This window comes from Pelmatolapia mariae, linkage group LG15, assembly GCF_036321145.2.
Source record: "Pelmatolapia mariae isolate MD_Pm_ZW linkage group LG15, Pm_UMD_F_2, whole genome shotgun sequence".
NCBI lineage: Eukaryota > Metazoa > Chordata > Actinopteri > Cichliformes > Cichlidae > Pelmatolapia > Pelmatolapia mariae.
The window spans coordinates 23,084,118-23,228,296 of NC_086240.1; the positions used below are offsets into that span (position 1 = coordinate 23,084,118).

General features: G+C 39.3%; 4 protein-coding genes across 6 annotated transcripts; 1 reads left to right on the forward strand and 3 right to left on the reverse strand.

The window, feature by feature from the left end:
- Nucleotides 1–347: 347 nt before the first annotated feature.
- mpv17 (mitochondrial inner membrane protein MPV17) lies at nucleotides 348–15,269 on the reverse strand. 2 transcript variants are annotated; one of them, XM_063496036.1, is made up of 8 exons: nucleotides 15,150–15,269; nucleotides 14,318–14,398; nucleotides 11,540–11,655; nucleotides 8,873–8,965; nucleotides 6,451–6,546; nucleotides 2,735–2,767; nucleotides 2,602–2,654; nucleotides 348–2,222 (listed from the first exon to the last, which is right to left on the reverse strand). In XM_063496036.1, the coding sequence occupies exons 2-8, from the start codon at nucleotides 14,388–14,390 to the stop codon at nucleotides 2,153–2,155; spliced, it is 534 nt and encodes a 177-aa protein (XP_063352106.1). In that variant the 5' UTR covers nucleotides 14,391–14,398; nucleotides 15,150–15,269; the 3' UTR covers nucleotides 348–2,152. The 2 variants fall into 2 exon arrangements, with proteins under 2 accessions (XP_063352106.1, XP_063352107.1); XM_063496037.1 differs by lacking the exon at nucleotides 2,735–2,767.
- A 697-nt stretch (nucleotides 15,270–15,966) lies between these two features.
- si:ch211-243j20.2 (uridine-cytidine kinase-like 1) lies at nucleotides 15,967–44,322 on the reverse strand. Of its 2 annotated transcripts, none has more exons than XM_063495161.1 (15): nucleotides 44,209–44,322; nucleotides 41,509–41,717; nucleotides 37,705–37,811; nucleotides 37,171–37,341; nucleotides 33,358–33,429; nucleotides 28,495–28,684; nucleotides 28,342–28,403; nucleotides 24,437–24,456; nucleotides 22,616–22,714; nucleotides 21,819–21,912; nucleotides 21,368–21,430; nucleotides 21,053–21,175; nucleotides 20,170–20,277; nucleotides 19,546–19,702; nucleotides 15,967–18,637 (listed from the first exon to the last, which is right to left on the reverse strand). In XM_063495161.1, exons 1-15 carry the CDS (start codon nucleotides 44,295–44,297, stop codon nucleotides 18,561–18,563), a joined length of 1,641 nt encoding a protein of 546 aa, XP_063351231.1. In that variant the 5' UTR covers nucleotides 44,298–44,322; the 3' UTR covers nucleotides 15,967–18,560. The 2 variants fall into 2 exon arrangements, with proteins under 2 accessions (XP_063351231.1, XP_063351232.1); XM_063495162.1 differs by lacking the exon at nucleotides 24,437–24,456 and adding an exon at nucleotides 26,449–26,465.
- A 3,275-nt stretch (nucleotides 44,323–47,597) lies between these two features.
- Nucleotides 47,598–68,942, forward strand: slc30a2 (solute carrier family 30 member 2). The gene is made up of 8 exons (XM_063495954.1): nucleotides 47,598–48,000; nucleotides 56,559–56,770; nucleotides 57,612–57,758; nucleotides 59,310–59,463; nucleotides 59,867–60,086; nucleotides 60,390–60,495; nucleotides 63,338–63,472; nucleotides 63,937–68,942. Exons 1-8 carry the CDS (start codon nucleotides 47,918–47,920, stop codon nucleotides 64,080–64,082), a joined length of 1,203 nt encoding a protein of 400 aa, XP_063352024.1. The 5' UTR covers nucleotides 47,598–47,917; the 3' UTR covers nucleotides 64,083–68,942.
- A 98-nt stretch (nucleotides 68,943–69,040) lies between these two features.
- On the reverse strand, nucleotides 69,041–95,005 carry gtf3c2 (general transcription factor IIIC, polypeptide 2, beta). Its single transcript, XM_063496234.1, has 20 exons — nucleotides 94,740–95,005; nucleotides 94,016–94,125; nucleotides 93,061–93,628; nucleotides 92,505–92,611; nucleotides 91,894–92,090; nucleotides 91,410–91,495; nucleotides 90,992–91,069; nucleotides 89,606–89,707; nucleotides 89,090–89,317; nucleotides 88,748–88,859; nucleotides 88,533–88,650; nucleotides 79,897–79,928; nucleotides 79,686–79,815; nucleotides 79,363–79,507; nucleotides 75,148–75,309; nucleotides 73,613–73,691; nucleotides 72,518–72,646; nucleotides 72,037–72,294; nucleotides 71,738–71,845; nucleotides 69,041–70,908 (listed from the first exon to the last, which is right to left on the reverse strand). Exons 2-20 carry the CDS (start codon nucleotides 94,038–94,040, stop codon nucleotides 70,708–70,710), a joined length of 2,865 nt encoding a protein of 954 aa, XP_063352304.1. The 5' UTR covers nucleotides 94,041–94,125; nucleotides 94,740–95,005; the 3' UTR covers nucleotides 69,041–70,707.
- Nucleotides 95,006–144,179: the final 49,174 nt, after the last annotated feature.

Genomic DNA, 144,179 nt, shown 5'->3' on the forward strand with positions numbered 1-144,179 from the left:
ATTTAATTACCGGGCCTTAATTCTCAAACACAGCGAGCCTGGGAGATGAATTAAAAAAATGAAATCCAGCTTTCTGGGGAGAGGCTCATTTCCCTCAGGCAGGCGGTGGGGATATTTGGCAGATTTTCAATCGATTCGTCAGACGTTTTCCGCTTGTTTTTCCCTGATATGGACCATGAGTGTGTGTGTTTGTGTGTGTAGGGGGGGAAACAAAAAAAAAAAGAAAATGTGTGCAGTTAATTTGGTTGGCAGCCCGGCTCAGCAGCCTCCACATCTCCCTCCAAACAAACAAACCCCACCCCATCCAAAGCAAAGTTAGCGAGGTCAAACACGCCAGACTCATAGACTCAACTCGTGTAAAACTTTATTAGCTCTTACACCAGACGTGACCTTTAATTATCAAAAATGTGCACATTATGGATATAAAGATTCTTCATGTCCTGAAAAAGGGGAACGCAGCACTAGCATGATCCTGGGTTATGTTGTGGATTAGTGGTGACTCTTCAGCAGCTACAGTTTGACAGAAAAAATGTGACACTGACTGTTAAAGGAACAGTTTGACATCTGAGTAAATATGACTGTCCTTGCAGAGAGAAGACTGATCTCACTCGTGTTTTTATGACACGTTATGTTAGTGTTGCATTAATGTATTTGCACTTGCATAGCTGTTTTCTGTCCTTACTGAACACTCAAAATGCTTTAGACTAGAGGAAACAAACTCCCGTTTATACAATGGTTTATTCTATGCATTTTACTTTAAATTCAGACCTAAATCCAATTTACAATCATTACTTCTCTGTATTATTGTAGGGTCTATTATACTTTTCAATATAAAGCACTTTGAGGCAACTGTTGTTGTAATTTGGTACAATATAAATAAAACTGAATTGTATTATCCTGGCATGCCCGTCTCTGCAGAAAAGCTACAGGGGCAGAAATGCTTTCTTGGGGTGAGGCAGCAGCAGTGTGAACCACTGGACCACAGTGATAACCAACCCAATAAAAGACTGGAAACAGGAGTAAACAGCTGCCTTGCTAACAACCACAATTTTAAAGCAAGTATGTAAATCTGAGCATAAATGTGTGACCACAACTGTCCAGTTGACCCTTTTTCTCTGTTTCCAGCCTTTAAAATAGGATAAACTTGGTGGCTGCAGACACCAGAGACGTATTGAGCTTGTATCATTCAACTCTCTGCAAACTATTCCTTTAACATTATGTTAAATAAGATAAGGAACAAGGCTCTTTCTTTACATTGCCATGATGTTAGATTAGATACTTTAACCACAGGAACCTTGACCAACAAAATAAAGTCAAAGCAGATAAGAGTTGGTGTAATCTGAGTAAAGACAAACTGTGGCATCTTGTCCATTTATATCAGCTTTTTCCTGAGATCTGTCAAATATAAAAGAAGAGTAGAGATAGTTGACACAACCTCACCTACTTGCAAGCTTCACAGAGGAAAGAAGACAGTCTGAAGATGTCAAATCTGCTGCAACAATTCTCGAATGTAGAAAAACGTCATTACTCAGATTTTTTTTAAAAAGTAAGAAAAAAGTCCCCAAGCCAAATCAATTTAATCCAGTAATGCAGCTTTGTAAATGCTGCAGGAGTTTTGACCTCTTCATCTGTCAAATTCAGGAAAATAAAGTAAAAGACGAGGCAGACAAAGTAAAAAAAAAAAAGACAACTATGTAAACTAAAATCACATTATTAGAAACTCTGGAATGCACTTCAAATATCTGACTAGAAGTCCATTATTGGGAAAAAGAAACTACACATAGTACAAAAACAATGATGTCAATACACTAAAGAGATTAGAAAAGTTTCCTTTGTGAGCAATAGGTGTTAATGTATGAGTGTGTATGTGTGGATACACTGCAGCACCACCACCAAATCCCATTTCCATAAATAACAAACTTTCACACACATTTCTGCAAATGCAAGTTTGACTTTCAAGTGTGAATTTGTCACTCGGAGTAGACGAGCCGTTTCTCCCGACCTTTACGCGTGACTCAGTCACAGCTTTACACATTGGAAATACCAGCAGACTAAGTAGCCTAAAGTAAGTTACGCCCATGTCACACACACTACGAATGAGTGCAAAGTAATCATCAGCGAGAACGACACAGGCTGGACTTGTGAGCGTCCTTCACATCTTATTGGCCTTCCAGGTCAGGTAGGAGTTCCAAGCAACAGCAACGACCTGGACGACAGCCAGCCTGCAAGGAGGAAATCTGATGTGTCTGGTTTGGATGCAGTTTAAGTCTGAGAGTTTCATAAAGACGGAAATAAAGGCTTTCTAAGACAATTAAAGTTGGTTATGTGACATTTTCACAAGTGAAACAAATGATGTCTCATTTAGATGCAGAACTAGTAAAACTACAACTTCAAAACATGCTTTCAGATTTAAAATAATCCAGTAAGATCAGACAGAGTATGTATCCTAAAAGTGCAGAAATGACTGTGTTAAAGCAGTCGAAATCTAAAAATAAAAACCTTAAGATTTGACTCTCTATACAAGCTTCTTCTGCTCTCACTAACCTTCAAATATGATCAGAGCTCACTGCCTGCATGCTAATGAAGCCATCAAACTCTCACCTGTGGTGCAGAGGAATGAAGTAGAAATTGGCAATCTGGACTGGAGGCCAAAGCTGAAACAAACAGGAAACATTCAACTGATCAGTGAAACATATTCTGAAGAGATAAAAAAGAGATTACACTGAACACTTACATAGTAATTAGAGATCAGGGCATCTGTGTAGTCCTGTGAACACAGAAAGAAATATTATCATGTCGGTACCAACTGAAATTACTTTAATGAAAAACATGCAAAAGTTTTAGGATAAACTCAATTTATTACGAAAACAATAGAAAGGAAATGGTTATTTTGCTGCTTTCTTTTTCAGGTTCTCGTATCGTCTTCTGTTATAATCAGAGCATCACGCTCCTCTCCACTCCTCTAAAACCCCAAATAAACAAACATGGTCTTGACAAAAGTTCAACATGAGGTTTCAAATGTGAAGTTATTGTGTTAAATTAAGCAACTCTAAAACATAATTTACTATCCAAGAAAGAAGAACTATTTCTTTATTAGCTAGCTCTTTATGTGGAAGCCAGAGGACGTCTAGAAGAAATGTGACACTGTCCTGTGAGCCTGTAAGAGAAACTCTGGTACAGATTCTAAACATACTTTCTTTTAATAAAAAGTAAACTGACTCAACATCAAAACAATCCCATTAAAGATATGATTTGGTTGTACACATCCCCCCCACTGGAAAACCACAGTTAGCAGCACAGATTGTTTTACATAATTGAGCAAAGATCTGTGTTTGTTTCTTTGTTCCTTCATCAAGCTCCTGTTCATGGATGAATATTTTATTTAACATTCACTGCCACAGATCCAAGCTTCTGGCCCCTGAGATCATCAGTTAGATCATGGATGAATGAGTGTCAGAAGACTTCCTGTCCACCGACCACTGCAGACACTGAGAGTACATTAATTCATGAAAGCTGCACTCCTCTCCCTCAGCCTACTAAAAAAAAAATACAAAAATCTTGAGAGGAAACTTTTAGTTGTATTTAAAAGACAGAAATAAAGTGTTTCTCCACTCAAACATGACGGACAAACTCGTGACCTCCTGCTCAGGTACGAAGTTCAGCCCTGCAGCATTTTCCATCAGAACAGTTGAAGCTGCCAGTGGGGGAGGAAGTGAGGAATGCTGATGTGTTCAAACTACAGCTGGTGAGTAGCTTCTGTCCAAACGGAAGGTAAACTGTATGCATGAACACCTTCATCAGCCACACATAAATACACTTTATTTCACTCATTTTGTTAAAACAAGAAAAACGTATTTACTTGTTACTGTAACAGAAGACGTTACAATAAGTAAATAAATATCACGTGTTAATATGTTGCTATATTGAAACTTCAGAGTGAAGGTTATATACCATAGTTTCTTTCTGCAGTGAAACAAAGAGCTTCACTTATTTATTTGACACAACATTTATCCACCTGTGTCTGCAAGTCGATTCCAGGCTGTGCTGTCAGCACGCTGTCTGATCTATGAAATAAAACATGCTGCCCTCCTCCACCATCGCCAGTCATTGAAGTTAATCTGAAATTTATACAAGTTAAAGTTGGATTCTTAAAAGCTGCGTGCAAGCGTTCATGTAGCCACTGCAGCATATTTACAGTTAGGCCCACATATTTTTGGACACTGACACAATTGGCTGTAACTCCTCTATATTTAATCAAATGTCTGCTTTTAAAGCCCTCATTCATCAGATAACTCTAAATTCAATATACTCTAAAACCCTGAAACAATACTTTTACAGACCTAACTGGATATTACAGATGATTTGTGTCTAAAGTCTGTGTGTATTGTCTTAAAGCCCTTTGAATCATTGCTCTGATGTTAATGTGACAAAAATGATGCTGACAATATACCTAAACTTGCACATACTGTTTAAAGAAAAAAGAAAAGGCTTCTTTTATTTGTTCCCTTATTATATGTGGTAGAGCTCAGCAAAAAGATTATGAATTATACTTAAAGAAATGTTTTGGCGTGAGTGCGTCGTGTAGTTTAATCATGTTGTTATGCTGGCGATGCAACCTGAAGGTAGAAATCAGGTGTGTGTTCTTAATAAACAACTTTCTCTCTCAAACACACAATATTACAAAACACACACACTGAGAAAAAAACCAACCTGTCTACTTAAAGGTCACCCTGACATCTCTTGGCATATAAAACCAACAAGCCAATGTTCCAGCTATAATATTTTTCTGCCTTTTTTCCAGGGTGAAAACAGTGTTTTAATTATGGTCAAACAAGCTAGTTTGCCACCTGGGGTGAAATTACGTCAATGTCTTTACCCACACAAGACGGGACCTTTCTTACCTCTTCTAGGAGCTTTTTAGGATGCAATAAATATGAAGTTTTGTTGTAAAACTTTAGTGAAATACTAAACCCCAAATTCAGCTAAATTATTCATTAAAAAAGAATCTAATAAGATTGTCTAAACTTTCAAGTTTTGGGATCCAGGTCTTCCCAGGGCAGCACCTGGAAGCTATATTTGTGTTTGCACTTTACACACTGTACTGTACATGCAACATCTAACACAGGTCACACTTTTCTGCTCTTCCTGTCTTTCTGTCTCACACTTCTCCAGCGTACTGTGTTTTATTTTTGAGTAATGACCGAGACTCTGACCAAACAGTTGCAGGTAAAAAGCAGAACAGGTAAACAAGAGAGACAAAGTTGCGACTGGAACTCTGTCCGGATTTATCAATCACAGCGGCTGTTTGGTCAGAGGCTCCATTCATTTTCATCTCACATTTCCTCAGTGCCAGACCCCGTTGTAACGAGCGCATTTGTCATTTATTTTCTGTCCTTTGTGACATTTACCGGGTTGGCCTTTCAGGTCTGCGCCTCTCCTTTTGTAAATAATTGATGGTGATCAGCAGCATGTTGGGAAAGCAAGGCGGCGACGGGCGTTTGAGCAGCTGGCACAAGATGACAGTTAGCTCTGACCTGGCATACAAACACACACTCGCACACGTATATATGAAGGTATGAGTCACACTGGTTATTTCCACACTCCCTCCCTCTCTCTCTCTCGTCTCTTCCTCCATCACAGGAAATAGTTTCCAATAATAATGAGAGGTGAGTGTTGGAGGTCAGATACTGTAGCTACGATGAAAACCAAACTTCCTCTCTGTGTACTGTCGTTTACCTGAGCTGTGTGCGTGCAGGAAGCTTACTGCTCTCTGACCAGTTTGTTCGTCTCAGGTTTAGTTTTAGTGCTTAAAAAGGTCAAATTCATGCCACACAATGACAACTGTAAAACTCTACACACGAAGAACAAAGAAAGGAGGGTTCGACGAAGACTTTGCATCTGAAATCTGAATCATAGATTCTTTTTTCTATGGATTTAAATGCAATTTTACGGTAACACAAAGTAATTTATCTGTGCAATTCAAACTGACACCTTTCAGGCTTTAGATAAACCTGTTTTTACGTGACGATGTAACATTTATAAATAAAAAATGAGCTGAAGACACATCAGGTCAAACTCTAACCTTTTACCTCAAGTGGAGTTTTTCAAATTGATCAACGTCACCTGGAAGATTTTCCACATCACTACAATACTGATGGACTCATTCAACACAGGGTTAAAGGTAACCATTAAAAATGGTCAGAAAAATGTCAAGCGACTGTACCAACACCCCAGTTTATTGCCCTATCTGCTACCAAGCTTCTTTTTGAGGCTCATTAACACCTTTTTTCAGACTTACACTTCACAAGGGTCAAAGGGTGAGAGATACATGACACAGAGTTATTTCTAGTGTTTTGCATGTTATTTCTCATTTTACACTGGATTGTTTTTCCGCTGGGTAATGATGTTGGGAATGAATCACGACAGGGTACTGAAATAAAACTCACTCACCCTCCTGAGCTTGGTGACGTTCTCCTCGACTGTCAGTCCATTCAGCGCACCAGAGATACAGAGGAAGGCTCCCAGAAAGCACGGCGCAAAACACAGCTGTAAGGAAACAAACCAAAAAAACAAGAAAAAGAAGAAGAATGAAATTAAAGTTCAATTTTCAGGCTTCCCCAGTCTGTATGTCAAAGAGTCCTTGGGTATATGAATTCTATCATGAATTTAATACAACTTATCAAGAGACAAACAGAGAAAAATCTCCACTAGTTTGGGTTTAAATCTCTGGATAAACATTTATTTTATTTAAGCATTGAGTTTTAAATGGTTGTGTGTTATATACTGTAAATGAAAATGTTTTATGATCTCTGAATGAATTCATTTTGGTTTGTGGGTTTGAAAACGTCACAAGAAAGCTGTTAATCAGCTTGTTAAAAATCACGGTATTATTTCATTAAACACTGTCTGTGCTTCACCTGTTAACCTGAAATCGTTCATGATTTTTCATCATAAGTATAACTGCTGTGGCCTAAATCAGCAGATTTCAGGTCAGTTTTATTTAAAAAGCTCCCCTCTGGCAGTGTGACATCAACCTAAACTGAGCAGTAAACGTGCAACCTAAAAACAGAACATGACTTTTGATTATGAGAAACTGGGTGATAAAAATCTAATTAATCTACTTGTGACAAAACATTTTCCTGCAGCACATCCGGAAAAGGAAGTCTTTAAAGAAACATCATGGAGGATGAAATCTTTCCTTCGCTGTCATTCCTCTTTTTGTCTTATTTTCTTGATGTTTCATTCATTTCGTTCGATTGTATTTGTTTTTCCGAGGATCTTGGGATGCTTAGCTGCTACTCCATAGAAGCTGATGGAGTCCAGAAACAAAGTAACAAACTGAGTCTATAAGTAATTAAGTAATAAAATACATACCAGTGATAATCTAAGAAATCTGAAAGACTGAGATTAAACTGTTCCTAGTATGAATCTTACATGAACAGTCACTCGACTTCTTCCGGCTGATCAGGTCTGACGCAGGAAGACGCTACAGCTGCATCACCTTAAATCTTTCAAGTGCTGCTGTTTGTTATGCACACTGAGGTGAAGCGAGCAGCACAGACAGTGCGACTGGATCACTGTTCAAGCGTGCAAGTGGACCCTTTGCTCCAGTAAATATTTTATTCAGTAAGAAGGCAGATACTGCTTTTTATTTTTTTTATTTTGCTCTGCTGCAGTTTCACTGAAACACAGCAGGGGGCAGCATGAAGCTACCAAAAAATGACTAGTTTTTAGACATTTACAGAAAAGTTGCATTCCAAGTTTATGCTATATATTTTATTGATATATTTGTGTACCTTAATCTAAAGTTAATGATTCATTCAGGAAGCATGAGGCACAGATTATAGTTAAGTGCAACTAGTCGACTAAACATTTAAACATTGCAGCTTTTGCTACTCAATGCCAAAAATGCTCGTCAGTTATATTCAGCAATATTCTTATTTTATTAAATTACAACACGAATTCCTGGTTCAAAGTTGTTCTACCACCATCGGCCACTGCCTGGGGCTGAACCCTGTTTCCTCTCTTTCTATGAATGAAGCAGTAAATAAACAGAGGCTTAAACTAAACAGTTGACAGCTGTTCTGCACCCAGCTCTGTTCTGCAGCACTTTGATCTAAAATTAACAAATAAATCAATCAATGCAAACTAACTGTATATCAAGCTTTGTCAGAATAAACTGGAATATAACTAAGCAACCGAAGTCAGGTGTAATCAAACTGCACCTGCAACTCTTAACTAATCTGACATCACATGTGTTTGAAACATTATATAAAAGTATGTTCTGCTTTAGATAGTTTCTTAGGTTTTTCTATCAATTAGGCTATTATATCTTTTTTCTTTTTTTGGCTGTCTCATTTAAACAACTAAATGAGCAACTACAAAATACCAGTGCTACCACTCAGCACTCTAGTAGATACACCTAAGGTATTAATTTGAAAATCCTCTGTGACTTCCTTCTTGAGTTATTGTGGCATTCACAAACGTGGGTGTCCGCACTGCCGCTCGCCCTGTAGGTTGACAACGATACCCCACCAACCTACAGCTGAGGGGCAAAAACTGGAGCTCTGTTGCATAACTCAGCCTCTCGGCTCAAAAGCTTCACAAAAAGGGAAAACAGTCTGCTAACAAGAGTTTCCTCCTATCAGGACAACAAAGACTCATCTGTCAGCCTGAGACAGCAAAACGATCTCAGCAGTCAGGATTCATCCACTCTGTTAGCCACAACTAACAAGCTCAGTGCGAGTGGCGAATTCACACTTACACACAGGGAGCTGTTTTTATCGCTGAGCTGGTGTTCGGTTTGCTTTGCTGAGAAGAAGAAGAAGAAGAAGAAGAGGACCATTAAGGGTCCTTAAGATGCTCGTCTCACCTGGTCGACCAGCATTTTCTTCATGGCAGCACTTTTAGTTCCTCCAACAACCAGTCGGTCCAAAACCTTGTACCAGCTGCCAATGACAGGGCCCTTTATTGCAACAGAAATAAAATTACCATCATTATATTACTCTTGAAATTCCCCATTTAATTCTCTTCTAATATCTTTAACTGCATGATAGGAGAATCATGCAGTGATACATGATGGAGAAGCAGAAAACTGATGATGGATTTCACGAAAAACAATATCAAATCTTTGCTTTTAGGTTTGTGCATTAAATATGCAGCCATTTATTCGCAATGAACTCACAATGTGAACCAAAGTTAACAACTTCCTATGTAGACTATACAAACCTTTATGTATAATTGCAATTTTCTGTAAATGTGTGTCCTTCACAAATCAACACAGGTCCACAAGAGGGAAACTGACACTGACATAGAGTTTGTTCAAAATCAGTCAAAATTTACAAGGTGCAATCACAAAGTTCTAAATTGCTGCTGATAAAATTAAAAAACAAGACCTGACTTAGATTTGGGTTCTCTCCTCGGACTGCTGACAGCTCAGCTGCTGTTTTCAGATCACACCTCCTCAAAGTCACATTAGTTGTGTCCATAAAACTACAGAGAACTTCTCAGAAATCAAATTCTCCAGCTTTTATAACGAGGACCATCATTTGTGAGCTCAGATGAACAGTCATTATTGTGAACAGTTGTACACCACTGTGGGCTGTGATCCTCTTTGGCCAGATCAAGAAAAATCTTCATTAACAAACCCATCATACTTGCTAGTTTTGGCCCACTCTAACTCCTTCCTGTTCCCAAAATAAAAGTTACAATGATAGACTGACACTTTGGCACAGTGGTGGGGAACCAAGGAAAGTACAAGACTTCAGCTGAACACCCAACACAAAACATCCACAGTGGCAGACGTCCAGAGGTGCAAAAAGAGATGATGTTGAAGATGAGATTGGATAAAAATCAAGTATGTTTTTGTTTAGTTTTTTTATGTGCAGAGTCCTGTAACTCTGTGATTGCATCTTATAGAAGATGCACAAGTAACAACAGAACAGGGAATTCTTCTCCACTACCAAAAAATACAAAACTTAGGCCATAAAGGTACAAAAACAGTGTTTTATCAAAACCTCTTAAAACTTTTACATTAAATGTTTTACATTTAAAATTTATGTTCAATGTTAAAAACATTTTCCAAAAGAACTTAGCAGCTTTCTGTCAAAGCTTCCCTCCTTAAACGGAAACACGAGCAGGCTGGCTGAAGATAAACCGAATTCAACCAACAAATGGATGCATTATTTATGTGAAGGAGAATGATACATGATGCATGAATATAGCTGCTAATAAACATGTCGCCTCAAGTCCTGTGTGTGCTGAATAGCCACCTTCCAGACAAGACTAAATATCTATACATCTTGCGTGTATATTTTTATACGATGGAGGAGCTTAAGATGATTACGGAAACATAAATAAACTTTGCTTTCGTCACAGCGACGTCAGAAAGAAATGTGCTACTTGGAGGGCGAATTGTGCAGCTGTCACAGTTAGTGAAATACTGATGAATTAAACATACAAAGACATGAATGAGTGGTATATAACAAGTAACACAGATCAGACAAGTACATCATGAACACACACACTTAAAGTCATTGCTTACAGATGCACAAACAAACAAGAATCAGGTTTTTTTTCCATGAACACAAAAATTTTGCTTTATATTAAGTTCCTCAATTTCAACAATTAACCAGACAGTAAAGAAAAAGAAGGAATTTTAATTAAAAACCTGTATTCTTTCTAAGTAATGGGCAACATTTTTTCTTCCAGGGAGCCACACTGACATAGATCGAATCAACTGAAACACATCACGCAGTCTGAATTTACACAGCACAGTGTTGCACAGTGTGTTATCTGCATGGTAGAAGGCCTGCCTCTGTATGCTTAAAACTTTGTTTTAAAATGTTGACTTTGTTTTACAAAGGTGCTCATTTGGTGTCCTCTGAGGTGGCTAAAGAAATCTTACAGAAAACCTTCCACATTGTAAATCAACTACTGCATTATATCATATGTAAATAGTTAGCACTATGTAGCGTAACACACAATTTCAGGACACAGCATTTGGGAATGACTGCTGTGAGTAACTGTGGTTGTCTATAATAAAGAAGCATGATTCAGTGGTTGAGTTTGGGAACGTTTCTGTATGAAATGAAGTGTCAGCATAGCAACAATAACAAATGTCTGAATTTTCCAAATACTTTGTTTCCCTTATCACCCCCTTTAGCAGAGGATACACTGAAGCATCATTTATAAAAGAAAAGGAGATAATGCCTCCCATGATTCATAACAAATTTTAAACACATTTGATTCTATGATGCAGTTTTTATGTCTTGGTAACCGCTAATTACTGTTTTAAATGCTGTGTCAACATAACGACCTGGGTATGCACCGACAGGCATCACAAAAATGGCTGCTGAGATGCTAGACTTGCTTTGATACGAACTAAAATATTATTCTATTTCTTTATGATTCACACAGTTTCTCTAGATCTAAAAAAATAAATAAAATCAAGCATGTAACACCTTTATAACGATATAAAATCAAAAGCATCCTGAAAATTTTAAAAAGTAAATGAACTGAGAGTGAGAAAGATACTTACCACAAAGATGAAACCAATACTCATCATCTTAGCCGTCCTCTGCACGTTGTGGTTAGCCAATCCTCTCCTCTCGATCAGCTGCTGGGAGATGACATCACCGACACCCACTAAAGACCCTGGAGGTCAAACAGAGTTGATACTGCATCTCAGTCCCCTGAGCACAATCTTCTACAGATATGATCCGTGCAGACATGTTACTGTTCCTGCAGTGAGAATCTGATTAAGCAGCACTCATGTAATTACTGCATAATAACTGCAAATATGCCAAAAATGTATTCAAAGAATCAACTTTACTGTTAATATTGAAAACTAATGTGTTAAAATAGTTTATAAGCCTTCCAAAATTAACAAAAGCTCCCAACCAACTGTGAACTACTAAAATATCTGCATTGTCTTAAAGAGATATCAGCCGAAGTCAAACTCGACCTGGAAAAAAGGAAAAGTTTCTTGAGATCAAATTTTAACACAACTACGGATAAAATGCTGCCACCCAGTGGTGAAAGTTTAAGTGACATTTTGCAGGAGGCGTTTACAAAAAGTATCTTTAAAATGCAACAAAACAGTCCAAAAGTACAAACTCCCATCCAAGTTCAATTTGGCGATGGTCACGCAATGAGTCCCTCAAACAGACTCAGTTGTTTTTCTTCTCCGTAATTTATCTTACTAATATAAATTATTTATACGAACAAATGAGATTTCATAAGGATTTCATCACGGAGCTCTTGTCTTCATTTGTTTCACACTGTTTATTAACAGGCATTAAAGGGTTGTCACCAACAAGCCACCATTAACTCATCATCATTGTGTTTCTACTTTGAACTTGGCATCATCCATGAATTTCCTGAGTCACTGCTAATGTTTTATTTATAAACCCATTTTAGACAAACAATCCTGCTTAACACTGCAGAGATTTCACAGAGGTCCTCTTCAAGTCTTCTGTTTGTTTCTAACATAAATCCTTTTTTTGAAAAAAAAAAATAAAAAATTGGTCCAGCAACTCATTTAAAGGCCTTAATATCTCCAGCTTGAGTCAGGACTTCAGTAAGCTCTGTGGTAAATTACTCCACTTATTAGCTTTTCACTTTATTATAGTGTAAATTACTTTTCCTTGGTTGTCTATACATTTTGATTGATTGTTTGCACTGTTGTACTTCTCCAAAGCTTGAAATCCTGGCACAGCTAGGCCTGCTTTAAAGCGCACAGAGAACAGGATAAAGTCCAAGGATGTTTTTGATCAGGAATTTTGTAATTTGTACACTCAACACCTATCGACACTTTAAATATCTGCTAACACGTCAAACAACTGGTGGATAATTTACCCACAATAAGTCTGTGTAGGTTCTCAATTATCCAGGTCATGGTAGGGCTTGAAAAGAAAAAAACCCAAGAAGGCAGTAAAACTTCTTCAGTTTGGTACAGACGTGTCACCTCTCATCCATGAGGCTTCTTCAGTTCTAAAGAAAAATGGTGGAGAATCCTAAACATTTAAGTCCTAGTGAAAGTTGTGCCCCTTGGAGGCGGCCCCGATGGTCGTTGACCAACTACTGATTTATGCTTCAGTAGGAAATCTACACCACAGTTATGTAATCACAGTAAACCCCTCTGAACCCCTATGCTGTAACCTGACCTGGAGATGTAACTACATGTTAGGTTGATGCTGGCTGTTCAGCTCCATTGATTAGGAATAATAATCATAGTATCAGTATAAATACTCACAATTGTCAGCTGATTGGACGTCAGCTGGACATGATGGAATAATAATAAGATAAACTAAATTCATGTTTCATAACATGTAGTTATAACAAAAACAATTTAAAAACAGACCAACTGCTCAGAAATTCATAATGTGTCAACACTAACCTCAAATCTTTCAGCAAATTTGGGGGTTTTTCTTTCTTTTTTTTTGTAGGAAACTGAATACAAACTGAAATTAAAAACTTTGAAAATGCATGAAGACTGTCAATAGGGAAACTGATTTTTTTTTATTCCTCAGAGAGGCTCCTTTTAGCTGCTCTAGCTGCTAAGTCAAACCTCTGCCTCCATCTAGTGGTGACTAAATAGTACTGCAAACAGTACTTTAAAACTACAGCCTTCTGAAAAAAGTAAAGGGTTAATACAACACTAACTGCTTAGGTTAGATCATTTACATCTAAAACTTGCTCCAATGTGTGAATCCACCAGAGTTCTAAAAGCCCTTGTCAATGCTATGAAACCCAAAAGTGCTACATTACAGATACAGAAATATTTTTGGTCTAATAACTGCATCATATTAAATTCATCAGCATGCTTTAGCTCTCTGCATCACGTTTTAGACATTTTGGGCAAACAGAGTTCAATTTAAATGTTTTGTGTGTGTGTGTGTGTGTGTGTGTGTGTGTGTGTTAAATCAATATATTTATGGTTTCGTCTGGATGTTCTGATCACTTATCCTGTAAAAAATATATGCAAACTTGATGTTCTCATGAGTATGTACGACTCTACAACCTTCTTAAATAGATGTACATTGATTTTTTTCCATTTGCTTTTATGCCTGATCACAGTACAATGACCTTTAGCCTGTTTCTATTTGTAAACTAAACTGGAGCAAAGGTTTGTAAAGTCAACCAGAAGCTGAAATGAGACCCTTCATTTTATTTTAATGAACAAAGGTCAGTGTATGGCGTACCCGAGATCGTTTCTGCACCTTCTCATGTGACATCTGTCTGCAGCTTTTCGACATTTACGTTTGCGTTTTCAGCGTGTAACTTATTTTTAAGTGCAGTGACAAGGTTGTCCTACCCGCTGTCACTATCTGGACTGTCCAGGGGTATTTAGTCATCAAGGCCTGGTAGCCTCTCCAAAGACCTGCCATTCCTCGTCCTAGGAAGAAAGAAAAATAAAAGGTTGCTGCAAATGCAGACTTTTCTGCTCAATCACCCCGCCCGCCGGTTTGTAACGTGATTCAAATCAAGCGATACCACTAACAAGTTCCGTTAAACTGTTCATTAGTGATTGTCAATTAGTGTAAACTTCGGGCTTCTTTTAGATTATTTCAAGGTTTTAAAACACTTAAATGTATCCAAGACTTATATCGAAGAGGTTAGCTCACTCTTTCAAATTCAGTCAAACGGCTAGCTAATCCTCGAGAAGTGTGATGTAACTGAATGGAGATCTCCATTCAGTTACATCACACTTATGGTGAACTGCTGACTCAAAGTTAGCATTTTATTAAAGTATTTGTGTTTCGGTAAATTTTGTCAATGCCGAATTCTAACACTGGGTCTAACATTTTCTCTCAAGCTACCGAAGGTGTTAATAGATGCCTAGTTTTACGACAGCTTACATTAACTGTAAAATCTATTTATTTATGACGTTTGGCTTGAGGCTCGGTCTCGTGCTGGCTGGCGAAGCTAACGCTCCACGAAACCTACGACTTGCACAGTGCGTCATTAGCGTCTCTAAAACGCAGCACTAACATTCAATCATTCGTTTAGCTCACGAAACCAAACTAAACTCCACTCCTAACACACTGTAGCAACTCACAGTTTAAATCAAGAATAGCGAACTGCTGAGTCTTTCATCGTTTCTATAACTTTCCCTTTAACATTATTGCAGCTGCTGTTTAACTCACCTTTACAGCTCACCGTAGTTAACTTAAACGTCCGTAAACTGGCAGCAAGCTACGGTTAATGTAAATAAAACTGTACACATGTACACACTGTACACATGCCCGGCTTCCCCGAGGGAACAGGCGGAGATGCCTTCATGGCACGGCATGAGCTCCGACTTTGCAGTACTCCAACTGTACAGCACAGAAAAATATCAATACAAATTTATGTGGTACACTGTTGTTTCTTTTTTTAAATACACTTATTTCGTTAGGCTTAGCTCATATCAGTTACATTTTTACAGTTTAAAAAAAAGTTGTCAATCAAGCTGGGTCTTATTAGTCTCTTTTGTATTTATTATATTGGTAATTCTTCCAGCGCAACAATTTTTAACCTGGTACACAGTTAAAGGTCTTCTAAAAGTTCCAATACAATAAAAAAGGGGTTCCAGGTAACTCAGACATGTAGGCTTCCCAGTCTCAAAGATATTCCTGAATTATTTTAGTTAGTATTTTAAGTACACAATGTTTTTTTATTAGCTTTTATTAACTGTGTATTGTCATTTCAGTTTAAGTGAATTTTACAGATTACTTTAGAGTTTACTTAACTTTGACTAACACAATATTCATTACATCTGCGTAAATTGCTTAGTAATCAACAATTTATTTAGCTTTGTTGCAAATGATAAGGGCAGAAGAAACCGTGATCTACTACGACCAGTGAAGAAGCATAGGAGCTGTAGTCTGCGTCAGTTCCGCTGTACACAACAACATAGGCACACCCCTGCCCTCTAGAGGACAACTCCAGAATAACAACATGACAGGAAGCAAATTGCAATGATTTTTATTCTGTTCAAGTGAAGTGGCACTTACGATAAATGGAAAAAAAAGAAAAGAAAGAAAAGTTATTACAGTGGGACTTCTGGTTTACAAACAGGTGTAACTGGCATAAATATGACAATGGAATGGCTTACCAGGAAACCAAAACACAACTTATTGTTAGTTAAGGTTCTCCAGCTTCCATGTATACTGTAAATCACTCAAGGAGAGGTCAATACCGTCCCCAGAACACATTTTTCAAGTAACATGTTGTAATTTGCTCTAACGTGACCTTTTTTATTGACTCAGTTTGCATAAAGTCAGAAGAAATAGAGTTATTTGAGAGCACAGGGTGCCAAACATGCAGCCAGGGGGGACCAGAACTAGGTCCATTTTGGCTCATTTGATGACTTCACAAAGTGTAAAAACTGGGAGCGATCTCAGCTTCACTAGCAAGGAGTGACGACATCTGAAAAGTTAATAGTTTTAAATCTAGACAAATTAACACTTTGATCATTGGTAACTGAAATGACAACAGACTATGTGAATGTGGAAAAGCTGAGGCATACTGTTGAGATTACACTTTTGTAGGATGCAGATAATGTAGTTTTTAAACGGATGACCCATTAAACAAGAAAATATAAATTAACAACAAGTAATGAGGGAGTGGGGTAACTGGTGTGGTGTCCTAGGGACAGGGTGAGATAGGGGCAGATGTGGTGACCCTGAATTGAAGCAGCTGGAAGAAGAAGAAAAAGATGACACATACATAATCTTACGGGCATGGCTCACTTGAGATTATTTGTGGCCATTTGTGGTCTGTGAACTGATGTTTGACATCCCGGCTTTAGAGTTTTGCTCACAGTGGACATTTGGCACATGTGTAACAATATCCACACAGCTGCTGTTCCTGCTCCCCAAAGCCTCTTCATCAACTTTACTCGCTTTTTGGTACCAGCTTCTTACTTCACCTCAACGTCGAGAAGAGCAGCCATCACAGCAAGGTGCAACATTACATGAAGCAAAACACATGAAGAGCAACGATGGCACGTATGTGGCTTTGGAAATGCTTTGGAAAGCAGGTACACAGGTGAGGCTTTTAAGCATTGAAGCACCTGAAAGAGCTAAATTTAAACTGCTTTTAAATCTGTGTTTCTCAAATCAAACTGTCCATTAAACAAAATGATACGGCACTGGACAAGAGTACAGAACGGAAAACATATAACATGCAAACAACATTTTCATGATGCAGTTTGAATAAACATCTGTGATGTGTTGAATGTGTGAAGAACCCCTCATACAATACAATAAATAAATAAGAAAACATTTTTTAAAAATGTCTGCAAACAGAAGCAGTATGTGGCATTTACATGTGAAATGCTACTAAGACTTAAAGCCAATCAAAATCTGGGAAATCTGAATTCAGCTCTGTTTTAAATCAAAACGTTATAGCAGCAAAGACCCCTGCTGTCATTTGGTTTAAGATGTTTTCTGTTGATGAGAATCAATAAAATCTCACAGTAACAGGGGTTTTAGGTCAAGAGCTGACAAGAAATACAGTACAAAGCATTCCCTAGTTGTGTGTTGATTCAATTAGCAGCTGAAGCTTGGCAGAAATGTTTAAAATCTCAAAATTTAAATTGCTTCAATAAAAAAAATAACTAACTGGGATATCCTGGCTCTCTTATTGCTGTACAAGAACCTGGTGGCATAAAGTCAAAGACACTGAGAAAAAAAAACAATTTAACAGGAGAGTAACCGAATAAAAAGAAACCTAAACCCTTTCACCTTTTCACTCGGTCAGTCTTCTTCAAGTATGAGTCGTTGCTGTCCCTTTCAGTGGAAGTCGCCTGAGATAAAAGTGTTTTACAGTACAGACAGCTGCAGCTTCAGCAGCAGAGCAAAGCTGGAATACACTGATTCTTACAGAGAGCTCTAAGCTAGGACAGAAAAACACCAAGCTACACCGCTAACTAGGCCAGACGCATCACCTAAAACTGTCCACGCTCGTCTTTATGTATATGTGCAAAGCAAATGATAACATTATTATTGACTGACCCAGCACCAGGAAGTGACCATTTTCATAAACTGCTTATACATCTAATGATTATAACTGAGCGTCACTCTAGCTGGATCTTCCAGTTAACTTAGCTGGGTTTTAAAATCTGTCAATTAGTCATTTTATTTACATTATGCAGGTTATGAAGGTCAGCTTTTCCAGTAAACTGATGCAAATCTAAACATCACCCCTGAAGGCTCATGGGTTGCAACTTCAGCAACAAAAACACATCACTGGCAAAATTATTAACACCAGAATTAGTTCTCTTTTTCAATAGGTAGCTTTAGGTTTCCCCTTTTTAAATTATAACTTAATGATATATCATCTTTTTAGAAGCATCCCACATCCTGCAGGACAGCTAACACTTTCAACTTTGGCTCCTGACTTCTTTAATAACCAAACTGACCTTAAAGTATATCGTTGTGAATGCGAAGCAGTTTGTACGGCAACAGCTGACTGTTCAGGAGGACATCAATGGCACCAATCGGCTGTCTTCTTCTTTCAGTGACTAAGTGCTTTTGTAACAACCCTGCACCTCCGTGATTGGCCCTCTCTCCTCAGAACTCCATCCCCTCGTCACTTTCACACCAGTCCGAAGGAGCATCGGTGCCGAAGTAACGATCTCCGAAATTCCCTGAGAGGAGCAGGTGAAAGGAGACGGGACAGAAAAAGTTGGACTTTTCTTTAATGCGTTCTCTGTAGTGGGTGACATCCGTTGCCAATATGGAAGATTTTAAAGAACATAACTGCCTTTTTTTTTTTTACCTTTTTCCTAACTTTATAAGATTATAAGCTACACTGTGTACCGAGAGGCTCATTTATAGCCACAGTGGGAAATTTCTAAGATCATTTTTGCACCTTTGCTGCCACTGATTTGGATGTGAGATTACAGTGTGTATAAAGAACAGAGCTCTTTCGAGCAAATGTTTACATTGTAAACCTTCCCAATAGCTCCCTTTACCTTGCTATTAAAATATTTATAATATTGGCTAATAATCTACTTTAAATAAACCTAAAACACACCACTGACTTTTCTGTGGCTTTCCCAAACTCTCAAACACCCTGTAGCCGCTCTGTTGGTGCTAGATTTTGTCTGCAAACAGTAGAGCTTTCATCCATGCAGCAGTGGTTTTGTACTTTGTGTAATTCACAGATGATTTACCTTTTAATGCCTCTTATTGATTTATAGGTGACCTTTTCTTCTAGCCTCCCACTGTTTGTCAATAAAGGTTAAAAATACATTTCAAGGCCAGAGGGCAAAAAACAAACTTGGTTGTTGATCTCTTCCAGCTCTGCAAAGTCAATTAATTTCTTCTATTAAGGCCTCTGACACAGTCCTTGCTTCTTATCAGGACACTTTACCCTAGATATGCTGTCAGTAAAGTTTCTTAACACACTGTTTTTTTTTTGACTAAACCATAAGATTTATGGGGCTAATTATGCTTAAAACTCTATAAATCATATAAATAGTCTATTAAAAGTACAATGTTTTTCAAACAGATGATGAATGAACTTTGATAAAGCCAGAGTGCATGTACTCACCGATGCCTGGTATGATGTGGAACTGGTCGTTGACCTCCTTGTCTACGGCGGTGGTGATGATCCGAACTTTAGGGAAGGCGTAGGCCACCGAATGGACCCCCATCTCAGCCATCAGCAGGGACAACAGGAAGATCTTATCCTCAGCTACATCGTGGTCCTTCATGTGGAGAAACACAGAACTTATTTCTAGATGATGTCGGTGAAAGAACACATCCAACCAGAATGAATAATTTCATATACTTACATAATAACTTCAGTTTCTTTAGCAGCATCACAGGGTAATAAATGCTAATGACTTGAGCCTGCGCAATGTTTTATAATGGATAAAATAAATCACCTGTAGCACTTTATTAAAAACAAGCATTTCATTGTTTGCCTACCCAGCTCCAACCCTTCAGCCCTGAAGGGTTAGGCCAAACAGCCTAATCCCTACAGTAATCACACTAAGGTAGCTTAGAGAGAACACACTTTTAGGACACCAGTTTTCACCTTTATTTAACCAGGAAGTGAAAGTCTGTTAGCATAACAATGTCTTTTTGCTCTTGGGTCAAGACAGGCAATACTAACCTAGCACGTATTTTGAGGTACGAATAACTGAGCCGTGAAGACGTTGGGCCAACCTACCAGCAGAACTCTGACCGCCATGAGCGCAGCAGCTCCAGTGGACACGGTGCTGTCCATGAGGATGACGTAGTCTTCACTGATGTCTTTGGGCAGACGAAGGTAATGAAGCTGGAGGATGGAGAGAAAAAAAAAAAACAGTGAGAAAGCTTATTAAATCTATACAACATAAAAATCTAACTTGTACAATAATTAGCACTGTGGGAAACAAAAAAATCACAAAAAATAAAACACACACACACACACACACATGTGTGTATTTATATACTTGTGGGGACATTTCATTGACACAATGCTTTCCCTAGCCCCTTACCCTAACCCTAACCATCAAAAATGAATGCCTAACCCTGACCCTTACCCTAAACCTAACCATAACCTAATTGTAACCCTGACACTAAAACCACATTTTGAGGCTCAAAAATGCCTTCAAACTCGTGGGGACCGGGATTTTGGTTCCCACAAGTATAGTAAACTACCAATTTTTGGTCCCCATGAAGATGTTAATACCCGTCCACACACACACACACACACACACACACACACACATGTCTGGTTTGCTATCCTCGTGGGGACATCCCATTGACACAATGCTTTCCCTAGCCCCTTACCCTAACCCTAACCATTAAAAATGAATGCCTAACCCTAACCCTTACCCTAAACCTAACCATAACCTAATTGTAACCCTGACAGTAAAACCGCATTTTGAGTGTGAAAATTGCTTTCAACCCCAAGGGGACCTGGATTTTGGTCCCCACGGTGCAGAAAGTCCCCACCAGGATAGTAAAAGTCAGATTTTGGTCCCCACCAGGATAGTACGAACCCGTACACACACACACACACACACACACACACACACACACACACACACACACACACACACACACACCTCTGGTTCTCCTGTGTCATGATTGGTCTGAATGAGGATCTTTCCAAGTCTGATGTCTTTACACACAGCCATCAGAGCCTGCTCCATGGTCTCTCCCGCCCTCAGGATAGAAACACCCGTTATCTGGAAAAACAGACATTTTTGTGAGGTTTACTAGAGCGATACAGCTTATCTGGACCAGAAAACACTAAAAGGTTTAAAATTTATGTGCACTTAAACCTTCGGCTCCTCCAGATCTTTACATATGTGCAAAATTATCTTAAGTTAAATGTCCTCTCATTATAGTAACTGTTAATGTCATCTTAAAGGACTTACTCTGTTACCGCACAGCCTCTTCCCCTCATAGATGCTACCCTGTGGCGTTTCCACAGACACTGACTGCAGAGGAGGAGAAAGAGCCAAGAGGAACAAAAGGAAATTAAAGGCTGAAGTAAAACAATCTTAGCAAAGTCCCAAAATGTTGAATCCGTTCATCTGGACGTAGCATTTTCAGTGGGAGAAACATTTTGTCACTCAGCCTGAAAACGCGACGTCCAGATGAATGGATTCAGCCTTTTAGGATTTACTTACCTGGATGACTGAGCATGCATCAAGACAAATCTTGGCAAGAGTTGATGCTGCTACTACTATTAAAAATGTTATTAGTAGACTTCCTGTTAAGAACAGAAACGCCAACCTGTTATGGAGCATAAGCAACAGTAGAAAAAATGTGCTCTACAGGAGTAAGAGCAGGCGTTCAATTAAAAATCTTCATGCAAAAACTCACCTTGAGAGGCAGGAAGGAGAGGGCATGTTCTATCAGGAGCCTCATTAATCTCTTGGAGTAGAAGATAAACTCATCTCGGTTAGTTTCCCTGTTCCTACACAAACACAGACGGCAGATGCAAACAGGATGACCCTCTGCTTTTTTATATTTTTAAAAAAGAAAAGTTTGAACCTTTTATGTTCACAGGTGAAAACTTCTTGGTGTAAATGAGTGATTTTTTATGGCTAAATAAAAAGTCAGCACAAAAACACTAGCAAGCTCTTGTTTGATTATAATTTTTAAAGAAATAACTTTTAAAATATTTTCTTCTCGTCATCCACATCCCAACTGCAGCGGTTCTATAGCTCACCTGTGCTGACTGCACCAGACAAGCACTGGTTTAAATGATCTGCTGCACACTGTTAAGTTTACTAAAAGATTATTGAAACCTGATACTATTGTGTTTATCGTCGTGTTTAACCTGCAAGTTTTAAGTTTGGTAATACTGGGCAAAGAATTGACAGGAAGTGATTTATTTTGAAGTGCAAGGAAATGTCCTCTCCACTTTGTTGCCATCTTCAGTGAATTTATGAAGGCAGCGGGCAGCTTTAGAAAACTATCACTATAGAAAGGTCCTGTCTCTTATTTTATTTTGAAGTGGTGCCCACAGTAGGCCTGTAAAAATGTGTAAAGCGCGAGAGGGGGTTTGGTTGCAAATCTGCAGCTTCACAGCTAGGTGTCTCTAAATCTTACTCACTGGCCAATTTTAACAAGACTTTGCTTGTGAAATGAGCGTATGAAAGAGTGTGTGTTCTGACCTGATTATGGTGTGCATGCCACGGACTTGTGGCGTGCTCTCCATCACGCTGAGGGTTTTGGGTAATGGCTGACCCTGGTGAGCCGAGGCCAGAGCCGATCTGCAGCAAACAAAACACATTCATGCATCCAAAGTAAGAGATGTGTCTACCTTCATTCAACTAAATACTTTTTCTGGATTTGCAGGTTAACTAATCAGAACCAATCAGTTCATTTTTCATCTCTTTTTTTTTATTATTCTGAAAGAAAATATTGAAAACACAAATTAGTATTTTAGGTTCTGTAACAATAAATATTTCAAAAGGCTGGGTATTGTACAGCTGCTCACATACTTATTAATACAAATATAACCTAAAATCATTTCATTAATTCAGAAATTGATTTAATTAGGACTTTTTTGTTTTTTATATTTAAGTGACATCTAATAATCATCTAGCATAGTGATGTAATCAGTCAGCTGACCGATGAGCCAGAACTACCCTGATGTAAACAGAAAGGCTTCAATATATGCATATCAGTTCTCATATCTGCTGTTTAAAAAAGGTTCAAGTGTCATTTTCATTAACTGCCTTGAAATATCAAATCTGTAATCAATGAGCAACTTTTTACAACCAGAATCACAAAATCACACGACACAGAACAATACTCAAAGAGGTTATATTAAGAAGCTGCAAGCATCTTAAGTCCTACCACAAGCCACTACAGAGAGTGCACTGCTTACAAACACCAACAATCAAACGCTCTGCAAAGCAGACATTTTAAGGTTAACTGATGAGGGGCCGGTTTCACAAAGATAAGCAGAGTTTCCTTTGAATAAAAATTGGCCAAGACGTCCATCTATCTCACCGGTCTGTGTAGATATTAACTGCTACAATCAAGACTAATGTCAGTGGCACTGATTCCTACACTAACGATAAACATGTAGAGTGGTCAGTTCTACAGGATTACAGCGTTTGGCCACCCCAGCATAAGCATAAGGCATCTTTGTGTAACTCGCCCCACATTACACGGTTTAACAAGCCTTTTTGATTATAAAGCAAAAGTAGAGAAAGAAGCTGATTTTGGTGTGACAGCTGCCAGACTTTTAGAAATACAGCATTAAAAGCCTTGCTTTATTTAACATAGTTTTCAATCAGTGCTCTCCCTCAGACACTTCAGGAATCGACAGTATCACTCTAAGGGGCAAATTCAGAGTGCAAAACTCTGTAAATGTTAAAAAATGAAGGACTTGATCATGCCCTGGCTTTTCACCTGATGCAGAGTCTTTAGATTTAGAAACTGTGGACTCTTCAACTCTATTGCTCCATTGTTCGTGGCACTGGAAGCTTTCTAGTCGTGCAAGATGAGCCAAAGGTCTCCCAAGTTTAAATCTAGCAAGGCTTTTGTTCTCAGAACCTTTTGATCATAATGCCAGATAAAAGTTTGCACTTAAATATATCAATGCGTGCCATGACCTTGAGGCCAAAAACAGAAAAACAATAAAAGCAATCATGAAAAAATTAAAAATTTGGCATATGTGGCACATACCGTTTCAAACACATGCTACTTAGAATACTAAAGAGCAATGAAACTATTCTGCTTCATGCACACTCTGCTGCTGAAATATACAGCATGCTTTGTTTTAATTGTGTACAGCTTAGATTAATGGAACTGTTACATTTGTGGAATCAAACCCAGCAAACGTGTCGGTTTAACTACAGTCAGAATATGTAGTGCATATTTTAACAAGTTAAAAAGGCTTGAGTGCATTAAATCTATAAGACTACAAATCTGTATCTTTAAAGACTACAACGGTGAAAAAAGGTGCACGAGGTGAGGCTCACATATCCCAGCGCATCTTCCTCTGAAGAAGGTGACAGATATTTGTTTGGTGAGATTAAGTGTTTAAAGGTGAAGACAGGAGGAAACACAGGGAGGAAAAACAAACAAACAAAAAAAAAACACACACACAAAGGGACAAGAGGTGGAAAAAAACAAAACGGAGAAAGGAAGAGAGAGAAGAGTATTAGCAGTGAAACAGCTTCACCACATTGCTGCTGTACAACACCGAACAAACACATTCCAGCTCTGCACTGAGGAGCACGCTCAGTTCAATTTATCTCATGAGTGGGGTTCGTTTAAGCTGACTCAACTTCAGAAACTGAGATCAGTTTCAGTAAAAGCTGTGAGGGCAGCCTGAATTTCTCGACATTCAACAAATCCATCTAAGAGCTGACTTTAGATTCACATTGCTGAACCAAACCATTTAACCCACTGAAACTTCAGCTGAATTAGGCTTGCAAATTCATCTTCATTCAAGGGTGAACTGAAGCTAAGAACGTCTACTTCTCAGCAGGTTTCATCTCACACATACAGGAGCACATGACCACCTGTGATCACACATAATTTAGGTCTCTAATCCGGCTTTTCTGCAAGTTTACAGCATCCTGTGGACACCAAAAACTGATCTTTCTCCTCTATCCTGCACCATAAAGTCTATTCTGTGCCTCTGGACCAAAACATGTCCCATTTCTTTTTTTTAATGATGTGAATTGGCACAGGTTTCGCTGAGCTGGCTGCATGTTGTTGTGGTTAGGTGTGAACATGACCTGAGGAACTTCAGGAAACTAGCCAATCTATGTCTGAGAAAACCAAATCAGAATTTTGCCTAAGTTCATAACCATGAAAAACAGGTTGTTGGTCCAGAATGGAAGACAGGACATAACGACTTGTCTTCTTTTGACCAATCACATTTGTGCAGGATGTGGTTGCATACAATTCATGTGGAGAGTAGAGACACATTTGTCAGTGATTTCGCTTTTCTCCTTTCTTTCTATTTTAAAATCTAAATATTTAAGCAGCTTAAATAAACAGTGCACAGAACAGGAAGTCTGGCTCAGATAGCTCCTGCTTCAATATTGTTGAGGTTCAGGCTCTGGTGAGGCCAGTCCATGACCGACAGTGATCTATTTTCTGTTTTTCTATCCAGGTATGCTTTTACTGCACTGGCAGTTTGTTTGGGATCATTGTCATTCTTAAAAATAAAGCCAATTTTCCAGACAGTATTACATAGTGGATAATTTTTTCCTCCTCTCTCTTTATCATTGTTGTTTTTAAATCTAAATATTTAAACAACTGAAATAAACAGTTCACAGAGCAGGAAGTCTTGGCTCAGATAGCACCTGGCTCTACCAAAACACTGAAATATTGCCTGTTGTCCTGCATTAGCAGACTAGATGATAGTTTTCCAGATTGCTTCTGATCCTATTCACTACCAGGACAAAATGAAGGGAATTTCATTTTCTTTTTCAATTCTGCGATCTCTATGAGACTTTTACCTAAATAAATAAAAGATAACAAGTGTGATAAACTCATTCATTAACTTGCTATCACAATTTCTAAACTCAAACTATGATCAATGGTTTCCAATGACTTACAGGAAACAATTAAACTGGTCATATACTGTAGTTATATGACAGTACAAATAATATTACACACAAAACGTGCCACTGGTCACGACGCTTTAAATGAAAAGTACAGGCTGATTAGGTGTTTTCACAATGAATACATTCAAATAGTTCTGCTGAACAAAACAAATAAAAGATTAAACAGAGACAGAGATGATAAAATCATTATAACCCTCTGACCATTATGAAATGAAATCTGGATAAAACATAGAATTAAGTGAAAAGGCAGGTGAAGCACTGACATGTGTATGAGTTTGTAGTAAAAACAAAACAGTTTAGTCTTTGCAAATAAAATAGTGAGGCATTCTTGAAAATGTGGTGACATAAAAGAGCAGAAAAAAGATGACTCAGAGGATGTGGTAATAAAAAAAAAGCACCAACAGTCGTACCTCACAGTGATCTCACGCTGGAATGGTTACACAGCATTCAGCCAGGAGAGGAGGGGTCGTGCACGTACAAGGAGACACACACACACACAGACACGTGTGTGCAAACAGCGAGAAACATAAGAAAAACAAAACGTGAGACAAGCGGCTTGTCAGAAAAAAAGGATCATTCACAACATAAACCTTTTCCCAAAAGAGAAACAAAAAATTCACAATACACAATAAATGTTTGCCTGTGGAGAGTCGTACATTTGAAAAGACAAACATTTCAAGTGTGAACTTTAATTTCATGTTTGGCTGGACAAGAGTTTAACTGTGTCATATATCAGCTTTTTATGACCACTTCATTTTACTGTAGAAACAACAAGTGAAAACAAGCGAATTATTTCATGAGCTGTCAATTTTATACGACCAAGTGCGAAATAATGTAGTCTAAAGCCAAAGTCGTGTCAGAAGTACTATATGTAATGCCTACATTTTGTACTTTCCATATAACTATAACCATGAATGTGTTTTTTAATTTAAAAAAGGCATATTTTAGTAATTTTAGTAAAGGCAAAGAGAAAAATATGTGAGTGTAAAACAGGACAGTGTCATGCTGACCTGTGTGTGCACTTCTATTTCTCATTATTACATACTGCACACATGCCTGTGAATGTGACAGATGCTGTGGGTGTTCTGGCAGCGACCATGACTGAATGTGCTGAAGGTGGAGCAGATCATTGTTAGCTGTAGATCAAAAAGTGAGTGGATGACAGAACAATGAGGTGAGCTAAGATGAAGGACACGATCTTTCCTTAAAGGGTCATTAATTTAAGGTACCTACTTAAGACCTCTAACCACGAGGTGTAAAAGGAAAAAAAGCATAAAAAGACCTCACAAATCTTCCTGCATCACTTCAAATGGCTTGAGGGAAAAGGGTCCAGAAATTTTACTTTCCTGATTTTTAGTACCCTTAATTATTTTTAGTACTATTTTATCATAAAGGCCACTGTCGCTTAACTTCATCCAAACTACTAAAGCAGAGGAGAAAAATATGACATCAGCTAATGTGCTCTACCATCAGACGGGAAAAATAGCAAGACAGAGGCTGAAGGAGCAGCATGTGACATCGTGTTATTGTCCACAGCCCATCCTGTTCACCAGGTTTAAATTCCTGCAACTTCTTCCACTTTTTCAAAAGAAAGTTCAAGTCAAAAGTCAAAGGTCTGCTGTGTTCGCACAACAGAGGCAATCCAGCACAGGACAAATGCACACCTGCAAGTGGTCAAGTGGTGTGTGTCACTACCATGAAGGTGCCAGCATTCAAATTAAAGTGAAGTGTGTTTTTGATTTTCTTTTTTTATAATAGGTGCAGTCTCTGACTTAAAAAAACTAAATAAAAAAAATCAAACTTCACCTTATTGTTTGTCCCAATTATGGACCTAACATGTCTGATGAATCTTAGATGTTGGGATGTTTTGGTAAATTTGCCTCCGTCTTTTATTTCTGTATCATTTCCCCCAAAATAAAAATAAATAAAGAAGAATTTTTTTGCCGTCAACGCCCCATAGGCCATGTTCACACTATTCCACACCAGCCAGCACCACACTTACTTTGAAAGGTTAAAAAAACAGAAAAAGATTGTGCTGAAGTAATCGTAAAGGCATTCCCAACTAGAGTTTTTAGAAGAGTATGTGCCACCCTACAGTGAAAGCCGGTCAGCAAAATATAAGAAGCTCTATCTAAACATGTAGGAATAGTTAATGCTAGCTTTAATACATTCCACCTGTCTGCAGAAACTATAGATCATAGTATCCTTTATAAGCCCATGCAATTAAAGCTGCAATTTTCCAAAGAAATCCCTCACAACCTCAAATGACAAAATGATAAAAACATAAACTGAGAATTCCTTACCTTCTCCAGCTGACTGTGTACGTGCTGAACAATCAAATCCAAAGCTACAAAGTTCTCTCCACCTGCACATAAAAAACAAGCAACGTGTAAAGTGCTGATAGAGAAGAGCGCTCCTGTACTTTTGTATGGTAAACTAAAAATACTGCCACTGACCTCTGGGAACCACGATGTCAGCAACCTGCACAGTGGGCTCAATGTACTGCTCGAAGGCTGGCTTTACAAATTTATTGTACTGTTTGATGATGCCGCTGATGTCCCGTCCACGTTGTGATATGTCCCTCTTCAGCCTCCGTATGAGGCGGATGTCTGAATCTGTATCTACGAACACCTTCATGTCCAGAAGCTGGCAGACAAAAGCCAAAAGGAGGAATCACTCATCAACCTGTAACATTTTATATGCGTACAGTTTTTTGCTTTTGCTGCATTTATTTGATCATTTTATAGTGATTTCATGTTTCTGTATATGTATAAATATTTTACACATAATGACTATCATTATTGATATTAGGATATTTTTGTAACTCTTTATGGGGTCAATACCTTTAAGGTACTGGCCCCATAAAGGCACTACCAGTTCAGGTTTTATATCAATACCAGTAGAAGGATTTTCCTGCAGAGTTAAGTTTTTGGGTATCCTTCAAGTTTAAGCATTTGTGCCCCATTTACTAAAGTATATTATACCTTTTTTAATCAAATGAACAGAAATAATAGAAAATACAGAGATTTAGGTTGAAATAAAAATGTCAAAGTCTAAATGCCATTAAAGTATGAAGCATTAGGTAGTAACTGAACTGAGACCCTATAATTAATCACGCTGTTGTAAAAACAATCACATAAACATCCAGTACTGTCAAAAAAAGCTGCAGTTCTCCTTGATTTGCAAAAGTATCCATAACAGCATCACACACCCACATACATTAACAAGACGGTCCATCAATGGTCCAGTACTTTTTTAAATTGTTGGCAGCGGACATATTTATATCCTCTAATAGCATATGTTAGCATATGTCCGCCCCTAGGATTCTGTTATTGTGGCCATTTCAGTGTAAATAATGGTTAGTTGGGCTGAGTACATAAAACTTTGGAGTTTGTGTGAACAGACTGAATCCCATTCAAAGGTCTCTTTTTGCGCTACACATACTTTACTTATGCAGAGTACTGCTGGATCCACTGAGGTCACTTCTCTAAGGTGAAATATCTTGTAACTTGACTGTATATCTGTATATCTTGACTGTATGTCAAGAAACTTTGACATATAGACTGGAGGAGCTAAGAATCATACCACAAACCTTCCTCATCACCAATGACCTCCTGATCCACAGTTGCCCCTGAAATGTAGCTCTGGTGTGTGTATGTGCTTTTAATTAGAAACTGTGGTGATAAACTAGTGGCTGTAGTGCAGGACACTGCAGTCATTTATGTTTGAAGAGTTCTCTGTAGGCCAAAACAAAGTTTCAGTTCATAGAATTTCTGAAGACAGTGAATGAATGATGTTTTATTCATTATTTTACTGATAGCCTTAGATTACTGTCTGAGGGTAAGCATGAGTAAAAATGACAGAAACAACTCCTGAGAGCTGCATATTTATTTTTTTAAAAAGCCTGAACGCTTCTAACAAATGTCACTACCCATCAGTTCTATCCGTTAGGGAGTGTTTTATATTCCCAGCTCTCTGCAGTAAACACTTGATCTTGATATAGTCAGAATTTAAAGTGGGACATTAAATGTCCCATTTCCATTTTTTATCCTTATATGCCACTAAAATAACATAACATGATTCTCAGTGCAAAATATTATTAATAGTATTTTTTATCTTGCACAAGAAGGATAAATGTATTAAAGAAGAAGAGGAAGTAAAGAGCACAAATTGCACAGACTTCATTTTTCAGTGTCAATAAAGTCAGTGTCCGTGAAAAGGCACTTTGAGCTGCTTCAATGATTTGACATTTTTACATCGGAAGCTTGACGCTGGGGTCGGGACATGCTGAAGAATCTGAGGAAACACCAGCTTCAAAGAGAAAGTCAGCCCCGATCCACCAACTAAGCTCCACTACACTGAACCTCAATTCAGCAAAGCCAGAAGACAAAAATCAATGGGGCAGCATCACAACAAAGGTGGGACAACAAGGAGGCAACACAAAGAACTATTGATGACTTTTGAAATTAAAAGAAGTCTGTGTGTGATTTACAGGAGGACGGCAGCGGGAGCGCAGTTATAACTCAGTTGCACAAAAAGCCACTGGCTGGCAGTTCAGGCTGTTATAAATCTGACAGACTGACCAACCAAAAGGTGGCAGGTTGCTGGATAAGCACTGCTGTCAGCTTGAAGGAGGTGAATGAAGAGTGGCCTGGTCCCAAAGGTTAAACAGCAAGGCTGTGGCTCTAGATCATTTCCTAACCTAGGAAAGCTCCCAGTTTTCTTTTGCCAAAGTGATGAGGCAGGAAAATTGGAAAGTTTCCCTTTGATGCAGCTACAAGCCTTGAATGTGCAATGAGCAATGAACACCTGGGAAATTTGTGGATTTATCCAGCATGTGTTGATGACATTTATGATATAGTAAAGAAAAGGTGGAAATTTGTTGAGTTTTTTGGTTTAAGTACAAGTGCAGGATTACACAACATATCATACATCAAACATTATTGCTGGTGGGTTAAGGACTGGGCATGAATACAACTGAAAAATGAAAAGCTATATCTGTATCAGGAACAATACACAAAATATTTTACTCTACACTTATTACTCTTCAATCCAAACAAAAAATAATTTCAAACGTTTTTGGGTTGTTTTTTTTTTTTTAATTAAAACTGCACATTTTTCTACTGGAAGTATGCCTAAAAATGAAAAACCAACAAAGAAAAAACACCACTGGCAAAAATCAGGACTTGATGGTGTCCAACGTTGTCTATGCAGATGGTTTGTGCCAGCACTGCTTTGACTTCAGGAACTACTTCTTTTGTTTTTAGCACGGACTGGTCAGATGTCATTTTAAAGACCATTTAATGTCCATTCTCTCATAAGATGGTCTTAATGGTACCACATGCACCTACTTTGTGTATTATGTATTGTAAGATGAAAACTTGAGCCAAAAATCAAAACAAGAACAGCTACAGAGCAGAATTTGGCACAACTGAAGTTTTATTTTGATTGGCTTGTTTTAGTAATCGTTTGAAAATAAAATTCTTTAAGATTTATTTTGTCTTATGTGACAAATGCATTACTGCAGCTACTGTTTGTGTTTGGCAGTATAGAAAGATAAGGACTCCAAGTTAATTCAACTTGATTTTAAATAAAACAATATGGAAGGCATGTGTGTATTATCCAAGAAAATCATTTGAATGAACCCTTCACTGATGTAGTGAATCAAATAATAATTTTCTGTGCTAGTAGTTTTTTATTAAGCCTAAATAAATGAACAGGGGGAGGCGAGATGGAAAAGATCTATTATAAAACGTATGCAAATTTAATCTGCAAAAACAGCTACTGACATTTAGAAAATACATATATCAATCATGATTAAAATTCAGATCAACAACATACAGACAAAAACATGACATCTTTAGAAAATCCAATGAATAAATTATCTGAAAAACAAGGTGCTTCATCACAATAACTGAAAATTCCTCCTACTATGAAGCAGTCTTCCATAATGATCCGCAACACTGGCCACAATGGTTTGATAGCGTGAGAGAAGCACCAAATCCTATTATTAACCATGTCCCTTTGCAACATCTTGGTTTCTTAAAGCAAACCTCTTTATTAGCATATCGGATCTGCAGCTGTAATTGAATTCAATTACAAGAATGGACAAAAAACACCATTGATCACAAGAGACGCTGACTGTTATTAACTTAATCAGATAGTAATGGGCTACACAGCCGGGTCTCAGGAGAGGCTGCCTGTCTTATCATCACAGTCCAGCTCCCCTGCTCTCTCACACTCACTCATACACAATAGAAGAGGCTGGAGAGAGTGACTGCAGGACTGATTAGCAATGAAGAATACCTCTTTTTATAAGTGTTTATTCCCTCTGACCCTCAAGAACACTGCAATGATGACAGGGGATTGCAGTGTCTCCTCAGCCTCCTAGCACCAGTCTTCTCTACACACCCATAAAAAATGGATGTAAATATCAGCTTTAGGAGCCTAAAATGCAAACTTTTAAAATAAAGCTTAATTTGAGTCAATTTCTGCATCACATCTTAATCACAGATTCTTCTTATTTTTATAGTCCAAATAAATATACACATACCCCTCCTACCATCACATCACCCCTGTTCTTCAGGAACTTCACTGGCTCCCTGTGAAATTCCGGATAATATAAAAACTTCTTCTGCTCACCTTCAAGGCCATTCATAACCTCGCACCTCCTTACCTTTCTGACTTGTTAAGCACTACCTTTTCTGCCCGCTCACTTCAATATTCTTCTATCCAGCTTGCTGTGCCTTCCTTCTGCCTCAGCAGCATGGGAAGCAGAGCTTTTAGCTGCTCTGCTCCCAGGCTGTGGAACTCTCGACCCCCAGATATAAGAAACACTGGTTCTTTCCCATAGTTTAAATCTCAACTCAATACCCATCTGTTCAAATCTGCATATTCACTGTGAACCCACTGTTTGTTAATTTTATCTTGTGCTTTTGTTTTATTGTTCTTCATTTTGTCATTTTTCCATTATGTGTTTTATCCTATTGTAAAGTGTCCTTGGGTGTCTTGCAAGGTGCTTTATAAATAAAATGTATTACTATTATTATTATTATTATTATTATTATTATTATTATTATTATTATTATTATTACATAAATATAAATATACACTCAACCAGCCAATCACATCTCAACAACTCAATGCATTTTAGCATCAACGACCAGCTGAAGTTCAATCCAAGCATCACAGGGGCCACAGGTGATTTAAGTGATGTGGTATGGCTGTTGGTGCCTCAGACACGCACATTCGAAATATTCTAAGGAAGAAAAATGTAAAAGAAAAGTAAAACAGAGTGGAGGGGATATTGATATTCTTACCTTGAGCAGCTCCTTGTTGGCGAAGGCTAGGATTCCCTCAAAGATGACAACATTAGCACCATACACAGTTTTCTGTAAGAGAGGACAAATTTAAGGACAGGTTCCCATTTTTTTCCCCACTTGAAGCTGCACTTGCAGTGTGTTCATGTTCATTGTACTGGTGAACACAATGTTTCTTAGGTTATTAGTTACAAAGGGATAGGGGTCAAAATCCTCCAACCCCGCACTGTGTGGACACCTTGAACTAAGTGGCTCATTAACTAAAAATAATTTCAGTGTCATAAGTGAGGATATGAAAATTATTTACAATTAATGAGCTACAACGAGTGTGAAATTAAACATTTATGATATGATACGGATGCGTTTTAATTAAGAAAAAATACACTTGAAGGTCAGAAAAAAGTTGTTTTGTTTTTTTTACCCAAATATATTTTTAAAGTATTCATTCTTCATGCTGGTCATTTAATGTCCTTTTACTTTGAAACACAAAAATAAATCAAATATTGTGTTTATTCAATTAAATTTAAGCTGTTAACTATGGATCTAAGAGAATTAGAGATGTCTGTAAAATAGTCTTCTTCCACACAAATTTAAATAATTTATCTTTACTTTTTGTTTTGGTTATCCAATTCAGAGTGAGAGGGTGAGAGTCAGGGTACAAACAATAAAATAAAAAGAAATATATGAAGAATCTATGCGATATTTTACATTTCAAGGCACATGAGTTCTGGTTTAATCCAAGTTCAAAAACAAAAACAGCCCCACTGTAAGTTGCAAAATTGTCCTCCAAACTATTTGTGATATCACAAAAACCCAAACATCTGGCCACATCTTAGACTGGGACTTAAACAGAGTATAGAAAAGCTTTTCTTCTTCTGGATATGAACATTAAAAAAAAAAGCCTGCATCTACTTGATTCTGTCAAATTTTCCTGGTCACATACAGAACTGGGAACAATAAGTTTAAACTTGTGTGTTGTCTGATCTTTGTGAAACTATGACTTGGAATATTTTCTGCCCATCAGCTTGCCAGATGCACAAGCCTGGACAGCACACTGCTGAAATCTGTGAGATATGCAAATCTGGTCTCCTGCTCTCAGACATGAAACCCTTTGCTTTCAGATAAACATGATTCCTGCATTAACTCAACTTAAACCAAAGGAAACTATGAGACTTAAGCACACAGTTATTTTTTCTTTTTAAATTAAAGGAAACGCAATATCCTTGGTAAGGTACAATAAATGAGATAAAAGACACTGCCCAGGGTAACATAAATCTACTGTATATTATATAAGATGTCAGTTAAACACTGTCACTTGCATGTGTGTGCATGACACACAGCCACTGACGCACAACCTCAACCCATGTTTGCTTTACTAACTTATCTGATGAAACTCACCCAGAACCAGTTTTACTACCAGGATAACAAGCGTGCGTTTGAGAAAGAGGTTAATAACCGATTCAATCACAGACAAAATGGTGCAGAGTATGTCACAATCCTATTACCTTTCCACGACCAGCTTCATGCTAAAGTCAATAGGCTGAACACTTTGCTATTGATTTTGAGAAAGAGCGGAGAGAGAGGCAGAGGCAGTGTGCACAGTTTGAGAGAAAGTGAACTTTAAACAAACAGATGAGTGTTTATTGATTTATTCATTTCCTCCTCCTTTACTAAGAGATGATTTAGTGGCTCTTTAAAATACTTAAGTGCCAGTGCTTGAAAGAAAGAAAGAGAGTGAGAGAGGGAAGGTGACCTAAAGTTTTACCAAAGAAGAAAAACTAAGTTGCTCGCTCTTGTCCATCTGTATAACTGCTTTATAAACACAGCCTGCAGCTCGTTGGCCCTCGGCACCCTCGAGGCCCTAGTCTTAATTACATCCACCCCGTTACAAAAGGCCCATAAAATGATCTCAGATCTGAGGCGATTTCCCGTGTGGTGTTGTGGCTTTCAGCCATGAAATTACATCGCAGAGAAATAGACAGTGAGCTACGCCGCCTGATTGATTCTTCACAATGCTTCTGGGAGGAGATGCTGGGCTTAATGTACTGTACCCTAAAATCCTTAATAATTAGCAAATTAGCAAGCATCTGAATTTTCACCAGCTTAAATAACTGAAGCATCCCTGGAGGTGTAAGGTGATTTGTAACTGTAATGTTCATTTTTCTCCTCTCAAGTGTTCGGTGCTTTTATTTCAATGAAGACAGACTACACTAAACTAACCGAACTCAAGTGGGTGGAAAACTGCTTCTCTTTTCACTACTTTGACACATTTGGGAATATTCTAATAATACACATTTTTATCAAGTCAATCAGCTTCAGTAGCTGAAATAGCTCACAAGTTAGTTTAAAGCAACAAAGCCACTGAAAACTACTCCTCTATGTGGAGTAAGGCAGGGACTAGTAGGTGGTTTATGGGAGCAGACCAAGTGTTTCTATGTCTTCCCACTGTAGAAACCTCGCTGGTAGCTCATGCTTAGGCATAACTGATGGCTCTGTTCTGGTCAGAGTTTGCACCAATCACATGAAAGTCACAAATGAAGTTTTTTTTCTTCCTGTCAACATCATGTTTTCACATTAAAGGAAGCATAGGAGGGTTTTTTTAATGGAAAAACAACAGAAAGGTTCAGAATTCAATAGAAGTTCACTTGCATCTGAGACCTCTGGAAAAATAGTCACTGTAGAATATATTTAGGAGCACATTTGCAAATATCAAATATAACATATTCAGCCTAAACTGTTTTTTAAAAGGCTGAGTGAGGATGTCTATGACACACACACACAGGCTGTAAAGACATGATGCCCCCACCCAGACAGTAAACCCACACTGGGAGGAAGAGAAGCTGAAAACAGCAGCGCCTTTTATAGTGATTGCCATGAAAACCTTTGCACCTAAAAAGCCAATAAGAGACAGTTGGGGGGGGGGGGGGGGGGGGGGGACATTAAACTGGACATTGCCTGCTGGCAGTGGGCACTCTAAAAACTGAGAGAGAACAACAACATTAAGAACCACTTTAAAAAAGTCAGTAACACAGCAGAAACAAGACCAAGAACAGCAGCGCAAAAATGAAAAGAGCTCAAAACTAAGTGAGAAATTGATCTATATGGTGGGCGGGTTTTTGAACTAAGTTCAAGGAGATCTCATGTCAAAGACTGAGTGAAGAGAGGAAGTGGTGCTGAGAACAAAGCAGTGAATGTGAATACTCACTGTCTGTCTCACAGGTAGCTGAGATATCAGGTTCAACATTTATACAGTCCTGCATGTCAAAACAGCTGATCCTTCATCAGTAGAACAGCATCCCTAATCTTTGTGTAAGCAAACAAACAGCAGCCTGAAGGACCTTTTAGTTCCTGGGAAAAATGTTCCTGAGACAAGCAGTCCTGGGGGCTTTGGATAGAAGACGTCTGCAGATGACTAGCCAAGACCAACCAAGCAAAGTTATGGGAAAAACATCTTCTGTTATGCTTTACGAGTGTAATCATCAATTACACTTAATCTGTTTCATGAGGACTTTGTGGGTGGGATTTGATCACGTGACTGACTGAAATTTGCAAAGTGTTCACAACAAAAAGCAGATTATTCTCATCTGAACCCTCCCCACTTTAAACCAGAGTACAGAGCACAATGTGACGAATTAAAACACAGAGGTAAACCAACCAAAGCTGTAAAAACTCTGGCAGAAAGTTTGTGTTAAAAATGCAAATGACAGTAAAAATGGTGCTCCGATGGGGGGAAAGTTTCAGTTTCAATCACAAAACTGAAATTTTCAATCACGACTCGAACACAGTGTTGAAGTGTTAATCAGAGGGTCTCACCCATTCTTTGCGTCTGGAGTGAGTGGTGAAGTCATAAACTGGCACTTTGATGCTTTTTCCCTTCTTCAGCTTTCTCAGGATGTTGACCAGCAGCTCAAAGTCGAAGGCATCGGGGTGATCGAAGTTGTACTCATTTTTAGCTGCCAACTCCTGCTCTTCTTTATTCAACACCTGAATAACAAAGAGATATAAAGAAGAAAGAAAATTCACACACTGCAAACCAACTGATCCCTTTGGTTTCAGGTATTTCAGGTGCCTGAGATGGATTTTACCGGCCAGTTTGCATTATGTGTTTTCTTGGAAAAAGAAATCTGAGAGATGACAGATATCCAGTCACAGAAGGCTAAGCAGTAAAATTTATATTTTCGATCAGCGAGACTCTTTTCAAATCAAAAAGCTCATTACTTATTGTGGCTTAAATACAGTAGGTGAAATAATAGTGTCTTGACTGCAGCACTAAAGCTGCTAATGAGCTAAAATGCTATTAATCACAGTTCTTATTTACACTTCAGTGCTTTCAGCTGCTTTTTGTACCTTGTAGAAAGAGTCCATTGAAAGCAGAACCACCCAGGGGACATCCAGCGCCTCAATTATCTTATTGGCTACTGTAGTTTTCCCAGAGGCACTTCCTCCACACAGACCTGAAAACGATGGAGAGAGAGAATCACAGCACTATTACTAATGGATAACAACAATCTGCTCAACTAGTACAGAAACGTTAGTCTGTTATATTGGAAGCAGACAGCAAAGCTTTCACTAGATACTTTTCTTTAAGTCAAAAGTCCAGCATGATTATTTTAATAATAATTTTATTTTTCATAATTTCTTCCAACACTTCTCTGAGGTGCATGAAAAGGAATGAATGAAATACATGATTAACAATGACTGCAGTATGAAAGGCACCCAGGAAAACTCATGCAGAAACATTTTATTCAACATCTTGATATCAAGGACAGCAAGGGTAAGAACGCAGGACATCCTTCTAATAAATTAGCACCTCAGTCTATTATATGAATGTCAGTCACAGTTATGCAGTTTTATCTAAAAGGGAAAAAAAAAGCCATGTCATTCATAATTAGGGAGACTTATCTCAGACACTACTGGGTCAGTTTGACTAATGGAAAGATGTGTTTTAAAATATCCTTCAATCCTTGAAGGCCACTGACAGTAACGCTGCGCTGAATAATTAGAAAGTCAGAATTTCACCGTTAAAATTACTTGTTTGATTTCCCACTTAGAAAGCCTCAGCAACCCCGTGTGTCCCACAATCCAAGTTGACGGCACTGAACGCAAACAGTAATAATACTGTAACACTTTTAATCTGTACTGCCACTGTTGTGTATTTGTGACTCACTAAATAAGCCATATTCTCCTGAAAACCGAGGAAAAAACGTCTTTCAGTTAAACTTTCTTGGTCCACTACAGACATAATGATTGGCTGGGACTCAGAGCGCTGACGAGCTCTATCCATGAATGTGCTGTGGTGGTGTTTTTAAGAACAAAACGAGGATAAAAACCATTGATTGTATATTGTTAGTGATACCTGAATGGATCTACCTTGCTAAAAACCAACACAAATCCCGTTTTCTGTGCTTTTTCTGGACAACGCTAACACTGGAGTGACATCACTCCTGTGTTCCAACGTCCAAGTTCGGAGATAAATGGTACGATGTCAGCTAAAGATAATCCTAATCCAGTACTTTTTTTGTAATTGTTATGGGACAACAGACTGCAGTGCACCTGACCTTACCTACACAGTTTTCACTGCTGCTAAAAATTCTGCTTCTGTTTCCGATTCATTTTCTGTTTTCCTGGCACATAAACAGAGCGTTCTCTTTACAACTTTGGACAGACTGTGCAGATTATGTCCCAAGTGATCATGTCTGACAATCATCCCAATCATCTTTTTATCACTGCTTTCAAGTTAAAAATCGCCAGACCGATTGATTTTTGTTGCATTTAAAAAAGCAGAAAATACAATTTTGTTCATCAAACAGCCGAAAACCACAGGAAAATGCACAGATTTCTATTAAGCGACTATGTGAAGACTAATCATTCTTATATGTAGTCACCACATCCAAGACAGCATTCTGACCCAGAAAAAAAAACCATGAGACAACAAATTTTTATGCAATAAGTTTAACTGTACGGTTGGTATTCTCAAGCTCTTTTCAAACCTCACATATGTTGAATGAACTAATGAGTTTGTTTGACACAGATGTCCACATGCTCCATTATTAAAACTGTTACACTTCTGTTATGCATGTTATCTTCTCTCTGACTGCTCTGATTGCTATCAGCAATTGTAGCAGAATGAAAATGTCCCCTGATCACATTATACAGTCGTATTCAAATTATCTGTGAAACAACCCCAAAACATAAATGCAAAATCAAAATGTATTCAGTATCAAGAATTAACCTGACTAGAGCAGCGTTAATAACTGCTGTCACTATTTATTTAATAGCTGATTGCTTTTTTCATTAATCACCGACACATTCAGCTGTCAGATGCAGACAGATGGTGAGATAAAAGCATAAAATCAATTATCAAAATTGTTGAGTCATTTTTTGTTAACTTGTCCTTTCTGCTTCACATTTAGCCATCATCTGGATGTGAGGTTAAAAAATACTGAACGTGATGGCGATGAACAAAAATCATGCAACACGCTTTATGCTTAAGAGTGCAGGAAAATCTGTGAGCGCAAACATATTTTGAGCTGAGAGACAAAAACACACGGGGGAAAAAAAAAAAAAGAAAACATGAAACCAATGGGACAGATGTCTAAAATAAAAGTCAATCCCTGCCTCACCTCCCTCGACCTGCTGGGTTAAAGACCACAACAGCAATCTTTCAGGAAAACAATCCTGGGAATGGGGCCAGAACACCCTGCTGGCTGGCAGGAGGGGGTGAAAAGCAGGATGAATTTGCTGTTGTGTTTTTGTTGATGCATGTGTGCGTGTGTGCACGCAGGAACAGAAATAGCCTACAGAGCTGCTTCAACGACATAAACAACTCTTGGTGAAGTGTTGGAATGGGGTTTTTTTGCCCTGATAAGACTCATCAGGGTCGAAACTGCTGACTGGGAAACCGGTCAAAGAACACTGTGGGGCTGCTTATTTCCCGATTACAGCTCTGAAGATGTTATAGAAATACTAGTATCACAAGCTCCTGCATAGACAACAAATTCTCAGCACGTCACCCAGCAGCAAAGCCTAGCCACTGGAAAATCCTGTTAAAACAGATAAAACTGCTTTTTCTATAAGCAATAAACCCAAACTGTAGAGACAGCAGCCACCTTTGATACCTATGAGGCTTTACAATGTTTTTCTGCCATTCACTTTTGCTCCCATCCCAAAATCCATCTGTTCCTGCAACCCCAGCACTTTATATTCTCCATTGTTTCTTGGGACCGGATCAGCACAGTCCCCCTTATGTTACACAGACTGCTCCTTTAAATTGGGGGCCACGGTACAGTCGAGTGTGAAATTGTAACCAGTCATTGCGCGCCATTGACGGTAACAGATTGCCAACTAAAGATAATGTCCACCTCTCCCTCCACCTATCACCAGTCATGCCAGTCTGATGCGTTTAACCACGGTACGCTGGCTCTGCGGCTGTTAAACGTGCACAGGCACACACAGGTTTAGTGTCTCTCTGTCACGCTCATTTTACTGCTGCTGGGACTTGTCCTGATGCAGATATTTTACTGAGCTGATCAGCAAGATGGCAGCCGGCTGTAAATGCACCCACAATGCACCCTGAGCCTCATGAAAATGTTAGATTTCTGTCTGAGAAAATGCAAATCTGCTGCCCAAGATAACTGAAATGTCAGTTCATTTTGGTAAATAATTATTTGTTTTATCAAGTAACAAGACTAAGAATCAGCAGCCATGCAAACAGCTCACTAGGGATGTATTTTGGCACAGCACTGTTTAGACTTAAATGCCAACAAGATCTCACATATGCCTCGTTTCCACAGGCATTGAGTGCTGAGCCGACTTTCCCTCAGTGGCTGTACAAAAAGAAAAGACGCCACATTATCGTGGGTTTGATAACCAAATACTTACAGAGCATTACCTAGCACGACTTAGGGGATTTTTCTGGGAATAAAACAAAGACTGACCAGAATCTGTTCATTTAAATGCACTGTCTTCTTAATGCCGGCACCAAAGCTGTAGCTTTAGGAAGCGGACGAAAGTACCTGAGTTTTTTAATCTAGAAAAACTCAGATAGCTATATTATTGATAGACTCTGTCATTCACTTCCTCCTCATCAGAATGCCAGGAGAATACTTGGCATTTTTTAAACAATTTAAATGAAATAAGATGTTCTCTCACCTATAACGAAGGCTTCTTTGAAGGTTGTCCCAGTGACATTATACCAAGGTGGTCTGCCTGCAGTGTAGATCGTCCTTTTACTAGTCCTCAGCAGAGGAGGCTCTGTCTTAGACTGGCTTGTAGTCCGTTTTCGTGGCGATAGCGAAGGGGTCAAAGGACAGCGGGGGACATGGTTTGAGAGGCCATCCAAGGAATCGTCACCACTTCCACTGGGGTAAAAGAAAGGAAGGTAAGCGAGCAACATTTAGCCCTTTTAACAGGTTTTTAATTAACAATTGACAATAATGGGAAACTAGGATTCACATTTAAATAAGTATATATCACGCAATGTGTCCCTTGGAGGCTACACTGAACCAGTCCCCAGTCTGTCATGGGGCAGGACTTAAACAGAGAGATGACAACCATTCATATTCACACCTACATCCAATTTAGAGTCACCAATGAATCTAAATATGATCTGATATGGGTGAGATTTGCCCCACGGAAAAAACTGAACAGGGGTGGGTCTGTCACATCTTATCACAGCGGCAATGCAGTTATGCAGCTGCAAATAACACCAACAGAAGAGACATGTTTGGGCACCACAGGGCATTGTATTTTGATCACTCCTCTACATTTCAGGTGTGCTGCTTGACTTTCACCAAAAAACGGATTGTTTGCGTATTTTTAGGCAAGCAGAGAAACACTTGTGGGATGTTTCCAAAGTGCCGTGAGATCATTTAAAGTAATTGTTAGACTCATACTAAGGCTAAGTCCTCATGTTTGCCTGCTTTTTGAACAGTTTGTGTTTGCTGTATGCCATCAGAGATGCCTTGTTCGCTCATAGTGGACCCCCGCTGCTGCTCCAATACAGGCATTTTAATTTTTACAACATATCTGCAGGTTTATGACCACCATTGTGTTAAAAGTAGCCTTTTTCTAACCAAAAGTAGCTCAAAGATGTGAAGCTATAAATGGGTATAAAAAGGGAAAACATTTAGCTAAATATATTCAAAATATTTTATTTAACTCTTGGGAACCTGCAGATACACTGTTGTCCTGTAGAGAGAGAAGGGGGTCTCTGCTCACTCTGGAGACCCTCTATGAACTCTCCTCTTCACAGGGAAGCATCTGCTGTCGGTGTGGTTGAGGGGGAGGAAGGGGGAACTTGCCGGCCCTCCCCAGGAAATCACACCGCTGCCCTGGACACAGCATGACACTGGGTGGGGAGCCACCATTCACATGAGTAAGGCTGTCATCATTTGGCTGGAATTCCTTACTCTGACTTGCCTTTAGCAGGACATGATCATTTGTCCTTCAAAGTAAAAACTTATGTAGGGAAATAATTCAGATTCTAAAATTACTACATGAAGGATGTACTGGCTGGCTGAGCCAAAGACTTATCAAGACTTTATGGTTTACAAGTCCCTACAGTTTGAACATGCAGTCAGTTTCTCAGTTCATATTTAGAACACTAAGAGAGCAAGTGTGAAAGCTTCACCACAAGGTTTCACTTCACTAACCAGTGGGTGACCACCTAATGGCTATGTCCGTGTTTTATTTATAGTCTATGGCTGTAGCTCAATGGCAGAGAAGGTAGGCCATTAAATATTAACTTGTAAGCGTGCAGAAATAGGCGATAGGTTACTTTTTGCAGAAGCAAAATATTATGCAAATGTAACACTTTTTAGGCTGATTTATGTATTTTTTTTAATTTCCTTTTGTTTGTTTGTTTTCGCTTCTGTGCGTCATGCACATCTTAGTCCCTGTAAAGATACAGACACCTAACGTAGATAACTCGTTGACCTAATTTAAATACAAACTAAATGCAGCTTTGCATTTTATTTACAATCAGTGGAGCCAAGTTACAGGAACACCTTCACAGTAACCATCAATTTTTTAAGTGGTTGATATGCATCAAAGTATGCAAGGATCCAAGGTTTTCCAGTGGAGCACTGACATTTCAATGATTCAAAAACTCATGCATTTTTGCATAGATTTAACACCCAGCTGCACTACAGCTACACAGCCAGGTCACCAAGCTGCCAGACAGACACCTGATCCCCAGCACATCCTCAGTGCTACGTGTTATGAATAAGGCAGCGTTAGCAACAAAGCAGCACTAGCTTCCGTTGTGATACATATGGCATCAGTGAACATCTCGAAACTGCTGGTAGTTAACAAAAACCGACCCTGGTTAACAGTAGCCATTCCTGAAAATAAACATTTAAAATACACAATTTGAAAGTGAATATTTTTTGAGATGTGATGGTTAATAGGGCCGAATTTAATAGGCCGCACTGAAAGGCTGCCAGATACTTTTAAATGACGAATAAACGCTTTGTAAATTGAAAACGTTCATAAAATCGTCATTTGTCGCATTAGTCTTGCATACAGAATGAGAGGATCTGTACAGATGCTTATGGAAAGAGACGAGGGCAGAAAGTGTTGATGTAACCACAGAAAAAACCTCTGTAGAATATTTTACGACCGGCCCAGGTCTCTCTGTCCTCACTTAGATGTTTTTTGCTAATTCTCCCATGTTGTTTTTTTTTTTATTAAGCTTTTGTTCTCTGTACCCACGACAAAACACAATGCGTGGGTTACACCGAGTGTGGCAGCTAGCTGGACTAGCTAGCTGCCACGAGCCGTTTCCACCGCGGGGCTCGAGAACACCCCGCGTGCCACAACAGCCATATTTTATTCCTTCCCTTTTTTTACCTGTCTGACCTCGACATGGATCTATCCCCTTCCGTCCCTCCATCTGTTTGCGGCTCATCCGGTTTGCTGTCGCTGCTGGTTGTTGCCATGTCTGCTCAGTCAGCTCAGCGCGGCGCGGCGCGGAAACCAAACACTGGGAGCGTCCTGACGTCAGCGGGCGTAAACTAAGATTGTGTTCAAGGTAATAGAAAAAAACCCGAAACTTTTTTCTAAAATTATTTTGAGGATAGTATAAAAGAAATACTATCTCCTGGTTTAAATTTAACAAAAACAACACTAATAATGTATTTGAAGACTTCTATTTCTTTCAGCTACTTCCTTTAAGGGTTGCCACAGTGGATCATCTCCATCTCACCCTATTCTTAGCATCCTCCTCTCATGCCAACTCTCTCAATCTCCTTCTTCATTACATCCGTGAATCTCCTCGGAGGTTTTCTGTCCTGTGTATTCATTATACCTCCACTGCACATGTCCAAACCATCTGACCCTTGCCTTAACTTTGTCTCCAAACTGCTCATCCTGAACTGTCCCTCTTTCTAATCTTGTCCATTGTGGTTGCTCCCAATGAAAATGTTAGCACCTTCAACTCTGCTCTCTCTCTTTTTGTCAGGCTCCCCATCTCCAAGCCATACATCATAGTAGGTTTCACTGCCATCTTGTAAACGTTCCCTTTCTCTCTTGCTACTATCATTCTGTCACAAATAGCCCCTGACACTTGTTCCCACCTGTTTTACCCTGCCTGCACTTTCTTCTTAACCTGTCTTGTGCACTGTCCATTTCTTTACATGGTTGACCCCAGGTGCTTAAACTCATCTACCTCCCCTACTCCTGCTTCTTGAAGCTTTGCTGTTACAGCTGTCTCCATCTCATTTGGAGATGCATTCTATCTTGCTTCTATTCACTTTTCATTCCTCTTCTCTCCAGACCATACCTCTGCCTGGTCCCTGATCTCACTACAGATCACAATGTCGTCTGCAAACAGTCCACAAAGACTCCTGCCTGACCTCATCTGCCCCTTATCGCACACCTCTATACTGTCTTGCTGTCTTCATAGTTTCATAAACTTTTTCCTCTGTAGTTACAACAGCTTCGCACATCATCCCTGTTCTTGATATAATTAATTTTAAAATAACTTTAGATAATTTTTTGGTTACCTTGTTCTTTTGTCTTAGTTCTAATGTTGGTGATTAATTTAATTCGCTGGTTTGCCTCTATGACAAAATAATGAATTGATTTGTGCTATTATTACAGTAAATTAAACATTAACTATTTTGTTTAGCGAACAGATTCTATCGTTAATGCTTACATAGTACATAATCTTTTACGTGGTAAAAATACAGGTTTAGAACAAGAAATGATTGCTTATACAAAGATTTAAATAAATTGTTAAGTTCAAATAAAGTCTTGTCATTGTTTTTCCAAGGACTGCCATTGTAAACTGGCAGTTTAAGGCACGCTTGGAAGTCTTTGTTTCGCCTCTACTACCTGAGGAGACTGCGGAGTGCACACATTCCCAGACCTCTGATGCTGAACTTTTATAACTGTGCCATTAGCAGCGTTCTGATGTATGGATTGCTAGTGTGGTTCCCCAGCTGCACCAAGGCTGATCAGCAAGCACTACAGCAGGTGGTGAAAGAAGCTGGCAGAATTATTGGAACAACTCTGCCAGAGATTAGGAATATCTTCCGCACTCGCTGTTTGAGGAGGGTGCACAGTATCCTGCGGGACCAATATCATCCTGCGCGCCACCTTTTCCATCTGCTGCCCTTAGGGAGAAGGTACAGGTCCATACAGGCCAGAACATCCAGATTGGCCAACAGCCTGTATCCACAGGCTGTGAGGCTTCTGAACTCTTTGTCCCCTCTCTCTCACGGACAATAACCATATCCAACTTCTAAATATTACTTGTCATGTTGTATGTTGTTGCTTAGGATTGTTTTATTGCACTGGAGTCATATTTTACACTTATTATTATTTTATTCACGGGTGTATGGAAGCTCCAAACGCAATTTCATTGTTTGTTTGTTTTTTGACAATGACAATAAATATTTGAATTGAATTGAATTGAATTGAATTGAATTGTTTTATGCTTGGAAAAAGATGCACACATGCCACTGACTGATTACAGGTAGTTTAAATTTACTTTAAAAGCATTTTGGGTGAATTTCTGTGTTTAAAACAGAGTTTGAAATCGTCCACATATTCCACATATTGCATTAGGATAATACCAGTTTGCACCACAAGATGCTGTGGTGAGTCAGAGTAACCTAAAATAGGCCATGAATAGCATAAAATTATTTTCAATTGCAGTCGGATATGTGGAAAAGTTCTTGGGAAAACAAGGGTAAGGCTAGATATAAATATTTTAATAATTAGTGAAAGTTAAAATATGAAAAAGAAAATCCCACTTGCACTGCCAAATAGTAGTAAAAATTCGTTTTTGTTCCAGGTGGTGATTACAAAAAGACAGGTTTCTGCAGATCCAGCAAATTTACGTTTGTCCCATTGGAGCCTGAACGCAGCACTGGAGCGCTGTAGTGCTGAATTTGAGACGAATGACAAGAAAGTCTCACAGCTTAAAATAATTAGCGTATCATGCTGTGTAATGAATATAAAGCATTTCAAAAATAGAGGATTTTGCATGATCATTAATTCAAATTCTTGTTTAGTTAGAGCTGCAGTAACCTGCAGGTACAGAGAAGTATTATTTTAGAATTTTAGAAGCAAACAAATATTTTGCGAAAATGTTAAGATGAAATCCTCCTGAGAACAGAGGGATAAAGGATCTTTCAGTTTAACTTTTTAGGATTTGTGAGTTCACTACAGAGGACATGAATGAAAAGACTGGGGCGCCAGGATTGACACTAGGATGTTAATTTGCGAGGGCTTTGTAAGACTAACTGAGACTTTATGTACAGGATATTAGTATATATGACTGTGTTTTTGTATTACTTTAGTCGTATGTTTTACTTATTTATCTATTTATTTATTTGTTCATTTCTAGCTACATAATGACAATTTAGGTATAAGAGCTATTTTATTAATTGTTACCCATCTGTTTAGAGTTACGCCTAAAATGTTCTTTCCTTTTGTCTAAATACAACAAGAAACACAGAAATTGCACAGAAATGTCCTTTGGCTTTCATATGCATAAATAAAGCTGATGTAAGTAAATGTAAAATGTGGATCTGAAACACACACACACACACACGTATATATATATATATATATATGTATATATATATATATATATATATATATATATATATATATATATATATATATATATATATATATATATACGCTCGTCGTTCACCAATGATGTGCACGGGGTGATCAGTCAGGCTCTGCGCTGCAGGTATCTCTGCCGTCCAGTCACAGCAGCTGCAGTGATCAGCGCGCTGTGTGCCTCATTACTGCCGCTGCAGCTCCACGTTCGAGCCTGCAACTCGGACCAAATTAAAACCTCCCTCAGAAAAAGCCGCATGTGGTTTCCTCCTCCTGCCTCTCAGCACTGCAATGAAGGAATTTCCTCGTTTGTTCTGAAGTCTCTGCGCTCACAGAAATGAGGTCTCGGCCCGAGTTTTCCCCGCGCTAACTGCACAACAGGAAGACCGGACCGGTCGATTCTCACCTGCATCATCTTCACCTTAGAAAAAAAGTCGTACTCTTTTGCCTCTCGGACAGGAGACTGACTGCTGGCTGCAAAATGGATAATAATGCTGGAAATTCGGAAAAATCTCACCTCATAGACGAGAAGAATGCCAAGACATATTCACTAAAACTGCAAAGGTGGGGAAATGCTTTGCTTCATATCACTGCAGCTGCATGAAGAATAATACCACATGTAGGACGAAGTTATGTGAACACATTTAGTCATTTTGGGGCATAAACTGTCTATAAACTGTGGGGGGGAAACGAGAACAATTCTTTGTTTGCTGACACTTAAAGAAAAATGCAAGTAAGCAGATTTTGTGAAGGACATCAACATTTTTAATAGAAAACTTAAAATATTCTTTTTTTAAATTATAATTTTAAGATAGATGCAGGAAGAATCCACTATTGTTGCACATTATCTTATAAACGTGCGTAATGAAGGCGCACTGAGAGCGGTTGTTATAGTGCACGTTGAGCAGGCTGTGGCTCTCACGGGTTGTTTTATGTGAATGAACAAATTCATTTCCATGCTTGGCTTGTTTCTGGACAGCCTGTGACAAATGGCCCCGGGGCCAGTTCACTGAGCAATGCTAAAAACTCATCATCTGTCATTAGCAGAGGCTCCAGCCTGCAATCACAGAGGGTACACACACACACAACCAATCCATGTAGGTGCTTAAACCTGCAGATACAAAAAAATACACAGCAGAGAATATTACTAAAAGGCATACACAAAGCTGGTTCGAATTTTTAATTCTAGGATAGGATAATAAAAATATTAAAACATAGTTGGAATGCGCCCCTTTTCTGGCGTATTTAAAAAAATAGCTCCCACATTATAGAAATAAGTTGTATAAGATTTTCAAGAGGCCCACGTGTAAAAACACCACTTTTAATAATTGAATTAAAAAAAACACTGAGTTTAAAATATAGATGGCGGAGCAAATGAACGAAAAAAAGACGATTTTATGCGCACAGTCAAAGCTGATGCAAACATGTGCATCAGCTTTGTTTGCTCAACATCCAGCCGGCTGCTGCAGAAACACACCTGGTGGTTTTTCAACGCGCTGCAGAAAAAAAACAGGTGGAGACGCTCTCTCGCTTTAATATGAAATACGTGAGGAAAATCAAATGCAATCGCCCACTCAGCCATTAATCATAATCCTGCAGAATTGTCTGTTATTTTCAGCCTTTAGAGGCCCTCATGATGCACGTTTCCACCTCTTTGATCAACTGTTTTTAAGTCAGTGAAGCTGGTAGTTGGAAGTGAATCGATGCCTTTGATTTCACGCTTTAAAACTGGCTGTTTTATTTATTTATTTTTTTAAAAGATAATTTCCAGATACAACATGATTAAAAAGAGATAAGGTGGCAGAAATTGTACGCTTTATAAAGCAGGAGAAGAAAAAGGGAAGCTCCACCGGGTGGGAAACACGTGTTTTACAGGGTTACTTACTTGCAAATATTAGTGCAAACTTGCAGGGCCTTTGTATTGTATTTATTTATGTATTTTGAATCAATCAAATAAAAAAGCACATTGATCTAACATGATGTTGTAGAAATAAGTGAAATAGGCCTACTGATCATTTGGGATTCAAAGAAGTGTTCAGAAACACAGACAGATGTGCATATGGCGCTACATTTGGGATTTCATGCACCATTTGCGCCGTTCTTGTGCAAGTGCACGCATGTGTTTACAGTGTCATCTTTAGCATTTTCCTCCCCAGCTGGCAGTAAAGTGACCTTTGTTGTTCACATTTAAACCAAATATTTCTACAGTATTTTTGATGTATTTTAGAATCAGCAGAACTCGTAATCAAAAACACAGGAATAGATGTAAACATTAGCATTAATGTTAATAAAATAAATACGAGCATCCAAGGATTCCAAAGTCAGACTTACTCAGTCTGTCACTTAGAATTCATTTAATTTCCACCGCCAAACATCACAGGAGGGCTCAACCCTCCGAAGTTCTGTTTTATCAGCTTGAATCTGCTGTTTCGTTTTTCAAGTAGTAAAAACGAAAATGATAAGAAAAAGAGCTTGCATAAGTTTGGAACAATGATTGCTAATCCATTTATAAAATGTCAGAAAATCGAGTAAAAGATCATTACAAATCAATTTAATACGGATGAGTAACAAATACAAAAGTGATTGGATGATTAATTAGTAAGTTGAGATAAAAAAAAAATAAATCTCAAAGTATTTGTTTGTAAGTGCCTGACTGTATTTGAGGAGGAAAGAAGGGGTGCGCCAACTGATCCTTACCCAGGTACCTCTAATGAGGTTAATCCGTCCATGTAATTCACTCTTAAAGTCTTTGTAACATCTAACTGATGGCTATGCTCATGATGTTTAAACTTTGCTTTGTGGACCACTTACAAGCTTTAGCCATGATTCTGAGGTTACCAGGCTTAAAAAGAAATAAAAAAAAATCTTTCACTCCGTTTAGTGATCAGTAATTACTCTCGTGACCAATTGATGGTGCTGTGGATTCAGTAAGGGTGTTTCCATCTTCTTGAAGATTTGTTAAATGTTTGTCATTAATCAGAGTAAATGTGCAAAATAAATTCTGACCATTAAAATACATTTTTAGTCAAAGCCAAAATCAGGAGATTAAAACCTTTGATATTAAAGGCACAGCAGTTCTTACATTTTTCAGTCAAATGTCAGTAAGTCATTCAGCAACAAGCAGAAGTAGTTATGTATAGCTAAAAGGCATCTATAGTACTTTAATGCTTTAAATGTGCTGTATTGATTGGAGGTAGGCCTGTGATTTGGTTTCCACGCACAAAACTTAAACAATAGGTGTATGTGCATTTTTTAAACATTAGGCACCACTGGATACACCGAGTTAAGCTATTATGTCAAAATATGAGGTTAATTATCTCAAAGTTTGAACTAATTCAAATTTCTGAGAAAATCACTCAAAACTTAAAATTAAGTAAGAATTTATTTATTTATTTATGTGGCAGGAACAAGCTGTCATACATATCTCAACAATTTTTCAATCTCTCAAAAGTCCCATTTTTGAAGAGTGAACCATTGACCACTAGAGGGAGATGCATTGAAACTGTGGCATTTTGGACAAAGTATTTAATGTACACTAGTGGTTCCTTAATGTTTTCTGGCATGCCCAGAAAACAAAAAAGAAGGCAAAAGGTCCACACCCCAGAAAACCTGAATTTAAAATAAATAAATAATAGTCAGCACATTTAATATCAGAAAACCAGATCTATTTAACTTAAGTCCACTGCATATTTTCCTTGATTGGTCACACTCCACCTGTATCAGCTCCCACAGTTTAAAAACCAGTGATGTAAGCAAATAATTCCTATTCCTGGTATTACAGTGGGACGTCCCAAGGCTGAGGCACATCAAGTGGTTGTCATTTTAATTGATGTGACCATATTGGATTTTATTGAGAGTTTGAAAACAAATTCTTGTTAATGACCAATAGCTGGTGCTATTATGCATCATTAATCACCTAATTAACAACATCACAAACTATTTATTTTGTCTGACCAACATTGCACGAAATATTTAAGGGACTTTCGTATAATTTAATATACATTTTAATATACAACATAATAAGTGTGTCACAAGGGATTTAATCTAATCCATGAGAATGAATATTACAGATTGAAGACCAGTGATGAAAAGGAAATGTGACTTCGGTCTGCAATGTGATGTGAAATCATCGTAAACTGTAAACATGACTTATGGTGCACTGATGTGGACTTTTTTTTTCTCTCTGGGGAAAAACAAAGGCAAATCTCATGGGTCATTCACAAACATTTAAAAATAAATGTTTTTGTTTACATAAAAAAGCTGGATCATCTGGATAAAACCAGGGCCTTTTATTAAGGTTAAAAACATGGACTCTTGACCAAGATCTCACCAAGTGTAAAGCTTTCAAAACCTCTAATTAAAATATTAGAAACAAATGTAGCATCTGTAGAAAACACAAATCTGCAGGACTGTATTATATATATATCTCACTGGTATGATGTAACCAACATCCTTTTCAAACTACAGTGATTTTATGATACTGCTTATTTAATAAAGCCTGCACATCACAAGTGATAAAACAAAAAGACGAGGATATAATAAGATGATAATCACTTTCATCCTGTACTCCACTGATTTGTCTGCTGAAACAATAATATGCATATCTGTAAAAAGAAAACACTGCTCAGTAGTTTCTCACTGCAGAGATTCTTCTGTCTGTTAACAAAAGTACTGCAGGATGTTCTGATACAGCAGATTGCAGTTGTAATTAAATGCTTGTGATTTTGTTTTTTTCCCCCGCTGGACTTCCAAGGTCTCATTTCATTTCACAGATCGCTGACTTTTCCCTGAGGTGTCTCTCTCGCTCTGTCTGTGCTGCCGATGCTGGGCAACAATAAACGCTGCTTACCTGCCCTGTGGGGTATTGACAAAGACATGAAATCTACTTTGAAAAGAAAATCTAATGTTCATAATCTTAAGGAGACTCATTGGGTCTGCCATATCGTCAATTTGCAAGGGTGGCAGTGAAAAAAGTACTTGAGGATGACTGCCAGAGAAATATGAGCCATGTATCATTAATAATTACTATTTTTTTTAATTATATTTGGATTGCAGAAGCAGGTTTTTTGGCAGTTTATAGTACCATCTCATTCTTGTGCTTATGTTAGTTGTATTTAAATGAAAAATAATCATTGATGCCAGACACCAAAAGTGAGGCGGAGTCAGCAGAGAGCTGTAGAAATCCCTAAATACAGACCATTGAGTGAATTATCCCACTCAGGGAACGTCTCAGTGAGGACATTTGATTGTTAAATTGAATATTTTGGTAATTGTAAGTGTTATTTTTTTCCCAGCAGAGTCAACATGAGGAGCAATCTGTGCTACTAAAAGACGCTCAGACACAGTTATGTTTGACCTGCGATCATCTGACTTAAACCAAAGGACTTAAAAACATTAAGACTATTAGCACTAAACGCTGAAAGCAAAAACTAAGATGTACCAATATATTTTTTGTGGTTTGTGCATTTTTTGTTCTTTCTAAGGTCTGTAGTGTTACACATAAAATGCATGAACAGGAAAATACGCATTACAAACAAACATAAAAGCTTTTTCTTCAAATTTGCTTTTATTTCTTAAAAGAATTGAAGCCCAGTCACCATCAGGGTCAAAACATCGTCACCACTTTGAAATAAATAGACTGCAAAAAACACATAATTGTAAAAACTTTGAAATATATTGGATTTTAAATAAGTTATACTTGTATTTGCATTTCAAATATAATTTTAAACACACTTTTTTCAATTCTCTGGGGGTGCGTTTTGCAGGTAATGTTACAGTCACAATGTGTCCACCTAATTAATGGATTTGACTATTTGAACTGACAAATTAGTGCTGAATGCTACTGAGCCAATTAAAGGCACAGCTGGGTGATTCTATTACTGCGGTTGGCTGGGCGTGTTTTCAGTGTTTAAAGCCAAGGAGCCACTTGATTAAGGAGTGCTGACCAACAACCATATTGTTTCCAAAAGAACAGTGCAATTTACTACCTAGATCAAATAAAATAAACAGTAAGTTCATAAGGTATTAATTTGCATCAGAATGTTTGGATGAGAAAGTAAGAAAGTGCAAACAAAAACATTTCACACTTAATAAATGTAAAACCACCATTAAGTCCACCTTTAGTCAAATCAGCTTTATTTGTATAGCATGTTTAAAAGACATCAGGTGTTGGCCAAAGTGCTGAACATAAGGACAATGTAGGCAAAATAAACAGAACAGATTAAAATAAATGGAGTAATAAGATGACAAGAAATCCATATATATGCGCATACACCTATATACAAATGCATATACTAGCATATATGTACACATGTATACACACATGTATACACCAACATTTTAGACAGCACAGATGAAAAGTCATGAAAAAAATGATCAGGCTTCACTGTGTTCAGTTTACCTTCAGAACAGAAAAAAATCTTGTTATGTTTGAATTTGGCAGAAGGGTTACAGATGTTAATGGCACAGATGTTTGCTTAACAGGCGGCCCTTCCCCCCTGACAATGTTGCGCTGCAGGCCACACAGTGTGTTTAATGTCTGAGGATATTTTGCACGAATCTTTTGAACAGGATATTTTTTTTCTGCACACTCTGGAATTTATCATCACCCCAAGGTTTCATTGTGTGTGTGTGTCTGTGTGCGTGTGTGTGTGTGTGTGTATGTGTGTGCGTGTGTGTGTTTGGGGTTTTCTCTCGGGTCCCGGTGGTATAATTGAACAGAATCTGTTTTCCGCCTGGCTGCTTCTTTTGAGGTTGGACATCTTCGAAGACGAGTGTGTGTGTGATAATCGTACAGCGCTCGCAATCTCCTGTGTGAAGAGTGTGACATTAAAGTGTGTGTCTGGTTATCTCAAGTGAGGCCAAATTAGCTTTTTTCCACCTCATTAGTCACATCATCGAATCCTCCCCCACGCATGATAAGAACAGCAACCTGTGTGTGTGTTTGTGTGTGTAAGAGAGAGCGACAAAGATAGAAAATAGAATGGAAAAGTCAGCATTTTCTTTTATTCTCAGCAGTAATCCAGTCTGGTCTGCATCTTGCCAGGGTTCAAGTATACATAGATGTGTAATGTCCAGATTGAACACTGAAAAATTTTGTATTTATGTGCAAAATGAACAGAATGGCAGCTATTAAATGACTACAGTATTATTTATTTTAATACTTCTACTGTTTTAATTTACTAAATTACCAAATAAACAGGTCAATTTATTAGGTATTAGGTAATTTATTCAGTTGCTCACTATTGCATATATTTAGTCAACCAGTCACATGGCAGCAACTCAGCAACATTTAGACATACCCAGAACCTTGTTCCATCTGTGCTATAAGAATTAAGGCAGTTCTGAAGACAAAAGATTGTCCAACCCAGTACGAGTGAGGTGTAACTAATAAAATGGCTGCTGAGTGTACACATGTTTTTGTATTATAATCAACTTCCTTCAAATTTCTTTGGAATTACCTGGTACTAGGTTTGAATGGTTGTCTGTGTTCTCTGTGAATCTCTGTGGTTGATGGGTGACCAGTACTGGGTACACCCTTCTTCTTGCCAAACAACAGCAGGTATAGTCTCCAAACCTTGGCAGTCCTAATAGGATTACTGGTAAATAAAATGGATGGATGGAGTATTAAAAAAAACAAACATTTATCTATTTGTTGTTATATGTTTGATGTTTGGGCAGCGCCTGGCTTCAAGTTTACAGTCTGATTTATTATACACAAGAAGCACTAATTTTATAATTTGCTTGTCAAAGGATTGTTATACTTTCGTGTTAAGTTTTTGTTGTTGTTGTTTGCTGTTTGTTTATTCGTTGTTGTTGTTTTTTGTTTGTTTTTACAACATTTTGGTCAGATATAACTTTCATTCACAAATTTTTTCTCAAATAAAACACTGCTGTAACCTGGATGAATAGAAAACAACACAACGCACAAGACCTAAGATGGAGTGCTTATGAGTTATTAAAACTCAGAAGCAGTCGTGACGTGAAGTTCTGGACTGTAAAACAGGGCAGTCTGTTCACCCTACTTCACTGTCAACATGAATCGATTTTAATGGGTTCTTCATCGAACGAAACAGCGCACCATTCTTTCACTTAAGTGAACACTGACTGCGATGCACTTTGTCAGGTTTCCACTTTGTAAACCATTGGGACTCTATCAAAAGATTATCTGCTGTGCTGTAACATTAGCTAAAATAAATAAATAAAAAATCAGTTCACTCAACACCTAAAACACCTCAGCTATGCTGCTGTTACAAGGATGGACAAAAAAGCAGGCCTCCATGAGATCAGACAGGAGGTATTACTAAGACTGATATTACATTGTTTTAACAGACGTGTCGGTCAGAAGATACAAAAATATATTTTTTTTCTTAATAAGTAGATTTATCTTTAAATGCACCCATCACACTGCAGACTAGCTCAGATCTTCAAATATAATGCTTTCTGTCTGAACAGCCAAGCATGATTTCTATTATTTATACTGTATATAGTGCTTTTCTAGTCTCATTGACCTCATTTAACAATGCATTAAAACTGAGCTTTGTAGTTATCTACCTCTCATTTATGATCAGTGTAGAATTACCAGTTAACCCAGCATCCTTGTCAGTTAGGGTTTGAACTGGGAACTGTCTCTGTGACAACACTCATATTTATTATTTTATATTTATTATTTATTTAATAGTCCAAGTTACTGACATCATTATACAAAAATGTGAGATGTAAACATGCCAAAATTGCTAATTTCCATCTTTCCCAGGGAAGGTCACATAAAAGCTTTACAATAAACAAATGCATAAAAATATATAACAAATGAAACATCAAAAAACACAGCGAACAACACTCTGTTCATTCATTACCTGAAAAAATCAAACATTACAGCTGATACAGGTGATTTAACCAAGTATGTTTAAATGTGGTACTGAAAGCTAGAGCAACAGAACAATACTGCAGGTGTAAGATTATAATGGCAGCCCTGTGCATCATAGGTAGGTTCTTCAGGAGGAACAGCTTGAGGGTCACATTGTTTGATCAGGAGCAGCTAAATGATAATGGCATCCTTCATGGCAAGCTCACTCATTCAACCTGTGAAAATATACTACTGTTTATTTTCTGCCCCCCTGCAGCTCCTTTCCAGACTCCAAAGAACATTATCCAGACTTCCCTTTAAAGAATGGAGGCATGTCGGGCGCCATCGAGCTGAAACGACCTGTCAGCACTCACTGCCACGGCCCCAAAGCGTCGGCATGCGAGGAGAGCGTGGACAAGCTCCTGGCCAAGAAGAAACTCTACATCGCTTCAGCAGTCTGCCTCGTCTTCATGATTGGCGAGGTCATAGGTAAGAAGCACCAAGAAAAGAAATGAATGAGAAAAGAAAGCAACTTGAATGGTGACCTAATTTGTTATGTGCCTTCTCAACCATCTGGACATAAATAAACTTCCCTACTGGATATTCACACACCATAAAGTGTGGAGATTTGTGTGGGACACAGTACTTATGACAGGAAGATGGTTATAAGCACTTATAAAGCATAAGAAGCTATTACATTTGACCAAATTATCACTTTTGACAGGAGCAAAAAAATCATCCAGACAAGTGTTCATGCAGACGTTAGTATCATTTTAAGCATCATAGCAAGAAATGCTTCAGTGGTGAACTATTGAGGAACTCCTTTATTTCATTTTTCTTTTTATAGTGTAACTTTTTTACTGTTAAGAGAATAAAATGGTGGCTGACATTCACTGGCTGGTTGCACGGATATTTAAAATGTTCTAAAAGAATAAAATCGCTCTTTTACCTGAGGCAACTGAGGCTTTAAATTACATGTTTAATATACCTCTGAGTGTCTAAGATGTGTGTATTTAAAAGCTATTAAAAGAGATGTTATTACCCAGCAGGTACTTTCACAGTTGGCGAGCTATGACACACTTCACTTTTTAATAAAAATCTTTTTTTATTAGCTAAATGTGAATGAAAATAAATACAGCTTCACACTTTCTGTTTGCTGTGTTCTGTTTGGATATCATATTCAACATTTATGTACATACCACAAAAAAAAAGTGACATGAGTTGGATTATGTCTCTTTCCTTATCTTTAAGCAGACTATTATAAACGCAGTCTCATGGCTCATATACATTATCATTTGTGCCCTGTGTCATTTTTCCTCCTGATTTACAGGAGGCTACCTGGCCCACAGCCTGGCCATCATGACTGATGCGGCCCACCTTCTGACAGACTTTGGCAGCATGATGGTGAGCCTGTTCTCCTTGTGGATCTCCTCCAGACCGCCCACCAAAACCATGAACTTTGGTTGGCACAGATCAGGTGAGAATAATAAGAATTCAGATTCAGCTTCATGTATACTGGATGCTGGAGACAAACATTTCGTATATGCATTATATTCCTGGTCATTTGTAGGAGTTCCTGGGCCTGAGTAATTTTGTGTAGATTTTCTTTTATTTTGTCCATGTAAACTCCACATGGGCAAAATAAACTCTACATGCCCTCAACTTGCTTGAGTCACTAGATGTATTGTGGCTATCCTGATTGCATGCCCTGGTGTATCCCTGTGTAAACGTTGGGGCAGGTATTGTCAGCCTGGATTGATGGTCTCACTTTTTAAGAAAAGGAACTAGAGGCTGTTTTCTAACTTCAAGTGATCGCTCTCATCAGCCTGCCTGAAAACATCTACACCAAAATACAGGAGAGAAGAATCTAAACAGTATAAACTTTGGATTCAGGAGGAATGATGTGGTCTTCCCTCAGTTTTGATGTGTTTTGTGAATTTGAAGAAGGCATTTACACATGTCCCTTTTGTTTTCTGTGGGGGGTTCTCCAAGAGTCCAGCGGTGCTGCAGTTCGGTAAAGGGTTCCTCTTTGTTACCATCTTTGTTCATAATTCTTATGGACAGGATTTCTAGTTGCAGTCAGTCTGCTGAATTAAGGTGGTTTGACTATCTGAGTAACACACCTACCACCTCCTAAATGAAAATTTTCTGGCATAGTATGGGATGAGGACCTGGAGTAGACCCAGGATACGCTGCAGAAATTATGTCTCTCGGCTGGCTTGGGAACACTTTAGTGCCCACCTCACAAGAGCTGGAAGCTGTGGTTGTAGAGAGAGGGAGGCCTGGTCATTTCTTTAGACTGCTAGTATCATGACACAGTCCTATGCAGGTGGCAGAAAATGGATGGATGGATGGATGGATCTTCTGCTAACCTTCTCCTGGGAGCATTTTTATACTGAGAAAAAATATTGTCTTCATCCTTTTATTAATTTAAAGGATTTGTCCTATATATCAGGTTTATGGCGTTCACATGGTGGCTTACACAAGGAGACATTATATAGACAGATTCCAGATACAGATTATAGAGAGTGCAGTGTTTAGCCTTAACCCTTGGAGACAGAAAATGAGAGCTGTTATCTACAAACACATATTAAGACAGATTTGGCATCTATGAAATCACCCATTAGTTATGAATTCCTGTTTTAAAGCCTTTATCTGAACTCTGTCGCCACGGCCATTTTGCTATTTTGAGACCACTTGTTTTGAGCAAGTAATGACTCTGACTGAAGTACAGAGGGAGGCTCATATGGTGTAGAGTTTAAGTGTAGCCTGCTTTATTGGCCTTTTTATCTCTAATGGGACCATCATTTACAAGATGAACATTAACTTGCATTGACTAAGACAGGGAACTGGTGATTGAGGCCATCAACTTATTAGTAAAGTCAGTTTAGTTTAAGCTCAGAAGAAGCAGTTTAATTTTAAAAGTATATGGTCAGCAGCATACAGTCGATGTGCCTCTTTATTATCTGTGAAGAACTGCATGACTACAATAAAGTAATAAAGGTTCATGATTTTCTTCTCCTTCCAGAGATCCTCGGGGCATTCATCTCAGTCATGTCCATCTGGATCGTTACTGGAGCTCTGGTCTATTTGGCCATTGAGAGGATCGTACGTAACGACTATGAGATTGATGGACACGTCATGCTGGTCACCTCTGGCTGTGCTGTCATCGTCAATATTGTGTGAGTGCTTCACACCTTTAAAAGTATATTAACGCTTGTAAAATCTTTGCTCTCAGTGTATGCTGCTGCTATTGATACTATTACATAATATTACTATTACTTTTACTATTAATGAAAAAAAGTACAAATATTTCACTAACAAAAACCGTAGACAGTATTTAAAAGATGGCTGTAACCATGGCAATCTCACTCACTGATTAATGAAGCATTTCCTCTACTGACATCTCGGTCTAATGAGACCAGATGCAAGAAGCAAAAGGGAGGATCTGATTGAGAAAAATGATGGACTTGTGCTTATTCGGTATTCCGTCATATCTTAGAAGAGCACATCTGTTTCCTGAGTGCCATGAAGCAAGGCATGCGAATACAACTGATGACCCTTTGTCTCGTTTCCTTTCTCTAGCATGGCGTACATCCTCCACCATTCGACCACCTTCCACGCTCACGGCAGCGGTTACCACCAGATCGACGAGGATGGTCAGAGCCCCGTGGTTCATGGCCACTCGCACACCCTCCTCGGCAGTCATGGTAACACAAGCGTCCGTGCTGCCTTCATCCACGTGGTGGGAGACCTGCTGCAGAGCGTCGGCGTCATGGTGGCGGCGACCATCATCTACTTTCGGGTCAGATAAACAGATATATTACATGATATAAAACAGAGTCATATTAAAAGCACAAAGACATGCTTACAGGTACATGCATATTTGTATTCTGAGCATTAGAGAATTATATTTGAATGTGTACAAAGAAACCATGTATGGCTTCTTGTTTATTATGGATGAAAGATTCAAGCATTTCTGTTGTGTTGCAAGATGTTCCTGTTTTTGTGCCTGGAGCACTTTAATGCCTCATGACTGTGGAAATCACCATCTGACGCCCTTTTCCTCGCTCTTTATAGTGTCCTTAACCTCTTTTCTCTCTTTCAGCCCGAGTATAAAGTAGCAGACCCCATCTGCACGTTCCTCTTTTCTGTCTTTGTTCTCTGCACCACTGTCACCATCCTCAGAGACGTCTTTAGGATACTCATGGAAGGTATTAAACAATCAACAGCTTCTTATGTTCGAAACACTTTTTCATATTTTAATAGTGGAATCATACACTGTACCTGATAGTTCCCATGAAGTATAAAGTATTTTTGTTATTATGCAAAAGGGGTACTTCACACCAGATTTACATATGTGTTTGTCCTCTTGCTTGTTGTGCCACTGATCTATCTACATACTGGGTTCTCCAGATCAGCTGTAGAAATGCCTGTTTTTGAGTTCAGGAGGGAGCTGACTTTGTGGGCTCAAAATGGAAAAACATATATTTGAAAAACTCACAAACTCGTGTCAGAAATTATAATGCAGTTACTCAAAAAAAAACAAAAACAAAAAACAAAAAAACAAACCCATATAATGATAACAAACCCTGTTGTAAGACAATAATTCAATATTTATTTATTTATTATAATTTAATTAAACACATTGAAGTTCAAAGATTTGATTCAAAGCATAATATATATACAATTACAACATATCTTCAGAAGTTCTTCTTTAAATGGAATTTTAACAAATTCAATCCAATCCAATAAATCCAGTATAAAATCAGGCCAGTTGTTGTGTCCTGAAGTTGTTGTCCTAAAAAGAAAAAGAAAATTGCATCACACTGAAACTTATTAAAAAGATCATCCAGAAAAAATACATTTTTCAATACTGTGATAAATGTTTAATGTGAAGATGCTTTAGATACAACGGGTTCATCTGTAGCTGGATTTGACATGAATGATTATTATTTATTTTTCTTCTTTTATTGTGTTAAATCTGAGGTTTAGAATCTAGTTCATAATTTTCCTTACATGCTGATTGTGGCATCAGGGGCAGATGTTATATAAGCTGTAGCTTCTGTCACACCCTTTCAGTTTGAAATGTAAATAAAGATAAAATAAGATAAAATAAAATATAACTGTTATAGCGTCTCCGTCCTCTAGGCTTGGCTTAGAGTGACTTTAATTTCTTTTTCATTTGGTGAAGTTGAGGGTCTGTGCAGATGTTTGCATGCCTGCTTACTTTTTCTGCGAGTGAAGACTCAGCTGCAGAGACTTTGCATTACAATGCACCAAACATGGATGCAACCCAGGTGGCAGACTTCAAAGAAGTATAGCAGGAATGACTGCTCAGCCGTGGTTTCTCCAGCTGTTTGTGTATGTGTTTGCAGCAGAGTATAATCGAGGCCTTACTGTGCAGAAGAAACTGTGCAACTGCCCATGACAAGAAGCTCAGGCTAACAGCAGAATGTAATGATTAATGGCAGCTCCCTGGCTGTAATTTCAATTACATGCTTCTTTTGGTTAGCAAATATAGTTTAGTAGGAAAAAAAACACACAGTTCCCGGTGAAACTGCTTAAAACTAAATTGGTGGATTTGATTTAATTTATACATTTTTTGGGGGTAAATCTATCACAGTCGGTGGAAAAATACATTGTGCAGTTTTTCTAATTATATTTTTGTTGCCTTAAACACCACAAACTACCTTTGCTATATTCATGGGTACCCAGGTGCCTGATATCACGAAAAGTAGATGATAAACAGGAATACGAGCCAAAGAAAAAAAAACACAAAAAAATCCAACAAACATAAATCTGATTTTTATTTCCTGACTCTTCAAGCTATAAATTCAGTGTCTCAGCTTGATATGAGATTAGAAAAGGGAGAAACAGCTAGCCTACCAATACCTATAAAGTTCAGTAACACTGTTGTTAAAGCCAGCAGCTTGTTTTAGGTCGACGGTCAGAAACAAGCATGCAGCTACCCTGCATCAGTTTATGCTGTTTATTAGTAAAAACTCTTTTGAGAAAGGTTGAATATTGCTTTAAATTAAGCTTATGTGATATTTCTGACCATGACGCCTGCAGCTAGGATCCAGCTGTCAGGCTTTGACCTGGTATGAAAAAGGTTAACATCACATGTGTCAAAGGACAGTTATGTCATGCGGAAGTGCAAAAAACAACATATTTGGAGCCTAACTGAAGTATTCATGGCTTCAGATATGTATGTCCCCAAGCTCCACATGGCATGTTTGTGTAAAACAGCAGAGAAACGCGTCTGTGGTTTTCCTAGCACAGAACAAAGAGCAGGAGGACAGATGGTCACATCCTGGGGATGCCCTGAGATGTTAGATCACCCAAGTCTCTGCACATCACTGAACTTTCACACGATGACCCAAAGTAGCTTTTGGGCATCTTTGAAAAGAAGCTCACAGTTTGGTGTCAATGAGCAAAATTATAATGTGCATGAGAGCCATGTATCTGATGTAGTACTGCATACATACATCAGAGTTTTAATACTTGTATTTATGATTAGTTTGCATTTATATTTCTTTTTGGGTTGATTTTACTTTCAGTTTGTTTCCATCGTAGGTTTGTCTGTTTATATGGTTTGAAATGTCAAATTATAGCCTATTTTTATTACTTTCACTGTTAGTTATAGTGTTTTTATAATCTTAACGTAGAAATATTTCCCAGATTTAAGATGTTCAGAATAGATATTGTAGTACACAAAACAAATTTTGAAGGCAGTCATGCAACTACCTCAGTCTCATGTTCAGGAATGCCTCCTCCTGCACATTGTCTCTAGTTTTAGTGACTAGTTTTAATTAACTATAACTAGTCATGATTTTAGTCAAATTTGACTTCTTTTCAACCTGTAGATCAGTAAAATAAAATATATTACTGTGTGCTTATCGAGGAATAATATTGCTCTGTATAACAGGCCAAAATCAGCCAGACAAAGCCTCTGTGTAAACCATCTGAAGCAGACTGTTTGCATGTGAGCCACACATTCACAGACATACTGTTAACTTGGTGTGTGTTAATTTATGGCCCGTTGTTTTTCAGGGTCACCTAAAGGAATCGAGTTTAACTCGGTGAAGGAGGTGCTGCTGTCGGTCAAAGCTGTGAAGTCCATGCATTGCCTGCACCTCTGGGCTCTGACTCTGGGTCAGGCGCTGGTTTCTGTTCACCTGGCCGTAGGTAAAGTAACACACTGATCTACAGACTCCAAACTACAGTGCATAGTACAGTGAGATGCACAGGGAATTAAAAAAAATGTGTCTAAGAATACAGTTCTACAAACTTTCCAGGTCGGCAGGGTTTAAAATTAAAGAGAGAAAAAGACAGAGCAGAAGAACTCAATAAAAGCTGATAAAGAGGAAATCAGTATAAATAACTAAAAAGGTGTGAGTGGGACTTTATAAAAGAGCATGATCATTTGGTCATGATTAGAAAAAATAAACTGTGCATTGTCATTAGGCTAGCGTACTTTAGCCAGACATTAAAAGCTCCACATAGCTGATGAGCATTAGCCGGCATATTCCGATATGGGAAGAGACAACTGTGATACGAAATTGTGGATTTCTGTGTTACACCCCTAACAGACCACAGTAGAGTAAACCACACTCGCTCTGTTGATTTTTACCTTCTTGTTTCCCCACCAGAGGAGGGCACTGACCAGCAGTCTGTGCTGCAGGAGGCCACTGACCTACTCCACACCAAGTTTGGTTTCTACAGCATCACCATCCAGGTAGAGCTCTACTCTGAAGACATGAGCTACTGCTCCCACTGCCAGGACCCCAGTGACTGATAAACAACCAGAGTGGACTGGACCCAGCAGGACATGGACGACTAAGACACATTGTCATTCTCTCCTGGTGGTCTGGAGTCGTGAGGGATGTATTCACAGAGCAGCTTCCCTTCAAGGAAAGAATTTTTTGGTTGTTTTTGCCATTAAGTTTTAAAAGATTTGACAGTGAAATCATCCTTGTGCTGATAGTAGAGTCCTGATACCAAAGCTCCATGCTAACATGGAATATGCCAGTTAATTCAAAGTCCTTCAAAAAGGGGTGGCATGCTTTTTTTCCATCAAAAACTGAGACAATTTCACAAGAACCATCAGGGTGAAGCTGTCCTTGGGGTTGCTGGTGCTAGCTTGTAAGGAAATTTTCAAGAATAAAGGAAAGTAGGGCCCTGAAAAAAACATATTTTACCAAAAATCTGACCTATTCTAATTAATTTCCTCAACAAAACAAAGATCACATCACAATACTATTTATATAAGGACCACTAATATCTTATTTCCACTAATATGGTGCCAGTTCTGCTCTGTTCTACCTTGGTGCCTTTTAAGAATCAGCCCACCGGTTAACTGTAAAGTTACTGTCAGAAACTTGAGTACTTATCATGGAAATAACTTTATGTCCATCTTTGGGGTGAGAAATTTCGTGGTGTAGAGATGGTGCCCACTTTTGGGCACACGTACGACTTTTTTGGTGGAAATGCCTGTGCACAAGCTCACTGGGTTGAAAATAGATATAAGTGATCCATATAAATGATCAATAATAGTAATTGTTCTTCATCAGACACCCTATTTTAAATTAAGAACAGTCATACCAGCTAAAATTCAGAAGTTATGAGTTATACTTTACCGTAAATTCTGCATTAAAACACCTTAAAGACACAGTGACATTATTTATTGATGTCACTGTGTATTAAGTTTTTCTTGTTTCTTTAAAATTAAAAAAACAATTCTGTTTTACTTGCGCCTCAGCAGTGTTTCATTTCAGGCTTAATGGAAGTAAACAGAAAACACTGCCAAATAAATGAGCACACACAGTGATTAGGCTTATAGCTATTCCTACAGTAAGGTAAATCCTTCCTTTGTGAACCTTATAATTAGCACAGTTTACAAAGTTAATATTATGTTGCATTACATAAGAAGTGTTACTCGATAATGAGACAATAGACATTCAAAGAAAGTGTTTATCGAGGTCCTGAATTAAGAGAGGTGAAGCTTCTTTGTTCCACTGAGTTCTGTACAACCAGAAGCCTCATTGAAACTCAAGGAGTCGCCCTCTGCTGGTCAGAAGGAAGGATGCCCATTTCAGACATTTGAACAACAAAGAAATAAATAAATCTGAGGAATTAAATATTTTTTTCCAGCCACTTCTTGATTAATACAACTTTCTTGCTCATTTTAAATGATAAAATGATTAAAAAAAAAAGCCATTGTGAAGGGTGATGAATTGCATGTTTTTAATTTTGCAAGTATTTTATTTGTAGTTGTCTTATACAATTGAAAGGTAGTAATTGTAGCAAAATCCCTTCTTCTTTCAAAAAGATGCTGAATCACTCAAACACTTTAATTCAATCAACTGTGAAATTAGTGTAAGTTAAGTTCCACGAAACAGGAACAGTCTACTCAAAGTCTTCTTCAAATTGCTAAGAAATAATTAAAAACACTTTTAAAGCACCACAGGAGATTGATTTTGCTGACGTGATTAATCTGTGTAGATGTTTGCTCAAAGTAATTTTCAGATTATCTTCTGGGCTATTAATTAAAGGTTTCCCATTAATTTATGAACATCAGCTTTACTCTGTAACAAGAACATAAGATAATACATAAGAGGCATAAGCTAGATCATCTGCTGCAGATGTTAATATGGAGCACCTGATGAAACTCTACTACAGACACATGGATGTCTGTTGTATCAGCTCTACCAGACCCACTACAGTGTAGTCATCTCTATGCAAGGCTTGCAAGCATAACATATTTTTAGTCCTAAAGTGTTAAAAAGCTCACTGATGATTGATTTCTGACATTTCTTTGTGCACATGTTTCAAATACCTGTAACATGCTATCTTATGAGTAAGAATAACAATAACTCTTTAAAAATCTTTTAATTTTGTCTGTACTCTTGGTCACCAAAGACCACATTGTGCTGTTACTAAAGACCACAGGGACATCATGAGACACAAACAGGAAAGGACATGACAATTAAATTGTTAAAGAACAATGTTCATCCTTAAAAGGAAATGTTGGAGGCATGTGGCACTAAATGTGTCACATGCAAAATGTGTGCAGCTCTTCAGTAATAAACTCACATATAAGTTCACACTTTTGTTTTCACTTTAGAAAATATATAAAGACGTATTCATGTTTCCACCAAACAAAGGGAAACATGTTCCCTCTCATGATTGATAGGCACTTTGACAACAAAGAGTTTCAGAATCACGATTAGCTTTCCAAAATGACCTTTAAAAACAGACACGATCAAATCTGTGTTGCATGTGTAGCTCAGAGCTGTTTATATAATGGTGGGCAGAGTATCGATATGGATTGAGCAGAAGGAAAATGAATGGAAAGTGTCAGACTGAAAAAGCATTCACCTACCTCCACTGTCAGATCTGAGTGGACATTTGGGTCTGAGGGCAAAAATGATTTAGTTCTGGAGCCGGACGATTAGTTTCAGCTGCTGTCATCTATCTCATCTCTCTCTCATTCTTCCTGCAGACATCCATCTACTGTATGTTTCTCCATTTCCTGGGCTTTCATCAATCCATCTGCTCTCCATCCATTCATGTTTTGCAAGTCATGAAGCATCAGCTTCCTCTTACCTTTTTATAGACTGGGCTATGACTTTATGCATATCTGACACAAATCTGTTATATTTTAGTTTTGCTTTGTTTTTGACCACAGAATAAGGCAATGCTTATTTTTTGTACTGGGATCCAACCAATCCTAAAGAACTAGGAGAAATTCAAAAGGCATTCCAAATAAGAGATTGGGCCTAGAGACCTAAACATTTTGTTAACTTTCACCAGAATTGTGGACAGATTACTGAACATAGACCAAGAAGCCCAAGAGATTAGTCCAGGGTCCAGTTCGTTTAAAGTGACTGTCAGTCTACTACAGAGAAACACAGAAATATGAAGACAAGAAAAACTATATGAACAAAAGTACTGGGACACCTACACACCACACCTACAGGAGCTGCACCACTTGCAGCTGATCATATAATATCTAGGAGGGAGAAATTTTATGAAATACCTTGTTGCAACTGTGGATCCTATCACTGTACTGTGCTCAAATTCATTGGGCTCTCTAAAGTGACCCATTCTTTCACAAATGTTCACAAAGGCAGACCGCATGGCTAGATGCTTGATGTGATAAGCTTGTGGCAATAGGACTGAAAACACCTCTATTTAAAGATTAAGAGGTGTGGTCCAGTACATTTGTTCATATAGCGTAGTGTTCATATACTGTACTTTAACTAAAAACAATCACAGAATGAATGCAGAGGACCAGGATTATCCACAGCACGCTTCACAGCGAGGTCATTAGTTACACTGAAGATGGCACTTAGAACCGAGCACTTAGACTTACAATTATATATAATTACATAAAAAATACACAGCATTTTAATGGAAAATGTCCACTATTTTAATGTATCCATTGCTTTTGGTGTCATTTACGTGTAAATTCACCATAATTTTTCTTTTTTTCTATTAGATCTAATCCTCTGGGGACAATGAATATGTAAATTAAGTCTTAGAGCAACATGATTATGGTGATTATCTATTAAGTGCCTCCCTCCTTTGGCATGAGAGGAAAAGCTATTTTATGACCAAACTGGAAATTTTAGAGGGCATCATCTTGGGACTTGCTCACTGGTTGTTTCATTCTAAAACATTTTGAGGTGATGGTGGAGCTGGGTATCTTCAACATTATAAGAATTCACTGTCTTAGATCCACAAACACCCACAGCATGTTTTATGGAGATTTCAGATTTAGTTTGTATTTTCTTTCAGGTTGAGAAAATAGAATTTAAAAAAAGCTATTTTACACCCATAAAAAAGCCAATGAGTCCGCCAACATGCCTGTAATGCTTCCCAGCTGCTATCAAGTGTTGATGTTGACTGTTGCTTTAAATGAAAGGACAATTATGCATTGAAATTGCCGAATTCATGTCCATTCTGATCCAAGAGCTTGCATGGTTGTTAGCTGTTATTCAATATCATGTACAGTAAGAAGTTTCTTGTTCAACTGCCAGTCAGAATATGTAGACGCACCATGTGGAGGTTCAATCAAAGAATAAAATCTTCTTTAAAATTCTATATTTTCACCAATTTTTAGAGATCCTATATATTTTTTTTTCCTTTTAGAAATTATAAAATGAGAATATATAAAGGACCCAACACCTACAGATTTTAGGTTAAAACAAAGTAAATATAATAAAGACCAATGCATTTTACTGCACTGGTTTTGATATACATGCAGTTCTCCTATACAGGCTCTACTGTTACAATCGGAGCTTTATAAAGTTTATTTCATTCCAGGAAAAAAAAATAAAAGGAAAAACATTTCCTGTTTGTTCACTCTGAACATCTAATGTCTGAGAATGCTCTGTTATTGTGCCGTTGCCATTTGTGACAATTAAAATTTGTGTAACTGTTGTAAATATGTCAAATAATGTGATTTTGTGTGTACATGTGTAAATACATCTATCTTCCTTGTACAAAAAGTGGTTCCCAAAAAGTCCTATATGTCTGTGTTGTGATGTCACATACGATCCACTTGTCACATGTGTGATGTTTGATATTTGATTTTTATGTGTGGCAACAGTTTTTGTAAAGTGAAATAAAAGACTGCTGATGATGGAAAGAAGCTGGATTATTTTAGTTTAAAAGTTTAACAGGAAATCTAGATGTAAATAAAGACTGGAGCCATGGTCTTGCTTTATTATAAAATTTATTATACGTAACATTTCAAAAATAGCAAAAGCAAGCAGGGAGAAGAACATTTCGATGCTTTTATGAATAAGTTAAAGATAATGTTGTCAGTAATGAAATATGGCCACGCCTGACAACACTATAATGAAATATTATTGTGAAACTGTCACTAAAATTTGTAATTAATCAAAAAATGAAGCACACTTTAAAACCCCTAATTTAACTCAGAGGGAAATGTGTCTTTAAAAAAGAGTGATGCCAGTAATTAATTACACCTCACTATTATTTTCTTGTAGACAGTTAAAAATAAATTAAGTTGGAGAAAAACAACAACGGGAAAATGTACACCAGGTAACAAAAAGCTCAAAAACAGAAAAAGATTTAACATTTTTAAGTGTTACATCCTGTAGATACAAAAAATTCAAGTATTTTCCCTAATTAGAGCCTGAGTTGTTTGAACAAACAAACGCAGCCAAAATTAGCTCCCAGCCTGCTATCGATAACGTGAGAGGGTGATAACAAAATGAGGGAATGCACAAAAAAACAAACCCTCTCTAAAAACAAATTCACAAATTAACGAGTGAGAAAGTCTGGAAGTATTACAAACACCAGTGGGTTTAACTAATGAAATTACTTATGAAGTTTCAGAACACTCTTGCTAGTAAGCCTAAGAAATATTGGCATGACGCACCAATTCTTTGGAAAACAACGCCATCCTCACTTTAAAAAAATAACGTTTTAAACGTCTTTCAGCTCTCCGTCGCACTGAGAACATATGCCTTCAAAGAAAAGGTTGCGCTTTACTGCTGTAACTAACAGGTTGTAAAAGGTCCAACTTTTACTTTGAAGGTGAGCATTCTCCACGTGTCGCGCTTTTCAGTTTCAATGTTGCTTGGAGAACATTTTGCAAGTGTTTGCAGACAATCTGGCGTCTTCCATGTAAACTATGGGCAACTGTTGTAATGTAATCAAAACGACCAAATCAATCACCAGAAGGTTTTTGTTGCAGCACCGTATTCCTCTTTGCAACCAAATTCATGTGCAAACAACCACTCTCCAACCAGGTGGGGGACACACATTTCATCACTGAAATGGTCTCTAGGCCTGTGTGAGTGAGGGTTACGAAAGGCACTTAACTGTCAACTGCTGCAGTTTTTCTGATGTAGAGAACAGAACTGTCACTATTAGGACTTTTATTATAATTTGATAAGAAGAAAATGGAAAATGTGGAAACATTTAATTGCCAGGAAAAATTAAATGGCTTTGAATTCAACAGATTCTGGTTGGGTTTGGTTTACAGAGAGAAAGTCTTGCTTCAGTTTCTCAGGGTGAACGATGACCAGAGATAAAAAGAAAAGCCCCTAAACTGGTCATGAGAGAGTTTTACTTTTGTTAGTTTGGATACTGTAATTATGTCAATTTAAAGTTGAACCTCATTATATACGGAGTGACATTCAAACAATTTGGATATATCTAGCCATGTCTAGATGCTTCAAAACCTGGACCAATTAAACCTGTAGTACCTTCATGGCTTGATGTCATTAGTTTTCGTTGACTGATTTTCAACATATACAAATGTATAAGAATAAAAACGTAATATTCATACATATTTTCATTATTCACAGCTGCGTGTTTTAGAGGTCACTTTTTTGACTGTCTCTTGAGGGAGTACAACCCACAGTAGCAAAGTTAAACTCCTGCTATAGCTGCTCTGTCACCGCTTGGCCCGGCTCACTTTGGTCTTGCGGCGAGTACAGAGCGTTGAACTGGGCCTGACTCTCACCAATCATCTTCTTCAGATGAGAGTTCATCAGAGCCCTTACACAGTTAAATCTAACCAGTCCAGTCTGACCCCCGGATGCAACCCAGTCGTGGCAGCTCATGTTTGAGTTGAAACGAACCTGAAGAAATGAAAAAAAGACAGCTGAGAATACTTCTCGTCTGTGCTCTTAAACCAGCAACTGAACATAAGAGGTCAATTTACAGAAGAGCAGATACTGGCATTATTTACAGGCAGAAAAGCAGAGGACCAAGTGTGGATCCCTGAGGGACTCCATATTTAATACAAACAGCTTTCTTTGTGTTCTACTAAGGCAACAGCAGTTTTTATTTATAGGCTAATTTCTTGTTTTCTCTGTCTACAGTGAATGACGCAGCTGTAGCTCTGAGTCAATATCATCACTTCCTCCTGCTTTTCTTTACAGAAGCTTATCCACCCCACTCTTCATCACTATAAATCCTCCTGGTGCGCGTCTCCCTATATTTTTTCCCTTCCCCTTCCCAAGTTGCCATCCTCCTCTTTCTAATCTATTTATCCCCCTCAGACAAAGAGCCAGTCAAAAACCTCTCCTGCTGTTTTGTTTTGGAGCCTGTCCCAAGAAGTCTTCGTCCATCATTTCATCCCAGAGGGCACAGCGACACCCTCCACTCTGCCTCTCTTAAAATTAAACACATCAAATCCTCAAATGGCTGCTTTCCATCTCCCCCTCCCTCCTTCCACTGAGGGTGACATTTTTCTCATTTAACACATCATTACATTCAGCCCCTTTATAGCTGCCCATCAGAGGAGGAGGCAGAAGAGGGAGGAGGAAGAGGCTATTCTTACAGATCTCACCTCCATTTCATCTCATTGTACTGTTTATCTTTTCCTGCTTTTTCTCTTTGTGTTGCACTACAGCCGGAGTCTGATGATACCCGCCCTGTGTGTGAGTGTGTGTGTGTTTCAGATACCTTATATAGAGCAGACAAAGGCATGTCATCCAGGATGATCTTTGCCTTCACTTCTGTGTCTTTCATGCGTTTCCACACAGCTCGCCTCTCGCTTCCTGCAGTGGTCCGCTGAAAGTCAGAGTGAATGATTATTACAGTGTCAGTGTGGTCTTCCTCTTATTTCGTTCTCTATTCTACTATAGCCTTTTTCTCCAGTTTGTCTTTGGCCTACATATATTACTTGAACATTCCTTACTTTTTTAATAAATATCTGTTTAATAAAAAGCAATGAAAGCAAATGAAGATAAAAATTAACCCACAAAATCAAAATCTGTATAGTGGAGGCAGTATTTCTTTGTAGCCTCTTTGTAGGTCTGGAATTTCAGCGGAGGACATTTTCGTCCAACTCTTCCTCCTTCACTGTCGTTCTCATTTCCTGCTTCCTGTGTAGCATCTGGTTCTTCTGTCTCTCCTCCCTGCTGCTCTTCAACTGCATTTCCTTCCTCTTCCTCTCCTCCCATTTCTTGCTTTTCTCTCTCCGTTGCATCATAAGGCACCATAGATGTGAAGTAGATGGGCTGAAGGGAACAGGTTAATAAAATGGACCGTTAGCTTGTCACTAAATCTGAGCAATTCTGTCACTGCAACTGGCCACACTCTCTATTCAATTCATGTTCTTTGTCTTATTTTCTATGAACACTACCAATTTTATATGACATCTGATATAATGTAAAATGATATTTTTGAAGTAAACATAGGGAAAAATACAGAGCGATAAAAATAAAGTAAAAGTAAACTTACAAATCGTCTCTCTATTGTGCGTTTGATGTAAGGAGCAACGTAGCTGATCTGAGGTAACAGAGAGAAAATCACCTCTCCGAAGCTGTCTGCGGTCACCAGACTGTTAATCCACTCGGTGTATGACAGAGACTGCAGGGACGCATAGAAAATGAAATATTAAATTACACAGCACTGCTGAGGAAAAGAAGTTTCTCTCAGTAACTTCGAGCAAATTTCAGACACTCAGGGAGAGTTTGAGTAATGAGACTAATTACAGAAGCACAACTAGCCTCAAATGTATCAGTTCCAGTAGTTTTTTCCACTCCCACACAATTAAACCCAAAACACTGCAGCAAAAGGAGGTTTTCAATGATTAGAAAGGGTAAAAGAAGGTAGCAGTCTTTATTTTCCTCATCATCAACAAAATGATAAAATACTGTTTTGAATCCATAACTGACACATCCTATACCTATCCTATTGCTCAATGCCACCTCGCTCTACGCCTGGCCTAAACTATTTAACACCACACTGTTGCGATGGGGGACGTGTTCATTAATCACAATAAAACACGGACTGTAGTTTATTTTAAATCAATTTAATACTAGAGGGCAACTGTTCTCCCACAAATATTCACTTAAGAACAAAACGTGGACTAATCCACTGTTGGAGACCGTTCCAAACAAAGGCAAAATGTCCTGACACTTGAAAAAAAACAAACTGAAACCTACCAGAAAAACTTCGAAAGATTCATATTCTCAGGAGGAAAATACTGGCTACAGTGTAAGCAAAGACGAGTGAAATGCAAGACCTGGATTTGACCTTTGAGAGGAATTTTTGACAGTAACAAAACTATGGAATACCTTTATACTCCCGAAGTCCGTGTTGGCCTTAACTTCCTGAAGTATTTCAGTGCCACAAATACACAAAAACTACCTTTTATCCATATATGTCGAATAATATTAACGTCCTCAAAATTTCTTCATCGTCTCGAAAATGACCGTCGTGCCCCTGATTTAAGGGTTTCCTGAAGTTCAAAGCTATTTTATTTTGTGCTCTGTGACTGAATTATGGGATGCTGATGACTGAAGAATGGAAGATTACAACAGCTACACTCACCCACACAGTGCCGGACCGGGGAATTGCAAAGAGCGAGCGCATGTGATGGTCGATGTAATGGACTCCTTGTGAACCTTTCCTAAATTAAAAAAAGAAAGAAAGAACGAGACCAACTTAAATGCAGAAGTTTAGTCATAATGACTTTTTTTATTCTTACTTCAAGACTGCATATGTTGACAGATCGCAGAGGAGAAGTGGGGATGTGGAGTTTGTTAGCAGGCAGGAAGGTTGCACTATGGCTAGTGTAAGCTCCACTACCTTTAGAATTTGAATCACTCTGAAAAGTAAGGATGAACTATGATATTACCTTTGATGCTGAATTTTTGTTTTCAATGCTAAATGCAGCCACTCTGTTCATCTTCCAGACTGTTTCTACTACAGAATTTACAAAGCTGTAACCTGAAGCTCATAATCTTTGGAAGGTGCTGGGCGTTTTCCACACTTTAACTTTTTGGGACACATCAATAAAAACAGCATAAGTGAGTACGCCAAATGAAGTGTAGTTAGGAAACTGATACAGTGGAAAGACTTCTGTAAATAGGATTTTCTTTCTAAGTTTCATGTGGTGACTTTTAGGTTAGGGCTGACACAGTTAGCCTCATGAGCTAAAAGAGCGTACATGAAACCAGCACCAAACCAGCTTCCACACTCTTGCCTCTGTCAGTGCCCCCCAGGGCAGCTGTGGCTACAATGTAGCTTGCCACCACCAGTGTGTGAATGTGTGTGTGAATGGGTGAATGACTGAATGTAGTGTAAAGCGCTTTGGGGTCCTTAGGGACTAAGTAAAGCGCTATTCAAATACAGGCCATTTACCATTTGCTGACCAGGTGAAACTCTCAGGAGAGGCTGAGTACCTGAGGGATGTGCCAGCAGCTGTGGATCCTACTCTTTAGATTTCTTCTGAATTTGAAGAAGCGATTGTGAAGAAGCTCAAGGGAAAAAATGAACTCTGATATTTTCATTCAAGAGAAAGAATTGCTATTAATTTCATTATCAGTGATTGTTTTGGTTCTTATTGTGACAATTTTTGTTTCCATTAGCTGTGAAAGAATTCCTTTCCCAGTACTTTTGTATTCTTTTTATTTTAAAGTGCACCTTAGGAATCTAGATCCCAAGTGAACAGTGATTGAGACAAATTTTGATTTGATTTCTCAAATCCTCTCCCAAAGAGTTCTGGGGTTTGTCTGATCATAGATGTGCTCTAGTGTAAATGCTAATGTGTCCCTAACAAAGACAGAGGTCAGGGATTTGGCTTTGGTTCACCCTGGAGTCCACTGCTTCAACATACTGTCTCTTTTCTGAGCATGATTAAATACATATAGCACTGTATTGATAAACCTATGGCTAGACTGTCTCCATGCTTTAATGTTGGACTCACTAACTCTCTAGTATTTGTTCATTTTGGTTTACAACTATCCAACATATCTTTCAAACCTTAGAGGCAAATACCAGAGATACAATGTAAACACTAAAGTGTAAATTTCTGTGAGTCAGATGTAAAGTTGTAATAAAGAAACAGAGACAAGCTTTCTTACACCACGATGCCGTTGTCCTGGGCCATCAAAACCCCCGGTGCATTCAGTGGCCAGTTGATTTCATTGGCCAGACAGCGTTTCTGAACCGTGATGGGATCATAGAGCCTCCTCAGATCCCATGTCTTCACGAAGCGGTCGTCACCTGCCGTCACCAACAGGTATCTAGAAGACAAAAAACAAATGGAAAGTTAAAGACATGTTGACGATGGGAAAACAGACCAGGATGTTCTGTTCGTGGAAAATATAAAAATGGCTGAACGCAGGGATTTAAATGTGATGCAGTGCTTGAAGTGAAAGTCATTATTCTCTTTACATTGATCAAATGTGACAGCGACGTCTGCCATAAAACAAATGAAGGCAGAACAATCGATACAGTCGGATTTCTTTTGTAAGACAAAAAATGCTTTATGAATGTGATGACAAAGGAGAAAAAAGACTTTGCAGTGAGAGAAAAAGAAAAGACAAAGGTGTTAAAAAACAGAGCAAAGACAAAGAGAGGGAGGATTTGATCTTTTTCAGCATGACTGTGTAATTAAAAAGCAGTGATCCAGACAAGATACGCATCCTCAGAGTCTCTCTGCTGCCAGCCAGGAGCTTTCTCTCTCTCTGTGGGATTAATCTTGATCATTTAACCACCTTTAATCCAACTTTAGTTTTATCTTTAGAGAAAACTAAAGTCTGTGGTTCAGAAATGAAGAAAATAGTTTAAAAAGTGGAGGAAAACTGGCTGCTATCAAATTAGGTTCACATCTGCTCAAATGAAGGTTTCAGTTGTAGTTTTAATGGAAATACTAATTACCTCAATCATTACATCTGACTACTGGTATTTGCCAGCTGTTTTAAAGAAGTGTTGACTAAAATGGGTCATTAGTTTGTTTTAAGAGGTCACAGCCCCACAAAATGCGCTTTAGCAGGACAGCAACCATGTGTTTGAAACCATTGTTACCATTATCTCAAATTCTGATCTGAGGTTAAATACACATTTACAAAATGTTCTAAAAATGTTTTTCAGCAGTTCTTCAAAAAAGCAAAATTCATGACAAGGCAGAAAATCCTCTGTGAAAGCTTTTACATCACGCCACAATATAAGCCATATTAATCATGCTTTAGGTGAGTCGGCAGGGCTGGATGGGTTTAGAAGGAGATGATGCTGATGACCTCACACTGACCTGTTAGTGGGGAAAAAAATGACATTCTGGACAGTTTTTAATGAAAAACCAATTCTGCTTTATCCCCGATACTGACTTGCAGTGCATATCTGTGAATACTCGTATTAGACACAGGTGATTTCAATAACCTCTCCAGCTCACTCCTATCTGCACATACATCAGCTGACTAACAGAGCGCAGAAAAATGATTTCAGGAGGCTGACACAGTCCGTAATGGGGTTAAAGTGAAATCCTTAGCTATGACATTTTATTATTTTTTAAATTGGCCATCCCGTTTTCACTTCTGTATCGCGCATGTAAAGTTTACTCACATCAAGAATGTTGCGAGCAGTTCATCTGAATTATTTCCACCTGTGCTTTAGTTAATTTGGTTAAGTGATTATGTTGGTATACATACTATAAGAAGATCCAGCTTAAACAGTGCAATCCTTCAGATATCACAGGTCTGAGTTAACATGTTAAAGATAAATAAAAGTCAGAAACTAAGAAATCAAACAAAATTAATTCTTAAAATCCGCATGAACGATTCTCACATAAGCCCGTTATCATCTAGAACCTGTAAACATTCAAGCGTCAGGTTTATGTAACTTTACATACCTTTCAAAAAGGCAGTTGCATACCTGCAGCTTGCCTATTTCTGGGTGTTTATTTGTTATAAGATATGAAGAATAAATATTGGTGACATGAAAAAACAGCACAAAATGTCCTCTATAAACACTTGAAGTTTTTGAGTCAGTTAAATATTCCAAGCAGGAAGAGTGAACTTTAGATATGAATGGAAAATCACACTAAAGGCCGTGAGACCTCAGCAAGGCTGCAGCCTGAAGGTCAGTGCATGTTGACTTGCATAGAGCTAAGTCAGGTTGCCTTGTCTGAGTGGTGATAAGGACGTGGCTGCTTGCCTGGCCTTGTACCCTACATTCTGAATTAGTGCCTGAATACAATAGAGGGAGGGCTCTACTGCAACTCTGTGCATGCAAAATTTATTGTCTCGCCTTTAGCTCCGAGTACCAGAGGCGCCAACAAATCGCCTTTTTAATTGGCTGCGAATAACAACTACCAGAGTAAAGTAGATGAAGAAAAACTGATGAAATAAAGACACAAAGATAGGATCACTGGGTGACTGCAGTATTTTCTTTAAGTTTTACTGAGGTTTCTGACATTTTCTTGTGAAGACCTTTGAAATTCTACTGTACTGTTACACAAGCAGTAACCTTTAAAGCTGAAAAATAAGGCCAATGTGAAGGTGCTAAAACACTGCAGTCCCTTGCCATGTGACACTGCCTCAAAAAGTGAGTTCCCACAGACTCCCGTTTACAGCATTCAAATTTACAGCCCAGTCTAAAATAATGTATTTTTTCCTTCAGAGATAATTTCTCCTTTTACAGTGAAAGTACAGCTTTTCTGAATAACTTGTCCAACTGGAAACAGGCAAGACTTAAAGTTAGACGTGTGTTTACTTCGACTGACAGCTGTAGCTGGCATTTTGACATCTACTGGATTTGTCTACCATGTTTGTGCTGCTGGAGCCTTTGCATTATGCAATCTGTATAATTGGTGTGGAAGCTGGTCACCTGATAGCATGAAGGTCCTAGGTTCAAATCCAGTGGCCAGCTGGACCCTTTCTGTATGAAGTCTGTATGTTGCCTCTGCTCTTACCTGGCTTTCCTTTGATTACTCTAGTTTCCTCCCACAGTCCAAAGACGCGTTTGTTAGTTTAACTGGTGATTGTAAACTTTTTTTTTTTTTTTGCCTGTCCTGTTTGGATCTTTAGCCATCAGAATTGTTGTCTGAAGGCCAAGAAAGATGCCAAGCAGATTTACTTTATCAAGTGGATCATCATGGCCTTGCCATATTGGTCCATTTGATTGACCTTTATTATAATTAAGTATTTATTTTATTTGATTTTCGGTTGTTACAGACGGGACAGACATGACTGGGGGATAGGACAGGGAGAAAAAATGAAAGAAAGAGAGGGAGAGAAAGAAAAATAGAGGGGAGAAGAGATGGTGAGAAAGGGGGGAAGAAAAAAAAAAGAAAAACAAACAAAACACCTGGATCACCTGTATAGAGATAATAAAAAAAAAAAACAGAAGAGAAAACAAACAAAAAACAGCAACATAATAAATACAACACCATCACAATAAACTCGCTAACAGTAGATAACAGTAGATACTAAATATTACATGTTATTGTGCAGCACGCAAGATCGACAGCGCACAATGTGCTTTGAGGTAGCAGCCAAGAAAGGTGTAGTTTGTGTCTGTGAACACCCGTGTGTACACCTGTGTGTACACCTGTGTGTACAGCTGTGTGCACACCTGTGTGGATCAGCACGCTTGTATTCAAAAGGTTTCTCCATGTAACGATCTGCTAGGGAGTGTGGGGAGCCATAGCCCCGTCCCCCAGAGCATGAAGCAGGTATGGAGGAGATCCAGGCCCCAGACATCCAGAGGCCCCAGAACACGAGGACCCAAGGAGGACCACCACAGGGGCAACTGTGCCACCCTCCTGGGAAGAGCTGAGGAGAGCCCCAAACGAGAGGTCACCCAGAAGCCACGGAGCAGAGGCCAGAGGGGGTTGCAGTGATGTGCCCGCGGGCTCTGCCGACAGCCAGCTGTGCCAGAGAGGACCGGGCCTGAGACCCAGAGGCCTGAGGGCACCACACCCCCCGGAAGGGGCCCAGCCGGGCGCCAGGCGCTAGGCCCCGCCAATCGGCCACCAGGAGTGAGTCGGTACATACATGGTGACTGTAAATTTACTGTAGGTGCGAACAGCTGTCTGTCTCTATGAATTAACTCTGTGATAGACTGGTAGCCTGTCCAGGGTCTAGCTTGTAACCTCAACAGTTTATTCTTGCATATAGTTTTTAAGCAAGCATGTCACCTGATAACTACTCCACCCTCTCGTCCTCATAAGCACGAACTGTTCATCTATCAAAATTCAATAAAATGCATACGGCATAGAGGCATGACAGATTAAAATCTTGATTTTGAAGTCACAGTATTTTATTTTGATCCAGAAAGAGTTTTGATATTATGCTCACCTGGAGGCAGGACAGAAGGCCAGGGACCGGACTCCATTGTTGTGAGCAAGGATGCATCTGTAGGGCAGCAGACTCAGCGACCTGTCTGACTCTCGCACACGCAACAGCGCAGACTTCGCTGTCAGATCCCAAAGACCTACTACACCTGGAGAGAGAGTTGAGGAGAGAACAAGTAGAAAAGTGAGAATACTGGCGTAAAATAGTTCTTTAATACATGATGTTGACTCATAGTTGAACCGGATCAGCTCTGGACTGCTCCTTTGTTTATTCTCTCAAACAGACAACTAGTTAATCAAGAACATCTGCAAGAAATCAATTCATACCATCATAGAATCCAATAGCCATTATATTGTGTGGTTTTTCAGGAAGCCAATCCATAGACAGGACGAGCCCGCTCATTTCATGGTGAGGGGCTTTGAAGGCGCCCAGCTTCAATGTCACCACTCCTTTAACCTGCAGAAAGCAAAGGTCATTTTCATTATGATGAGCATCAATGAAAAAAGACAGTGTAAATGTATTTTAACAGGTTCCTACCTTGTATACTTGAGGTGTTTCAATGCCTTTACCTGTGAAAACACATAAAAATCCATTTCTTTAGTACCCATAGATTTTTTTTTGTTAACTGTTTTTAAAAAGTTTTGTTAATTAATGTTTCATTACGTCATTTGAAATCATTTTTTTAAACAAATGATTCACTTTGATGCACAGGTAGCATGTACCTTTACTGTACATGGACCCATCATATTTTCTGTCATGTAACCCAACTCAAAGTTCCACTCTGCTATCTGAAATTAACCCTGACAGTTACAGTAATGGTTTACTGATGAAAATAACATGAAAACTACAGAAATTCACACAGTGAGCATGAATGCAGGCAACAAAAATCCTGAATGTAGTGCTGGATGTCCCTTGAAGATTTTTCTGTAAGCAGTGAGAATCACAGGCTCAGCTAAACATCGACGGCCCTGACTCGGCTGTCTTCAATCTGAGGCGCGTTCACTTAGTGTCAGACGTATTTAAAGCTCATTTTTAACGTGTTAATATTCTGACATTTTGGGACAGATTTTCTAACAAGCTATGCCAGAATAAAACCCTCTTCAGGTATTAAAAACTCAGGATTTACCAAACAGTCGCAGTATTAACTGTGCGATTGAAAGGGGTGGGCGTGGTTAATTTGTTTGGCTCTCATTATTGCGCATGTATTTGCAGGAATTTCCCTTTTAGAGGGTAAAAAGTATTTAAATTAATTGTAAGCTTTTTCTTTCCTTTTTTTTTAAAATTTTGTGCACAATGCTGCTGTTATAGTTGCTGCTAGGAGCTTTAACTTATTTGGACTGACTGAGAGAGATGTTAACAGACTGAGTGCATTACTAGTGGAAGCCCACTCTTGGCAGATTGTGTTGGCCATTATTAAAACAAACAAACTGCGTTTCTGTTTATAAATTAGCACATTGACATCACCTGCAGAACTTTCCCATCACTGCATGTTGCAATTTTTTTCCCACATAGTAAATACGGCCCTTTGAATGCAAATCTCACCATTATCATAGAGCAATGCCAAATGATATTTTACATGCATAAAAGGCTACAGGCTATATACAGTATGAGCAAAAGGAATTGACTCTGTTATAAAGAGTTCACTGAGAGGTTGTAGCAGGAGTACAAAAGCAGCAAATTTTTACTCTCACCATGTTTTTGCTATACTACGTGCCAGCATATTTAGTGTTGGTAATGTATGTTTAGCTTGTTAGCTAGCTTTTCATACAGATTAACAGGAATCCTGACATAACTAGAAGTACAGACAGAAGGTCTTGTATTCAATTTAGGAATGTAAGAGGGCCGATGAAGCCTATCACTGCTATCATAGGGCGAGAGGCAAGGTACGCTCAGTCACAGGACTAATACAGAAAGATGCTATGGCCATCACCTATTAACACCACATAGGTGTTTTTTTAACTATGGGAGGAAGCCACAGTACCCTAAGAGAACTTAAGCAGACACAGGCAGAACATGCAAACTTCAGCCACAGACTGAAGTCGAACCCAGGACCTTCTTACTGTGTGACTATACTGCTAACCATCACACCACCCTTAAATAACCTTAATGGAGGAAAAAATATATCTTAGAGTCAAGAGGGTTTTCACATTTATAAGACCCAAACAGATAACGGACTAACCAACATTGACATTAGAAGTATGGCCCTGATATTGTTTACGAAATGACTGGATATTTAGTTTGGCAGAAACTCTACTATCTGTGTTTAGGCAGTGGCTGTGTTTAACAGAAGTAAAATCGAAAAACAGAAACACGGTGTCAGACTTTTCCAGATCATTAATTTTCTCTCCTCCTCCAGTTTAGATTACTGAGAGTTTAGATTAATAGTGTCTTCTTCGCTGTTCCACTCCCTCCATCACCTCACCTCTGCCTCAGAAAAATACACAATAATATTTTATATAAACCTTGTTGTAAATCAGCTCTTGTTCTTTTGGTCTTTCCAGACCAAAAGCAGGAACCATCAGTGAATGGTTATTCAATATGATGTCATAAGTCTGACTGGGGTGTAACAGAAGTTTGAGATTGCTGGTCTGAAAACATGAGGGTGATAAGTTTTAACCTTCTGGGACATAATTGGCTCTCTGTAATTGTGAAAATCACATCAGTCACATTAAAACAACCTCACATTGTGCAGCCCTCTACCAGCTCGGCATGCAGCAGTGTTTACTCACTTTTCTTGTGAACAGTTTTAATGTTGTAAATAGTATTCCATTCATTCCTTCATTTTCTGCAGTTTAAAGTCTGGATCGCAGGAGTAGCTGTACCACCAGAAATGTCCTGACCTCCCTCTAACTAACTCTGGGATTTTTCCTTCTATAATTCCAAGGCTACCGTAACCTTGGGGTACCTCTGGGGTGTTCTTTTGTTAAACATGCCCAAAACACCAAACCTAGCAGGTATCCTAGTCAGATGCTCAGACCACCTCCTTCGATGTGGAGGACCAGCAGCCCCTTACCTTATTTCTAAGGCTCAGATCTTTTGAATCCCAGCCAGTTCTACACAGTTAAATAGCTGCCGTCATTTGTTTTAACACAAATTTCAGAGTTACAAATGTTGCAAAAAGAGAAAGTATTATAATGAGCTGTGATGACAGCTATTCCCATATGCTGGATGATTAGTCTCTATCAGTTTTTTCCCTTTTCTTAATCAACATTTTCACATACTTAGCTTTATAATTATCACATAATTTCCTCCTCAAGATCCACTGCACAAAGCAGTTAAGAGTTTGACTAACTTAAGTAGGACTATGGTGCAATTAATAATGATTATCTTAAAAATTTTCACCAGATAAACAAAGAAATAAAGGCTGAGTGAGTGACTGTGTCTAACCGGTCAGCTGTGTTAGCTGAGCAGAAACAGGAGGTGCCACAGACAGAGCTTAAAGACAGTAAAATATGGCGCTGAGGATAAATGGTGGTTAGTCTGTTGTAAGGAGATAAACAGTGTCGAGGCTGGCGAGAGCCAAATGAAAGGGGGAAAAAAGAAATGTTTGGTGGTGTCCATGTTTTCTGACATTGCCAACTCAGTGAATCTTATTTATCTGAAATGTTCCAACTTGCTTTATATTAATTAAAGAACAATATTAAGACTGGACTACACCTACAAGTCGTCTAAAATATCACAATCCATCTTACTCTTTAAAAATTTCTAACCTAGTTTTAGAAGCATTAATCTTTCATTTAAAAAAATTACAGTATTTTGCAATTTTGCACACTTTAACTTGGCCTCTGTGTGACCTCCTCCATCTTCTTCCCTGTCCAGTCTCAAGTAAGTCCTTGATGACTGACAGAGTAAGGATACAAGAAGTGTCATCTAGTAGGCCTAAAATTCATAGCTTCTAACACTAACAACTGGCTCGGTGATGCATCTTCTTTGTCATTTCAATTATAGATCCTTGTCTGATGGAGAATGGCGCTGTAAATTATGTGCGTACACTACCCCCTCCTTCAAAACCTCCAGCCGCCCCCCGCCCTCCAATTCTGGAGCTTTAACGGCCTCCTCCTCTCATTCACGTGCTCATTCATTCTGGTGACTGGATACACAAAAGCCATTTATAATTATCTGTTGCAAACAGCACTAAGGGGTCAGGATAAACACACACACACACACGCATGCACACACACAGTTTTAACCCTGTCCAAGGCAATTTCACCTTCAACCTTTGCAGCCGATATAGAAAGATTAGATTATATTATATCCACTTTTGGTCACGTAAGATAGGATAACTAATCTGCATTCAGTCGGTGCTCGACATGTCAGCCTCAAAGAAGCTATTAAGAAATTCTCTGGTATTTTTTCACTTGGTTAAATGTACCTCTCCATGTCTTCCCCGCCTCACTGCAGGCAGAGCAGCATAAAAGTGACACTTTGCCTTTGAAAAACAGTCGCGCTGATGTTAGCCATTTTTCTACTTGCAAAATAAATTTAATGTCAGGAAAAAAAAACGACCACATGTGACAGCAAAATTATTAGTGAAAATCCTGCAAGAAATGTTAGACTGCTGCTTACAATCACACGATTAAATGAATAATTGTCAATGCTTCAGGACTGTGGTGCTGCAGTTGCTGTTAGCAAAAGTGGGCAATCTACTTCAAGTGATGGTCACTGAGAAAAAACTGAACAATAATATGACCAAATTATGCTTTTTATCTTTATGAAGGAAGTGTAGTATCAGAGAAAAACAGTATGTGCTTTTACTGCTTGAACAGGAGTTTACTTGTAAGACATATGGTGTGTGATTTTAATATTGACTCATCTTAGTCTGTTTAGCATTTAACTTGGGTCAGATTTTGCAGCTTACAAAATAGCACTATTATAACCTTGTGAGTGCTGTTAAGAAAAGAAAAATGAAGGTACTGTCCCACATGAATGTCTATTCTTTTTATTCTCAAGACCGAGGTAACATCACTTTCATCTAAACATTCAGTTTGTTCTTTTGAAAATGGTGGCGCCAAATGACAGGAACAAACAGTCTTTAACCTGTCATATTCTACATGCACATCTCTGAACCCCACTTATGTCCAGTTTCACAAATCTATGACACTATGAGCATAGTGCATGTAACAGTCCAGAGTATTCACAGCATGCTACCCAATGGCTTCTGCATTTATGCTACTGCTTCTTCCAGATAAGAGAACACACTGAGGTTCTGTTATATCGCTCAAACAAGATATGCAGCCAGGCTGTGCTAGAGGCCTTTACAGATGCCACACAAAGTTCAATATAACATTGGCTTCACAAACCCAAATAGGTCACATGTCTACAGTTATCAGCTCCGTGAAATCAGATTTTTCCAATCTAAGTATGCTAAAATAAAAAGGTTGATCTTGGCACTAGGTAGCCAATTGCAAACAAGTACAGATTACATGTAGCATATTTCTCCTCAGGTCATCAAGCTTCAGCAAAGCTATACAGATTCAGTTCATCTCCTAGTCTTCCTTAATAGGGTTTGTAGCAACATTAAGACATTCATTACGTTAAGAAATTTTGAAGAAAAAAAAATGTTACGATTGCTGTATTTATGAAAATTGCTCAGTGTAAGCTAAAAAAATCTTTTGCAGTAGTAGTTTGTGTGTGCAGTCATCTTCAAATGTGGGTACTCAGTAACCTTTCAATCCAATAACTATAACCTCTGGTTGCAAGCAGGGGGCTGATGGAGTAGCCCTCTGAAAACTGAGCCCAATGATCCATGGCTACAAAACAGAATGGAAACTCGAGTCCACGAGGGAATGGGAAAAAAAAAATAAGAACAGAAATGTCGGGTTTCATTTATCTTTTTATGTCCAAACTGAGGCATTTGAAATACTTCTTAATTTCAAAACCAAACCATGTGTAATATGGTGCACATAATGTTATAATGATCAGAGTACAGGCAGTTGTACGGTCACCTATGCAAGCCATTGCTAGTGAGATGGAAAAATGAATCATAAAAAGGCCCAACTCCAGGACACCCTTTGAAGAATTTTTAACTTTTTTCCCCCTCAAACTGTGGCCATGATGTAGGCTTCATACTTTTACCCAATCATGGCTTACAAGTCCAAAAATATGATGCAAAATTATTTTATTTAGTCTTTTTAATTAATGTTAATGTAGAAGAATTTAATGTGCATGTCTTTCATTGGAGAGATCTGGTGATTTAAAGGGGACCTAATGTGCTTTATTTCATATATGCTGTTAATGTGGTGGATATTCATATCAAACATGGCAACATTTTCAGATAATGAAGTGAAAGTATCAAAGCAGCAGTCCCCATGAGCCCAAAGCTTCACACAGTATTTTCTACTCTTTGGCTATGTACAATACCAGTACCAATTTGGTTAGTCTGTAGGCACAGAAGCCACACCCACCTGACCTTTAGAACCTGCGTTTATAAGGGGCATCGAATCAGAACAGGAAAAGGACCTAAAATGGCTTGTTTCAGGCAGAGGATCAACTTGGGAACTACAGCAAGGCACATCAAAAGATAAACTCTGATTCGTAAGAAAGCTACTCTAGCAAATGAGCAGAAATGAGCAGAATAGATTAAAGACTCAGAGAAGACCTTGTAGACCTGGGATTTTCAGTAAAATGGACAAATTTTACTTTATAGGCTAAATGCTAAACAGAACGGTGAATAACTGAGTTTCAGCCAACTTTACTGTTACACTGTGGAACTGGGAAGACATGCCCTACAAGATAAGGTTTAATGGGATCTAAAAAGGTTGTGTCCACTGAGATATAACACAAAAATGTGAGTATTTATTTGTAAGGTGTATGCTGTACTCATGATCTCACAATGGTGTTTTGTTCAATCAGATTAGCCTGAACCGCTTTGAGGATACTGACTGATAAACACACACACACTCACATGCAGACATAACTGGGTTTCTCTCTATGATGGATGTGGCAGATAAGTTCGTCATTAATCTCGTTTGTACCGTCTTCTATCAGCAGAGCCCCAGAGGCGACTGACAGCGCAGTGATCTGAATAGACTGGACCACAGGCTCCTCCATCCATAATGTCACCATATACTTACACTGCTGGAGAGTGTTCTGTGTGTGTTTTCAAGTCTGTAACTGCTGCCATTGTGAAAGCTGCATGAGGCTGGTTTCTTGTGGATACTGTTGCTTTGTCAAACACAAGCTCTACCCCATTTAATGAGGGTCACGTCTGATATGATGGATAAGGTGCTATTTGATTGATTACATACTCGTGCTTGAGTTCATCAGGCTGTGTTTAAATGTGTGTAACGGACTACAGCTGCAAGTTCTCATTAGCTATTTGTTCAACAGAAAATTAATTGGCACCTACTTTGATCCTTTTTTGGCAAGCTGTCAAATATTCAGTGGTTCGTGGTTCCTTGTTGTGAGGTTTGCATTATTTTTACTGACAAATCTGAGCTTGATGAAGATGGTAACGCCAATTTTTTTTTTTTTTTTTTTACACACAGGGCAGGACACCTTTATCTTGCCAATAGAAAACCTGTATGGGGCCCATGTAGACTAGCCCATGTGGGACCCACAGCAGTTTTGCCTTTTTGAGTCTCTATGAGGATTTTCTGTTGCCAACCCATAGTGGGGTGAGTGAAAACTCATATCGGGGCTCCAAAGAGCAAGACTGTTTTGGGCCCTGTGTCTTTGCCCTGCTCTGCATGTTTACTGGCACATTGTTTATATTAGGGAAACAACATACAGGGAAATTTGACGAGGAGATGATGAACCCACAGAACACGTGTTATTACACTGTCAGAAATATGAGACTGATTTAGTCAATATTCTGGATCTTAGTGATACACTGCAAAAGAACTCAAGAAGTGACGATAAAGATAATTAATTAACTAAGCTAAATAATATATTTTCTAAAATTCTTTGACTTTGCTTGGTGAGAAAATGTTTACTTTCTTTTACCACAAAGCTACTACAACAGATCTGTAATACAAAGCAAGTTCAAAATAACCAGGATAGATTTTTATTATCTGGCATCACTAAGCCCAGCAGCTGCAATCATGTAGGTCACATGACATTTTCCTGTGAGCATATTACTGAATGAAAGAGCTGAGATCGGTACTAGGTCATAAACACAAACCGGGCATGACGGAACTATTACCCAACACAAACAACATACTATGACTGTACATTTGATTAAACACATCCAAAGCCAGAGTGTAGGAAAAAGAAGCAAACTGTTCAGTAATTAAGGATCAGGTTGCTGGGATTAATGTGTTACTCAGAAGCCTTTTTTTATATTTTTAAGGTCTAACATTTTAAGCTACGACACTGGTGGCATTTAACGGTCTAAGGAGCAACTACAGGAAAAAGTGTAAACACAAAATTTAAACCTGTAGGGTTACTTGGAAATCTTATATTAGATTTAGAATGAGCTACAAGAATTTGGTTCTTTAATGACTGTTTTTATATGACTATTTGAGTTTATAAAGACATACAGAAAGATGAGATGCTTTGAAAATGCTTTCAGCCAAAAGGAACAAGTTTCTCAGGAAAAGGGTCCAGACTCACTCGAAAATCCTGTGATATCATGAAACAATTGTGCCAATATTTTCCAAGTGAACTAGTCAGCCGGTGGTGGGTTTATATGTTCATCTGTTATCAGGAGCAGGTCAGGTCTGCAGGACAAGATACCATGGGGAGTCACCTTTGTCAAATTGAAAACCCAGAGAGGAAACTTCAACTTCAGGTTTAATCCTGAGCCCCAAATTCTGTTTTACAGTACAGGCCTTAGAGCTTATACTGTGATCACAAACAATCCAAGGGGTGCATGGTGCCTCCAAAGACAGCGTTTACATGCTAAACCTTCTGATTTGGCGTGCGAAGAAAGAAAATGAGCTAAGCTAATTCATAAATAAACAGGTATAAAGACATCCAGTGTTTTTATAGTGATGCACTGATCTATAAACCACCAGTAATGCACTGCTTCAGTGCATCCCTATGTCCTCATAGGATACAGGAGAAAATAGACATCCCACATGCTGACTTCAGACTTTAGAAAGCCAACAGTGCCCTCTGCTGAACACAGGACACGTTTAATTTTTACAAGTAAAATACTTTAGATGCAGCAGTTATAAATACTGCAAAAAAATTGTGTAGGGGAAATCACAGCCAGTTATGATCAGTCTTACCAGAGTTTGGCTGAGTGATGTTGGAGTGCAGAGCATCAGGGTGGGGTATGCTGTAAATGGTAACCACCCCGGTGGAGGTGGCCACTGCCAGAAGACCCAGTCTGGGTAAGAATGGAGCCTTCAGTGTGAGGGATTGATAACATGTTAGAATGTTATAAGATTTCATTATTTCAATATCAGCTAAAAGCTAAGACACTACAGGAAAAACATCTTACCTTTCTGGCACAGGTGGGAAGCTCCCAGCCTCCAGCAGGACACCACTTCAGATGCCAGACGAAGCCCTTATCCTGGGCCAAACTATAGACCACAACTGGCTTGGAGTCTGGTCTGTTTGGACAGAGGTGAAAGAAAAGAGAACATAATATAAAAAGGCTGAAGTTTCAAAGACAAATTTCTTATAAGTTCTGGAAACATCTCACTACCATCTATGATGTAGACAGTTTGTTTACAGACCAGTAGTTCAAACTAGTCAATCAGTCAAGAGACTGACAGACAATAACCATTTATAATATAATATTTTTATCACTGATTTCCCACTCTGCACATTTCATTTGTACCTGTTGCCATACTTCAGTTTGCCCACATCCCACAGCTGAATGAGTCCAGTTCCTTTGGAAGTTTTGTTGACGTAGTGAAAATCATCCATGTGTTGATGACAGGACAGAGCGATGTACTGGGTAGCAGGAGCACCATCGGGTGTTGGACACCACTCCAGAGCCCACACTGGTCCACCTGCATACAGCATCATGTCCCAGCGATCTGGGTGAGGGGGAGTAGATTCGAACCTGCCAGTTAACAGAAAAAAATGAAAACAAAAAAGACACAAAAGACACAACACTAATGCTTTTTTCTCCCTCGCCTACAAAAACCACCAAAAAATCTGCACCATGTAGAACAAACTGCAAATGATCACAATTACATATTTTATAGGTATGAGTTTTGCTAACATACAGATATAAAAAAGAGGGTTTTTTTGGAAATGTATTAGCAGCAGTTATGTCTCAATCAAACTGTTCTTGACATATCTGAGGGAAATCATCAACCAGGGGTAACTAGACCAGGATCACTGTCACCTTTTGAGTCTTTGCAGAGGTGCTTCCTCCTTGTTGAGTCCTTCTCTGGACACTTTGAAAGCAGCTGAGCGAAGCGTCTGAGGCAGATATTTCTCCAAATCACTAAATGAAAGCAGAAAACACAGACTTTTAATAACTTATGTGCATATCAGCCAGAATAACACGTCCCTTGTCCAGCTCTCTTTATGAAGCCACCAGACCAGTGCAGGTACATAGTCCTGCGATGGCTCTTCTTTATTCACTAGACTGGCTTCTTCTTGGAGCCACACTTTTCAGACATCATCGCAGCAACCCCTCCTGGCAGTTCCTTTGTTTTTTTGTTTAACCCTTTATTTATCAAGTGCTTTTTAAATGACCAGAATTCTCTTAGCGATATTGCTTGAGACAAAATTCAAATTGTTTCAGAAAGAAACAATGACAAGCTTTTGGGGGGAAATCAGTGTATAAAAAAATCAGCTCTGCCTAAATGTTACCACTTTTACTCACATGACCTTACTCTTCACCCATTATAGGCTAGTGAGAAAATTAAAATTGTTCCTGAAAGATGAGAATTATTTTGTAATTTTACAGCCAAAATGACAAAATAAGTGCATTAGGCCTGTTTGAATCCCAGTCAATTAAGGGTTAATTAGGATAAAGGATCAGATTTGGATGACTCCTTACTATTGTTCCTATGTCGTTTAAAAGCCTTATTTGAACTAATGAATGAATATAATGCAACTATGAGGGCAGGATGGTGGTGTGGTATTTAGCACTGTTGCCTCAAAGCTGGAAGGTCCTGGGTTCAAATCCACAGTTTGGGGCCTTTGTGTTCACACCAGTCTCTGCCCACAATTCAAAGATATGGGAAATTTTAAATGTGACTTTGAGTCTCTCTGTGTTGACCCTGCCAAGAGTATGAAATAGTCTGAACCTCATTGGGTTACTTGAAAGCATATACAGCATATCTCATTGTATGACCATGTGACTAAAGACAGGTGACACTCTGGTTAACAGGTGACCTTAAATTGATCCTAGGTGTGTCTGGCCCTGTGATTGACTGGTGACCTGTCCAGGGTGCAGCCTGTCTCTGCCACTGCCAGCTGGCAGAGGCTCCTGCCTACCTTCAGTCAAAAAAAGTGGACAGATGTCCCAACACAAACTAAATAGCTAAGCATCTAATGAAACAGTCAGATAAACATAATTGCAGCTAAGACTTTCTGGTATGACTTTTGTGTTAGAATTTCACTGAATAAAATAAAAAAAGCATTCAAAGTTACTTGGTAAAAAGTGTTGGGTACGGTCGTTCTAACACAGAAAATAAAAAGGTATATCCAAATAAAACAATGAGTTATTCAATTAAAACTGGATTCAACTGTATTAAACGAATAAAGCAACAGAAACTACCTTTGTGGCACAGGAACCCAATCCCTGGTGGAGGGCACCCACTCTGGAAACACCCAGCTGCTGTAGTGCTCTTCCCGACTGCAAACACAAACATCAACAAACACATGGTTAAAGAAAACAAACAAACAAGCAGCTAGTCAGTCTGAGACTTACTTATTCAAAATGCTGAAAAAACCTCCTCAAAATAAACCAAAAAGGTGAAATTTTATAAGCTGAAATTTTGAGATAACCCAAAATTTGACTTTTAGAAGCTTTCAAAATAAAGGGTTTGAATGTTCAAATATTCCAGTGTTGTTTCCACTTCAAGACTCATTGTGTATGTCATCACAAAAACTGATGTATGAACTAACAGCAAAAGGACAATGTTCACTGGTACTTCACGAAAACAAATCATTACTGTTAACTGACTGCGACTTACAATTTCTTGGTCGTCTCTGCGCTCTCCAAAGCAGTTTTCATGATAGGGGTGTTAAGTCCATTTTGGGCTTTGGCGAACGAGCATGTCTGCAGGACAGAAGGAGACAGGATGAACTCATTATGCACATGTTCTTCCTTCTTTTCTATGCAGCTGCATTAAACTGAGAAATTAAAATGTTCTGGTAATTTTGATCAATAATGGTTTGCACTTTGGTTTAGTCTCAGAAAAACGCAGCAAGAACAGAAAATATTCAGAAATCTGATGATTTATGTTTGATATAAACTGCTCATTATAATGACTCCTATTTATAAGCCCAGTCTGGTATTAACAAATCACAACCGTTTAACTTTTAATTACCATCATCAAGCAGATTCATCTTTCTGTATTATATGGAGATACTGTACTGAAGTAATGTACTCTAGTGCACTGCATGAGGTCATAACCAGTAACTGTGCCATCAAGTTAAAATGAGAAAACCACTGACGTTGTTATTGTTGACGTAATAAACTGGTGGATTTTTTCCACGTTTGCCACAATTGGAGTCGAGATCTGAGTCATATGCTGCTTCTTCGTCATCATCTTCCATCTCCTCTGCATCCTCCTCTTCATCATTATCTGGCACAAAGTCTTCATCTTCTGCTGCATCACTGTCAGGATGTTTCCTCTTTTTGCCTTTACCCACTGCAGGAATAGAACGAGGGATTTAAGTGATGGTGCACAGAGATCTTTACTGATATTTGCAGAAGAAGGAATTTTTCTGCACTGCTATATGAAATTTTATACTGCATGTAACTTGTGAGATTGCAAAACACAACTAACAACTGACATGAAATGAAATGTTGACACAACAGTCTAAACAAGTTCAGACAAGTTTTGTTCATTAATATGGCTACATCTACACCAGTTAGTCAACTCCTGCCGTTTGAAGTACGGCCCATTTTCAGACAGGAGACACACTTCTACAGTACAGGTCTTAGAGTGGTAGCAACCTCACTTAACTCTGTAAGAAATAGGTAAAAAGATGAAACTGTCTGAGATCATGCTTAGCTGTGATTGGTGCACTGGGAAAGAGAGACGGCGAGACTTTCACTGTACCTTTGCTTGCTTTGGGAGTTTTCTGTTCTGATCCAGTGTCTTCGCTTCCTGGCTCATCAGTTTGCCCAAATAAGTCTTTTGCCAAATTGTGGAGGTACTTCAACGCCCTGAAGGATTGAGGTTACATTATTTTGAATGCCTATATTACCATTTATATGAAAAAATGGCTTTAAAAATGTTTTAAAGACAGAAAATTTATCATTTTACAATTAGCAATGTATGCTTTTATATAGCTACATACATACATGTAATTAATGTGGGGATAAGTGTACATGTAACCAAAAAATGAAAGTCCGATTGTTAGGGTGTAATTATCAAAAAACTAATAGTGAAAGTAACTATCACCAAAGTCTGGAGTCACAGTTCAGACTTCCTGTGTTTCAACTGATGATGTCTGATGTAAAAATGATTTAACAAAAAAAGAAGAAGAGCGATATGAAACAAACCATTGAATCAGATGCTGGTTTAACCAACAGTAATTGTCTTCTTACTACAGGTGCCGGTGTTTAACGTCACTGAACCTATGCTACAGCTCAGTACTGTAGGTGTATCTTACGCTTTGGCAGCTCCTCTCCGCCGGCGGCCACCTTGTCCGGTCTCCTCCTCAGGTTCCTCTGCATCCTTTTCTTTAATAACTGGCTGCACTTGTTGTACATACTGCTTCTTTACATACTTCCTCTTTGGCTTTGGCGTCCCATTCTCCTGCTGCACTGTATCTTTAACAACACCCTCTCCATCTAGAAGGTCTACATTGGCATTGCTACATTTTTTTGCAGGGGTTTTCTTAGCAGGAGTCCTTTTTGACGGAGTTTTCTTGCCTCTCAGTGGTTCATCAGCCACTTCCGCTGTAGTTTGTCCATCACACTCTGTAGGTGTTTTATCTGTTTTTTCATTTTCTGCATCTGGAGTGTCCTGTGCGGCAGTCTTGGATTTCCTACTCTTTGCCGGAGTCTTCTGAGAAGCTGCTCTTCTCCTTCCTGAGCTCTTTCTAGGTGTTTTGGGTGAATGGTGTTCATTCGTTTTGTCATCAATTTCATAATCCAGATATTTGGGATTCTTCTTCCGTTGTCGTCCTTTTGAGCTGAGTATTAAATCCGCACCCTCCTCCAATGGCTTCTTTTGCCCTGCAAGAGATATGATATTATCATTCCACTGAATGATGTAAAATGGGGTTAATGTGACTGGAAATAGGTAATTGCCTGGTCAATATTTCTGGTTTGGTAGTGCTGGATTTCATCTGCTAGCTGAACATGCATACTATGAAATCAAGTTAGCACAGTGCTACTGTGCTAGACAGAAATGTATTTACAAAAATGAGATTGTGCCACTTTCTGTCAGAAATAAAAGAACAAAGTCTGAATAGCTTTTAAAAATGCAGTTTAAAAAAAATCCTAAAATATTATTTTCTCATCCTCTGTAATCTTAAAATAGGCCAGATGACACCCCTGGATTAGACCATTTAGAACCTGTTCCTAATTTGAAGTACCTCTTAAATCTCAAGTTTGACAAACCTTGTCCAGGATCCGTGGGCTCCATATGCTCTGGGTTTCTGATTCTGTGGTTCTTCTTTTAGGTGCCTCCTCATGTGTAGAGCCAGTTCCTTCTCAGTGTGGCTTTGCAGCTGCACAGACACAAAGAGAAATTATTTACTACTAAAGGTATAAAATGACTGTCCACTACTGAAATATTTCATCATAACACCTCAGTGTTTCTTCCTGCAGTTTGGAGTTGTACAATGGACGAATGACAGCCATTAACAGATATGATTTTTCAGTGTTTTAAATAACCTTACAGACTTCTAATGACATTAAAATAATTACAGTGCAAAAATGGAGTCAGGGAGCCGGTGTTATCTACCGATATCAAGTCGATAAGCCGCTGTCTACAACCTACACACCAAACCTCATTCAATAATGTGACAGTTTGACTCTCTCTTCGCTACTCAAAGTGAAGACGTAAAATATATACACCGATACTTAAGGTATTTAATAGTTAAGGCCACACGTCAATTCGGCATATAATTTCAATATAAAAGTATTAAACATCAAGTTATTTAAGAGATACACATATGTCACTAGTTTTTAAAGCGAGTCACATTGTCTTAGTTAGCCATGCTATTGAGCTAACACATTGCTAATGCTAACTGGATATAGTAGCAGTCAAGTGTATCATCAAATATTATAATATAGTTAAAAATCGGCCTCTAACCGAGAAGTAGCACGTTTAAAAACTCACCATGTGCAGTGTTACGGTTTCCTCCTCGGTGGCGGAGGCTGAAACACCTCGTTCAGAAGACGGGAAGCTAGAGTCCAGCCACCCGGGATCGAATCCCAAACTCAACCACCAGAAACCACGACATGTAAAGTCACCGGAGCTTACCGGGACATAGCCGCCATAAAAATCATGCCGTTAATTTTTTCAAGGAGGGCAAACTACAAACATTTTCACAGTTGTTTACACTGAGTCAGCGAGCTTTCCGCGTTCCGTACGTCAGACCGCCATGTCACTGTGCAAGCACTGAGGGCCACACCGCCCCCTATCAGCAGAGAGGGAAATTACACTGATTTGATTGTACAGCAGCGGAGTTCCACGGAGGTCATTGAAGCCCTGAGGCGTATGGCGAGGAAGTCGGGACACCGCCCTGGTGCTCAGAAGGTCCCAATACACTGGATGTTTATCTTGATGGTCTTACAATGAAACTGACAGTTTATAAGACTTCCATCATATATTTAAGTCATGGTTCGATCTTGTGAATCAAAACCTTTTATCCAGTACTCATCTTCCTTATGAAGTTAATTTTAGCTCTCCCAGTGTGATTAAAATAGTACGCTAGGGAATATATTACTTTTACTTTGCTTACTGTCATTTGTGCCAAACAGACCGACCCCTCAAACAGTAACAGACACTTAACCATTAATTCAAGATTCAATATTCAAAGTGTTTATTGTCATGTGTCACAAGAGAAGAAGGCATTTCTCTGTGCAATGAAATTCTTTCTTTGCTGTCCACCTACAGATGCCGATTAATATATACAATAGAAATAGAACATAAATACAAATAGTACAAATAAATAAACGAAGACAGAAAGGGAGACAAAAATATGGAGATTTGAAACAGAGATGTGTGCAAAAGAGCTATAGCTTTATATGCTGGCTTAATATGTAGGATGACCTGATGTGCAAAAAAAAATTATCATCACTGTCAAAAATAGGTCAGCTGTTCTGATGGCAGTGGGGAAGAAGGAGCTGTTGAGTCTGGATGTTCTGGATTTCACACTTCTGAACCTCCGCTCTGAGGGCAGAAGTTTGAACAGTCCATGTTGTGGGGGAGGAGGGATATTATACCCCTTATGTCAAAATTATTCATGAGCTTTTTGAGTGATAGGTTCTAATGAATTATTCATGAGCTCCGGAAGTAATAACGGAAGTAATTAAAAATATGATATTCATAAAAATATGATATTCATAAAAATATGATTTTCATAAAAAATATGCTATTTCATAGCTCCTTGCTTTTTCTTCCCCCAATAAGAACTAATTGATTATTTAGAAAGATTTTTTTATATCAAATAGCATTCTTTTATTTTTAAGCTATTAAAAAAGTTTTTTACTTTTTTTATTCTTAAAAAACGCCCTCTGGTGGTGGGTCAGCGCATGAGCGCCCCAGGGCGCGCGCCAGGGCGGGAGCACGCCCGCGGGAGCGCGCCTCTCTCTCTCTCTGCATCGGGCCTGTGTGTTTCTGGGACCGTGCTTTTGTGTGTGTGAAAACATGTTAAACCAGTATAAATGTGCTTAGTTAAACTTGTGCTTTTGTAACGTTCAGTATGGCCAGACATACAGGGTGCATGCCTTTCGGGAAAACTTTATTTCAATTTATATACATTTGTTTAATCCGAACAAGGAGATTTAAAATCAAACTCAGAATCGCAAAAAACTCTGGCATTCCCCGTTGCTCCCACCCCGAGCATAAACGCACCGCTGCTCCCAACATAAAAAACTTTCTCAAAAAACTATTTTCTCCCAAAAAACGCTCCACAAAAAACCCCATAGAATTACTCGATAAGACTCTCTCCCCCGCTCCCAAACCCCGATCCTTAGGAAATAAGCAGGGAGAAACTCCTGAAAAATCCTCCGTATTTCTATCCAAAAACCCCTAGAATAACTTCTAGGGAACCCCTCGTATACCCTAACCCTTATACTCGATAACAGGGAAAAATCCTGAAAAAACCCTTAGTTTTCTTAAAAAACTATTTTCTCCCAAAAAACCCCATACAATTGCTCGATAAAACTCTCTACCCCGCTCCCAAACCCCGATCCTTAGGAAATAAGCAGGGAGAAACTCCTGAAAAAATCCTCCGTATTTCTATCCAAAAACCCCTAGAATAACTTCTAGGCAACCCCTCGTATACCCTAACCCTTATATTCGATAACTGGGAAAAATCCTGAAAAAAAAACCCTTAGTCTTTTTTCTTCAAAAAACCAGCCCTCTCACTAGCTCCCTCTAAAATTCAGCGCAGAGTCTAAGTCCTCCTTTCGCTCTTACTCTCACCGAACTGCAGCCAGAGCACAGTTTTTCCCTTGTTACTCGTTCTGTCTCAGTACCCCAAATGATTCTTTCCCTTCGTTCAAAATTTGCGCCTGAGACCAACTCCGCCTGCCAGGTGTACCTAACTGCCCCGCTGCCAATCACATAACAAAGGGGCGGCTCCACTCGCACCCCCGGTTAGCCAATCGCACTCAGCTCGGATTTTTATGATCTCCCGCAGAGGTTAAGACTTGCTTCGGTCTCTCACAAGCCATCTGACTTCGGAAGCATGGACAGCTGGCTCTCACTCAGGTTAAATAATTTAACATTTAGGCCTAAATGTAACTCTTCTTATTCTCCCAGAAAAGCAAAAAGAGGAAAAAAGACTTTTCTCTCTTTTTCTTAAAACAACATGGACGCCAGACCTGCCAACCTGACCCTGCTCGCTCAGACCCCTGTAACCAGCTACAGCGCTTCCGCGGCTCCAGCGCAACTCACACGAATAGGGTTCAGCCAGCACCCGCTAACCCAATGTAGACAGAATTCGTCACAGCTCCGGCGGATTTTGGGGTTATGCCTTCAAACTCACAGAGAGCGAAATCTATTTCTATCAACTAAAAGCAGGTGAAAGTTTTGGCCCGCTAACACCTTGGATCACCTTTACTTCGTCTGACTGGGGTGTTTTGAGCCTCATCGCGACGCCCGAAGTGCAGAAGAGCCTGCGGGAAACGAGCGCGCAACAACTGCGAACCAGGGATCATCAACAACTGCCGTTGCTTTCCCTATGTGCATATCAATCGGTAAGTGTTAATCTTCCTGTCTAACTACATTTTTGCATTTTCCTTTTGACCATTCTCTCAATCCTTTCATTTAAGAAAAAATATATAACAATGGTTTGTAACACGTACAATACACCATCCATCCATTTGCTTCCACTTATCCTTTTTCAGGTTGCTGGAGCCTATCCCACGTACAATACACTTTAAAAATATATAGAAGCTCAAGTTTAACTCCCGTGAAAGCTTATACATTACATGTCTACATCACCTATCATTTCCTCATTAGGTATCATTTTATGCTCCTTTGATATTTTGCTAGTTTGCGTGTTTTAAAACTCTTTTTGTTTTTCTTTATATTTTTAGACTCTGATTTAAGCCAGATGTGTTAACCTGATCCCTGCGAAACACCAGCTCTGCGTGGATTTTGACCGCGAGTGACCGGATGTTGTTTCCAGCCTGAGGTTGCCTGAAATGCCGTGAGGCTCGTTTGAAAGATCGCGCCCGAGACCAACTCCGCCTCCAAGGCGTGCCTACCTTTAGCTGCCACCAGTGAGATATCGGAGCCGGGCTCCACATATCCAATCATGAGCACGAGCAAGACAGCTTTTGCAGACTCTCCAGAAATATACAAGTCCTTATCAACTGCTCTGCAACCCAGTGTTTCTGGTCCCCTCACTAACATCGCTTTTTGAGATATTTTTATGAACCACCAAAAAAGCAGTTTTTATCCCCCCCCCCCCAGTACAGAAGACTGGATCTGAGGGCAGCAGCGGGGACAAATGATTGTAATGAAGCGACGGACATTTCATGGCTGGTCTTAGATATTCGTGAGTTATTGTGTCTTATGGTGAAAAGTACATAGTTTTGCAAGAGGCATGCAAGCACTGTAGAAAAAGTAATCATAAAACTGTTTTTGTGAACACTTTGCTCCCTACTTTATGCTTTAAAAAATGTGATACATGTAATGTGATCGTCAAAGAACATGATTTTTTTTTTATTCTTATGCTTTTGAAGTGTGTCAGATTATCTTAAAACACTTATTTGTATGTTATAATGTTTTTCTTACACCATGTGTAATTTTTATAGAGACCTTGTTCATTGTATCAATGTGTAAATATGTATCTTTGATAAATAAATAACATATTTAATCTTGTATTTGTGTACTTTCTGGTGATTCAATAAAAGATTAGTCACATATCGCTCTGATAAACACAGATGTCTGAAAGAAATGTTTGATGGAACAAAGGAAACAAGTGTCTTGCTGCTAAACTTTTAAGTCACCATGGTTTAAATGAGAACTAGCAGCCCTATGTCTTTATGTAAAACATGAAAAACTCCATATCAGTGATATCTACAAAGGTGTACTCATTTCTTTGTTATGGTACTTTACTGTTCCAATGAAACAAAAAGAAAATCTCATTTTAAAGTACATTTTTCGGCCATCCTGACCTATTTTCAGGGTCAAGAATGTTGATGTTAGACTGTGTTTTAAATCAGGTTTTGATCTTAAACTATCACAGCGCTGACTTTACGTATTACAGTTGTAATCTCAATTAGAATCCCAAACTGGCTTTTCTCCAGTCAGTGTTATGGTGAAATTTAACTTGTTCTTTTGTGTAATTGCACATGGCCTATCACAGGGCCCCTTAGTAAGCTGTACAGCAGAAGTTTTCAATTCACTTTTGTCAGAAAACTTCACAGTATGAGAAGTTAAGGCACAGTTTCTCCAAATGTGTGCTTCTTTTTCAGTCAGCGTGCTTTTAGAGCATCTACATTAGCTCACGTAGTAAAAGTACAATCAGTAAGTGTACTTTAACATTTGAGATTCCGAGTGACTCTTACTTAGATCATGTGAACAATTTCATCAACCTTTTTTTGTATAATGCATCAAACCTGTTCAAATCAGTTTATTTTCAATTTATTTCAACTAATCTAGAGAGAAGGAACTCCTTTTTAGCTTCTGTGATGCATTTACTTCTCACACCTTAATCTAGATGTTAGTGTTCTCAAAGTTAACATGTCTTATGTTACCATCATGTATTTCTAAAACCCAGCCTCAGTCTATGCCCTATAGACTCTCACATGGAAACACCATTGATCTAGATATTCACAAATTTCATCATGAGATTCTTAAGGTCTTTTTGTTTTAACGTTTTACACAAAAACTTCACATTTTTATATTTTTAAATGAAACTGTCATGGAAAGATATTTTTTCTTTTGTGATGTTGCTTCAGCAATCTCAAATACTAATTATTCTGGGAATTTTTATGGTCAAACTACGTGATTTTCCAAAGGTGTGTGTGTGTGTGTGTGTGTGTGTGTGTGTGTGTGTGTGTGTGTGTGGAGTAAAATGACCTTCTTCTTATGATGTTGTCACCATGAATCATTCAGGATTAACAACACAAATTGTTTCGATAGCAGAAACAATCTTAAAACTTATAATTCTCACACGTTACCGCTAGTTTTACAAACACAGTCTTCTTCAGTTCTGTTTATGTAGCTTTTATGAAACTGATTTTCCATAGTACAAGTAGCATTTAAATCTTTCTTTGCTCTCCAGTATAAATGCAAGAATTTTCAGGCTTTTATTGAAACTGTCACAAATGTAACACTCAATGCCAAAAATAGGCTTGATCAATGTTTCTATGAACACTGCTTCGTATATAAACAGCTCTGAAACCCCCCTTTATTTTTTTTTAAAGTAGTGCAGAACAGGCTCTCTGTTACTCTCTTTATCTCTAAAAAACCCAACCAAACCGGCAATCACTTTGTAGAGGAATTTCTTTCATTTATGTATTGATCACATTGTTTATTGGTAATGCTTTTAGGTCACTGTTTTAGCACGTCTGCCCCATACTCCATTTCAAACAGTTAGACAGATGGTGGGGGTCTGGTAAGTAAGTTGGGGGGAAGCAGACAACTCCACAGGAAGAGTCTTTTTGTCTTTTCTCCACTGTAAGTGATAGCAAGGGAGTGTGAAACTTTCTTTTGGGGGAAAGACCAAAGGTGTGAAAACAGCTGTGTACTGCCTTTTGTTCCTGTAGGAGGTATTTAACTGAGAGCCTCTGCTCATCGTCTGCCCCAGCGATGGCAGTCCCTCACCAAGCTTGGTTTCTGTTCTTTGTCTTGATTAAAGAATGTTAGCTACCGCTCATCGCTTGTCTGCAGGCTTTATTAAATGGAAAACTTCCACAACAGCCTCTAAACAGTGGTTTATAGCTCTTTATCATCTGCAACACCATGTAACACTTGGATGTTAGATTCTTTTACCAGTCAGTGTTGTTAGCCCCAACCCCCAGGCTCCAGGTGTCTGAGCTCTAACCCTGGCTGCCAAGTGTCCCCCTGAGGCCTTTGTGCCTTTTACCACCAGACTAAGTTTGTAGTCCTATCTACTAATATTATTTCATTTTTTTTTTATTATAGCACACGGTGCAGTTAGGTTACTACTTTCACTTTCTCATTTTGAGCACATTTCTGACCCAATACTTTATCAAACTTTTTACCTGAGTGTTTTTGACACTAGCAGCTGTACTTCTACTTAAGTAAAAATTGCCTGCACTTTTGCCACCTCAGTTGCCACTTTTCTGGAGTTTGTACAATTTTTATATTTCAACGTTTTACGTGTTATCCTTGATCACAGTTCTAAACAAGTTAACTTTCTTGACATCAAAGTAACCCAAAAAAACAACTATATGTCCAGTTATCTTTACTCCAAACCTGGTTTAAGGCTATGCTGTTGTTGTGATATGGCCATACAAATAATATTAAGTTGAATTAATCTTAAGAAAAATATGGTTGTTTCATGGCTACCTGTTCAGAGAATTTGCAGGCTTTTATGGAAACTGTCACAATGTAACACTCTCACTGTCAAAACAGGGTTGATCCATGTTTCTATGAGCACTGATTAATATATCAACAGCTCTGAAAATCTTTTTTTTTTTTTAAAGTAAAGCAGAACAGGATCTCTGTGTCTTTAAAAAACCCAACCAAACTGGCAATCACCTCTAAACAAATGGAAGTAGTTTATGGCTCTTTATCACCTGCAACACCATGTAACACCTAGATGTTAGACTCTTTTACCATCACATTTTCAAGGGTTTATGTGTTATCCTTGATCACAGTTCTAAAAAAGTTAACTTTCTTGACATAAAAGTAGCCCAAAGAAGACAAATATATGTCCAGTTCTTTTTACTCCAAACCTACTGATCGGAAAACATTATGTGATGCTGGAAGTTTTCATCCTATCCACCTCCAAAACAAGTTTACCTGTAAGCCAACACATTAGACTTAAGCAAATTTGTGAAATTCCTGAACAAATATGCTTTGTGCAGTAGCAGTAGTACTAGAACTAGTACTAGTAGTCCTAGTATTGTGCAGCAACCAGGCTTCAAGAGTGATCACTATTCTGGCTTGCAAATGGTGAAAACATGTCACAGTCTTAGCTGCAAATCAGAAGTGTTGGTAAATTTAAAAAAGGAGTTTAAACTTCAGGTTTGGCATAGACACAGACTTTATTAATGCCACACTCGGGAAATTCACATGTTACACATGATTTAACTCACCTGCTAAATCCCCAGAGCAATAACCCCATCAGCATCATTAGCCTGAGTGTTGATCCTCCAGGTGAGTGAGTGGAGGTGTGTGTGTGTGTGTATTGTAGTGTATTGTGACTGCTCCATCACAATGTATAATTTGACTTGTGAGGTACACACAACAAGGCCAAGAAGAAAAAGTGAATCAGAGATACGTTACAAAATACAAAAATAAAAATAGTGGACAAATTTAAAACAAGCAAACCACCTATGCAAGAGCAACTACTAATGATTTACAAATACTTATCATAAATAACGAGATTGATTCTTGTAAAGTTTTTCCAAGAAAGTTTTATTTGATGTAAACAAACCAATACATTTGATTCAAGTAAAACAAATAATTACATTGATTCTTGTAAAGTTTTTCCAAGAAAGTTTTATTTGATGTAACGGGTTTCCAAAATTATTATATTTGATGTAATGAAACCAATAGATTTGAACGGGGTAAAACAAATAACGAGATTGATTCTTGTAAAGTTTTTCCAGGAAAGTTTTATTTGATGTAAAGTTTTTCCAAGAAAGTTTTATTTGATGTAAACAAACCAATACATTTGTTTGTAAAACAAATAATTACATTGATACTTGTAAAGAGTTTCCAAAAAGGTTTTGACTGGCAACAACGCTCACCTGCTAAATCCAACAGAACACCACTGGGACATTATGTTTCACTCCATCTGACTGTGCAGGAGCGCAGTGTTGCCAGTCAAAACCTTTTTGGAAACTCTTTACAAGTATCAATGTAATTATTTGTTTTACAAACAAATGTATTGGTTTGTTTACATCAAATAAAACTTTCTTGGAAAAACTTTACATCAAATAAAACTTTCCTGGAAAAACTTTACAAGAATCAATCTCGTTATTTGTTTTACCCCGTTCAAATCTATTGGTTTCATTACATCAAATATAATAATTTTGGAAACCCGTTACATCAAATAAAACTTTCTTGGAAAAACTTTACAAGAATCAATGTAATTATTTGTTTTACTTGAATCAAATGTATTGGTTTGTTTACATCAAATAAAACTTTCTTGGAAAAACTTTACAAGAATCAATCTCGTTATTTATGATAAGTATTTGTAAATCATTAGTAGTTGCTCTTGCATAGGTGGTTTGCTTGTTTTAAATTTGTCCACTATTTTTATTTTTGTATTTTGTAACGTATCTCTGATTCACTTTTTCTTCTTGGCCTTGTTGTGTGTACCTCACAAGTCAAATTATACATTGTGATGGAGCAGTCACAATACACTACAATACACACACACACACACCTCCACTCACTCACCTGGAGGATCAACACTCAGGCTAATGATGCTGATGGGGTTATTGCTCTGGGGATTTAGCAGGTGAGTTAAATCATGTGTAACATGTGAATTTCCCGAGTGTGGCATTAATAAAGTCTGTGTCTATGCCAAACCTGAAGTTTAAACTCCTTTTTTAAATTTACCAACACTTCTGATTTGCAGCTAAGACTGTGACATGTTTTCACCATTTGCAAGCCAGAATAGTGATCACTCTTGAAGCCTGGTTGCTGCACAATACTAGGACTACTAGTACTAGTTCTAGTACTACTGCTACTGCACAAAGCATATTTGTTCAGGAATTTCACAAATTTGCTTAAGTCTAATGTGTTGGCTTACAGGTAAACTTGTTTTGGAGGTGGATAGGATGAAAACTTCCAGCATCACATAATGTTTTCCGATCAGTAGGTTTGGAGTAAAAAGAACTGGACATATATTTGTCTTCTTTGGGCTACTTTTATGTCAAGAAAGTTAACTTTTTTAGAACTGTGATCAAGGATAACACATAAACCCTTGAAAATGTGATGGTAAAAGAGTCTAACATCTAGGTGTTACATGGTGTTGCAGGTGATAAAGAGCCATAAACTACTTCCATTTGTTTAGAGGTGATTGCCAGTTTGGTTGGGTTTTTTAAAGACACAGAGATCCTGTTCTGCTTTACTTTAAAAAAAAAAAAAGATTTTCAGAGCTGTTGATATATTAATCAGTGCTCATAGAAACATGGATCAACCCTGTTTTGACAGTGAGAGTGTTACATTGTGACAGTTTCCATAAAAGCCTGCAAATTCTCTGAACAGGTAGCCATGAAACAACCATATTTTTCTTAAGATTAATTCAACTTAATATTATTTGTATGGCCATATCACAACAACAGCATAGCCTTAAACCAGGTTTGGAGTAAAGATAACTGGACATATAGTTGTTTTTTTGGGTTACTTTGATGTCAAGAAAGTTAACTTGTTTAGAACTGTGATCAAGGATAACACGTAAAACGTTGAAATATAAAAATTGTACAAACTCCAGAAAAGTGGCAACTGAGGTGGCAAAAGTGCAGGCAATTTTTACTTAAGTAGAAGTACAGCTGCTAGTGTCAAAAACACTCAGGTAAAAAGTTTGATAAAGTATTGGGTCAGAAATGTGCTCAAAATGAGAAAGTGAAAGTAGTAACCTAACTGCACCGTGTGCTATAATAAAAAAAAAATGAAATAATATTAGTAGATAGGACTACAAACTTAGTCTGGTGGTAAAAGGCACAAAGGCCTCAGGGGGACACTTGGCAGCCAGGGTTAGAGCTCAGACACCTGGAGCCTGGGGGTTGGGGCTAACAACACTGACTGGTAAAAGAATCTAACATCCAAGTGTTACATGGTGTTGCAGATGATAAAGAGCTATAAACCACTGTTTAGAGGCTGTTGTGGAAGTTTTCCATTTAATAAAGCCTGCAGACAAGCGATGAGCGGTAGCTAACATTCTTTAATCAAGACAAAGAACAGAAACCAAGCTTGGTGAGGGACTGCCATCGCTGGGGCAGACGATGAGCAGAGGCTCTCAGTTAAATACCTCCTACAGGAACAAAAGGCAGTACACAGCTGTTTTCACACCTTTGGTCTTTCCCCCAAAAGAAAGTTTCACACTCCCTTGCTATCACTTACAGTGGAGAAAAGACAAAAAGACTCTTCCTGTGGAGTTGTCTGCTTCCCCCCAACTTACTTACCAGACCCCCACCATCTGTCTAACTGTTTGAAATGGAGTATGGGGCAGACGTGCTAAAACAGTGACCTAAAAGCATTACCAATAAACAATGTGATCAATACATAAATGAAAGAAATTCCTCTACAAAGTGATTGCCGGTTTGGTTGGGTTTTTTAGAGATAAAGAGAGTAACAGAGAGCCTGTTCTGCACTACTTTAAAAAAAAATAAAGGGGGGTTTCAGAGCTGTTTATATACGAAGCAGTGTTCATAGAAACATTGATCAAGCCTATTTTTGGCATTGAGTGTTACATTTGTGACAGTTTCAATAAAAGCCTGAAAATTCTTGCATTTATACTGGAGAGCAAAGAAAGATTTAAATGCTACTTGTACTATGGAAAATCAGTTTCATAAAAGCTACATAAACAGAACTGAAGAAGACTGTGTTTGTAAAACTAGCGGTAACGTGTGAGAATTATAAGTTTTAAGATTGTTTCTGCTATCGAAACAATTTGTGTTGTTAATCCTGAATGATTCATGGTGACAACATCATAAGAAGAAGGTCATTTTACTCCACACACACACACACACACACACACACACACACACACACACACACACACACCTTTGGAAAATCACGTAGTTTGACCATAAAAATTCCCAGAATAATTAGTATTTGAGATTGCTGAAGCAACATCACAAAAGAAAAAATATCTTTCCATGACAGTTTCATTTAAAAATATAAAAATGTGAAGTTTTTGTGTAAAACGTTAAAACAAAAAGACCTTAAGAATCTCATGATGAAATTTGTGAATATCTAGATCAATGGTGTTTCCATGTGAGAGTCTATAGGGCATAGACTGAGGCTGGGTTTTAGAAATACATGATGGTAACATAAGACATGTTAACTTTGAGAACACTAACATCTAGATTAAGGTGTGAGAAGTAAATGCATCACAGAAGCTAAAAAGGAGTTCCTTCTCTCTAGATTAGTTGAAATAAATTGAAAATAAACTGATTTGAACAGGTTTGATGCATTATACAAAAAAAGGTTGATGAAATTGTTCACATGATCTAAGTAAGAGTCACTCGGAATCTCAAATGTTAAAGTACACTTACTGATTGTACTTTTACTACGTGAGCTAATGTAGATGCTCTAAAAGCACGCTGACTGAAAAAGAAGCACACATTTGGAGAAACTGTGCCTTAACTTCTCATACTGTGAAGTTTTCTGACAAAAGTGAATTGAAAACTTCTGCTGTACAGCTTACTAAGGGGCCCTGTGATAGGCCATGTGCAATTACACAAAAGAACAAGTTAAATTTCACCATAACACTGACTGGAGAAAAGCCAGTTTGGGATTCTAATTGAGATTACAACTGTAATACGTAAAGTCAGCGCTGTGATAGTTTAAGATCAAAACCTGATTTAAAACACAGTCTAACATCAACATTCTTGACCCTGAAAATAGGTCAGGATGGCCGAAAAATGTACTTTAAAATGAGATTTTCTTTTTGTTTCATTGGAACAGTAAAGTACCATAACAAAGAAATGAGTACACCTTTGTAGATATCACTGATATGGAGTTTTTCATGTTTTACATAAAGACATAGGGCTGCTAGTTCTCATTTAAACCATGGTGACTTAAAAGTTTAGCAGCAAGACACTTGTTTCCTTTGTTCCATCAAACATTTCTTTCAGACATCTGTGTTTATCAGAGCGATATGTGACTAATCTTTTATTGAATCACCAGAAAGTACACAAATACAAGATTAAATATGTTATTTATTTATCAAAGATACATATTTACACATTGATACAATGAACAAGGTCTCTATAAAAATTACACATGGTGTAAGAAAAACATTATAACATACAAATAAGTGTTTTAAGATAATCTGACACACTTCAAAAGCATAAGAATAAAAAAAAAATCATGTTCTTTGATGATCACATTACATGTATCACATTTTTTAAAGCATAAAGTAGGGAGCAAAGTGTTCACAAAAACAGTTTTATGATTACTTTTTCTACAGTGCTTGCATGCCTCTTGCAAAACTATGTACTTTTCACCATAAGACACAATAACTCACGAATATCTAAGACCAGCCATGAAATGTCCGTCGCTTCATTACAATCATTTGTCCCCGCTGCTGCCCTCAGATCCAGTCTTCTGTACTGGGGGGGGGGATAAAAACTGCTTTTTTGGTGGTTCATAAAAATATCTCAAAAAGCGATGTTAGTGAGGGGACCAGAAACACTGGGTTGCAGAGCAGTTGATAAGGACTTGTATATTTCTGGAGAGTCTGCAAAAGCTGTCTTGCTCGTGCTCATGATTGGATATGTGGAGCCCGGCTCCGATATCTCACTGGTGGCAGCTAAAGGTAGGCACGCCTTGGAGGCGGAGTTGGTCTCGGGCGCGATCTTTCAAACGAGCCTCACGGCATTTCAGGCAACCTCAGGCTGGAAACAACATCCGGTCACTCGCGGTCAAAATCCACGCAGAGCTGGTGTTTCGCAGGGATCAGGTTAACACATCTGGCTTAAATCAGAGTCTAAAAATATAAAGAAAAACAAAAAGAGTTTTAAAACACGCAAACTAGCAAAATATCAAAGGAGCATAAAATGATACCTAATGAGGAAATGATAGGTGATGTAGACATGTAATGTATAAGCTTTCACGGGAGTTAAACTTGAGCTTCTATATATTTTTAAAGTGTATTGTACGTGGGATAGGCTCCAGCAACCTGAAAAAGGATAAGTGGAAGCAAATGGATGGATGGTGTATTGTACGTGTTACAAACCATTGTTATATATTTTTTCTTAAATGAAAGGATTGAGAGAATGGTCAAAAGGAAAATGCAAAAATGTAGTTAGACAGGAAGATTAACACTTACCGATTGATATGCACATAGGGAAAGCAACGGCAGTTGTTGATGATCCCTGGTTCGCAGTTGTTGCGCGCTCGTTTCCCGCAGGCTCTTCTGCACTTCGGGCGTCGCGATGAGGCTCAAAACACCCCAGTCAGACGAAGTAAAGGTGATCCAAGGTGTTAGCGGGCCAAAACTTTCACCTGCTTTTAGTTGATAGAAATAGATTTCGCTCTCTGTGAGTTTGAAGGCATAACCCCAAAATCCGCCGGAGCTGTGACGAATTCTGTCTACATTGGGTTAGCGGGTGCTGGCTGAACCCTATTCGTGTGAGTTGCGCTGGAGCCGCGGAAGCGCTGTAGCTGGTTACAGGGGTCTGAGCGAGCAGGGTCAGGTTGGCAGGTCTGGCGTCCATGTTGTTTTAAGAAAAAGAGAGAAAAGTCTTTTTTCCTCTTTTTGCTTTTCTGGGAGAATAAGAAGAGTTACATTTAGGCCTAAATGTTAAATTATTTAACCTGAGTGAGAGCCAGCTGTCCATGCTTCCGAAGTCAGTTGGCTTGTGAGAGACCGAAGCAAGTCTTAACCTCTGCGGGAGCTCATAAAAATCCAAGCCGAGCGCTATAGGCTAGCCAGGGTGCGAATGAGAGCGAGCAAGTTAACCTATCGCTGAACAGGTAAATCCAAGCCGAGCGCTATTGGCTAGCCGGGGTGCGAATGAGAGCCGCCCCTTTGTTATGTGATTGGCAGCGGGGCAGTAAGGTTTACCTGGGGAGGCGGAGTTGGTCTCAGGCGCAAATTTTGAACGAAGGGAAAGAATCATTTGGGGTACTGAGACAGAACGAGCAACAAGGGAAAAACTGTGCTCTGGCTGCAGTTCGGTGAGAGTAAGAGCGAGGTAGAACTTAGACTCTGCGCTGAATTTTAGAGGGAGCTAGTGAGAGTGCTGGTTTTTTGAAGAAAAAAGACTAAGGGTTTTTTTTTCAGGATTTTTCCCAGTTATCGAATATAAGGGTTAGGGTATACGAGGGGTTGCCTACAAGTTATTCTAGGGGTTTTTGGATAGAAATACGGAGGATTTTTCAGGAGTTTCTCCCTGCTTATTTCCTAAGGATCGGGGTTTGGGAGCGGGGGAGAGAGTCTTATCGAGTAATTCTATGGGGTTTTTTGTGGAGCGTTTTTTGGGAGAAAATAGTTTTTTGAGAAAGTTTTTTATGTTGGGAGCAGCGGTGCGTTTATGCTCGGGGTGGGAGCAACGGGGAATGCCAGAGTTTTTTGCGATTCTGAGTTTGATTTTAAATCTCCTTGTTCGGATTAAACAAATGTATATAAATTGAAATAAAGTTTTCCCGAAAGGCATGCACCCTGTATGTCTGGCCATACTGAACGTTACAAAAGCACAAGTTTAACTAAGCACATTTATACTGGTTTAACATGTTTTCACACACACAAAAGCACGGCCCCAGAAACGCACAGGCCCGATGCAGAGAGAGAGAGAGGCGCGCTCCCGCGGGCGTGCTCCCGCCCTGGCGCGCGCCCTGGGGCGCTCATGCGCTGACCCACCACCAGAGGGCGTTTTTTAAGAATAAAAAAAGTAAAAAACTTTTTTAATAGCTTAAAAATAAAAGAATGCTATTTGATATAAAAAAATCTTTCTAAATAATCAATTAGTTCTTATTGGGGGAAGAAAAAGCAAGGAGCTATGAAATAGCATATTTTTTATGAAAATCATATTTTTTATGAAAATCATATTTTTTATGAATATCATATTTTTATGAATATCATATTTTTAATTACTTCCGTTATTACTTCCGGAGCTCATGAATAATTCATTAGAACCTATCACTCAAAAAGCTCATGAATAATTTTGACATAAGGGGTATAATATCCCTCCTTGGGGGTGTGGAGTCTTAGAGGATGGAGGCAACTCTCCTCTGGACTCTGCGATGGTAGATGCTCTGCAGAGAGGGCAATGGAGTCCTGATGATCTTCTCCACAGTTGTTATCACTCTCTGCAGGCGTTTGCGGTCCATAGCAGTGCTGCTGTACGATGCAGTGATGCAGCTGGTCACTGTGCTCTCCAAGAGCCTGCTGTCGGCCAAGAACCTGCTGAGGATCTTGGCCGACATACCAAATTTCCTCAGCCTCCTCAGGAAATACAGCCGCTGCTGAGCCTTCTTGACCAGCTGTGTGGTCTTCAGTGACCAGGTGAAACCCAAAGGCGATTCAATCTCAGACTCATTGATGTGTTACCTGTTTATCTGTCAGAGGCTCATCTGGTCCTCATTAAACGTCCAGAGCTCTGCTGCTGTTGTACCCACATTCTCACTTCCCCTTCACTTCTAAGAAGAAACGAAGAGCCACATTGTATCAGGGCACTAATGCATTTCACCTGTCTTCTAACTGCTAATGCTAATGCTAATGGTCACTGCAGTAGTATCACCATGTTTTATTGTTGACATCAACAAGGATTTCTGGTGTAGAAAGAGTTTTTTGAATTTTGACCTCATTTCATGTGTGTCTATATACATCATCATGAGAACTGTTTTCTAATAATAAACTATATGCACAGAAGAGCTAAAGTACTGCAAACACTTATCTCTACTAACAGTCTTCACACCTTTAACTTCCTCTCTCCTATTTTTGATCAAGATATCTTCCACTTCTGTACAGTCCTTAAAAAACTACAAGTGAGAAGAGGACAAGTGAGTCTGCAATTCACATGAAATCTAGAAGTAAAAATAAGAGAGAGAGGGAGGTTATCGAGCTGCATTAAATAAATTAATTCAGCTGGACACAGGGGAGACAAACAGACTGATACCACATTGAGGAAGTGAGCAGGAAGTTGATGCTGTATTCATCTCTGAGAGCAAGAACAGAGACTGAGAGAGACAGAGAAGCACGATGGCTGCATTCACATGGATTCAAATGTTTTCATTACTGATGCTTCAGTTTGAAGGTAAGTGTACATAGAAACATATTAAACCATTCAGTCATCATGTACATAATTTGAACCTGAAACTTAAATTTGTTTTGTATTTAAAATAAACTTCACTCCATGAACATAACAGTCATATTTATAACATATTTGATATTTTACATAAAGGAACAAAAGGGCAACATCAAACTGATCAAACTGTCACAGCTGAACATGGACATGATGTTACTCTGCCTTGTAAAAATGTGATTCACGGTCAACATAACTGTAACAGTACTACCTGGATGTTCAGTGATTCAAGCAGCTCAGTATCACTCTTTGAACTTGGGCAGAATAAAGAAGCCAAACCTAAATCAGACAGACTGAGTCTTTCTGCAGACTGTTCTCTGGTTATAAAGAAGGTCACAGATCAGGATGTTGGTCGTTACACCTGCAGACAGTACAAAACAGCAACAGGATCACAAGAAGGTCCAGACTTTGAGATCGATCTGTCTGTTATTAACAGTGAGTATTTACATCTTAATGTTTTCAGCTCAAACTGTCCTGTTAGAACAACAAACTGAAACACCACAATAATTATGATCACAGTGATGAAGTTCATTTTTCTATTGTTGCTTTTCTCTTACAATATCTCCATCTTCACCAGTGTATGTACATGAGAACAATGATAAAGCATCTTGAACAGCTCTGTGTTGACATATGAACACTGTAGACTCACAGTTGAGTGTCTGTATGAAGATAAAGAGAACATATCCTCAGACATGAGACATCATCAAAAATGAGACTTGTTAGACTGTTAAACATCTCACCACTGTTTCCTCTCTGTTGTTGTTAACTTACTTTTTTTTCTGACTGTTAGTGTCTTTAATGTTGTTATTGTATTTCTTTGTGTGAAGAGCCGGCAACAACAAAATCAACAACAGTGACGTTTACCACAAAAAAATCATCGATAAGAAAATCCACAACATCAACACCGTTAGAAGAGACATCAAATAATCCACCAGCAGGTAGTGACTGAATTTCTCTCTGAATGTCAGACTGACAGTTGAATCTTTGTGGGAAATTCAGTATTACGTTTAACTTATAAGAATAAATATTGTAGAAACTCCACAGTCTAAAAAAACACTCAAACATCATCACTACATGTTAGAAAACTGACTGTTTTTATTACATTTGAAATCTTTTGATTTGAACAAAAATTTGACGCCAACATTTTTGTATTAGTTTTAGATTGTCTGTATTTGCTGAGATGCATCATCGTGTCTGTGGGTTTAGCAGCACTCTTAATATTTGCTGTTACAGTCAACATGTGGACAAAAACTAAAGGTGAGAACATTCACAGATGAAACTTTATCCATAAAAAGCTTTGAGTTTTACTGTTTGCTGTATGCATTTTTTTTGTCATTTCAGGAAACAAAATACAGACTGGAGAAAACACTGTGAGTCTGAACACTTAATAAACTCTAATTTTTGTTACTGTTACCAGTGCCAGACCCAGGGGAAATCTGGAACAACAGCAAGCGTTACACAGACTAAGGAGCAGTGCAAAGCCATTCATATAGAAACTGTGGATTAATAGAGAGGACACCAAAGCAAGTGTCGTGCTCGAGCCGGAGCTCTTTTATTTCTGAGCTACAATTCACTCATTCACTCATACACACAGTACAAATCAAATTAATCCCAATTATTCTACAAATAAAAATACATTTAACTAACAACAGTAAATAAAGTTATTTAAAGCATTCTTACCAAACCCAAAAAATGTAAATGAATTCAGATAATTTAACCTATATTCACATTTATTTCTGAGCTGAAAGGCTTAAACAGCACCATCTACTGACATAATGAGGTATAGAACAGGTCACAATAATAAAAAAAGGGGGAATGATTGATTATCCAAACATAAACATGTACCATTCTTGAACCTACTGCGTTACCTTTAGAAATCTCAAAAATGTAACAAAAATATTAACAGAAAATGGAAAATATCAGAAAAAAAGTATCATAATGTATGAATATGAGAGATAATCTAAGGTATGTTACGTTGTTTTCCACAGGTGTCTAATGATGAAGATGAAGGTACAGTGAACTATGAAAACACTGGAGACTCTTCTGTTTCTGTCAAAGTCCACTGATCAACAACTTCAACATCAACTGATCACAGAAATGAATCCACTGATTTTTTTTAAATATTTACATTTTGATTTTATCACATATTTAGAAGCCAAAATCTTTTTCATGTGCAGTTAGTTAGATAATTAAAAATAATTTAAACTCTCTTTGTCTGAAACAGTTTATCCAGTTACATAAAGAAAAGACTCTCAGACTGTGAATAAACTGCTTCAGACATAAAGCGGGAGGCCAGCATAAATGGTAAATGGCCTGTATTTGTATAGCGCTGAGTCCTGGTTGTAATTTGCATGTAATCTGCATCCTGCAGAATGCTCGAATGACTAATAAGCTGGTTAAGAGTGAACTTCTTTAAACCAGTCCAGCGAGAGTGATAACAAGAAAGAGCAAATAAAAGCTGGTTGATGCTGATTGACCTCAGCTGTTACAATATGTTGCGTCTAACTTCAGTAAACTCACACTGCAGTTGGTTGATTTACGTTCTTAAGTTTCTGAAATTTATTATTAGTTGTTTCAAACCAAAAGCAAAAGGTGTTGAGTACACCTGACACAAAACACCAACTGGTCGAATCCATCTGCCACAGGACAAAAGACCTGCTGTGGAAGAGAGTCAGAGATTAATAACAAGTAATGATTAAATGCAGAGAGGTGCAAAAACACATAGCGGGTTAAAAGGTGACTAAAGAAGAAATACTCAGTGCATCATGGGAATCCCCCGAGCAGCCTACACCTGTTGCAGCACAACTAAGGGAGGGTTCTGGGTCACATGATCCAGCGCTAACTATATGCTTGAGCAAAAAGGAAAGTTTTAAGCCTAATCTTAAAAGGCTCTGGGTCAAATTTGACTGTTAAATACTCAAGGAACCACAAGGAAGCCCACAGTCTGAAAGCAAAGTGTTCTTATGGGCATAATATAGTACTATCACTGATTATTCAAGACCTTGTGAGAGCAGAATTTCAAATTCCAAATTTTGGATTTAACAGAAGACAACAAACATAAGCCAACATATGAGAAAGATTTTAATAATATTTAAGTTAATAACACTAATTAAAAAAATAGTAATAAAATACTAATAATATTTATAAGTTAAAACTGTAATCATAAGAAATCTAAAACATTTAATAAAAAATACACAAGACTGAAAACATCGGAAAAAAAAACAGGAAAACAACATCACAAAGTATGAATATCACAGAGAATCTAAAATGTGCTGTGCTGTTTTCCATAGGAGCATAATGATGATGGTGAAGATAGCTGAACTATGAAAACATTGGAGTATCTTCTGTTTCTGTCAGACTCCACTGATCAACAACTCAGACATCATCTCGCCGATAAAATTAGCCCATTGCTGTTGAAAACACTGTGTGTCTGTGGCTGAGTCTAAGTCAGAGACTTGCTGAGCCTTGACCCTTGTGGGACATGGTTATGGAGGATGATGGTTGCTCATCCCTACCAGTCACTGCTGGTCATTGCCCATGGGAATAGTCCTGAGCTCATACTGGGATGGTTCTGGCTCTTAAACGTTTGCCATGGGACCTCTGTCTTGGGTTTCCCTTGTCATTCTTTTCTCCTTCTGCTTGTGTCAGTACATGGTTGTCATCTAAGCGCATGGGCTTGGGTCTTCAATAATCTTGGGGTCCTGTGGACAACCCAGCTAAACTGTGTTTTTCCCTTTCGCATACACACACACACACACACACACACACACACACACACACACACACACACACACACACACACACACACACACACACGCAAGATTGTGCATTTTTCTCAGAAGAAAATCCACAACATAAACAATTAAAGTAACATTAAAAATAACAGACATATGGACAATACAAGAAGAAGAAAAGACATCAGAGGGGACACTGTTAACAATAAATCAAGGTCAGGCCTTAACTGTGTGTGTGGAGAAATTCAGCGTGATGATGATTTAATATTCCTTTTAGTTCATCTGTGGTTTACTGGAGTCTAATGTTAGAACATTAACTGCTGTCTCTGTGTGGAAATTTTCTAATATTCAGATAGAGACACTCACCACCCAAACAACAACCTGCTCCAGGTCACTGAAAATCTACAAATGAATCCTCTGTCACACGAGGACGATATAAAAGTGTCATGGTCCCTGTGCCTCACCAGCTGATCCTGTATCAGGCAACATGTGTTTTGTTGTTTTTGCTCTCTCCCTCTCTTTCTCTCTCTCACCTGCCAGGACGGTGCTCATTACACCTGCCATCTCCACACCTGCTGCATATCTGTGTAATTGCGAGGCCTACTTAAGACGGCAGCACTGTGTTACTTGTCGCTGGATTGTTGAGCTATCAGCGTCAGTCGCTCAGTCGTTAGTGAGTCAAATTCTGTGAAGTTGTTTCTGTCTGTTCGTCGCTAACTCTAGTTTCTGTGTACAGATCTTCCCCGGACCTTTCCCTGCCTGCCTGTCATCTTGTGGACGAGTGTGTGGATTTGTGTTACCCAGTTGTGGAGAGAGGAGAGAGATTCTTTGGAGTGTGTCTGATTTCCGTCCTTCCCCTCACATACCCCGGAGCCCTGGACCCCCCTCCCCTCCCTCCAGCACACTGTATATAGTATCACCTGGTGTTGTTTGTGTCAATAAACTGACTGTCTACTCAGCAAGGATTCCTGGTCTGCGCCTGAGTCCGTTAACTAAATGTGACAAAAAGAACAATTTTCCAACTGCTACCAGGCTGCTGAAATTGTAAAATTGTAACCTGTTTTTTTTATTATCATTATTCAACTGACAGAAATTTGCTCTGTTTTGTCTTTTTATTGTGTTTGTTTTATTGTGATCTGCTACTTTGCAGCTTTGCAACAAAAAGTGTTTCACCCACATTTTTTTTCACTTCTATAAGCCTGTGCCATGACAATAAATCTAAAAGTCAAGCTGAAGGTTGACAGTGTTTCAAAGCAAGACAGACATGCTCTTCTACTAATGGTGGATTGCACAGACCACGATGCCTCTGCAGCTTTTGTGGCTAAACTGTCCCTCCTAAAGGGCTGCAGACAGCATAACTCCTGGGATCACTTGGACTCTCAAAACCCAGGAGAAAATTCATGGAGGAGAAGTCAGTGATGGTCACAAAACCCAGAATTTAGATTCATTTGTAAATCTTTATACTTTAGTTTCAAGACAATTTCATTTTCATAAAAAATGCAAAATTCAATTTTTCTGTAGGAAAAAAAAGTCAAAATACTTTTTTATACTAAGTCATTTGATAACAAACAGAAGTTAAATGTTGAAAAATCAACATGTAAGGTTGAAAACCCAGGACCATGACAGAAACTAAAACTGTCACTATCACTGCACCTTTCAGGACTGAATGTATTTATCTCATTTGAAAACATTTGAATTTTGCACAGAACAAAAAGTTGAAGCCAAAATTGTTTTTATCTTTTCTGATTTTCTGTATTTGTTGAGATGCATCATTGTGTCTGTGGGTTTAGCAGCTCTTGTAATATCTGCTGCTACAGTCAACATGTGGATAAAATGTAACGGTGAGAAAATTCACAGATGAGACTTTTGCACATAAAAAGTTTTACTGTTTACTGTCCTCTTATTTTAATTTTGTCTTTTCAGGAAGCAAAACAGATGGAATAATCCACTGTGAGTTTGAACACTCAATAGTCCTCTCTAACTTTATAGAGCAAAATCTCTTTGTGGTATCTATTCCTGTTTGACACAGTTGGTATACAAAGATAGAACATAATGAAAGATAAGAATATACTGCGTTGACCATGTTCAACTGAAACTTAACTGTAATCATAAGGAATCTAAACAAAAGTCACAAGAGTGAAAACATCACAGAAATAAGCAAAGCAGTATCACAGAGTATGAATATCTGCTCCCTCTGTCTGCCCTGCCAGTCATGCCTGTGTATTTAAGCCATTTGTCTTGCTCTGTTTGTTGCTGGTTTGATTGTGTTTCTCCTTCTGCTTTTTCTATGTTCCAGGTTTCATGGCCCTGTCTCTGATTTCCATGCTTTATGTTCAGGCTTTCGTCTCGGTTTCTTAGATTTTTTATATTTGCTTCTAGTTTTTCTCAGTTTAGGTTTTTGTTAGTTTTGCACAGTCTCCGATCGCCTTTTGTTTTTGGTGTTTTTTGCAGCCTAAAATAAAGGCTCACTTTTTGTTAAACATTCTCCTGCTTCCCTGTGTCTGCATTTGGGTCCACATTCTGTCCTCTTCACGCTGTCTGCCTCATCACATGTGACAAAATCACAGAGAATCTAAAGTTTGTTGTGTTGTTTTCCACAGGAGCATAATGATGAGGATGAACTAACACATACACAACCATTCACACTCACACCTAGGGGCAATTTAGAGTTTCCAATTAACCTATAACCAATAATCAGAATCAGAATCAGAAAGGGTTTTATTGCCAAATGTTGAGCAGGTTTACAACATTAGGAAATTGCTGCGGTACTTAGTGCAAACATACTGTCAGATAAAGCTTAAATAAACATAAAAATAAAAATTAAAAGTGCTAAGTAGATAGATATATACATGAGTGCAGGTGGTGATCAGTGTCAAACATGGAATGATGCAGTGGATAAGTGGATGTCTTTGGACTGCGGGAGGAAGCCGGAGTTACTTAAGAGAACCCATGTTACATGGAAAACTGTAACGGCCTGATGATGGAATTGAAAACCCTCTTGCTGTGAGGCAACAGTGCTAACCACCATGCCACCGTGCTGCCTGTGCATGTTTCATTACAAACATTAGAAATCAAATTCTCATGTGTAAATAATTCAACTCCTTTGATTTTTGCAGACAAACATCACCATGAAGACTGTTTTCTAATAATAAACCAATTGTACAAAAGAGCTGCATTAATGTAAACACTTACCTCTTCAAACAGTCTTCACACATTTAACTTTCTCTGTTCTTTTATTGATTAAGATATTTTCCACTGTTGTAGAGTCTAAAATAAGGGACAACAAGGGAGTCTGCAAAATGCACTAAATATAAAAATTATTAATTATTTAAAAGTTTTTTACTCATTTGATTTCTACATTAAGATAGAGACGGAGAAATGGCTGGTTAAACATTATGAACTGAATTTCAGTAAAACGAGACAAGAGGACCCATGTCACTATGAGGAAGTGAGCAGGAAGTTGATGCTGTGTTCATCTCTGAGACTGTCTCATTTGTGAACGTGAGAGCAAGAACAGAGACTGAGAGAGACAGAGAAGCACGATGGCTGCATTCACATGGATTCAAATGTCTTCATTACTGATACTGATGCTTCAGTTTAAAGGTAAGTGTACATAGAAACACATTCAATTAATAAACTGCATTATTATCACAAGTGTTACTTCTTTTTCTTCCTTTAACTGAGACAGTCATGATGAACTTTTTGACTTTACCTGACTCTTGGAAACTAAAGTTGAAACTGAAACTTGTGTTGTATTTAAAATAAACTTCACATTACCAACATAACACTCACATTCATAACATATTTGATGTTTCACATTTCTCTCTTTCTTTTTCTCAACAGGAACAACTGAGCAACATCAAACTGATCAAACTGTCACAGCTGAACATGGACATGATGTTACTCTGCCTTGTAAAAATGTGATACAAGGTCAGCATAACTGTATCAGTACTACCTGGGTCTATTATAATTCAAGCAGCTCAGTAGCCCTTTTTGAACTTGGGCAGAATAAAGAAGCCAAACCTGAATCAGACAGACTGAGTCTTTCTGCAGACTGTTCTCTGGTTATAAAGAAGGTCACAGATCAGGATGTTGGTCATTACACCTGCAGACAGTTCAAGACAAGAAGGTCCAGACTTTATGATTGATCTGTCTGTTATTAACAGTGAATATTTACATCTTAATGTTTTCAGCTCAAACTGTCCTGTTAGAACAACAAACTGAAACACCACAATAATTATGATCACAGTGATGAAGTTCATTTTTCTATTGTTGCTTTTCTCTTACAATATCTCCATCTTCACCAGTGTATGTACATGAGAACAATGATAAAGCATCTTGAACAGCTCTGTGTTGACATATGAACACTGTAGACTCACAGTTGAGTGTCTGTATGAAGATAAAGAGAACATATCCTCAGACATGAGACATCATCAAAAATGAGACTTGTTAGACTGTTAAACATCTCACCACTGTTTCCTCTCTGTTGTTGTTAACTTACTTTCAAGTCTTTTCTTACTGTTGGTGTCTTTAATGTTGTTATTTTATTTCTTTAGGTGAAGATGTGAAAATGACAACCAAAACAGCAAAATCAACAATTAAACTAACAAAAGAGGAAGTAAAGACATCAGGAGGTAGAGACTGAATCACTTTTTTGAGTCTGGATGTCAGATTGACACCTGACCCTATCTGTGGAGAAATTTAGTATCATGTTTAACATGTTTTAATAATTTCTCCAGTTCCCTCAGGGTTTATCATCATTCCTGTGGGTTTATAGCACTCTTAATAATTGTTGTGGTGACCATCAGATGGAAGAAAACGTAAGGTGAAAACATTCACAGATTAAAGGTTATGATTAGACTCATAAATAAACTCATCTTTTTTTCTCTTTTCAGAAAATGTAACAAAATGTGGCAACAACACGGTGAGTGTTGAGTGTGTTAAAATCTTTAAACAATCAAGTTCTTACTCAGCCATGTCATTTATGTCATCATTGTTTAACGCTAGCGTTTCATACCAGACTGAGCCTAAAAACGAGCTGTTGTCACGGTCGTTTACTGAGTGAACTCAGGCGCGGAGCCCAGAATAAAGTGTTACGACTGTTGTCGTAATTTTAATATGTAAATCTGAGTGTGCAGGTGCCTTTTCATGATTGGTGCATCCAGGGGATGGATCGTACCGATTGGCTAATGACCAGGAGGCAGACAATAAGAAGACACCGCCATGGACTCCCAGTTGATTCATCCTCAGCCTATCCCAACCGGCAGACAGTGTGTTCACTGTTAGCAATGTTTGTTTAATGTAGGAGCATGTAGGGGTGGGCCGCCTTTTTGTTTGATTACAGTTTTCTCCTGTTTTTGTTAGGTAGGGAGGTAAGTCATTGTCATTTGGTTTAATTCTTTTGATTAGGTAAGTTTGATTTATCCCTGAGATAGGCTCCCTTTTGTTAGTTGTTTTGGCCTTGGGTTCACCCCAAAGTTATAATTCGCTCCCTTCCTTTGTTTCTAAATGTACTCATTGTAAATAAATCACTGTCAAAAAGTATTAATTGCGTGATGTGCTGCTTGGGGTCGGACGGGGATGGATTACCCCTTATGTCAGTGGTTCCCAAACTTTTTTTTGCTGGGCCCCCCTCTGTTTTCAAGAAAAATGTTCGCGCCCCCCCCCCCCCCCCCCCCCCGCGTGCACGCACGCACACGCACGCACACATCCTCCAACCACACACACCCATATTTTGCTCCATTGCGGTTTATTTCACACCTCAAACATTTAGTAAACAATTAAGCAAATACAAGTAAACTGCAATAAATTACAGGTAGTAAAAAAATAAACTACTAACTCTTTTACGCTACGTCCACACCTACACCGGTATTTTTGAAAACGCAGCTGTTTCGTCCACATGTAAACGGTGTTTCGAATCACCGAAAACGGAGATTTTTTTTAAAACTCCTTTTTTGCGTTTACGTGTGGACGAGGAATACTGAGTTGGTCGCAACGTCAAAGGTATGTGCCTTTTTTTCACGTCACGCTGTGCGCCACGTTATTGTTTATATGAGATGAATTGCAGAATGGCAGATAGAGACAAAATACTGTTAATCTGACTATCTTCAGGTTTTACACGCTTACATACACACGCAGTTACTGTCCCTCCATTTAGAAAGGCAGAGGCGTCACGGTGTGATTATTTTACGTGTAGTTGTTTTTTTCCTGTGTAATAATATTCAACATTGCTATGAATACATTTTTCAAAAAATGCCTCTCTGTGCAAAATAGGTTTAAAAACATAAACAGCTGTGGGATCCTATTTGTCCGTGATTTGAAGCGAGGGGACAAATCGTGGCAGGATCAGCCTGATATTATTTGTATCCCGCTGTAACTTTACTGTATAAAGTATAGTATAGTATGTATATCTCCAAAATGTCAGGAGTAGTTAGTCATTACAAGAAGTGTTTGTGAACTACAAATCACGAATGTGGGATACTGTTTGTCCGTGATTTAAACAGCCCAGTGCGTGCTCCCGACGCAGGGAAAACCAATTCTGCAGGGAGACCGGATGATCTGATATCCTCGTGTTGGTGTTGTTCCCAGATCATCATGAAAATGTTGTTCCAGGATCAACATTGCAAGTGACCAATCAGAATGTCGTGACGTTATTCTTTTGCGCGCCAAGCCATTCTTGCATTTATGAAATTCCAATGTTGCAAGGACAATATCAATTCTGCTTACCGTTTATTAAAAGGTTAGGGTTAGGGTTAGGATTAGGGTCAGGGTACGTTGATCGGCGGACAGAGGCGGTTTCTCACAGCTTAAGTACAGTTTTTTGTTTTACGGTGTTTTTTCCCGAAGTCGCAAAAGTATGACGTCACAACATTCTGATTGGTCACTTGCAATGTTGATCCTGGAACAACATTTTCATGATGATCTGGGAACAACACCAACACGAGGAAATCAGATCGAGCCAGGGAGACCTACCTCGGCACTTGTGCAGGTGAAACCAAAGGGAAGATATGCTTCACCATATTTTCTAGTCTTTGGCTTAGAATGAAGTTGGTTTGGAAACATATTCAGCGATGCTTGATCTCCTGCTTTGCGTTTGTGGAGGCGCCCCGTGCTAGCAGTGTCCAAGCGTTGTTGGTTTTTCCCTTCTCATACCGCGCCCCCCCCCCCCTCCCCGGGCGGGCCCCACACTTTGGGAAAGTCTGCCTTATGTTATGGTCTGGCCAGGCCTAGACGGGTCAACTTTTATGATTGATATATTATTAGGGACCCTAAAGCTCCCCCAAAATAGGGAGAAATATTTTTTTCCCCCAAAATTAAAAAGTCATGCTTGTGAAGCAGACTCATTGTAAATCCACATATTACTGAGCAGTCATTGTGTTGTATTCACTGTGCAGGCTGATCCTGATGATAGTGTTCCCTACACTTCCATCAGCTTCACCAAGAAGACCAAGAACAAATCCAGGGTAAGATTTTCATATTTTTAAAGATTGTGTTAGCAGTAACTTCATGATTTTCAAAGCCCAGGTTATGTCTTTAAGAATTGTTTGTATTGTTTCCTTAAAGTCCCAGGATGATAAGATTCGGCATGAGCCCCCGCATCCTCAGGACCTTCTATCGCTGTGCCATTGAGAGCATCCTCACTGGATGCATCACCACCTGGTACGGCAACAGCACCGCTCACAACCGCAAAGCTCTCCAGAGAGTAGTGCGGTGTGCTGAACGGATAATTGGAGGTGAGCTTCCCTCCCTCCAAGACATCTACAGGAAGCGGTGCCTGAGGAAAGCGGGGAGGATCATCAAGGACTCCAGTCACCCCAGCCATAAACTGTTCAGACTACTTCCATCAGGAAGGAGGTTCTACAGCATCCGGTCCCGTACCAGCAGACTGAGAGACAGCTTTTTCCATCAGGCCATCAGACTGCTGAACACTTCATAGACACCTCACCCTCACTACTGGAACTTCAACATTATGCACTCCATACTGTATATAAATACCACTGTTTTGCACATACCAACCTCTGTATATTTTATATATCTTATTTTATTGTTTACTTTATTTCATTTGTAAAACATGTATATACATACTATATACACACTCAAACACACACACACGTAGAAAAACATATTTAGTATACACATTCAGTAATGTATATACCTTTACATATTGTACATATATTTATTACTTTTTAGATTAGCCATTTTTATATTTTGCTTGTCTTACACTATTGTATTTTGCACAACTCTGTTGCTTGTGAAGCTCGCACACAAGAATTTCACTCACATGTACTGTACCAGTGTACCTGCACATGTGATGTGACAATAAAAGTGATTTGATTTGATTTGATTGATTTGATAATGATGATGATGATGATAATGATGATGATGATGATGGTGACACTGTGACCTACAGCACTGTGAAAGCCACTTCACCTGCTGGTGTTTCCACTGATCCCAACAACCTCTATTCCACCATCAACTACCCAAAGAAATAGGATAGGATGTTACTCATGCTTTTTAAACTATATATATACATATAGAGAGTTATATATTCACTGATTCAATTCACTGATTAGTTTTGGTAACTCTGGATCAAATTCTAAGTCAGATTCTGTTTACTTAAGAATACAAAGACTGCAGAATTACTAAATTAGATTTTTGCTTCATACCACTGCATGTGCTGATAGCTTCAGTGTGTTACTTTGAACAAGGTGAATATTATTATGTTAATATTCACCTTAAGTTTTATTAAAGTAATTCAGGTGGGGTTTTTTAATGATCCAGTTTTAGAAGTAGAATATAAAAACAAGCAAACAAACAACTAAAACAAGACAAAACACAAAGTTATCCATAGTATATGGATAAAATAATCCCTAGTTTTTGGGATTAACTTCAGTGTTAACCAGAATCCTTAAATAGTAGTTACTGTTTCAGGGCTCTGATGAGGATTTCTTACTATGCTGTGCTGACCTGTTTTCCACCTTCATGGTACAGTAAGCAGAATCTGAGCTTTTGAATGCATGCTAAACTTTTTGTTATATGTCAACACTGCACCAGTGCTTTCAATGATATCCTGCGATTAATGGAGTCAATACCATGACATAAGTGTATGGATAAGAGTACTTATTGGTCTATGCACAGAGTATGTGATAGAAATAACAGCATGGTTACAGGGGAAACAGCAATTGTTCAGACTCACATATAATAATAATGGATTGCATTTATATAGCGCTTTTCTAGGCACCCAAAGCGCTTTACAGTTCCACTATTCATTTACTCTCACATTTACACAGTGGTGGAGGCAAGCTACAGTTGTAGCCACAGCTGCCCTGGGGCAGACTGACAGAAACGAGGCTGCCATATCGCGCCATCGGCCCCTCTGGCAATCTGCATGTTCATATAAACAAATATAATGAAACACTGCACTACTTTAAGATTAATATAGTTTAATATAATTAAATCTATAGTTTTATAGATTAAGATAGTTTTTAATTAATATTAAAAACTATCACAGTAGTGATAGTTTAACCAAATTTTATGGTTCTTAAATTCTTAAGGACAGTGACAGTGAATTGCACAAAAACAACAGACATTTGTCACCAGCTGTCTTCATGAGACGTTCACAGGAAGAAGAACTGTGTGTGTGATATGTATGTGGTCAGCTTTAGAGGGTTAAACCTCCAGAGCTCTGGATATCCTCACCAAACTACTTCCCTTTCATGTCACGACTGGGGCAGCAGTCGTGTGGAGGTGAGAAGAAGGATCCAAATAGCAGACAGTGGCGGAGGTGCAAGTGAGATTTATTTACGGTGAACAATAACAGAGGTGAGGGCAGAACTGAACATAAACCTAAACTGGGAAAACTAACACAAAAGGAGGACACGGGGCGAGGAGCATAGAGACACGGTGAAACACGGAATAATGCTAAGTACACAGAAGATTCACAGAGAAACACAGACGACGTGAACCTAGTAAAACAGGAAACTCACAGACTGTTTCACAATACCAACTCGGGGACACGAACAGGATACAGAGGAAAGACACAGGTAGGGATGATAGAAACACTAAACACACCACTCAAACCCTAAGAAGGACCAGGACCAAAATGGAGGCCCCAGAGACCCAAACAAAATGTTCACAAAACACACAGGGGAGCAGAGTCCGAAACATAGGTCAGGCGGCTGGCCTGGGGGGGCGATAGCACAGAAGGCCAGGATTAGACAGTTCAGGAGGCCGGCCACGCGGAAGGCGGTGGCGGCAACAGAGGTCCGGAGGCCGGCCACGTGGAAGGCGGTGGCGGCAACAGGAGTCCGGAGGCTGGCCACGCGGAAGGCAGTGGCGGCGAAGGAGCTGGTCCGGAGGCCGGCCACGCGGGGGGCAGTGGCGGCGACAACCTCGTTCAGGAGGGCGTCCACGATGGCAATGATGACCAGCCAGCGCCCTAGAAAATGGCCGGTGATGTCGAGGCGTCAGACGCGGATCGGATGGCGGCGTGCCAGCAGCAGTACCAGGTGAGAACGAGGAGGAGGACGAGGCTGAAGCCGCATCTGAGGCTGAAGCTGATGCAGAGACTGGCTCAGGAGAAGCTGCAGATGAAGATGCTGATGATGCTGCTGCTGCAGGCGAGGAAGATGCTGATGCTGATGCTGCTGCAGGCGAGGAGGATGCTGATGCTGCTGCAGGCGAGGAGGATGCTGATGCTGCTGCAGGCGAGGAGGATGCTGCTGCAGGCGAGGAGGATGCTGCTGCAGGCGAGGAGGATGCTGCTGCAGGCGAGGAGGATGCTGCTGCAGGCGAGGAGGATGCTGCTGCAGGCGAGGAGGATGCTGATGCAGGCGAGGAGGATGCTGATGCAGGCGAGGAGGATGCTGATGCAGGCGAGGAGGATGCTGATGCTGCTGCAGGCGAGGAGGATGCTGATGCTGCTGCAGGCGAGGAGGATGCTGATGCTGCTGCAGGCGAGGAGGATGCTGATGCTGCTGCAGGCGAGGAGGATGCTGATGCTGCTGCAGGCGAGGATGATGCTGATGCTGCTGCAGGCGAGGATGATGCTGATGCTGCTGCAGGCGAGGATGATGCTGATGCTGCTGCAGGCGAGGATGATGCTGATGCTGCTGCAGGCGAGGATGATGCTGCTGCAGGCGAGGATGATGCTGATGCAGGCGAGGATGATGCTGATGCAGGCGAGGATGATGCTGCTGCAGGCGAGGATGATGCTGCTGCAGGCGAGGATGATGCTGATGCAGGCGAGGATGATGCTGATGCAGGCGAGGATGATGCTGATGCTGCTGCAGGCGAGGATGATGCTGAGGCTGCTGCAGGCGAGGGCGAAGACACGGAGGCGAGGCAGGCGAGGGCGAAGACACGGAGGCGAGGCAGGCGAGGGCGAAGACACGGAGGCTGGACCAGGCGAGGGCGAAGACACGGAGGCTGGACCAGGCGAGGGCGAAGACACGGAGGCTGGACCAGGCGAGGGCGAAGACACGGAGGCTGGACCAGGCGAGGGCGAAGACACGGAGGCTGGACCAGGCGAGGGCGAAGACACGGAGGCTGGACCAGACGAGGAAGAAGACACGGAGGCTGGACCAGACGAGGAAGAAGACACGGAGGCTGGAAAAGATGAGGAAGAAGTTGATGCCGTTGCCGCAGGCATGGATGAGGCTGATGCCGACGCCGCAGGCGTGGATGAGGCTGATGCCGACGCCGCAGGCGTGGATGAGGCTGATGCCGACGCCGCAGGCGTGGATGAGGCTGATGCCGACGCCGCAGGCGTGGATGAGGCTGATGCCGACGCCGCAGGCGTGGATGAGGCTGATGCCGACGCCGCAGGCGTGGATGAGGCTGATGCCGACGCCGCAGGCGTGGATGAGGCTGATGCCGACGCCGCAGACCAGGATGAGGCTGATGCCGACGCCGCAGACCAGGATGAGGCTGATGCCGACGCCGCAGACCAGGATGAGGCTGATGCCGACGCCGCAGACCAGGATGAGGCTGACGCCGCAGACGAGGATGAGGCTGATGCTGACGCCGCAGACGAGGATGAGGATGAGGCTGATGCTGACGCCGCAGACGAGGATGAAGGCGCAGAGGCTGGACCAGATGAGGATGCAGGAACAGAGGCTGGACCAGACGAGGATGCAGGCACAGAGGCTGGACCAGATGAGGATGAAGCCGATGCTGACGCCGGACCAGGCGTGGATGAAGCTGGTGGCGCTGCAGGTGACGGCGTGGGAGCCACAGGTAGTGGCGCTGCAGGCAACGGCGCTGCAGGCAACGGCGTGGGAGCCGCAGGTGGTGGCGCTGCAGGCGACGGCGCTGCAGGCGACGGCGCTGCAGGCATGGGAGCCGCAGGTGGTGGCGCTGCAGGCGACGGCGTGGGAGCCGCAGGCGGTGGCGCTGCAGGCGATGGACCGCCCTGGACCGCCCTTCCTTCCCTGGACCGCCCATGCCAAACAGTTCAAAGTTTAGCCTTGCTCTCAGAGCTGTTATTATCCGTTGAAGTCCATTAATGTACAGGAAAGCAACAGTGGACGTAGCGGACAACAAAAAATGATCAAAGAAAACAACCTCCAGCTGTCTCTTGTAGGGGTCCGCAGCGTGGGTTATCCTCCCATAGTAATTCCACAACTGCGCGAGATACTTTCCCACTGACACCAAATGTGAGTCTGCTGGATCCATGCTGGTCGCGTCATACTGTCACGACTGGGGCAGCAGGGCGAAGACACGGAGGCTGGACCAGGCGAGGGCGAAGACACGGAGGCTGGACCAGGCGAGGGCGAAGACACGGAGGCTGGACCAGGCGAGGGCGAAGACACGGAGGCTGGACCAGACGAGGAAGAAGACACGGAGGCTGGACCAGACGAGGAAGAAGACACGGAGGCTGGAAAAGATGAGGAAGAAGTTGATGCCGTTGCCGCAGGCATGGATGAGGCTGATGCCGACGCCGCAGGCGTGGATGAGGCTGATGCCGACGCCGCAGGCGTGGATGAGGCTGATGCCGACGCCGCAGGCGTGGATGAGGCTGATGCCGACGCCGCAGGCGTGGATGAGGCTGATGCCGACGCCGCAGACCAGGATGAGGCTGATGCCGACGCCGCAGACCAGGATGAGGCTGATGCCGACGCCGCAGACCAGGATGAGGCTGATGCCGACGCCGCAGACCAGGATGAGGCTGACGCCGCAGACGAGGATGAGGCTGATGCTGACGCCGCAGACGAGGATGAGGATGAGGCTGATGCTGACGCCGCAGACGAGGATGAAGGCGCAGAGGCTGGACCAGATGAGGATGCAGGAACAGAGGCTGGACCAGACGAGGATGCAGGCACAGAGGCTGGACCAGATGAGGATGAAGCCGATGCTGACGCCGGACCAGGCGTGGATGAAGCTGGTGGCGCTGCAGGTGACGGCGTGGGAGCCACAGGTAGTGGCGCTGCAGGCAACGGCGCTGCAGGCAACGGCGTGGGAGCCGCAGGTGGTGGCGCTGCAGGCGACGGCGCTGCAGGCGACGGCGCTGCAGGCATGGGAGCCGCAGGTGGTGGCGCTGCAGGCGACGGCGTGGGAGCCGCAGGCGGTGGCGCTGCAGGCGATGGACCGCCCTGGACCGCCCTTCCTTCCCTGGACCGCCCATGCCAAACAGTTCAAAGTTTAGCCTTGCTCTCAGAGCTGTTATTATCCGTTGAAGTCCATTAATGTACAGGAAAGCAACAGTGGACGTAGCGGACAACAAAAAATGATCAAAGAAAACAACCTCCAGCTGTCTCTTGTAGGGGTCCGCAGCGTGGGTTATCCTCCCATAGTAATTCCACAACTGCGCGAGATACTTTCCCACTGACACCAAATGTGAGTCTGCTGGATCCATGCTGGTCGCGTCATACTGTCACGACTGGGGCAGCAGTCTGAGAAGGAGGATCCAAATAGTAGACAGTGGCGGAGGTGCAAGTGAGATTTATTTACGGTGAACAATAACAGAGGTGAGGGCAGAACTGAACATGAACCTAAACTGGGAAAACTAACACAAAAGGAGGACACGGGGCGAGGAGCAGAAAGACACGGTGAAACACGGAATAATGCTAAGTACACAGAAGATTCACAGAGAAACACAGATGACGCGACGAGGAGCACAGGCAGACAAGCAGTATAAATACACACCCCAGGTAATTAGGAAATGGCAGACAGGAGGGGACACAGCTGGAAGTAATGGACATAACGAGACACAAACCTACAAAGTAAAACAGGAAACTCACAGACTGTTTCACAATACCAACTCGGGGACATGAACAGGACACAGAGGACAGACACAGGTAGGGATGATAGAAACACTAAACACACCACTCAAACCCTAAGAAGAAATACAAAACAGCAGAAACTGGAAAATAATAACAATAAACTCAAAACCCAGGACCATGACATTTCACAAATAATTACTTTAAAAACAAAAAAAAAGGGGGAGAGGTGGAATGACACCACCAATAATTGCTAATATGTTTTTTGTTTTTTTCCTAATTGCTAGCACCGGTGACCTGTGCTGCCCATTCCCTATTTTTTCTTTTATGATGGATAATATGTGCTCTATCAGTTACTGAGCGGGGGGAGGACATAAGTGACAGTAATTAATGTTATACTACTTATTATGTTTTTTTTATTGCACTTTTTGCTCTGTCTCCTAACACCTCAGACCAAAGTAGCAGCTAGCATTTATTTTTTTGTCCAGCTTGACTTCCTGTTCTTTCATCTTCAATTTTAAAGATTTAATTAATGGGTTGATCAGTTCTATTCTTACTGTACCCTTAACACCTTTTTCTAAATAATGCATGAATGGCTCTCCTTACATTTCAGCTGTTATATGATTTCAAATTACACTCAGAGAGCATTAAAAAACAAGATAAAATAATCTACTATAGGTTGAGAATGGTGTGAAACCTCAACACAGTTCAGTCTCACACACCTGGATGTGTTAACCAGGACAGTTCTTCTGTCAGAAGTTCATCTGGTCATCATGAAAGCTCCAACAGCTCTGTTGCTGTTGTACCCACATTCTCACCAAAACACTTCCCCTTCACTTCTCAGAAAGCAAAAAGAGGTGCAATGAGAACCAACAGGTCTCAAACCACTAACACATCTCATTTAGTTTTCTTATGTAGCTGCTAATAGTGTTTACTGCTGCAGTATCATCATGTTTTATCGTAAAAGCTTGGATCAAATTCAGGTGTGTAAAGGTTGAATCTTGACCTCTTATCATGTGTTCAGGAAAACATAGTTATGGACCTGTTTTCTAATAATAAACTATGAGAGAACATTATATACAGTGAGTGAATATATACAAAGAGGACATTGTGTGCAGTAAGCAAGTGAATTATATACATTATATAAAGAAAATAAAACAATGTGGAAATTTACAGTTCAAAATCTGAGAATGTACATTGTGTGTGTGGGGTGTTAAAGTGTCTTGTGCTGTAGTAAAGCCAGAAGAATCAGGCGTGATCTAAGTATGTGTTAGCAATGAGTCCTGTCTCAGTTACTTACTTGTTTGATAATTTACTTCTTTGATATTGAGCTTCGAGCGCACTTGTTGTCAAATGCAGAGGTCTGATCACATCAGTGGTCACATCTTTTTATCTGGTCCCAAAAATCTTGGAAGAAAATTGAGCTTGGTTCCAAAATTGAATGCTGCAAACTGAAATTATTATGAAACTGCAGCTGCATTGAGAATAGGTGAGTACGGATTAAGATTCACACTTTTTTTCCTTCATTTTTCTTAAAGATGCAATTTCAGATTTTTACTATTACAATTAAAGGCAACAGACAGATCAAAATCACTGGTTGTTTTAATTTTGTCATCTATGTATTTTAATTTTTATCTCTTCTCCTTTGTACTTCTTGAGGTTTGAGCTCAGTTCAAAAGATAATTACAGACTTTAAAATATTTTCTGTAACTACTTCTCTCTGTGTTCCCTGTATGTTAATAAGAATGAACTAAAACAAAAAAGAAAAGAGGAAAATGGGGCGTGAGGCAGGGGACACCCTGGACAGGTTGCCAGTCTATTGCAGGATGTTCCTACCATATGATTTCAAATTTTACTAAAATGAAAAAATAATACAAAATTATTTGCAATAGTGTGAAGAGTTTTGATCTCTTTCACATGTGGACAAGCATCACCATAAACACAATTTTAAACAATAAACCATCAACAAAAGCTGCAATAATGGACACATCTCAACTAATTATCTTCACACATTTAACTTCCTCTATTCTATTATTGATCATTTTCCACTGTTGCACGGTCCATTAAAGGCACTATAAGTGAGTTTGCCAAATGCATTAAAATACAAATATTTAAATATTTAAAAGGTTTTTACTTCTTCATATTGAGAGAGAGGTAAGGATGCTTAAAATCTATGAACTGAAATAATTCAGCAAGAGGAGAGAAAAGGAGTGATGTCACTATGAGGAAGTGAGCAGGAAGTTGATGCTGTATTCATCTCTGAGACTGTCTCATTTGTGAACGTGAGAGCAAGAACAGAGACTGAGAGAGACAGAGAAGCACGATGGCTGCATTCACATGGATTCAAATGTCTTCATTACTGATACTGATGCTTCAGTTTAAAGGTAAGTGTGCATAGGAACACATTCAATTAATGAAATGCATTATTATCACAAGTGTTATTTATTCTTCCTTTAACTGAGACAGCCATGGTTAACGTTTAACTTTTTGACTTTAGCTGACTTAAAGTAAAACTTTAAGAAACTGAAACTTTTTTCTTTTAAAATAAACTTTATATCATAACACTCACATTCATAAAATATTTGATGTTTCACATTTCTCTCTCTCTTTTTCTCAACAGGAACAACTGAGCAACATCAAACTCGTCAAACTGTCACACCTGAATGTGGACATGATGTTACTCTGCCTTGTAAAAATGTGATACAAGGTCAGCATAACTGTAACAGTACTACCTGGATCTTCAGTGAGTCAAGCAGTGCAGTATCACTCTTTGAACTTGGGCAGAATAAAGAATCCAAACCTAAATCCGACAGACTGAGTCTTCCTGCAGACTGTTCTCTGGTTATAAAGAAGGTCACAGATCAGGATGTTGGTCATTACACCTGCAGACAGTACAAAGCAAGAGGAGGACCACAAGAAAGTCCAGACTTTGACATTCATCTGTCTGTTATTAACAGTAAGTATTTACATCTTAATGTTTTCAGCTCAAACTGTCCTGTTAGGACAGTAAGTTGTTGAAAGTAAGTTGTTAACTTACTTTCAAGTCTTTTCTCACTGTTAATGTCTTTAATGTTGTTATCGCATTTCTTTAGGCAATGAAGCAAAAAAGACAAAATCAACAACGTTAAAGTCCACCGCAAGAACAACATCGACAACAAAATCCACAACATCAACACCGTTAGAAGAGACATCAAAGAATCCACCAGGAGGTAGTGACTGAATTTCTCTCTGAATGTCAGACTGACAGTTGAATCTTTGTGGGAAAATTCAGTATTACCTTTCACTTATAAGAATAAATACTGTAGAAACTCCACAGTCTAAAAAAACACTCAAACATCATCACTACATGTTAGAAAATTGACTGTTTTTTATCATATCTTACTTTCAAGTCTTTTCTTACTGTTTGTGTCTTTAATGTTGTTATTGCATTTCTTTAGGTGAAGATGCAAAAGTGACAACCAAATCAGCAAAATCTCTGACAACAGCATCAGATAATCCATCAGCAGGTAGAGACTGAATCTCTCTTTTTGACATCTTTCATTTGAGTGTCAGGCTGGCTTCTGTGTGTGGGGAAATTCAGTGTTATGTTTCACATGATTTAATAATATCTCCAGTTCAGTTGTGGTTTACTGAAGTCAGAACATTACTTGTGAGAACTGTGTGGAGATTTTACAGACACTCACCAGCCAAACAACAACCTGCTCCAGGCTGTAAGAAATGTGCTGACTGAAAATCTATAAATGAATCCTCCACATGGAGGATGCAAAAGAACTGTTCTCCAACTGCTCTCAGGTTGCTGAAATTGTAAAATTTTAACCTGCATATTATTATTATTCAGTTGACAGTGGATGGAGGGAGATGGGCTTTTCTCAGCTTCAGCAGGAAGTAGAGATACTGTTGGGCCTTCTTAGTTATTGAGCTGGTGTTGAGGGACCAGTAGAGGTTCTCCACCAGTTGAACAACAAGGAATTTGGTGGTCTTGACGACTCACAAAACCTTCCAAAAATTAATGAAGGAGGAAATGTGAGTGATGGTTGTAAAACCCAGAATTTAGATTTATTTGTAAATCTTCATACTTTAGCTCAGGACACTTTCATTTTCATGAAAATGAAACATTTTTATTTTACTTTTGGATATCTTTTAAAATACTGTTAGTTGATTTGTATACCTTTTATTGTTGGTGTTTATCTTCTATGGCAACATACACAAACAGTACAGCTAATAAATCAAGATCAATTCTGCAGTAAGAAACAAAAGTCAAATGACTATAAGCCATAAACAAACCAAAAATTCACAAAATAGAAAGTTTAATAGCAAAAAGAACTTAAATGTCCAAAACTCAAGATGCAAGGTTGAAAACCCAGGACCATGATGGAAACTAAAACCATCCAAAAACACATTTAATGTCATTTATCTTATTTAAAAACATTGAAAATTGCATGAAAATTGAAACCAAAATTGTTTCTGTCTTTTCAGATTTTCTGTATTTGCTGAGATGCATCATTGTGTCTGTGGGTTTAGCAGCTCTCTTAATATCTGCTGTTACAGTCAACATGTGGATAAAATGTAAAGGTGAGCACATCACAGATAAAACTTTTACACACAAGAGCTTTGAGTTTTACTCTTTACTGTCCTTTTTTTAATTTAGTATTTTCAGGAAACAAAACACAGATGGAAAAAACAGAGTTTGAACACTCAATAGTCCTCTCTAACTTTATAGAGCAAAATCTCTTTGTGGTATCTGTTCCTTTTTGACACGGCTGATATATAAAAAATAACTTAATTACAGGAATAAACTGTGACCATGTTCAACTCAAAATTAAATACCCAGTTGAAAACATCAGACAAATGAGTAAAACAATATCACAAAGTATGAATATCAGAGAGAATCTAAAGTCTGTTGTATTGTTTTCCACAGGAGCATAATGATGAGGGTGAAGATAGATTGAACGATGAAAACATTGGAGACTCTTCTGCTTCTGTCAGACTCCACCGATCAACATCTCAAAAATCATCTCGCTACATAAATTATCCCATTGCTGTTGAAAACACGGTGTGTGTGTGTGTGTGTGTGTGTGTGTCTTTTCTGAGGTGCTGCCTGCTTTTTGTATGTTTTTTCACAGGTGCAACATTTGGTGGTCCACTGCATTTAGCTATGAGTGCTTTGTCCCTTTTTTCTCTTTTCTCAGTTTCTCCGTTTTTTTTCCCTTTCTTGATTGATTGATTGATTGATTGATTGATTGATTATACTTTATTCATCCCGAGGGAAATTGGGTTAAGGCTGCCAGCCGTGCCAGCGCCGTCTTACCCATCCGACCATACATACATTACACAAACATCACATGGGGAAGACAGGTCAGAGGGGTATAACATGGAAAAGCACAACATGAGGAAAGATAAGGAGAAAAAAAATAACTCCCCCCAGACTGAGCTCCAACAGGGAGATCAGTTTGAGAACAGAAAAAAAACCACCTCTGCACATAGCACATGAAAAAACTCTTAATACACCAAAGAAACACATGACAAGCAACAGGGGTGGGTAAAGGGTAAGAGACATCCAATGTAGACAGTACATCCGGGCTCCATGATCCACCGTCAGCATCGGAAGGGAATAAGCGTCGAAGGCGTTTGGAGGGGGGAGGGGGGATGAGTGTACATCTGCATGTGTATATATGTCTGTGTGCATGTGTGTGTATGTGTCCAGAGTTCAGCTGAGACAGTGTCCTTCGCCCTGCCAGGCTAAGTAAACAGTCTTCCAGCCAACCCAGGTGGCCTTGCATAGAATGGGAAGAACAGTCTAAACACAGTCGTTATCTGGGTGTTGTTGTTCAGCTCCAGCCTTGAGCCCACAGCTGGCGCCGAAGGGGTCTCCGCATAAAATGATGATGATTTCTTCTCTCTACCCCTTAAATTTCCCTGCCTGTCAGCTCTTGTATTGATAATTACACATAATCTAATGTGAATAACAATGAAAATAAATAAAATAAATTAAAATAAAATAAAAACTAAGAAAGGCAGGCTACATGCATTTTACATAGCACCTCTTGGTAAAACAAATGTGTTTGGCACAACAAAGATTCAGGTCATGTTTGTGACTGTGAATGCTGTCGGACAAGTCAGATTTTAAAAAAGGAACAAACAAACCAAATGAATTAATTTGCGGTTGCTGATGTTTATTAAAGGTAAAGCTGTGAGATCATAATGACAGGTTCTTTATTCTTGTAAAAAATGTCTTATGCATTTGATTGTTTGTCTTGAGATGGGGGGAGAGAAGGTGAATTTTTATTACATTTACAAAGAGAAACAGATTTTTTTTTATTTGTTTGGCTATGTTATCATAATAATAAATATAAAAACATATTTGTCATCAACTTTGTGTGTTTTCAAACTCTCTCTCTCACAGACACCTGATCCATCCACCACAGACCACAGTACAATCTACCATCTATTATTCTCTCCAGTTTGACTTCCTGTTCTTTCTTATTCAGTATTAAACTTTTACTCTGCTGGTTTGAACAGCTCTGTTTATACTGAACTTGCATTGTAACCAGAGATGGGCAGTAACGCGTTACTTGTAACGCGTTACTGCCGATTACTTTTTAAGATTACTATTGCAAAAACGGTAATTAGATTACTGTTACTTTCCCGTAAGAACGCTGCATTACTGCGTTACTAAAACCGTGATTTTTTTTTTTGCGAGAATGTCTCATGACAATGACGTAAGCGAGTGCGACGTTCGTGGCAACAGCTGTGTGCAGATCAACAATGGATAATATATCGAGTGCGTTAGAGAGTATGACCGTGCAGCGTTTAAAGCGTGGAAGTACTGACCTTATTTTGAGTTTGATTACGTAAAAAGTGACAAAAACATTAGTGTCCGTTGTGCGTGGGAAGAAAGCTTCTCTTTACAGTGAAAAAACCCCCTAAACCTCCAAGCAAGCACCAAGTGCGCTACCACGTAATGGGAAATTCACAGAGAAACTCGCGGATTCTTCCACTGACCGCTGCACCGGGGCAAACCTCTGCCTACCCGACTCCTGCTTTACAGGTGAAAATAGAGTAACAGGACTGCTGAGTCTTTGATTTTATTTATTTTCTGCTGTGTTTTACTTGCATCTATTTGAAAGACTGAGAGTAAACACAAAAAAATATTTTATTTGATGTGCTGTAATCTGCAAAAAATAGGTTTAAATGTTAAACAAATTACTTCCAGTCAGAGAATGTTGCATATAATTTAATTTTTGCTTGATGCATAAAGTTAAAAGATTAAAACTAATAAAAAAAGTTTTAAAAAGAGACTTTTCCATTTGATTACATTTTGTATGATGGATTATGCAGAAAAAGTAGAATTGGGCTGAAAGATCTATCGCTTTATCACCTATTCAGGTTGTAAATCGTGTTTTTAAAAAGTAACTAAGTAATTAATTACTTTTGAAAATAAGTAATCAGTAAAGTAACGGGATTACTTTTTTGGCAAAGTAATCAGTAATTAGTTACTGATTACTTTTTTCAAGTAACTTGACCAACACTGTAACATTTCCTAACATGTATCTGCTTTTATTGTAGATATTACATGATTAAGATTTATACTCATACAGCATCAAGTTAAAAGGAAAAATGGCCTATGAGCTGAAATTGGTGTGTAAGTAAAATGTAAGTAACAATTGGGAGTAATATCAACAATAAAACCTTAATGTTGATATTATTCCACATTTTTACTTACACAGCATTAACAAAAATATAAGGACCTGCTGTGTGTTGAAACTGGTGTGCATCCTAAAGACAGTTCAGTCTCACGTTCATCGATGTGTTAACCATTTATCTGGTTCATCTGGTCATCATGAAACCTCCAACAGCTCTGCTGCTGTTGTACCCACATTCTCACCAAAACACTTCCCCTTCACTTCTCAGGAAAAAAAAAGACTTCAGAGGTTCAATGAGGAACAAACAGCTCTCAAACCACTAACACATCTCATCTGTGTTCTGAGCTGCTGCTAGAATGCTAAAAATTGAACTCAAATTCTAGTGTGTAAATAATTTTAATCCTTAACTCCTTCATGTGTGCAGACAAACATCTGCATGAACATTATTTTCTAATAATAAAACAAATTTAAAGAACAGCTACATGTAAATACTTACCCTACCTAACAGTCTTCACACATTTAACTTCCTCTATTTTATTGTTGATCTTGAGAGTTTCCACTGTTGTAAAGTCCTTTAAAGGGATGACAAGGGAGTCTGCTAAATGCGTTAAATATAAAAGTTAATAATTATTTTAAAGGTTTTTATCCTTTGATATCTACATTAAGAGGGAGAGGGAGACACAAATGCCTAAAAGCTATGAACGAAAAGAATTCAGCAAGAGGAGAGAAAAGTAGTGATGTCACTATGAGGAAGTGAGCAGGAAGTTGATGCTGTATTCATCTCTGAGACTGTCTCATTTGTGAACGTGAGAGCAAGAACAGAGACTGAGAGAGACAGAGAAGCACGATGGCTGCATTCACATGGATTCAAATGTCTTCATTACTGATACTGATGCTTCAGTTTAAAGGTAAGTGTACATAGAAACACATTCAATTAATAAACTGCATTATTATCACAAGTTCTATTTATTCTTCCTTCTTTATTCTCCCTTTAACTGAAACAGTCATGATGTACTGTTTGACTTTAGCTGACTCTTTAAAACTAAAATTAACTTTTGTTTTATTTATAATAAACTTAATATCAAAACATAACACTCATATTCATAACATATTTGATGTTTCACATTTCTGTCTCTTTTTCTCAACAGGAACAACTGAGCAACATCAAACTGTTCAAACTGTCACAGCTGGACGTGGACATGATGTTACTCTGCCTTGTAAAAATGTGATACAAGGTCAGCATAACTGTAACAGTACTACATGGATCTTTGGTCATTCAAGCAGCTCAGTATCACTCATTGAACTTGGGCAGAATAAAGAAGCCAAGCCTAAATCCGACAGACTGAGTCTTTCTGCAGACTGTTCTCTGGTTATAAAGAAGGTCACAGATCAGGATGTTGGTCGTTACACCTGCAGACAGTTCAAAACAGCAACAGGATCACAAGAAGGTCCAGACTTTATGATTGATCTGTCTGTTATTAACAGTGAGTATTTACATCTTAATGTTTTCAGCTCAAACTGTCCTGTTAGAACAACAAACTGAAACACCACAATAATTATGATCACAGTGATGAAGTTCATTTTTCTATTGTTGCTTTTCTCTTACAATATCTCCATCTTCACCAGTGTATGTACATGAGAACAATGATAAAGCATCTTGAACAGCTCTGTGTTGACATATGAACACTGTAGACTCACAGTTGAGTGTCTGTATGAAGATAAAGAGAACATATCCTCAGACATGAGACATCATCAAAAATGAGACTTGTTAGACTGTTAAACATCTCACCACTGTTTCCTCTCTGTTGTTGTTAACTTACTTTCAAGTCTTTTCTTACTGTTGGTGTCTTTAATGTTGTTATTGTATTTCTTTAGATGAAGATGTGACAACAACCAAATCAGCAAAATCAACAATTAAATTAACATCAACAATAACAAACATGTGGACAAGAAAAGATGAAATAAAAACATCAGAGGAGACACTGACAACAGCATCAAATAGTCAATCAGGAGGTAGAGACTGAATCTCTCTTCTTTTGAAGTCTGGATGTCAGAGTGAGACTTGGCTCTATGTATCGAGAAATTCAGTATCATGTTTAACATGTTTTAATAATTTCTCCAGTTCCCTCAGGGTTTATCATCGTTTCTGTGGGTTCAGCGGCGCTCTTAATAATTGTTGTGGTGATCATTAGATGGAAGAAAACTAAAGGTCAAGACCTTCACAAACTAAAGTTTATGATTAGACTCATAAGTAAACTTATGTTTTTCTTCTCTTTTCAGAAACTGAAACAAAATGTGGCAACAACACTGTGAGTTAAAATCTTTAAATAATCAAGTTGAAACAGATGGTGACATAAATGACATGGCTGATGTTGCGAAATTAGTTTCACCCCAGTTCTTTTTATTCCTCGAGGCATCCAGAGACGGCACCGGAACTCAGTAGTCATTTCACAAAACCTTTATTCATCTTTATTCATCTTCATTTAAGCATGCATCTTCTAGAAGGGAAGACGTGCAAGGCCGGTGTCCCTCTGCAAAATCTCCACCTCTTTGTTTGTTACAGTCAGTTTTATAGAAGCGACCCCATCATAAAAGCCCCATGTTGTGCTGCAAACTCTGTGTTTGTGTGTGTATGCACGAGCACATGAGTGCCTGTGTGTGCGCGTACCCGTATGTCTATGTGAGTGCACGTGAGTGACTGTATGCGCATACCTGTATGTCTATGTGAGTGCACGTGAGTGACTGTATGCGCGTACCTGTGTGTATGTGTGAGTGCACGTGAGTGAGTGTGCATATGGGTGTGGGTGCGTAACAGTCAAAGCACTGTATGTGTGTCTCTGTGTACGTGACTTCCTGGGGGTCATAAAAGTAATCCCCCTTCCAGACCACAGTTATCCAGTTACAAATGTTGAAACCCCCACCCAGGTATCCCCTGGGGAATTTCCACTCAGCATTAACTTCTCTTTGTCTTACTTTCACAGCTCAAGTGGGGGAAGGTCTCCTAGAAATCTACTCCTAAGTTTATGACACACTCGGGCCTTTATTACATCGAGGGCAGTGTCAGTGTCTCTACAATAATTCTACATTTCTGAACTCTAAAATAGGCTAAACATATCTTTACTGATCATTTATGTCACCATAAACCTAAACCCTGAACCTAAAACTGACCTGTAGTGATGAGTTCAGTGACACAAATTTTTAAAGGTTCAAAGGAAGAAACAGTGACCGGGAAATAAGTTGAATCAATTGATAAATTTACTTTCAGTCAAATTTGTTGTTTACATTGTACAGATTTTAAATATAAAAGTGTATTATGCAGGAATTGAGCTTAAACCCTGCAGATACCCAGTCTGGTCCAGGAACCAGTCAGGACACGGTGAGATCACACACTACTCCCAGTACAAAGTTACACTCAGTGTTATGTTTAGTTTCAACAGAGATGATTAGAAACTAGGATGGGATGAGGACCTGAAGCTTAATTTACTTAAACAGATGTGAAGCAGACTCATTATAAATCCACATATTACTGAGCAGTCATTGTGTTGTATTCACTGTGCAGGCTGACGCTGATGATGGTGTTTCCTACGTCTCCATCAGCTTCACCAAGAAGACCAAGAATAAATCCAGGGTAAGATTTTGATAGTCATAGTAGTAGATACATGTTAGTAATAACTTCATGGTTTTTCAAAGCTCCTGTCAGATTATGTCTTTAAGACATTTTTGAATTATTTTCTTAAAGTCCCAAGATTATGATGATGGTGATGGTGACATTGTGACCTACAGCACTGTGAAAGTTTCTTCCTCACCTGCTGGAGTTTCCACTGATCCCAACAACCTGTATTCCACTATCAACTATGAGAAATATGATGTTGCTCATGCTAAGTTTTTTTAACTATATATATATTTTTCAATTCACTTATTACTTTTGGTAACTCGAGTCAAATATTAAGTCTGATTCTGTTTACTTAAGAATACAAAGGCTGCAGGACTACTAAATTAGACTTTTGCTTCATACCACTGCATGTGCTCATAGCTGCAGTAGATTACTTTGAACAAGGTTGTTAAAGTGAATTGTTAAATGTTGTCATTTTTATGCTTACCATTTCTGCATTGTTTCAAACTGTGTGATCAAAGACATTCCTTTGTCTCTGACCATCTCTCCAGCCACTCTGGTGCTGGGGGAGGTTTTGTTGTAAGCACATCTCACACACACACACACACACACACACACACACACACACACACACACACACACACACACACACACACACACACACACACACACACACGTCTGGTTTGCTATCCTCGTGGGGACATCCCATTGACATAATGCTTTCCCTAGCCCCTTACCCTAACCCTAACCATTAAAAATGAATGCCTAACCCTAACCCTTACCCTAAACCTAACCATAACCTAATTGTAACCCTGACAGTAAAACCGCATTTTGAGTGTGAAAATTGCTTTCAACCCCGAGGGGACCTGGATTTTGGTCCCCACGGTGCAGAAAGTCCCCACCAGGATAGTAAAAGTCAGATTTTGGTCCCCACCAGGATAGTACGAACCCGTACACACACACACACACACACACACACACACACACACACACACACACACACACACACACACACACACACGCGGGTTTGCTATCCTCGTGGGGACATCCCATTGACATAATGCTTTCCCTAGCCGCTTACCCTAACCATCAAAAATGAATGCCTAACCCTGACCCTTACCCTAAACCTAACCATAACCTAATTGTAACCCTGACACTAAAACCACATTTTGAGTGTGAAAATTGCTTTCAACCCCGTGGGGACCTGGACTTGGGTCCCCACGGTGCAGAAAGTCCCCACCAGGATAGTAAATGTCAGGTTGTGGTCCCCACCAGGATAGTAGAAACCCGTACACACACATTCTTACATACTCACGTACACACACACACTCACGTACACACACACACACACACACACACACACACACACACACTGCTACGAGAGGTGAACACACTTTGGACCGTGTCTATTCAAACATCAGGCATGCTTTCAGAGCGACACCCCTCCCCCACCTGGCTGGATCTGACCACCTCTGCATGTCCCTCACCCCCACCTACACCCCCCTGCTGAGAAAAACAAAGCCCCAGACAAAGACAATAAAAACCTGGCCTGAAGGAGCCCTCTCTCAACTGCAGGACTGCTTCTCATCTACTGTATGGGATTTATTCTCCAGCCACAACCTCCAGGAGTACACGGACACTGTACTCTCGTACATCAGGAACTGTGTTGATAATGTCACCGTCAACAAAAGGGTCAGGGTGTTTCCAAATCAAAAACCCTGGATGAATAGCGAAGTGCAATCCCTCCTAAAAAGCCGCAACACTGCCTTCAAGTCAGGGGACAGGGCTGCGTACAGGGCGGCCAGGGCAGACCTGAGTAGAGGCATCAGGAAAGCTAAGGCTGCCTATAGGAGGAGGATTGAAGATCACTTTGCTGACAACGACCCCAGAAAAATGTGGCAGGGGATCAATCACATTACCAACTACAGAAGCAATAACCAGGCGACATCTAGGACTGATGCCTCGCTGGCTGAGGATCTAAATCGTTTCTTCGCCCGCTTTGAGACGACCAGGCCCTCAGCTGTCACACCACTTCCACCCGCCCCCAGCACCGGCACACTAACACTTAGGGAGCATCAAGTGAGGTGTGCTCTAAGGTCAGTGAATCCCAGGAAGGCGGCAGGTCCTGATGGAATACATGGAAAGGTTCTCAGAGCATGTGCTGACGAACTGACCGGAGTCTTCACAAATATCTTCAACCTTTCCTTGTCATTAAACACCGTCCCGCCCTGCCTCAAAACCTCCACCATCATCCCCATCGCCAAAAAGACAGCTGTGGTCAGCCCAAATGACTACAGGCCTGTTGCACTTACGCCTGTAGTGATGAAGTGCTTTGAGAGACTGGTCTGTCAGCACATCAGGGCCAGTCTGCCTCCCACTTTGGACCCCCACCAATTTGCCTACAGGACAAATCGATCCACCGAGGACGCTATCACCATAGCGCTCCACACTGCGCTGAGTCACCTGGAGCACAGAGGAAGCTATGTGAGAATGCTCTTTCTGGACTTCAGCTCAGCATTCAATCATATCATCCCGGAGATCCTGGTCCAGAAACTGTCTCACCTGGGACTCTCCACCCCCATCTGCCTCTGGATCAAGGACTTCCTGACAAATAGACCACAGTCTGTCAGACTCGGCCCACACCTGTCCAGCACCATCACACTCAGCACCGGGTCTCCACAAGGATGTGTTCTGAGTCCCCTCCTGTTTACACTCTACACATCCGACTGCTCCCCTACCCATCTCTCAAACACCATCATAAAGTTTGCGGATGACACCACCGTGGTTGGACTCATCTCAAGGGGGGATGAGTCGGACTACAGAGATGAGGTCAACAGACTGACTGAGTGGTGTTCAGTTAATAACCTCCAACTGAACACCACAAAAACTAAAGAACTCATCTTGGACTTCAGGAAGGGCAGAGCAGACCCGGCCCCACTGTACATTCACGGGAGCTGTGTGGAGAGGGTGCACTCCATGAGGTTTCTGGGCGTGCAGATCTCTGATGATCTCTCCTGGTCTGCAAATACCACGGCGGTGGTAAAAAAGGCCCAGCAGCGTCTCCACTTTCTGAGAGTGCTCAGGAGGAACAACCTGGAGGAGAGGCTGCTGGTGACATTCTACAGAGCCACCATAGAGAGCATCCTAACGTACAGCATAACAACATGGTATGCAGGGTGCTCAGCTGCAGACAGGAAAGCACTGCAGAGGGTCATCAACACAGCCCAGAAGATCACCGGCTGCTCTCTGCCCAGCCTGGAGGTCATTGCAAACTCTCGGTACCTCAGCAGAGCTGGCAATATCATCAAGGACCATTCTCACCCCAGCAACCAAGTGTTTGAACTATTACCATCAGGCCGACGGTACAGGTCACATAAAACCAGGACAAACAGATTCAGGGATAGCTTCTTTCCCAGAGCTATCACCATAGTAAATAAGCACAAAAACAATTGAAACTGCTTAGCTACTCCATACTGTCACCGTCAATTATTATGCTGCTATTCTTACTGTCATTATATTAATGCTGCTATCCTGTATATATTGTACCTACTATTGTTTGTTTTATTGCACCTTTTATATTTTACATTTATATTTATTATTGTATTTTTGCACCAAGGGAGTGGCACTCCAATTTCGTTGTACCCTGTACAATGACAATAAAGGCTATTCTATTCTTACATACTCACGTACGTACACACACACACACAC

Coding starts and splice junctions, on each gene's coding strand:
- mpv17 (XM_063496036.1), bottom strand. CDS start 14,390: ATGGCAGGTCTTTGGAGAGGCTACCAGGCCTTGATGACTAAATACCCC. Junction 11,656..14,317: donor AGTCCAGATAGTGACAGCGG/GTAGGACAACCT, acceptor TTTGACCTCCAG/GGTCTTTAGTGGGTGTCGGT. Junction 2,655..2,734: donor CCCTGATCTCTAATTACTAT/GTAAGTGTTCAG, acceptor TGTTTGTTTCAG/CTTTGGCCTCCAGTCCAGAT.
- si:ch211-243j20.2 (XM_063495161.1), bottom strand. CDS start 44,297: ATGGCAACAACCAGCAGCGACAGCAAACCGGATGAGCCGCAAACAGAT. Junction 24,457..28,341: donor TACACAGTCAGCTGGAGAAG/GTAAGGAATTCT, acceptor CACCTTCTTCAG/AGGAAGATGCGCTGGGATAT. Junction 21,913..22,615: donor GGCATGCACACCATAATCAG/GTCAGAACACAC, acceptor GTGTTTGTGTAG/GAACAGGGAAACTAACCGAG.
- slc30a2 (XM_063495954.1), top strand. CDS start 47,918: ATGGATAATAATGCTGGAAATTCGGAAAAATCTCACCTCATAGACGAG. Junction 56,771..57,611: donor CATGATTGGCGAGGTCATAG/GTAAGAAGCACC, acceptor CCTGATTTACAG/GAGGCTACCTGGCCCACAGC. Junction 60,496..63,337: donor CTTTAGGATACTCATGGAAG/GTATTAAACAAT, acceptor GTTGTTTTTCAG/GGTCACCTAAAGGAATCGAG.
- gtf3c2 (XM_063496234.1), bottom strand. CDS start 94,040: ATGGAGCCCACGGATCCTGGACAAG. Junction 91,070..91,409: donor GCAGAGACGACCAAGAAATT/GTAAGTCGCAGT, acceptor TTGTGTTTGCAG/TCGGGAAGAGCACTACAGCA. Junction 72,647..73,612: donor CCCGGTCCGGCACTGTGTGG/GTGAGTGTAGCT, acceptor GCGTCCCTGCAG/TCTCTGTCATACACCGAGTG.